Source organism: Eschrichtius robustus, chromosome 12, assembly GCF_028021215.1.
Source record: "Eschrichtius robustus isolate mEscRob2 chromosome 12, mEscRob2.pri, whole genome shotgun sequence".
In the NCBI taxonomy this organism is placed as follows: domain Eukaryota; kingdom Metazoa; phylum Chordata; class Mammalia; order Artiodactyla; family Eschrichtiidae; genus Eschrichtius; species Eschrichtius robustus.
Genome location: NC_090835.1, coordinates 106577600 through 106719476, shown reverse-complemented (window position 1 = coordinate 106719476; position 141877 = coordinate 106577600). Strand labels below are relative to the sequence as shown.

Sequence of the window (141877 nt, the reverse complement as noted above, 5' to 3'; positions counted from 1 at the left end):
AGGGGAGGGGAGGGGAGGGGCGGGGGCGGGGAGGGGCGGGGAGGGGGCGGGGCCGGCGGGGAGGGGGCGGGGCCGGGCGGGGAGGGGCGGGGCCGGGCGGGGCCCCAGGGGCGCCAGGTACGCCGCAGCATCCTTTCCGCTCCCAGGGTGGTGACTGCGTACCCGGGGCCGCCTGGGGCGTGGATGGAACGAAGGCCCGGCTCTCCGGAGGCTTTCAGTGGGCCGACCAGCGTGTCGCTGTGTCTTAGTCCAGAAAAGTGTCCCCCCTGGCACGTGGGCTTGAGTCGCACAGCGCAGAGCAGAGCGCGCTCCTCCTGGGTGTGCAGAGGGCCCAGTTATCCGACCCGTGCGAATCGGACTCCAGGGAACCGACAGATCACACAAATGCTATGGAATCCTGGTCTGCCACCTCGGAGCAGTCTTGGAGAACGGAAAGGGCTCGGGTGACTGCAGTGGGGAAAATGCTAGCCTCGTCTTCAAAATGATAAGTTCAATTTTGTACACCTCAGATAGTTCAGTGCCTCTTCTGCCCTTAGCCTAAGCCAGGGGCTCTCGACCTCGACACTATATTTACCTCTGAGCCGGATAAGTCTTTGTTGCAGGAGGGCTGTACTGGTCCCTCTACCCACTAGATGCCAGCAGCAAACCCTGCCATCCCTCCCCCAGAGTGACTGTTTTAATTTTATTTTTGAAGTAGTAAACATTGACGAAGGTTCGAGATATCTCGCTTCTACCCTTATCTTCTCCAGTCCTTATCACCCCAAGTTTATTAGCTCAGCTTTATCCTTCCAGCTTATCTTCTTGCAGAAATAAGCAACATAAATATATTGTGACATGAGAAATAAAATTGAGTCACTATGTCACCGGGTTTTAAATGGAGCTGGGAGGCTATCATGGAGGTGGACTTATGCACGGCCTCACCAGGTAGAACGACAAACCTTTGAACTGGGCGGAACCACAAAAGCTCCAAGGACTCTGCAAGAACACCTGCAACTTGTCACAGTAAGACCTTCCCCTCCCTCTAGTTATGGCCTTAGGGATCAGTCAGGGTCAGCCAAGACTAGTTACTGCCACCATGGGCAGCTGAAATTCTTAGTACAGCAACCCTGCCTTCCGTGCCTTTAAAAGCCCCTTATTCCTTTTACTACTCCGAGTGGGACTCGGTTTGGGTTCCTACTCGAATCCGTGTGCCCCAAATTGCAATACTTTGATCTCAGATTATCACTTTTGGTTTGGTTCTTGCCTCCAAGGTTTCTTCAGGTTAAAAAAAAAAAAAGTATATGTATATATATTCCACTCCTTTCTTACCGAAAGGGTAGCATTCTATCTCTCCATATGACCATCCGTTATCTGTCGATAGTTCTGCAACTTGCTTTTTTCACTTAACACTAAATTTTGGAGCTCTCTCTAATTTGGCACATAGAGATCATCCTTATTCTTTTTCAAGGCTGCACTGTATTTCATTGTGTGCCACTGATGGCCACTTGGGTTGTTTCCAGTCTTACGTCATTACAAATAACGCTGCCATATAAAACCTAGTGCTGGGCTTCTCAAACTGTAATGCATGTGCAAACGGTCTGAGGGTGTTGTTAAAATGCAGCTTCCACTATTTACAATAGCCAGGACATGGAAGCAACCTAAGTGTCCATCGCCAGATGAATGGATAAAGAAGATGTGGCACATTTATACAATGGACTATTAACCATAGAAAGAAACAAAATTGAGTTACTTGTAGATAATGATGGTAAGAGACTGTCATACAGAGCGAAGTAAGTCAGAAAGAGAAAAACAAATACTGTATGCTAACACGTATATATGGAATCTAAAACAAAAAAATGGTTCTGAAGAACCTAGGGGCAGGACAGGAATAAAGACGCAGACGTAGAGAATGGACTTGAGGACACGGGGAGGGGGAAGGGTAAGCTGGGATGAAGTGAGAGAGTGGCATGGACATATATACACTACCAAATGTAAAATGGATAGCTAGTGGGAAGCAGCCGCATAGCACAGGGAGATCAGCTCGGTGGTTTGTGACCACCTAGAGGGGTGGGATAAGGAGGGAGGGAGGGAGACGCAAGAGGGAGGGGATATGGGGATATACGTATATGTATAGCTGATTCGCTTTGTTATACAGCAGCAACTAACACAACAATGTAAAGCAATTACACTCCAATAAAGATGTTAAAAAAAAAAGCAGCTTCCAGCTCACTAGATCCTGAGATGCTGCATTTCTAACACGCTCTCTGCTAGCTGATGCTGCTGGGCCACAGACCACACATTCAGTAGCAAGAACTTGGTGTGAATATTGTTTTGTATGATTCCTAGATCCTTAGAAAGGGGATTGCTAGATCAGAAGTTAAATACAGATATATTTTTATTAGTTATTGTCAAATTGGAATTGTTTCCTTTCACCAGCTATATCCAAGTGCTTCTTCACAGACTTACTAACAATGATGCCTGGGTATCTTTGGATTTTTACCAATTTGATAGGTGAGAAATATTGTCTCAGTAGTTTAATTAGCATTTCCCTTACTGTGAGTGAGGTTGAACATCGTATGCTTTTCATATGTTTAAAAGCCATTGCCTCTTTCTGATTTATTTTTTACCCTGTGACCTGCTCATGACTTCTGTTCGTTTTTAAAAATTGTTTGGTCTTTTTCTTCTTGGTTCTTAAGTGCTCTTTATATATTAGCATAATTAGTCTTTGTGATATGTCACACATGTTTTCTCCCAGCTTCTCATCTGTCTTCTGACATTGCTTCTGGTGACTTTAGCATATACCTTTTTTATGTAGTCAAATTTAATGATTTCTCCTTTATGGCCTATAGATTTTCGCACCATAATTAGAAGTCTTTCTCCAGATTACGGAGTTCGCCAGTGTTTTCTTGCAGTAGTTGTATGGTTTTTTGTTGTTGTTTGTATTTTTTTTGTTTTTCTGGTTAGAGTTGATCCTGGTGTTTGGAAAACGTAGATCCAATTTTTACTCTTTCAAATGGCTTTCCAGCTGTTCCAGCTCCATTTGTTACAAAGTCTGTATTTTCACTGATGATTTGACAGGCCACCTTTATTACACACTAAATAGCTGTATGCACTGTTTCTGGACCCATATCCTGTTTCTGTGTATGCCTGGTTCTGAACGTTATATCCAGCCACATCTGTCACTCTTTCAACTACAGAGCTTTCATGATACGAGTTACCACCTGGTGCGGGGGCAGTCCTCCTCATCGCTCCTCTCTTTCAGGGTTTTCCTGGCTTTCTCTGCTTCTTTACTTTCCCATATAAACTTGAGAGTCAACTTGTCTAACTCTAAAAAAAAAAAGAGTTGGTATATTTGTTAGAATCATATTGAATTTACCTGTGGTGAATTAACATTGCTTCCTGATTTAGTTGTCCTCTCTGAAGGGGAGCAGAATATGCCACCCCAAAATGTGCCCCTCTGGCATGTGGCTTATTTTGAGCAGAAAGCAACCAAGACCCAGCAGACTCAGGAAAACTTTTACCTCTCCCTTAACTGCCTAAAAGAATGTAGATAGGGGGCCTAGCCCAGAAAGAGAGCTGTGACCAGAGATAACTTTTCACCTGAAAGACTTACCTGCACGGCGGGGCAGACATCTGCTCTCCTTACGGTCCAGTGGATGCCCCCGCCCCACCCCATTCCTTAGCTCAGGATGGCATATAAGCCTCAACTGCCTGATTGGCTTCGGGTCTTATATTTTCATGGGACTCCCATACATGAAACTAAATTTGTCTTTCTCCTGGTAATGTGTCTTATGTCAGTTCAACTATCAGACCAGCCAAAGAACCTAGACAGGTAGAAGGAAAATTTTGATGCTCCCCTACATAGCCAGGAACATGCTGGATCTTTCTATTTGCTCAAATATTTTTTTCTGTTTTTCAGGACTGTTGAAGTTTTCTTCATAGAAGGCTGGCACATTTATTATTTAGTTTATTCCTAGTTATTTTATCTTTAGTTATTTTATCTTTCTGGTGATATTATAAGTAAGCACGTTTCTTCCATTATGTTTTACAACTGGCTTCTGTTTGAATAGGAGAACATTGTTTTTATGTGTTAACTTTATAACTTGCTGCCTTACTGAATTTTCTTACTATTTGGATTAGTTTTTTTTTTTAATTGATTCTTTTGAGTCCTTGAGTCCTACAGCTATATTATATCACCTGTAAATAGAGATAGTTGTATTTCTTTTTTTTTTTTTTTTTATAAATTTATTTGTTTATTTTTGGCTGCATTGGGTCTTTGTGCTGCGCGCGGGCTTCTCCTTGTGGTGGCTTCTCTTGATGCGGAGCACGGGCTCTAGGCGCGTGGGCTTCAGTAGTTGTGGCTCGCTGGCTTCAGTAGTTGTGGTTCATGGGCTCTAGAGCACAGGCTCAGTAGTTGTGGCATATGGGCTTAGTTGCTCTGCGGCATATGGGATCTTCCCGGTCCAGGGATCGAACCTGTGTCCCCTGCATTGGCAGGCGGATTCTTAACCACTGCGCCACCAGGGAAGCCCGAGATAGTTGTATTTCTTCCTCCAATTTTCATGTCTCTGTTTTCTCTTGTTTGATTGCATTGGCTAATACCTCTGATAGAGTAAATTACTTAACCTACCTACATTTTAGTATGTTAATACCTAGAAAATTTTAAAAAAGCACAGGAAGCCAGCATGACTCCACAAAAGAACAAGCCATTCCTAACCTCATTTGCTTTTTCTAAAAATAGGTTTACTTGGCAGGGAGACCTAGGCAGGGGTTCTGTAGACCAGTATTCTCTACCACCCTGTCTGGATTCAAATTAGGTTGGAGAACTGTTTCCAAATTATGTAGGCTAATAATTCTAGGCTCAATATCCTTCTAGAAAGATTTCTCTTAGCATAAAGTTGTCGAATGCATATTTATCACATTTTCATAACAATATCTTAACAGGCTTTTAATGAAAAACAGAATCAAACCCCAAAGTAATCAGATATTTAAAAATAAATGATGTGAGTACACAATTGAAGAACTACTCTGATCACAGGTCGTGTGTGACAAAGGCCTGGGTTTCAATTGTCTCTAACCAGGCGTGAAACACCAGCTTGATGTGGTATCACTGGAAATGCTTACGGGATTTCCACCGGCCCCCCCACCCCCATTAGCCACTGGCCACTGATTTACAGAGGGAAGAGGTTGCTGGCATTCTTTAAACAAGACCCCTGGCAAACAGTCTCCAGAGCCTCACGGCTGAAGACCTAAAGGTTATCACTCCACCGTTCCTCAGAGCTCTTCCGTGTTTTTCTCCTCTCTTCCGTATTCCTGTTGTTTAGCCATTAACTTGCCGATGGAGAGTGTCACAGTGTCTCTGGACCACAGGCCATGAGGAGGATGGAAAGGCAAGGAAATCCTGCGTCTCACCCGCATCTTCGTTTTCCTCCAGGCTTTTCCATGTTTGGACCTTCACTCACAGAATGAGCCATGGCGGTTGTCTTGGAAGCAGAGTTTGGGGGGGTCAGTGGTGAGGAAAGAGCACCCCACCCTGTTTGCAGAAGGACGCACACAGTTATTGCTGTAGTCCAAGTAGGACTTGGTGATTCACTGGTGTCTAATGTTTACAGAACTCACTTCAAATATAGCAATGATGTCAACAAAAATGACTCCAGAGAATGCCTTTTTCTTTCTGATCCCAGCTAATTGGTCCCTGCTGCCAACACTGACAGAACATCTGGGCTTCACTCAGCAATAAAATGGTATTTTCTTTCCCCAAATGTCCCTGGATGGGGAACTGGTTTGAAGTCCATTTCAAAGGACTTCAGTACTCACTGTAAGATAAAAGTAAACAGAGCCTTTCAGGTGTGGATCAAGCAGTCTGCATTTACAGTCAGTCATTTGGAGACAGATGAACAAAATCTTGATCATGGTTTCTAAACACAGCTCATTTTATTTATGAATTTGGGATTGTTACAGGTCAATGTTTTCTTTCATTGTGTTTTATTTTTGAAAATAATCCTTCTTTCAAATGTTGGAAATAATTTATTGGACAAAACACTCAAAAAGCGTGTTGCGACCCATATCCAGGTCATTTAACACAAGTCAGTTTTGACATTAGAGCACACGCAGCAACTCACCCACGACCCGACCACAGAGCAGCCAGTAAACATCTCCCTGAGTCAGTGCATTTGTCCTGCTGACATTTCAGCTCCAACACAAAAGGAGGACAGGGCGGTCCTCTCCTAACTGTGGGCCTCTCACTGTGACTTTTGTGTCATTAACACGATTGCGTTCCATGTGCATTTTTCACTATTGTGTGGATTGACTGACTCGCAAAACGTAAAGAGCGTTTCTAGTTTATGTGCGTGGTAGGGATGGATTTGGATTGACTTAGCCATGTCTTTTAGAAATCAGATCACAGTGAATGAGCCAAGAAAGGTCGTCTCTAAATAGTCAACTGGGGCCTTAGATAAGCAACAAAAACTTACCCTAATGGGTTAAACCATCCATGATTAGGTCAATTGCTTACTAACCCAAGCTAATTAAATGGATATTTACCACACATCTATAATGCAAAACTCTGAGACTGGTCCAGGGCTAGCTAGAACCTCTGCTATCCAAATGAGGACATTAAATAAGTTCCAGGCAACTATCTACATCCATCCGGTTTCCGTAGAGACAGTGAACACTGCAGTGTTTCCTACAAACAACAGAAGTCATCCAAATGACATAGAACATATTCTGTTAGCAACCTACGATACTTAAGAGCTCTTCATATCTTTTTTTAATTTTTGGCTGCGTTGGGTCTTCCTTGCTATGCGCGGGCTTTCTCTAGTTGCAGCAAGCGGGGGCTACTCTTTGTTGAGGTGCTCAGGCTTCTCACTGCGGTGGCTTCTCTTGTTGCGGAGCACAGGCTCTAGGCGTGCGGGCTTCAGTAGTTGTGGCACATGGGCTCAGTAGTTGTGGCATGTGGGATCTTCCTGGACCAGGGCTCAAACCCGTGTCCCCTGCAGTGGCAGGCGGATTCTTAACCACTGTGCCACCAGGGAAGTGCCCAGTGACTTCCTTTTTTTTTCAAACTGGAAACTACCTTTCACATTCAGATGCTTGGACTCATAGCACCTTCATACCCTTGAAGCCCCACTAGGTAGCAGAGCTGGAAAACCCCAAACTCCATGTGTTAGACATTTATTGTACTGAGTACTGTATCAGGTCACAAAGGAGTTGAGGAATAAAACACGTTCCTTTCCCTTCTCGCCGTTCAGGTCGATGGGAAAGAGAGATTGTGTCTCAGTGTAGGGTGGCGGCTCTGATGGGCACATACACAGCGTGATGGGAACAGAAGGACGGAGCCAGCGATGATGTTGTGGGGCTTGGGACAGATTCCCGGGGGTGTCAGGGGAGCTGGGTCTTGGGGGAGGGGTGATTGTCCAGGTGGAGAGAGGAGGAGGAACCGACCAGGCAGGGTCACTCCTGGGAGTGTGTGAAAGGGCTCCCGGGAGGTGCTTTCGGGGTGGGGTACAGGGTGTGGGCCGGGGAGTGGCCAAGGTGAGGCCAAGTAGGGTTGAAAGGGTCGGGCTGGGCTGGGCTGGACTGGGAAAAGCCCCGAAGCTGTCCTGACGAACTGGGGTCTTATCTGTCAAGCAATGAGGAACCGTTGTAGGATTCTAACTGAAGGAGTAACATGACTCATTCTTTTATTCACTCATTCGTTTCCTTCCCTCCCTCCCTTTTCGCCTTTCTGACTCTAGCACTGCCCTTGGGTTGGATTGGACGCAGAGCAAGCAGTGGCAGGGCCAGTTAGGAGCGGCCCTCAGGGACCAGAGCCCAGGCAGGTGGGCCTCAACCCACCGGCGGTAATGCTGGCGAGGCCGGGGCTGATGAGGGGGCAGAAATCGCAGGATCTGATGACCAGGTGGACCGCGGGGAGGGACCAGGGAAAGAGTGGAGTTCCAGGGGCCTTTTACTCTTCTAGCTCGGATAATTGGATACAAGGTGATGTAATTACCTGAGAGAATACGAGGGGAGGGGAGGGTCAGATGAAGAATTGGTTTGACTCAGAAGGGGCTCGTGGTGCATGGGAAGCGTTAGATGGAGGTGTCCAGGAGATGGATAGGAACAGACTCGGGTACGGGATGAAGGCGTTGGAAGCCGTGCGTGGGTTGCGCTGGCCCACAGCCAGGAAGATGGAGGGAGAGGACGCGAAGAAGCTAGACTGTGGGAAGCAGGGCCGGTAGGTGGCATCAGCTCCTGGTCCTGGAGGAAGCAGAGAGTGAGGACGGGAAGAGGCCGCTTCTCGCTGCAGGTCAACGGTCCCCTCAGTGACAGTGAGACAAACTGCAGAGTGCGTGGGATCCGGGCCGGAGAGGCGTGGGGGTAGCTCTTTGGGAGAGGGAGAGAGTGCTGGCCAGAGCTGCTGGTAAGCTGGAAGGAAGGTGTGTGTTTTAAGGACGGAACAGAGCTGAGCACATCATTTGCTTTCCGAATAGCGACAATCAGAAACAACCATAAAATACTAGGAACTTAGGAAATTCATATAAAGGAAACTCTAAACTGAAAAATGATTGTTTTGTCAAGAGTACAATAGTCAAGCAAAGCAACTCTGCTTATTTCTAGCTTGATAAGTATTTGTGTTATTTTAGGTCTTTCATCTAATGGCTCAGATGAAATTTGCACTTTCCAGCCTGACACGTTAACCCAGCACCTGAAGGACAGGTGCCCACAGGTGAGGCTCTGTAAGGCTTAGAGGGGGCTCATCTATGCTGTGAATGACCTGAAACCTGGAAGATGTTCTTCAGAATCTGAGTTTCAGTCATTTTACTTTATTCAATTATTTTGCAATTATACTGTCACTTAAAATCTGAGTTAAATTAAGAGAATCTTGTTACTTGAGTTTTTTTAATATTCCTGATCATAAAATTTTAAGATATAGTTAAGTAACTGAATAGATGTTTCTCTCGCTCGCTCACTCTCTCACTTTTTCTCTCTCTCTTTTTTCTCATCTGGTCGGGAATCACCTGGGCGATCCATTTCTCAATGCAATGCAGAGCGAGATGAACAGAACCTGCTGTCTGGGAGAGGGTATGCGAGGGTGCAGCTGACTCTGGCAGCCTTGCCCTGAGGCCCCAGGTCACTGCTGAAGGGAGCTGGAAGAATCTGCTTGAGGAGTTCAAGAACTGCCTCCTCAAATGCCACATTAGAAGACCTAGTGGCTTGACCAGAGCAGTCCTGATGGGGCCCTGTGGCAACGAAGCTGCTAAAACTAAACAAGCAAACAAACAAAAACTGTGGCGAGCAGGGCTCAGCTGTCACGAGGCCACTTTCAGCCAGTCTGTGCTGCCTGGGGGGCACCAAGACCCCCCAGCTGCTGCCCCCCTGGCACAGGGGCTGGAATGGGACCTGCTTTACAGAGCAGTGGCCTTGGAGACCCAGGAGGGTGCCTTCTCGGCCAGGCTTAGTACTCGGGGAGTGGGATGCCCTTGAAGACTCACTGGGTTTCCCACAAAGGGCAGGGGGTTTGATTCCAAAATGCAGGCTTGGGTACGTTGACCTGAAGCAAATAGATGGCCAGGTATTCTCCAGCAAAGATGAGTTTATTCAGGATCAGCAGAGAATTGCAATTCAGGGGCTCAACCACGGCAGCCACGTGCAAGTGCCCACACGGCAAAGGAAGGAGACACTTTTATAGGGGGGACAAGGGAGGGGGCGGGCTTAGTAAACAGAGCCCCAGCCTTTCATTGGCTGAGTCCTGGCGGGAAAGAATGGGATTCTGTTGAACTGGGCTGTCAGTGCAGGGGTGAGAGCTCCCCCTGCTGGTCTCCCGACTCTGTTTAACAGGTTTCCGTTCATTAATGTTTTACAGCTGTCACAGGACAAACGCCGAAAGGGACATGAGATATGCATTTTCATTATTCCTGCGTGGGGAGGGTGGTCAGAACATTGTCTTTTTTTTTTTTTTTTTTAGCTCTGGCTTGGCCCTCCAGAGGCTTCTTTTTTTTTTTTTTTTTAATTAATTAATTTATTTATTTATTTTTGTCTGTGTTGGGTCTTCGTTTCTGTGCGAGGGCTTTCTCCAGTTGCGGTGGCTTTCTCCAGTTGCGGCCAGTGGGGGCCACTCTTCATCGCGGTGCGCGGGCCTCTCACTGTCGCGACCTCTCTTGTTGCGGAGCACAGGCTCCAGACGCGCAGGCTCAGTAATTGTGGCTCACGGGCCCGGTTGCTCCGCGGCACGTGGGATCTTCCCAGACCAGGGATCGAACCCGGGTCCCCTGCATTGGCAGGCAGATTCTCAACCACTGCGCCACCAGGAAAGGCCCTGTCCTTCTTTTTAAACAAAGCAAGTGGTTCCAGCGTATTCTAGACTCCCATCCACCCCGAGGTAGAGAACCTCAGCCCCTCATCAGGAAGGAAGAAGGGCAAGGGTCGAGGGAGGGGCTCCATCATCCCCTCACTCTGCCGCTTTCCCCTCCCCCACCCCAACTCCCTCCAGCACACATGCTTCCTCTCCCTTCCCAGGGCCATCCCACCTCCCAGGAGATGTGAGACCTGCACGAGGACCCTGGGGCGCTCTCCTCCTGTGGGCTGTCTGAGCAACACCGCGGCCAAGTCCTGGGGTCATCTACGGTGTTATTCTTGACGAACTTGATGTTTGCGCATCACCTTTAATAACTTTATTACCTGAACCACCCAGCATTCATGAAATGGCAACCGTGACACACTAGCTGGTGCTGTGACTGTTTCATTCATTCCACAAACTTTTATTCAGCACCTACTCTATAGACCAGGAGTTACACTAGGGTCAGGTGACATCATGGTAGGAGACACGGTCCCTGGCCTCAGGATACCGGATAGATATTGTGAGATAATAGAAGAAATGTGTGTGGGAGTCTGCACCGGCCCCCGGCACGGGGCTCCTGCGCCCTTGTAATTTCCTAAGTGATGAGAACATTAGGAGCCTCTTTTGTTCTAATATTTGGTCTTTGACCCCAGTTTCTGACACAGAGGTCCTGAAACCCTGGTAATTTCCTGGGTGATAGGAGTGTCTTTTGTTCTAATGAGGTGACTCTGGGTGGGCTCCTGGATGAGGGCTGCTCACTGGAAAGACCTACCCGTGATTAGAAGCTTGGAATCTTCAGCCTCACCACCGTGCCTTCTCTTGAGAAGGGAGAAGATCTGAAAAATGGAATTAATAATGGATCAAGCCCATGTGAGGAAGACTCCGTACGTAAAATCCCACTAGTGTGGAGTTCAGAGAGCTTCCAGGTGGGTGAGCACAGCCACACGGGGAGGGTGACGCACCCCAACTGCAGGGGGACAGAGGTTCCTGCTCTCGGACCCTCCCAGACCTCGCCCTGTGCATCTCTTCATCTGGCTGTTCATCTGTGCCTTTGTCATATCCTTTAATAAACTGGTAAACGTTCGTGTTTCCCTGAATTCTTTGAGGCACTCCAACAAATTAAACAAACCTGAGGAGGGGGTCGTGGGAACCTCTGATTTGTAGCCTAATCCTACAGAAGTTGTGGGTAACTTGGGGACTTGTGACCGTCCTCTGTGGGACAGGGAGCAGGCTTGTGGTACTGAGCCCTTAACCTGTGGGATCTGACACTGTCTCCAGGTACACAGTGTTAGAATTGGCTTAAATTGCAGGACACCCGGCTGGTGTCATGAGAATTGCTTGGTGTGGGAAAACCTCCCCCACATTTGGTGACCAGAAGGGTCAGAAGTGAGGTGCTTTGTACGAGGAATAAAGAAGAGAAACATGGGAGGGAAGAACTGGGTTATTCCCTATTCGGGAAAAGACTGAACTGAGGTTTTTCCTTATACGGATATGCAAATAAATGACAGTTGATGTGGTATGTGCTGTAATGACGCTAAGCCTGAGGGGCAGGAAAGGGAGAAGCAGCTAGAAGTCTGGCTGGGGAGTTAAGAAGGGGTCCCAGAATCCATGACACTCAGCTGAGCTCTGAAGAGTGAGGATGAGCCCAGGTGACACCCAGGAGGAGAGAATTCCAAACTAGGGATGGGGAAACTCACAAAAGTGCTCATGCTTGAGGAGACAGATAACCTACTATTGCTGGACCACTAAATATGAGGCAGTTCAGGCTGGACACCTATGAAGGGGCCTCATCTGTCAGGCCAATAAATTCGTGTTTTATCCTACAGGCTGCGGAGAGTCCCTGAAGAATTCTGAGCTGCGGGGTCACAGAAACAGAGTTATGCATCGGGAGAACGGCTCTGCAGCAACGCAGACAAATGGGATGCAGAGGTCGGGAGTATCTGGGCCGCCATGCTTCAGGTGAAAGGTGGCAGGTGGTGAGCAGGGCTGTGGCCTGGGGTGGAGGGCATGGAAGGAAGAGCTGGCTAAGAAGAACTCAGGCAGGTCCTGGGGGTTGTTGGGTGGCGGGGGGGAGGGGGACCTAGCATGATTTTCAGATTGCTCACTAGGACCAGCAGATGATTGGCCGTGATATTGCTCTGAAATTGTTTTACTTTTTCCTGGAACAAATGAGGTTAGCAGAGCGTGACTATAATCCACTGTTCCTAAGGTCGGGGAAAAACACAGGCAATATACATTTGCGCTGAGGAAGAGCATGTAACATCAGCAAAATCGTCTCCACTTAAAGCCTCTTTATTTAAAAAGCCTGACATGAATTAAAAATGCACACACATGTCTTTGGGATGATTGCTCAATATCACAGCTTATAATTGATAGGGCTTTGCTCTGAACACTTTCCTACTTCAGGTTTAACCAGAAGGAAGTAGGTATGGAAGTGAGAATGAACAAACCAGTTTCCCTGGAACATAGTTCCCACAAGGGCAGGAGAAGCAGTTTCTTTAGAGCTTAGGTGAGAAAGAGTCAAAGGGAAGATTGAGTGGAAGGCTAAAATTTTTTAAATTAATTCTACAAGCAATAGGAAGACATTCAAGCTTTTGAGTATTGTGTGACAAAGAAAAGAAATGATTTAGAAAACATAATTACCCATGACATTTGGAATGGCCAGAATATGGGAAAGTCTATTGCAGGGAAATAAATTAATAAACTGTTACAATATATCATTACGAGGTGGTGTGGGCCTGAATTAAATTATACATAATTCTTAATTCCCCAAATTCCCCTTGCTGACTCCCCACAAACCAAATATCTCAGTTTAATGTTAACTTTTCCAAAAAAAGAAAAAGAAAAAAGAAAACCTCTCAACAAAGAAAAGTCCAGGACCAGGTAGCCCACTGGTGAATTCTAACACTGACGCTTCTCAAATTCTTCTAAAAAATTAAAGAGGAGGGAGGACTTCTGAACTCATACCCTGATATCAAAGCAAGACAAAGACATCACAAGAAAATAAAACTACAGGATAATATTCCTTATGAATACTGATGCAAAAATCCTCAACAAAATACTAGCAAATTGCATGCAACAAGATATTAAAAGGATTATACATCATGACCAAGTGGGATTTAGTCCAGGAATGCAAGGGTGGTTCAACGTAAGAAAATCTATCGCTGTCATACATCATATGAATAGTATAAAGAGAAAAAAAAACACATGATCATCTTGTGAAAATGAAAAAAAGAAACCTCGTTTAAAACATTTATAGTCAGTTGATTTTGATAAGGGTGCCAAGTCTGTTCAATGCGGTAAAGAATATTCTCTTCCATGGAAGATGCTGGGACGACTGGATTTCCACACACAAGGATGAAGTTCTACCCTTACTTCACACCACATACAAAAATAATTCAAAATTGATGAACAACCTAAATACAAGGCTAGAACGATACAACTGTTAGAAGAAAACATAGGAGTAAATGTTCATGACCTTGGCCTTGGCAATGAGCTCTTAGATATGACACCAAAAGCTCAAAGCAAAAACAACAAAAGAATAAATAAATTGGATTTCATCAAAATTAAACATTTTTACGTGTCAAAGGACATTATCAAGAAAGTAAACGACATTGGAACATTGCAACATATGGTCCTTGCTGTTGTTTGCTGCTGCCTGCAAAGCTGAACAATTAGAGGATACAAAGAGCTGCTCATCTCAGCATGCCTTCAATTCTCAGCTCCTTGGGAAATAGACTCCATTTTTATAGAGTTTGTGGTTTTGATTTATGTTTTTTTTTTTTAATCTTATGAAAAATGAATAACCTCCTACTTCCCTACACCTGCTTTTAGCCCTATCACTGGGGATACTTCTCTTTCATTCATTATCATAGTTAAAGGTGGGCTCTGGAGCCAGACTGCTTTGCATCTTTATTAGACTCTTTGGACCTCAGTTTTCTCATCTGTAAAATGGAAATAACAATAGGAACTGCATTATGGTGCTGCTGTTGGGATTAAGTCAGATAATCCATGTAAAGAACCTACCATACTGCTAGAACACAGTAAGTACTCTGTAAGTGCTAATGGGCATTACCCCATACCATTCTTATTTCTAATAATTACCTAGAAATATTAAGTGCTCTTTTAGCTTGTCCTTGAGTAGCAGGGAGCACTCAGTTCACATTCCCTCATCCAAGGTTCATTACTGAGTCATAAATAAAGTAGGAAGAAAAGTCATAGAACAGAATTTTGGCTTAATTATATTTGCAATTCCAGTGGTACAATCTTGAAAGTACCCTTTACTTCTAATTTTTAAGCAAACTTTCACCCATCAAACATCAGTGTGTACCATGAGAGCCTAATACCTCTAATCATACAGTTGCCAAAATGCTCTGATTGGTTTGGGGTGGAGAGAGGGAGTTTAAGGTTTGCTTGGGTCCAAGTATTACATGCAAAAGTAATTTTGAAAAGCATGTTAAATTTGCCAGTATTTGGTTGTCAACTAAATCTAAGTTAAAATATGAGAAGCTTTTGTTCTCATTTTTTAAAAATTTATTTATTTATTTTTGGCTGCGTTGGGTCTTCGTTGCTGTGCGCGGGCTTTCTCTAGTTGCGGCGAGCGGGGGCTACTCTTCGTTGCGGTGCGCGGGTGTCTCATTGCGGTGGCTTCTCTTGTTGCGGAGCACGGGCTCCAGGCACGTGGGCTCAGTAGTTGCTGCGCACAGCCTCTAGAGCGCAGGCTCAGTAGTTGTGGCGCACGGGCTTCGTTGCTCCGCGGCATTTGGGATCTTCCCGGACCAGGGCTCGAACCCATGTGCCCTGCATTGGCAGGCGGATTCTTAACCACTGCACCACCAGGGAAGCCCTGTTCTCATTTTTGATGAGTCAATTATTCATGGCATGACTGGCCATTTAACATCAAAAACCTGTTTAATCACAAAGAGCTTTTTACTTGAATCTAATCTCTAGATTACCATTTTGTTGGGGCAATATCCACTTAAGACTTATTAATGCAAAAAGTCAATTCATAATATGTTGTCATTAGAATTCCAGCCACAGCTTTTGAGAAATCAAGATTGATCACTCTTGACAAGCAGCAGACCGTCCCAAAGCACCACAGGAAGTGAAAGTTCTCAGTAACCAAGGGTTTTGTAAGGAAATCAACACAATAGCTCATTTCCTAATGAAACTAGCAGGGGGTCAGTGTCTTTTAGTTATGTTTGAGAAAAGCCATAAAATTGCCTCATGAGATTTCAGAGTTTGGATGATCTTCAGTTGGAGACAAAAGACACCTTGAAAACATAAAACCTCTGCTCACCCCGAAATGTCCAAAGAAACCTGAAAATATTCAGACAACCAGCATGTTCCTTGAACAAAGTCTGTGCCTCCAAACCACCTCCAAGGTCTTTTCCTTGGGAACTCAACAGCAAGGTAGAAGTAACAATAGAAAGGAACTAAGAAAAAACTCTGGTCAATTGTTTTTAGAGGAATAGGGCCAAAAAATGGTGAAAGGCAACCTACAGAATGGGAGAAAATATTTTCAAATTATATATCTGATAATATCCAGAATGTATAAAGAACTCTTATCATTCAACAACAAACAGACAAACAACCCAATTAAACTATGGGCAAAGGACTTGCATAGACATTTCACCAAAGAAGGTATACAAATGGCCAATGAGCTCAAGAAAAGATGCTCAACATCATTAGTCATCAGGGAAATGCAAAACAAAACCACAGTGAGATACCACTTCAGACGTTAGGACCGGTATAATAATAACCAAAAAAGCAACATAACAAATGTTGGTGAGAAACGTGGAGGAATCAGTGGGAATATAAAGCAGTGGAGCCACTATGAAAACCAGTTTGGCAGTTCCTTAAAAAGTTAAACAGTTACCATATGACCCAGCAATTTCACTCCTAGGTATACACCCAAAAGATTTTTTAAAAGGGACTCAGATACTTGTGCACCAATATTTATTGCAGCATTAGTCTCAATAGCCAAATGACCCAAGTGTCCATCAACATATGAAAGGATAAACAAAATGTGGTATATTCATAAAATGGAATTGTATTCAGCCATAGAAAGGAATGAAGCTCTGATACATGTTACGATATGGATGAACCTTGAAAACATTTTGCTGAGTGAAGTAAGCCACACACAAAAGGCCACCTATTGTATGATTCCACTTGTACGAAATATCTAGAATAGGAGAATTCATGGAGACAGAAAGAAGATTATATGTTACCAGGACCTGGGTGGAGGGGGGAGTTACTGCTTAATGATTACTGAGTTTCTATTTGGGGTGATGAAGAATTTTTGGAAATACAAATAGTGATGTTGCATAACATTGTGAATGTAATTAATGCCACGGAATTGTGTACTTAAAATGGTTGAAATGGCAAATCTTATGTTATACAGATTTTACTACAATAAAAAAAATAAGTATGTTATTGGGAAGAGTTTGTTTCCAAAAAGAAAGGGGATGCTGTTAGCAGAGGGAAAGAAAAGTCATTAAATAAAACCAAAAGTAACTACTTCTCTAGGAGAAAGTTCCGGCTACTTTGATTAGTCTTAAGGTAGCCCTCGATGTTAACTTTCATCTGAAACACAAACAGGGGGAGTTGGGGAGAAGAGGAAGTATACAGCTGGCTTAACTGCCCCCTTGCCTGGGATGCCTAAGCCTGTGCCTGCATTTGTTCACAGCAAGGGGAGCCCCTAGAGGCGATGCTTATTAAGCTGATGCTAAATCTATTTATCTCGTTTTAAGAGCACCACCTCCTCCTTGGACTCAGGATACAAATGCGGTTCCATCTTATTTGTTTGCAGTAAATGCCAGATTAGCAGGGAGTTCTGTTATTTCCCTTTGCCGGACGGGCTCCTACTGAATCAATCACGGGCGCTTCCACCATCCTGAAGGCCAAGGGAAGGAGGGCCGGGCAGCTGCCCCTGCCCACCGGCAACGCTCCATCCCCACCTGTGATTCCTTGCGCGGCCACAAGATGGTGCTGTCGCGTGGCGGACTTGAACCAAAGCGCGGCCCCAGGTGTTCCCTGCACCTGCTGGTTTTCAGAGGTGATGTCGCATCTTGGTCTCTTAGAGCTCAGCGCTTTCATTCCCACACCAAGGACTGGACGGCTCCCGGGCTGGTTCCAGCACCTGCTGCTCCGCAGTTACCGGGTCCTCCCACGGGATCCACACCACCCGGAGGTCTGGCTGTTTTCCTTATAGGTCCTCGTAGCATAAAAGACGCGCACACACCCCTCCCACGGGACAACAGCGTCACTCGCCCTCCCTGTAAGGAAGCCTGCCTTCAGTTATTTCAGAGCGCCTACACCTACCTTTCTTAGTTGCACTCATTTACTTTCTGTGACACAAAGATGATATGAGGACGTCATCTCAGTGAGTCTCACAAGAAAGGGGGGAGAACAACCAGATTTCATCTTTGAGGACATTCTAATACATTCGGAAATGCCTCTACAACGTTTCCCTCGGATAAAGGTCATTCTAAAATGAAAACGTCCCCCAGGACCTCCTGGGCTCACAGGACAAGGTGGCCTGTCTCCTGCTGGCACGAGAGCATGTCACAGCGAGGCCATGTCCTCACTTCTGAACCCAAGGAAAACATCAGCCGCAGACAGACCACCCCCTGACGCTGGTGTGCAAACAGCAGCTGCAGTTATTTTCATTAGGAACATTACACAAGCGGGGAAAACCTCCCTTCTGCTCTATAGGGCCATCCCAGGACACCGGAAATCAAGGCAGAGCGTTTGGGGAGGGTCCTCGGGTGGCTCGCAGTGGCAGGTGGGCTACCAAATGAGGTGTTACAAGCCAGAAAGTGCTGGAAAAAGGGAAAAGGAGACAATTAGCCCAAACTGCTCACCAGCACCCCTCGCCCACACATCCACAGGCTACGGTTCAGTACCTCTCTGCCTTCTAGGGGATCTCCTTGGCCTTGAACCTTCATCCTATGTGCTCTTTACCCAGCCTCCCCAATAAAAACATCTGGCCAAACCACAGTACAACGTCACCACTAGGATGCGGTCACACACCGAACATTCCCATCACCACAAGGTCCCTCTTATAATCACACCCGCCCCCCAAACCCTGGCAACCACTTATCTGTTCTCCGTTTCTAGAATTTCTCATCTCAAAAATGTTACATAAATGGAATCGTACAGGACGGACCATTTTGGGATTGGCATTTTTCGTTCAGCATAATTCTCTGCAGACTCGCACAGGCTGCTGGGTGCATCGATAGTTCATCCTTTTTATCGTTGAGTGTTATGCCGCGACCTTCAATCGTTACCCTGGACACCGCCTCGGGGTGGAGGAGACGTGAGGCGCGGGCAGGGGCGCCCCCATCTTCCCAGCACTACAATCCCTCCAGCCGCCACCGCGCGGAGCCACCGGGTCCCGCTCGGCCACGAGGGCCCGGGCTGGCGCCGAGCGAAGAGCGCGAGGGGCGGGGCTTAGGGCGGGGCGGGGCGCCGAGTGCGGGGAGAGGTCGAGACTGGTCAGGCTCGGGGGCGGGGCGGGGAGGGGCGGGGCCGGGCTGCGCTCTGGGGCGGGACGGGGACGGGGCCAGGTCTAGGGCGAGGCAGGGCGGTGTTCGTGGGCGGGGGAGTGGGCGTGGCCAGGACTGCGTTCGGGGCGGGGGCGGGGGCGGGGGCGGGGGCGGGGCCCCGCTGGCTGACTCCCCGCGTCCGCCCCGCGAAGCGCGTCAGCGCGCCGACGTCTGCGAGTGCGTGGCCCGCGGGGCCAGAACGTGGCGTGGACGTCGGACGTTCTTCTGGAGGGAGTCCGCGTCTTGCCCTCGTTCTGGGCGCGCGCTGGCTGCGGTAAGTGTCCGCGCACGCCGGGGGGCGGGCTTGGGGACCCTTCCCAGGGCGAGGGTGTCCGCGGGTTCCCACTTCCCGCGTGCCCGAGGCTCCTCTTCTGCAAGTACGAGGCTGGGGCACAGGGTGAGTAGGCCCTTCGCTGCCCTCAGCCGCTGCCCTCCGCCCTGGACTCGGGCTGCGCTGACCCCAGCTGCAGACGGGAAGCGGGCAGCCCGGGGTCAGCGAGTGGGCGTCGCGGTGACCCGGCCTGGGCCCGCGGGCCGCCGAGTTCCGGCTCGGCCTCTGCCCCGCGTACCGTCCGGTCTGTACCAGGCCCTGGAACTCAGCTTCTTTAACTTTAGTCCCTGAGATTCTCAGCCAGAGAAATTCGAAAAGAGAAACGTGTACTCGGTGTATGCTTCTTGCACGGCTATGTATAGTTCTAGGGGGGATGGAAAAAACCCAAGTGTAGGAAGAGAGAAACGGTCGCGGAGATTAGGACGAAGTAATGTACATCAAACTATCAGCCCATTTGATGTGATATATAGAGTTTAACCACCACATGGTTTTTTTTTTCCTGTTGACCTGGTAAGTGTATAATTTCCAAGGAAGGGGTAGGTACCCCTGCTGTGCAGGGGCAATAGGTAGGGGAGGTCAGTGGGGGAAGTGTTGGGCAAGTAGCCGACTTCTTGGGCCTCAGTTTCTTATTCTGTACAACTAGGAGAATTGACCACAGCGGGAGTCAGAAACTCAGTGGCCTCCAGTGGCCTGGCGGGTGATGTAAATAGGTAAACTGGGCCCAGCAAAGCAAGAGGGGAATGCATGCCCTATTGTAGGCATTAAAATTAAATGGTTTTTAAGCAAACCAAAATGTCTTTGGGCCCTGACCCTAGGGATTGCAGGACGAGGTGTCCCTGAGTCTGGAGTGACACTGATGATCTGTCCGAGGTGATCAGGTCCCATCACTCTCCTGCATAACGTGCTCCAACAGCTTTCTGTTAGGCTCAGGATAAAGTCTTTGCCCCTGTCCTGCAGACCCACCCATCTCTTGGACTGAATCTCCCACCATCCAGCGCTCTGTTTTAACCCCAGGTGCATCACGCAGGCTTCCTTGAACACCTGGCCGCTCCCACTGCCTGCCTTACCCTCGCTCTTCCCTCTGCCTGAACCTGTCTGTGGCTGTACCTCGACCTCTCCACCACTCTCCCCCCGTCCCTCAGTGTTTGTTTTCTCTTCTAGATTGTTGGGGTCACCGAGGAGAGTGATTGCGCCTGAGAGCCCAGGGCCCACCACTCCCAGTCCTTCCGTGCCCAGGGTTAACCGCAGACCCTCCTCTTGGCAGCGTCCAGAGAGAAAAATACCCATCTTCCTAGAATATGGCAGGTGACTATTAGCCATGGGGGGAGTTAAGCTTTTTTAAAATAAAATTTTAGTTAGAAATTGAATACCTTGTTATGAAAACTCCAGACAGCACTGAAGCGTATAAAACTTGTTTATAATGTGCACTGCTGTCTGGAATTCTCTCATTTTGTGTTTTCTTACTGGTCTTATTGTCCATTTCAGCCCCATCAAAATCTAATGCTTATGCTGTCTTTGCTTTGTCTCCAGCCTCTGGGATGACCACCAGGACATAGTAGGTGCTCAATAAATAGATACTGAGTGAATGAGCCCCAAGAGTCACGATGGTTAAAGATTCAGCACGACTCACACACATCCCATTCTGTGACATCTTTTTTTTTCAACAAAAGATGAAAATCCTTTCATTTCAGAACATAAACATTCACGTTATTTTACACATTGCGTCATCCGTTAGGGTTTCTCAGCCTCGGCACTGCTGACCTTTGGGGCTAGATAGCCCTGTGTTTTGGGACCTGTCTGTACTTGTAGGATGTTTAGCAGCAGCCTTGGGCTCTGTCTCCTGTATGCCAGCCGTGCCTCCCTCTGGAAGTGACAGCCAGAAACGTCTCCAGACCTCATGAAATATCCCCTGGGAGGCAGCGCTCTCCCCAGTTCATGTGTATCCTTTTTCCTATTAAGCCCCCAAGTAGAGTTCCTTTATAACAAATGAGTCTTGAGGGGTTAAAATAAAACTGTTAATCATTAATTTCACTTGTGGGGTTCAACCTTTACACTCAGCTGAATGCCCCAAAGCTGTTTGCTTCCAACTGACGTTTATATTTTCTCCTTAAGGGCCTAAACAGAATAATATAAATCAAGAGTTTAAACATTTTGGTCTCAGATGTTCCCAGGGAAGATTTAAACAAATCCCCACAGCTGCCTTCTGGAAGAAATCGGTACCTAACCTCACAGAATCTTCTGAACGAGGACAGTACTGCTTCAGAGGCTGTTGGTGTTAATGACACAGCCAGGCCCTGTAACGCTGGTCTTCTTAGAGCCTCTTGCCCTCGGCCTCGCCCCCAAAAGCGGGACTTGATGCAGGCCCTGCCTCTCCTGTGGGACTAGGGATCTGATTTTTGATGTCTTAAGTGTCAGTTTTTGGTGGAGGGGAAGGAAGCAGAGCTGTGTGTCAGTGGCTGATGCCTTCCGACAAAGGGTTAGCACAAAAGATTAGTCACGGTAGTTTCTTATGATATTAGGCAACACGGCTAAAACTTACGGAGGATGAAACAGATTGGGCTTTTAAGGAACTCAGTTGTGTTACTCTAGAGGAATTGTAACTTTACTCGTGTATTTGTGTGTTAGTAAACTCAAGTAATGATGAACTATGACATAATTAGATTTTTTTAAAAATGCTCATTGTTTTAAAACTGTCACCCATAAAAAGGGTTGGTCTTTCTTACTTAGCTTCAACCACGGTGATGCACCTACGTGTTTCATTGTCATTTTAGTCCTTGTTGAATTTTGACAAAGAGGAATTATTCTTCAAGAGAAATGGTTTCTTGTCCGGATTTAGGTAAGAAAGTGCTCATCGTCTACGCGCACCAAGAGCCCAGGTCTTTCAACGGGTCCTTGAAGGACGTGGCGGTGGCTGAACTGAGCCGGCAGGGCTGCACCGTCACCGTTTCTGATCTCTATGCCATGGACTTTGAGCCGAGGGCCACAAGGAAAGATATCACTGGTGAGTCATGGAATAAATGCTCTGGTTTTTTAAACTTTCTTCTTTGTGTGTGTCTTTTTACTGAGGTATAATTGACATAACGTTGTATTCGTTTCAGGTGTATAACATAAGGATGCGATGTTGGTATACATCGCAAAATGATGACAAGTCCAGTTAACATTCGTCACCGCACATAGTTTCACTTTTTTCCCCTCTTGATGAGAACTTTCAAGATCCACTCTTTCAAATATGCGGCAGTCTTAACTGTAGTCACCATGCTGTGCGTGACATCCCCGTGACTTAGTCATTTATAACTGAAAGTTTGTTCTTCTGGCCCTCTTTACCTGTATTACCCACCCCCTCCAGCCCCTGCCCCTGCCCCAGGCAGCGACCAATCTGTTTTCTGTATTCATGAGCTCAGTTATATTTTGTTTTGTTTTTTAAGATTCCGCATATAAGTGAGATCATACAGTATTTGTCTTTTTCTGCCTGACTTATTTCACTTAGCATGATACCCTCCAAGTCCATCCACGTTGCTGCAAATGGCAAGGTTTCTTTCTTTGTGGCTGAATGATATTCCATTGTGTTTATATATCACCTTTTCTTCATCCATTGATGGGCATTTCGGTTGTTTTCGTATTTTGGCTGTTGTGAATAATGCTTCAGTGAACATAGGGGTGCAGATATCTTTTTGAGTTACTGTGTTCCTTTTCTTTGGGTAAATACCCAGAAGTGGGATTGCTGGGTAGTAGCTCTATTTTTAATTTTGGGGAGGAAACCTCCACACTGTTCTCCATAGTGGCTGCACTTTACATTCCCACCAGCAGTGCATGAGGGTCCCCTCTTCTCCACGTCGTCACCCGCACTTGTTGTCTCTTGTCTTTTTGATGATGGCCATTCTGACCGGTGTGAAGTGATATCTCACTATGGTTTTGATGTGCATCCCTGATGATTAGTGATGTTGAGCATCTTTTCACATGCCTGTTGGCCATCTGTGTGTTTTCTTCGGAAAGATGTCTGTTCAGATCCTCTGCCCATTTTTAAATCAGATTGTTTGGGGGATTTTGCCTTCTTTGTAATTTTTTTTAAAAGTTTGAAAACAAAGGTTATCATTGCACATGATGGAGAGTTCTCAAGTCAAAAAGGTCTCAGTGCAAGTTCTTTCCCCTGTCCCCAGCCACCCGGTTTCTCTGCCCCCAAGGAAACCAGTGTCACCCGTTACCTGTGCATCTTTCTGGAGTGAGTCTGCGCTATCTCTTGATGTACCTAAAGCAATTAAGGGCATAGCCTCCATTTTCCCTCCGCTTTTTAAAAAATGGGAACATATTACATACGTTGTTTTGCATGTTGCTTTTTTTCTGCTGCGAAGTCCCCCATTGTATGGAGGAGCCATGGTTTAAGTAGCTGCCACTAATGGGCATTTTTGGTTGTTTCTCACTTTTGCTATGATAACAGAGCTGCAGTGCGCAGTCGTGGCCATATGTGTTTTCCTGTCTGTGCAGGTATATCTAGAATGGAGTTGCTGATCAGAGGGAATGTGCGTTTTGAATTTTCGTAGATAATATCAAACTGCTTTCTGTAGGTGCTGTGCCAGTTTACCCCCAGCAGTGTTTGCAAGTGCTCGTTTCCTCATTTTACCAATTTTTTGATAATTGCCAATCTGACAGGTGGAAAAATGGTCCCTGAGTACACAGTTTTGTATATGAATTGTAAATATATTTTTACCTATTTTTTTTTTAGTCCACATTACTGTGGTGGCTTTTTTCGTGCAGAATGTCATTTACTTGTGCTTAGTTGGCTTTTGACCTGTGTGTTTTGTGTCGTGAAAAGTCTAAGCTTATTTTTTAAAGGTGTTATATAGTTTCTTCTGGTATTTGACAGGCTCCACTTTTTAGAGTTAAGTACGTTCTCTATTCAGAGTTTACTTTGGTGTATGATGTGAGGTGTGGGTCGTTTCTCCCAAGTACTTACCCAGCTCTCTCATCACCATTTGTTACATGATCCAGCTATTTGCCCCAATTTAAAATGCCACCTTCATTGTGATCTGAATTCCCACATATGTTTTATTCTCTTCTAAACTTTGTATTCTGGTTTTGTTTTCCTATCCATGACTCAGTACCACATGGCTTTAATTATTTTGGCAAATAATTTATTTAATATCTGATAGAGTTAGGTCACCCTCATTTGTCTTATTTTCTATTTTTTTTCTGACTAGTTTTACTTTTCCATAAAATCTTTTGAATTAGCTTTCCAGATTGTCGACTGAAAAAAAAAATGCACAACATGAGAGTTGTGAGTTAAGTTTCATTTGGGGCAAAATGAGGACCATAGCCCAGGAGACAGCCTCTCAGAGAGCTCTGAGGAACTGCTCTGAAGAGGTGAGGGGGGAAGTCAGGATATGTGTGATTTTGGTGAAGGGGGTACGTGCAGTTGAGCACACAGTTTGGCAGAAGGTTGCTGCTGGTCACGAGGAGCACATGTCTCCGTTAGTGATGTTAGTGCTTTTCTAGATACGAAGAGGTGCAAGAATTGGGCTCATAAAATCTTCTCCTGGAAAGATCTAAATCTCTGAAGGCCTGTTCTGCCAGTTTTTCCGGGAGCACAGGGCGCCTCATTCCTGATCTCCACCCTGAACTCCTTTCAGGGCGTGTTGAAGGTCAGTGGTCACAGCAGTTTGTGACTTAATCCTTGTAGAGGCAGATGGCAAGTGCCAGCCTTTGGGTGGCAAGATTCAAAAGGTAACAGATGATCTTTTTATTGAGGTCCCATTAAGTTTACAGATGACTCAGCCTCGTAAAGTTCTTTCTGTTCGAGTGACGGGCGTGGCTCCTCATTTGCTCATGTGCTCTTGCAACCTTCCAGGTCTGTTTACGAGTTTTCTTCATGCAGCTCTCACATAATTCTTACTAACTGGGTTTTGTTCCTCTGTGTCAGCAGTCCCCAGCCTTTATGGCACCAGGGATGGGTTTCGTGGAAGACAGTTTCTCCATGGACTGGGGCAAGGGATGGCTCAGGCGGTAATGCAAGCGATGGGGAGTGGCTGTAAATGCAGAGGAAGCTTCTCTCACTGGCCCGCCGCTCACCTCCTGCTGTGCAGCCCGGTTCCTAACAGGCCGAGGACGGGTACCAGTCTGCGGCCAGGGGGTTGGGGTCCCCTGCTCTATATGGAGAGGACTAATCTGTGTGTGCGTGTATGTGGCTGCTACTAATTTTCCTACTGTTTGTAGTTTTCAGCTGATTCTCTGGGGCTTTCCTGACATACAGTCAGATCACCTGCAAATAATGATAATTTCACCTGTGGTTTTCCAGGAATTTTAATTTTAAATTAATTACCTTTAATTTCCTTCTGTTTGCTATTGGGTTAACAAGATCCCCAGATTTAGTATTCAGTGCTGATGGTAATAGCTGACATCCTTGTCTCTTCTTGTCTTCCCTTCTTTTTTTTTTAATTTATTTATTTTATTGATTTATTTTTTTGGCTGCATTGGGTCTTTGTTGCTGCGCGTGGGCTTTCTCTAGTTGTGGCAAGCAGGGGCTACTCTTGGTTGCGGTGCGCGGGCTTCTCATTGCGGTGGCTTCTCTTGTTGCGGAGCACGGGCTCTAGGCATGCAGGCTTCTGTAGTTGCAGTGCGCAGGCTCAGTAGTTGTGGCTCGCAGGCTCTAGAGCGCAGGGTCAGTAGTTGTGGTGCACGGGCTTACTTGCTCCGTGGCATTTGGGATCTTCCCGGACCAGGGCTCGAACCCGAGTTCCCTGCATTGGCAGGCGGATTCTCAACCACTGTGCCACCAGGGGAGCCCTTCCCTTTTTTTAAAAAAAACAATATTTATTTATTTATTTATTTTGGCCGCGCGGGGTCTTAGTTGCGGCATGTGGGATCTAATTCCCTGACCAGGGATCGAACCCAGGCCCCCTGCATTGGGAGCATGGAGTCTTGCCCACTGGACCACCGGGGAGGTCCCTGTCTATTCCCTTTTAATAAACCAAATAATTCTTTTCACTGAGCCAATAGCAAAGCAGGGACTGGGGAGATAGAGAGTATTATGTGGAGGAGCCACTGGTTTTCAGTGAATCAAGTGACACGAGCTCTTTGTATAAAGTATCTTAAATATGGTGAACAGGTGGGCAGAGGGTGAAAACAGCAAGCCCCTTCACGCGCCCTCCTGGTCCTGCATGGCCCCCAGGGACAAGCAGGCCGAACTTTGTGGTGTGGATCATTGTAGATCTTACTCCAAATATCAGCAAAATGCATATCTGTGTAGAGCTTAGAAACTCTGTAGGTACAGATGTAAGTGGGGATTTGCTTTATTCACTAGAGCTTTTGGGAGTCTTTTTAATGACTGCATGGCACTTCATGGTACCTGCTATAACTTACCAGTTCCCCTGTTGACTTAGGCTTACTTTGTCTCCAGCTTTCGTTTCAAGCTATGAGTCAGTATGTTTCCATGGCTCTGGATTCCCTGTCTTACTAAGAAAGTCCTCTCCATACCCTCACTTATAAAAATATTCCCGTTTTCCCATGACATTTGGATACCTTTGCTTTGATACTTACTTTTTAATTTTATCTAGAACATACGTGGCCCATGCACATTTTATTGTCCGTGTACCATTATCAGAAGCACCCAGTGTCCTCTGTGGGCTCCACACCCGGTGGGCGGCAGCCTGCCTGAGACACAGGCTCTCCTGCTCAGGGTCTCTGGTCGGTACAGAACCTCATGCACAGAAGGGTCCCAACAGGTGCTTTGAATGAAAATGAACCCCGGGGAGGCTGAGGGAGGAAGCAGAGCCCTGGCACGTTCTCAGCTGTGGCTGCTGAAGGGCTGGCCTCTCCTTGGGCTCCTCTGCAGGCCGCGTGCTGCAGGGGCGGCACCTGGGCCTCCCGTCGTCCCCTCTGCTGCCATGTGGGACCCGTGGCCTTGAGCTCGGCCCTCAGCCTCCACCTCCTCTCTGGTCGGTCGGAATTAGCCAGCCTGTCGGGTTGTTACGAACATAGCAAGGTGATGCTGCAGAGCCTGGCGTGGTACGTGGGGATCCTCAGCCACGGGCGACTGTTGTTAACACTGATCAGCGCGGCTGGGTGAAGCATGCTGCTTGAGGAGAACCCACTGAAGGCCTAGGTCAAAGTGTTAACTTGGCTTTCAGCCTAGTTATCGAGGGTTAGGGTTAGGGTTAGGGTCAGGGTCAGGGTCAGGTGCTGCAGGTTCCAGCCCGACCCCTCCCCCCCGCTGCTGCTGCCTGAGCCACTCCCCTACCAGGCCTTCTCCTGAATCGCTGGGGCCACAGTGAGCTTTTCCAGAGCTGAATTGGAGCATTCACTATATACGTGGGGAGCAGCCCCCTGTGTGCAGGAGAAGCTTAAGCCCCTCGGCCGGGCTCACAAGCCCTGGTCCATTCCTGCAGTCACATCACCTGCGGGCCTCCCGGCCTCTCACTGCAGGTTCTCGGCTGTGCTCCCAGTGTCCCACTCCTGGGCTGGCCAAGTTTCCCCGTCTGCGTCTTCTGCCCAGAAGGTCCCCCGCTTCTCCAGGCTGCCTGAAACTCCTACTCCGTCATCAGAACCCTGTTCACTGACTCATCCCCAGGGTGCGCTCCTAACCCGCCCCCGCAGAGCTGGCTGCAGCGCTTGTTGCACACGCAGAGTGAGATCCCCTGCTTCTAGGCTGTGGGGTGTGAGGCCCGTCTGCCGTAACGTTACACCGAGCTGGCTGGGTGGTCGTGTTCTGTGTGTTATCGTGTGGTTACTCATCCACCTCTCCTACTGGACTTTGAGTCCCTTAGGGGAAGGTAAGGACGTAGCTTCCTCTCTTTGCGTCCACAGTCTGAGCCCAGGGCCTGGCGCGTGCTCAGGTCTCCGTGACTGCCCGGTGGCCTGCTGGGGGTGGGGAGTGACGTCCAGGCAGCAGTGGCGCTGGTGGGATTGGCGGGATGGGCCGCGGCTGCCCCCTGGGCGAGAACCCCTGTCCTGTTCTTCCAGGCGCCCTCTCCAGCCCCGAGTTCTTCAGCTACGGTGTGGAAGCATACGAGGCCTGCAAGAAGAGGTCTCTGACCAGCGACATAATCGCGGAGCAGAAAAAGGTTCAGGAGGCCGACCTAGTGATGTTTCAGGTTTGTTTCCCTCGGATTATGGTAACGAATTTGGTTTGTCCTGTGTGCAGAGTCTTTCCCGGTACTGAGTTCACGCTCCTGGCGGTGGTGCTACGATCTGCGCGCTTACTTCTGTCTCGTTGGGTGCGGAGACCCAGGGAGCCCATACCCCCCATTCAGATCCTGACCCCCACGTAAACAGCAGGGATTTCCCTTTAGCCTGTGGTCCCGAAACGTCCGACCCTGCAGAAGGTTCTGCCTTCGTTCTCTGGTCCCCAGCCCGGGAGGTGCGGGGCTGCATGGAAACCAGGTTTGTCTGCGTGGGTGTTTGTCAGAGTGCTTTGGGCCAGATGCAGCTGCTGCCTTAAGTATCCTGGTCGTCAGGAGGAGGATCATCTCCCCTAAGCCCCGTGGGCGGCCTCACCCCCCTACCGTCGCCTGGTGCTCACTTACCTTTGTCCCAGGCAGGCTTCACTGCACGAGAGCTGCCCAGGATGCCACGTCCACGGCCAGCCAGGCGGGCGTCATGGCCACAGAGTAAATGTACTTTTGGGGAATCGTTGGGTGGATAGAAATCCAAGTCAGGCCAGGAGAGAAGGGGATTTATCGTAAGGGCCCTGATCACTTGGGTCCCCGGAACCCGAGGACAGGCCGTGGCGGGCTTCAGGGCCGTGGCACGGGGTGTGGGTGTCTGCTCCCTTCCCCATGGCAGCTGCTCCTCTCCGATCTGGCTGCTCTGCCTCTGCCCCACACCACTAGATCCAGCCTCCCAGGAAGGGATCTCCTGGGTCCACATCGTCTCTGTTTTCCAACCTGCTGAGGGGCGGGGCGGGGGCGGGAGAACAGGACCACCCTTGCGGTGGGCGCAGAGCCGGTTTCCAGACACAGCGCAGAAACGCCCCATAGACTACACCTGTGTACGCGGAAGCGGCAGCCCTGCGTCTGCCCGCCCCGCTTCCCCGCGACCTTGACTCCGGGTGTGGTCCAAGTGCGGACCTTCTTCCATCCTCCTTACACCTGAGTGCCCGCGGTTTACCACCGGCACGCCGGTAGTCACGCAGGGCCATGCAGCCGTGTGACGATGGCCCAGCAGTCCGGCCCCTGGTCCGAGCAGAACCCCACGCAGCTCTGTCTCCCCTCCGCTGCGGGCTCCTGGCTGAGCACACGGAGCCCAAGGCTCCCTCCTCCCCCTCCTCCTCCCCTGTAACTGGAAGGTGAACACCAGCCAAGGCCTGTTCCCTCTGTGGGAGTCTTTCTTTATTCCTGCCTCTTTTCACCTGTCTTCTCCCCATCCCCACCCCTTTTCCCCGTACTCTGCCCAGAGCCTCTGCATGTATGTTTATTTTTTTTTGCTCAACACTAATAAAAATGTCATTCACCACGACCACTGCTACTGTGACCATAGCTCACCACTCACTGAGCATTTACCCTGTTCTGGGCACTGTGATGTGTCATTGACACTCACCACAGTGCTGTGAGTGATTTGCAGATCAGGCTATGGAGGCCCAGAGAGGTTAAGTAACTTGCCAACGTCACACAGCAGTAGGTTGTGGAGCTGGGATTTCAGTGCCAAGTCCTGAGTTAGATTTATAGTGAAAGCACGTGAAACACGGGCTTCCTTCTAGCTTTGGTAACAGGTTATTGCATGTGTTCATCTCTTTTCATTGACGATATTGTTGGATACAGTGTTAGGGCTTCTGTGGGGACCGGAGTGGACTCCAGGGAGACCGTGCTGCTGGTGTGTGGAATCTGAGGAGCAGAATTCTCAGAACCTACCCCAGCCCGACTCCCAGATGCCGAGTCTCACCCCCGGGTGGGGAAACGGGCAGACTCTTTCCCACACCCTCGCTCTGGCCCCGTGGTTGGGGGTCAGCACCTCCTGGCCCGCTCAGTCAGGGGCAAGCAGTCAGGGACCGTCACGGGGGACGCAGCGCCAGCTGTGACAGCGACCAGCACGCTGTCGGCCCTGCCCGCCCCGCCGGCCGTCACCGCCACAACGCGCGCCTCAGAGAAGGGGGAGAAGCCTCCCCGCCGTGTTGCGGACACCTGCCTGCCTGGGCCCGGGGAGGAGGCTCCCCCGAACGCCAGGCAGAGGAGCACGGAAGCGACCCCAGCGCTCCCTGCCTGCCCCTCCCGCAGTTCCCGCTGTACTGGTTCAGCGTGCCGGCCGTCCTGAAGGGCTGGATGGACAGGGTGCTGTGCCAGGGCTTCGCCTTCGACCTCCCGGGCTTCTACGACGACGGCCTCCTCAAGGTACGGCCCGATGAGGGGCGGCGTCCATCGGGGCTGGAGGGGGCGTCTCAGCAAGTCACTCCCAGTTTGCATTTTTTCACCAAACACTGAGCGCCAGCTGTGCGTAAGGCCCCTTGTGGTTACATGGGCGAGAAAGCATCGTTTCCGAGGTCGTGGGCTTTTCTTCCAGCAAGGGATACAGAGCGTCCACGCCCGTCTGCGTGCTCAGCCAGGGAGGCCTGGGTTGGCCTGGGGGCGGCTGCCGGGGGGCACCTGCTCCACGATGCGGGCTCACAGCTGGCCACGCGCCAGGTCACCTCTGGGCGTCACGTAACCACCTTGAAAACAGGATAACATCTCGCCCCCAGGGAAGAGGTTGCGGGGAACCTGGCAGATGCACGGGACGTGGTAGCTATGGATTTCCTACTAAAACAAATGACATTTTAAATTCTGAGATCCTCAGAAAATAAGTGCATATAAAGAAAACACTGAGTCATGAGATCCGTCTTGGACCGTGAAAAGATGCCACCCTTTGCTGAGTGGCCCCAGGAGCCGGGCACCGCGGGCGGTACCATTTGCCCTCCCAGCCGCTCCGAGGTCTGGCCTCGGCCTCGTCCACTCCTCCCCTGCATCCCTGAAGCCTGCTCTCCAGCAGCGCCGGGGCCTGTCAGCTCTGTGTGCGCCCCGTCCGTTCCTCTGGTTGTCCCCTGCTCTCTCCATTTGATGTAGCTGTCACCTGCAGCTGGGCTGGACGGAGATGGGAATGTGTGTCTTTCCATCAGGGAAGGGTGCAAGGGAGCTGGCCTCGGGTTTTCCCTCCCGGTCATTATAAACCTCTGGGCTGGAGTCACGGTGGCCTTTACTGCCCTGTCCTTTGGGGTCGCACCAGGGCGTGTGCTGTGTCCTCTGCAGGGTAAACTGGCCATCCTGTCCTTAACCACGGGCGGCACGGCCGACATGTACTGGAAAACGGGAGCCAGCGGAGACTTCCGATACTTCCTGTGGCCCCTCCAGGTACACCACACCCCTCCCTGCCCCGCAGCTCCCCTGGTACAAAGGAGGTGTGACATAGGCCTGAAGGCCAGACCGTTGTGACTTCCCTGGGTACAGAAGTGGCAGCCTCTGCCCTCTTTAATGATTTACTTGGCAACACTGGAAAGGCTGGCCGATGAGGAAAACACGTGTTATCAGGACAGCTTCTGCCGTCGTTTGGGCAGAGGCCAGGCCAAACCTAGTTGGCTGGTGTGCTCTGGGGTACACAGGAGCCCCACGGTGGCCCGTGTGTGTCACGACTCGGGAGGGTAGAGCCATCCACGCTCTGGCTCTGCTTCCTGAGGCAGGATCGCCTGGAACCCTGGCAAGAGGCTCCCCGGCCCGCATCCGACAGCCTCGTGAGTGGGCACGTCTCCATGGAGCCAGGGGCTGGGCGCCTCGCCAGAGCCCACCCCCCCCCCCTCCAGGAGCCCAGGACTCGGCTCCGGGCTGTGCTCCCAGGCGGACGCCGGGCTGCCTCTGCTCCCTGGGCGCGGGGTCGGTGAGGACGGCGGTCAGCGGAAGCGCCCTGGTGAGGGGCAGAGCCGAGGAAGGGAACTGGGGGCCCTGGGTCAGCCCCCATGTCCCATAGGGAACTCCTGGGAGACCCAGCGACCTGCATGGAAGCTGCCCATCTAGGCTGTTAGGGATGTGTGTTGAGCTCAGAAGAGATCACGTAGTTAAGGGTTTGTGAGCTTTAAAAATGCAGGCGGTGGTGTGGGTCCCGGCCTCCCACCCACCTGATGGGGCAGGCCTGGACAGGGTGTGGGTTTAGGGAAGGAGTGCAGGCGGAGGACAGTGATATTTCTAGAAAAATGATCTCTGAAAGGAGACGGGGTAGTCATCCCGTGCAGTGCTGCTCAGCTGCGGAAGCCCGAACTCCCTCTGCAGAGGCCGCGGGGCCGCCTAGGTGCCGTGAGCCAGGCTTAAATTTCTGCTTTTAAAATATCTTCACCTTTTTTTCAGTTTGCAGAAGTACATATCATAGAAAAGAATGAGATTATAAAATATAAAAATAGTCCCCTTAATTCCTCCCTTAAAAGTAATCACTTTCAATGATTTGATGTATTTCTTTACAGCCCATATATATTTTTAAATATATACTTTTAATGATTAGGCTTATCATGTTTATCTTTTTACATAAACGGTGTGCCACAAATACTGCTTCACGTTTCTTCTTGCTGTTTACATTTAATGCATATCTTGAACAGCCTTCCATGGTGGCACATTGTAGCTAAAATAAGCTCATTCTGGAATATTCCATCGCATGACTTGCCATAATTTGCCTAGCCAGTCAAAACCGTAAACTTTAGTGTCTGACTCAACAGCAGAGATTAAAGATTAATGTCAGTTATCAGAGTAGAATTTGGAACTTGCCGCTGCCCAGCACTCTTCGCCTCCCTGGTAGCGGCCGTGTCCTGAGGTTCTGGGGCATTTCCGTTGTTTTCGGTTAACTGGTAGCATGAAAGGTGTTCTGTCCCCTTTGGTGACTGGACGGATGGCGTGTGCAGGGCGGCTTCTCATCGCTCTCCTTTCTTTGCGGCTGTAGCACGGCACGCTGCACTTCTGTGGATTTAAAGTCCTTGCCCCTCATATCAGTTTTGCTCCTGAATTTGCATCAGAAGAAGAAAGAAGGGGGATGGTGGCCTCCTGGGCGCAGAGGCTGAAGACCATCTGGAAGGAGGAGCCCATCCCCTGCTGGCCCCCCTGGTACTTCGGGCAGTGACCTCGGGGCCGTGCTGGGAGGTGCTGGTGTGTGTAATAAACGACGGCACAACAGAGCAGCAGGTGTGTGGGGTGATGTGACTGTGTCTCCAGGGTCCTGTAGGCCGACTCGCGGCTCCCGTCACCCGCTGCTTGTCCCGGATTCTCTCCTGACACATGTCCGTATTCTCCCAGGCTTTCTTTTCATTTGTAATATTTTTCCATCTCCCTGTCTTCAGCCTTCGCGGGTAGTGGTGTTTTTCTGTAGTTCTCCTGGCTTGGAACTGGATTTGTTAGGTTTGGTTTTGTTTTATGCCATAACTCAACTTGAATTTCTGTTTTCATAGAAAAGTGAAGTCTGTTTCACAGCTCGTGTTTGAGTGCTCTGTTTGGACTTACTTCTTCCATCTTTTTTTTTTACTTGCATCCTGACTGTGAAGTTTTAATTGAGCAGCCACTTAACGTATTTTCACAATCCCTGCGTGCCCGTTACAACGAGGTTTCCAAGCAGTAGTGAGAAGGCATCCTGTCAGTTTGTGCGAGCTCGGGGAACGTGACTGACGGTAACCTCAAGGTGTGGGCACGTGTAGGTGGAGTGTCTCCCCCAAAGCGGGTTTGAGGAATTAGATCCCTTCCCCCCACCCCCTCCCCCCATCGTCACGGTCATCGTCACTGCCCAGGACAGAGCAGCTGCCTGGGGTCAGGGCCCTTCTGCTCAGTATCCCAGCCCCGCTCCCATCAGACTGTCCCAGCTTCCCGCTGGATTCCCCTCGTCACACACCTTTCACCTTCCTCTCCCCCTCCCCCGCCCCTCCACCCCCCAGCATCTTCAGACCCTTTTCCGTCCTCATTTTCTTTCTCCTCTTTTTCACCTGATGCATCACCAGATAGTATTTCTTTTTGTTTTGTTTTTAATATTTACTTTTGGTTGCACCGGGTCTTAGTTGCAGCCTGCAGCCTCCTTAGTTGTGACCTGCGAACTCTTAGTTGCGGCGTGTGGGATCTAGTTCCCTGACCAGGGATCGAACCTGGGCTCCCTGCTTTGGGAGCGTGGAGTCGTGTCCACTGTGCCACCAGGGAAGTCGCCACCAGATAGTATTTCATGTGCATCTTCTTCCTTTTCATCTGAACCTTCCCTCAGAGCTGTTATCCTCAAATCAGCATCTGATCTTTCAGGGTCATTTCTTTCTGACTCCTTTTTGACGCCATTTTCTTCAAACTTTTTCAGAACAGTCCTCAGATTCTCTTTCTTCCATCTTCCTCAGACCCTTTTTGGGGCCGTCCTCCTCAGATTCCTTCTCAGGGTCACCTCCAGACTTCTTTCATAATCTTTTCTGAGACTCTCCTTTTTAGGTTCCCTCGAGACCATTCTCTTCAGACTTTTGGAACTGCCTTCTTCAGACTCTCTCTTGGGCCCTGTTCTTTTTCAGAAGCATCTTCTTCAAAATCTCTCCCGTCCTCTGTTCTTTCACATGTGTTTGATGTATAGGTCCTTTAAATGCCATGTTTGTTGCAGCCCCTTGAGCCTTCTTCATCCCATATGTGCTGGGACGCTCAGGAAAGCCCTCATACTGGACCCTGCGCTTTGAAGCAAAGATGGGATTTGAATACTGAATGCCTCAGGACGCTGGAGAAAGCCTTCCGTTCTCCTGCGGTGTCCTCAGCCTGGTCGTCTGTGGCCCCATCCCTGCTGGGACGGGTAGATGACAGCCACCGAACCTCCTTCTCATCGAGGGTTTGAATCTAACCGTCAGCTTCCTCTGTGCTCCCTGGGACGCAGATCCCAGCTGGTGTCTGTCCAAGGAAAGGAGCTTCCCAGTTGGCCCCCGCTTGAACACGTTCCTCAGAGGTTTTCTCTTCCCCGTTCAGCACCAGCAGACCATCCTCAGAATACACACAATGCAACGTCTTTGATGGCGACTGTTCGCGCGTGGCCTGCTCCGGACGGTCCAGCTGCTTTTGTTGAGAGGCCGCTTCCTGGGGCGCTTGCGCCTCCCCTGAGCCTCGCCCTCCCCTTCAGTATCGAAGTTCTAGCTTCTGATTCCATCTTCATCCGAAAGTATGCACGCAGGAGCCACAGATTCCCCTTCACATAACTGCAGAGCCATCTCCGCTAAGATCTCGCGGCAGTCGTGCCAGATGAGATAGAAAGTGCGTGGGTGCCCCCACGGTCGCGTCTGGAGGGAAACCAGTCGCGCGTGCCTTTGTATTTGTGTCTTCACCCAGAAGCCTTCCTCTTTCTCGCCCCTCCTCCTGAGGCCGGTGGGTTTGGGGCTTTTCTCTGCAGAGGCTTCTTGGCGTTGCTGGCACCACTGCGTATGTTCGCAGAGGCAGCCGGACGCGCCGTCGCTGAGGAGCCAGCTAGCCTGCCGTGTGGAGGTGAGCGCTTCAGTGGCGCTGGGGACCCAGCCCTCTTTCCAGGGGCGTCAGCCGACCGACCGCTGCCCGGAGGAGTAGTTTCTCGGCCGGGCTTCTGCCGGGCGTTGCCGCCCTGGGTGTCACCGTCACCCTCGGTGTCTCCACATGGTTCCTCTGTTCACAGCTGCTCATCGCGCCCCCCGTTTGCCCAGGTCCTCGCTGCCCTTGTTTCCTCCCTGGCCCGGGAGCGGGGTCGGGCAAGCAAGGAGGTCACCGCCGGGTCCGAGGTCTGCCGTCTGTGTCGTGTCGTCTCTTTGCCCAGCGTGTCATCCGCGGGGTCCTTCTGCTTCCCAGCCTCCGTCACTGCCCCTCATCTCAGTGAGTGGCAGCAACGGTCATCGGATGCTCGGGCCCGGACCTGGGCCTCACCTTGACTCGCGTCCAGCCAAGCTCCACGCCTTGCTGGACTGCGTACGCGTCACGTACGCCCCCACTTGCGCGCTGTTTGCATCCCCACTTCCACCGTGCTGGTCCAAGGTGCCACCTTTTCTTGTCTGGGTTGTTGCAGCAACCTCCCAAGTGACTTGCCCTCCTGCACTTCTGCCCGTTACAAACCATTTTCTGCAGAGCGCTTAGAGTAACCTTCAACCATGTGCGCGCACACCCTCACCACTCCAGGCTTACTGGTTCTGCCCGGGTCTCTCGTGCTCTTGGGAACGGCCAGCATCCTTGGCTGGTCCGCGGCCCTGCCCCCGTGTCTCCGCAGCCAGCCGGGGACCCGCGCCCCTCCTGCTGCAGGGCCTCCGTGCAGGCCGCTCCCTCTCAGGTGTGCCCCACCCGTCATCACCCTCTGCACCCACCTTTCACGTCACCTGGTTAAGGGGCCCTCCACCACCCCTTGGATGGAGTCGGAGGCCCTGTCCTGTGCCTGCCTTCCTCACGGCTTTAAAAACATCTCTGTGGCGTTCTGTTTCTACGGGAAACACACGAGGGCTTTCTCGCTGTCCCGTCTGTCTCCCTCCCCAGGCTGTTCGCTCCAGGAAAGTCGGGTCCGAGCAGCGCCCATCCACGAGGTGCTCCCTAAACGTCCTAAAGCCCTGGCACCGTTTTTCTTAGGAGCACGGGGCCTTTTTACATCCAGAAGTTCTCTTTGGTGATGCGGATGTAGGCTCCAGAGCCTAGTTTGGATGGAGGTTGGTTTTAAAAAAAAAGAGGGAAGAGACTTATGTTGTTCAGTGTAAGGAAGGCGGCAGGAGTTTGGGAGCAGCTCCTGGAAGCCTGAAAGTTTGGGAGAGGGAATGGGCACGGGTCTCCGGCGGGGCACAGCCCAGGGAACGGCAGCGGGAAGGGGGTGTAGGAAGGCGAGGGCACAGCAGCAGCTCGGGGGCGGGGGGTGATGAAGGAAGTGGGGGACAGCCCGCACCCCAGGTGGCCCTCCCTCTGCCGGGTGTGTGCTCAGGCTGTTTTGTTTTGCTCTTAAAGGAAGGTCATCCTAGGCAAGGCCAGAGGCTGGGGATCACGTGGGTCCCCGAGCACAGGGCCCCCCGCCTGCGACACTGTTAAGCAGCTCAGAGCTGTTGAGAGCAGCCTGGCAACAAGTAACAAGGGCTGTAAACGCAGGCGGCCTTTGCCTCGGCAATTCCACGTACAGAATGTGTGCTAAGGAAATGCTACATACAAGGTGAAAGTAGTTTTCTGAACTAAGTTTTATTTCCTTAGCAATGCTAATCATGAGTAATACCAGCCGACATATACTGGGTGCTGAATCCACGCATGTGTTACCACCTCGTCTGACCCTCACCGTGCCCCCGTGAGCAAGCACTGTGGTGCCCCCATGTTACACATGCGGAAACTGGGGCAAAGTTAGGCTACGACACTTGCCCGAGGTCACGGCTAGAGTGGGGCAGGTACGGGATTTGAGCCCAGCGCATCTGGTTCCTCCCTGGAAGCAACCGGCGAGCCTGGGATCGGGTGGCGACAGAGCGCGTGGCCGCCCCCTGGGCTGAGGCGGCAGGTGTCCTGAACGGCCGTGTTTGCCTGACCCACGTCTGCTCATGTTTCTTTTCATGGCCACACTGGGTTTTCCTTCGGGAAACATGCCCTGTCAACCAACCGTGTCGTATCATAGGGGGACGGCCCCTCAGTACCCAGGAGTGGCACTTGACACCCCTCACCAAGCAGCGTCCCTGCCCCAGAAAATGAGGTTAAACTTGGGAAGGAGGAGACTTTTCTGGCTTCTGGACTTGGAGCTGTGACCTTGTAGGTTGGTCGGGGCTATGAGGAGAGAGCGCCGTCCTGCAGGTGAAGCCACACTGAGGACAGGTCATCCAAGCCACAGAAAGAGACGACTTCCTAAGGACATCCTTTGACACCTGGATCCATCCCTGCCTGAAGCTGCCATGTCCATCTTCAGTTCTCTAGTCATGGGAGGCAGTACATTGCCTTTTTTGCTCAAGTGGCTTTATAGAAATTGCAACTAGAGAAATCCTAAATTCAACAAGCGTGGTTAGTGTCTACATGGAAATAAATACTCCAGTGAAAATAGATTAATTTTGGAATATGGTTATAATATAAAAACACACAGAGGTGTATAAAGTTGGAACAAATTGTATAGTAATATATCAAGTTATTTTTCTCACCAAATGGGTTAAGTATGTGTAGTGAACAAAGGAGGAGGAGGACAGGGTGAGACCCTGCCGTGCAGAGACCTGAGGGCGGCTCAGGGCCCCCCGCCCAGTCCCACCTCTGCACTGACTGAGTGGCCTTGAACAAGCTGATCAGCCTTCTTGGGCCTCAGTTTCCCCATCTGTGAAATCAGGGAGTCTGGCCTTCCTTAGTTTCCCCACTGGTTGTGTAAGATTCCAGGAGCCCCTGGCCTTGCACATTGTAATCCTTTCCTTGAGGCCCCAGGAAGAGCTGTCCGGGGTCCCCAAGTCCTGGGGCCAATTTCTTTTTTTTTTTTTTGCCACACCTCGGGGCTTGCAGGATCCTAGTTCCCTGACTAGGGATTGAAGCCGGGTCCCCAGCAGTGAAAGTGCGGAGTCCTAACCACCAGACCACCAGGGAATTCCCTGGTATGTCTGATTTCTGTTTGCCTCTCTTTCTGTCAAGCGGGATGGATGTGTTGAAATGTAAATACATTCAGTCATCGGTTTTATGAAGCTGTATTGAGGACAGAGGTTATCAGGAATCAGATCATATGTCACTTGAACTCCCGAATCCCTGATGAAGGATGGTATTTTGTGCAGTTTCTCCCGGCCCGAGCTGGTAGGCTGTAAGATCTTATTATTAGCCCCATTTTACAGATGGGTAAACTGAGAGTTGAAGTACCTTGGCCAGGGTCCCACCCCAACACCTTGCAGAGCTGAGGCTCACACCAAAGCACCTGTTCCAGGGTTTGTGCTCAGAACCTCTCAGGTTCCAGAACCGTCAGGGGGTTGAGGCAGCACTGAACAGAGGCCCTTTTTGAGAAATGACCCGCAAAGACCCCACGGGGAGTTCCTCACGGGAAGAGAGGAAATCTGAGCTGAGTCTCCTGCTGAGCAAGGGCCTAAAGTTTTGTGGGTCAACTTTTGCAGAGTTTCTGGTTGAGGTTGAAAACCCTTCTGAGACTTTGATTTCCTGCTCGTGACAGATGAGCAGATGAGGTTTCTCAAAAGGCGTCCTGCAGCAACACTTCCGGAGGCCAGACCTTTAAATGCGTTGCTGAGGTCGTAAGAAATTGAGGGAAATGTCTGAGCATATCCACAACTCTGTCCCCACCCCCTACCCACCAGCCTTGCCCCTTAACAGCAAAAGCCTAACGAGTTACTGACGGCAGAATGGATAGAAACATGGAACTTTAGGCTGCCTCGGGGTCACATGATATCAATGCTCTATGTTATCAATACTCTGTGATGTTAACATTCCAACAAAAAGAGAAGCGAGAGACCAGACCTTGCGTCTGTGCAATGTGGGCAGCTCAGTTGAGACCTTGCATAGAGGGGGCCACCTCTGTCAGAAGGTGGGTAGAAAATTACACCTGCCCTTGTGGGGAGACAGGAAGCTAACCTACATCCATCTCAGTTCTGGGTAGAAAAAAAATCTCTCCAGTATCATAGGATCCTGGAATGGGACTTATTCTACCCACATACAGAGTAAGGGGAAATCTAAAGAAATTAAGTGGCCCCAAATGATGACAATCCTCAGTACAGGAAGAAGTAAATTTACTCTAGAGAAAAACATTGTCTCGTGCCTGTCAGGATGCTCCCTGATTAAGTCAGCCTAGTATAAACTCCCAAATTGCCAAATACATGAGGAAACCAAATATCATGACTGAGAGTAAGCAGAAACACCATGCAGTAGATTTTACCACCCTTGAGCTTCTAATATTGCCACTGTGAGATACATAACACAAAATAATGATGTTTAAGGAAATAAAAATGGAATCAAACACTGAGCAACAGACAAGAGACATTCAAAAGTGACCACACAGATTTGAAAAATAGCTCAAGTGAACAGGATAAACACTAGGTTACACACAGATGAAGAGAGAACTGGTGAACTGACAGACCTAAACAAGGAATGAAGTGGAAAGGATGAAGGGTAGATTAAGAGAGAAAATAGAGTGAAAGGCCTATTACGTTTTTAATTGGATTTCTGGAATGAGAAGATGGGGGCGTGCCATACTTCAAAAAGTACTATAGCTGGGAATTTCCCAGAATTTGTGAAGAATGTCAGATTTAGTAAGTACCACATGTCTCAGGCAGGATAAGTAAAAGAAAACCTATACCCAGACATAGCATAGTGAAACTGCCTGACACGAAAGAAAAGTGGAAGGGATAGATCACCTGTAAAGGGACAACAGTTTAACTGACAGCTGATTTCTCAATAGCAACAACAGAAAACAGTAGAATACCACCGTCGACATGTTGCAAAAAAGGATGACTATAAATTTAGACGTCTCTTTCAATTATTAGAGTAAAACAAAGGCATTTCATAAAATCAAAAAATACAGTTTGCTATGGACAGACATTACTAAAGGAATTTCTAAAAGTTGTATTTCTTTTAGAAGGGCAGCGATTCCAGAAGGAAGGAAGGAAGGTTTGAAATGCAACAGGGCATGGGGAGCAAGGAACAGGGTAAACTTGGGAGAATCTAGACAAATATTGACCGTGTAAAACACTAACAATGAAGTCTGACTCATAGGGTTAAAAACCAGAACTAAAATGCTGGATGAAAATAACACATAAAATAGTATAATCTAAATTAAAACAGCCAATTGTTCTTTTCAAGGAGAAGGATAGTTAATAATTAACTTTAGCTTTTTAAGTGAAATATATGTATTCAAGTTTCTAGGATAAGCATTAAAATAATGGAAATTGAGGATCAAATTAGAATGGAGTGAGACAATGCCATCATCCAAAATAAAATAAGACTGGAAGAAAAAAACAGTAAAAGCAGACAGTGGGGAATTCTTTGGGGGTCCAGTGGTTAAGACTCTGCACTTCCACTGCAGGGGGCACGGGTTTGATCCCTGGTCAGGGAGCTAAGATCTCACATGCCAAGCAGCATGGCAGGAAAAAAAAAAAAAAAGACAAAGGCAGAAAATTATGGTGAAAAAATCCTAATATGTATATAATCACAAAAAAAATGTAAAAGGCAGAGTCAAACTGGATAAAAAATTAAGTTTAGCTATCTGCTGTGTACAAGAGATATATCTAAAACAAAACCAAAGGAAAAAAAAAGTTATAAGATGTACCATGCAGATCCTAAGCCCAAGAAGGCAGAACAGCTATATTAATATAAACAGATGATTAGAGGTAAAGGAGGTTTCTGTGTAATGGTAAGAGTTCCAATTCAATATGAAGTTATACCAATTCCAAACTCGTATCCATTTAATAAGCAGTTTTAAACCATATATAAAACAAACTGAGTTATAAAAAGAGATCGACAGGGGGCTTCCCTGGTGGCACAGTGGTTGAGAATCTGCCTACCAATTCAGGGGACACGGGTTCGAGCCCTGGTCTGGGAAGATCCCACATGCCGCGGAGCAACTAGGCCCGTGAGCCACAACTACTGAGCCTGCGCGTCTGGAGCCCGTGCTCCGCAACGAGAGGCCGCGATAGTGAGAGGCCTGCGCACCGCGATGAAGAGTGGCCCCCATTCGCCGCAACTAGAGAAAGCCCTCGCACAGAAACGAAGACCCAACACAGCCAAAAATAAAGAAATAAAAATAAATAAATTTATTTTAAAAAAAAGATCGACAAATCTACTATCAGAGTGGGAGATTTCAGCACACATCTCCTTGTAAGTGAAAGGTCAAACACACAAAAGAATAAAGATTTGAACAAAAGTGACTTAATACTTGCATAAAAATCACTGCACCCAGCAGTAAGAAAATCCATATTTTTCTGAAACATTCATGGAAAAACCATACAAATTCTGATCTCAGCAAATTCCAAAGAATATGTAAATTCAGAAGACCATCTCTGAGCAAAATATAACCAAATCAAATCATAAAGATAACTAAGAAACACATCACTTGAAATTTGACAACCCTCTTTTCAATAACTCAAAGTTAAAATTATAATGGAGAATTTTTTAAGTACTTAGAACTGAATAATAATTAAAATACTATATTATCAGATTTGTGGGTTGCAGCGCAAGTAATATTTGACGGGTATCTATATTGCTGAATGCTCATTAGCAGAGAATAAAGATGGAATAAAAAACTTATTCAAATAAGCTTAATGTGGACCATAAGAGGTAGAGGGAGGACACACCTGCACACGCACACGTGTGCTCAAATGCCAGGCATTCCACGGAAGAGGGTGCGCACCTGGCCGACGCACATAGGGAAGACGTCAGTTTTTCAGGAGAAGTGCGCGTGGAGTGCAGTGATGAGCCATTTTACACCCAGCAGACGAGCAGAAATCGAAAAGTTTGGGTTGTAGCACGTGTTAGAATGGAAGCCAACCGGAAAACCTATACACTGCTCGTGGGTGATTAGAGCCACAGCTTTAGCAAATGGACCCTGTGAAACGGAGCGTTTACACATTTTACTTCCCAGTTAAAAAAAAGTTAACCACAGGCATGCACGTTTCATAATCATAAAGTTGAACGGGGAAGAAAACAGGTCACAGAAGACCACTTAGAGTAAGTATAGAAACATGCCAACTAAGGCATCTGGAGATTCATACTGAAGTGGTAGAGTTATAATGAAATATTCAGGATAGGAATGTGATGGGAGGGGGCACACAGCTCTTTTAAAGGTCTATTAATGTTCTATTTCTTAAACTAGAGGGTGAGTACCTGAGTATTCATTTCACTGTCCTTTGAGAAATAATTATATAACATGTACTTTTCTGTATGTGAAATCGTTTAAGGAAGAAAGAAAGTAAATCTAGATACTTACTGTTTTAAAACCTGCGTGAATGTGAGCTGAAAGAGTTGCTTCTTTGGAGCCCACTCCGGGGGCCCCTGCGGGCTGTGGGCTCTGAACCATCTAGGACGTGACTGTCTCAGTGGACAGAAGTCCATTAGGCCATGCAGGACCCGACAGTGACCCCCAAATGGCAGGGTCAGAAGCACCGGTGCTTGTGGGCAGATCAGACTTTCCAAGCCTCTCACCTCCTGGAGGTTATAAGTGAAACCCTTGAGAAAATCCCCAGGATTTTCATGCAATTTGGGTAGAAGTGGGGAGCCCAGCGAATAAGGGCATTTAGGGACCCATGGGATTAACTGGAAGAACACGAAGGCTTCATGCCCCAAGGTGGTGCAGCAGCGACCTGGGTGCACATGGGGACGGCTGGCTGACCAGGGTGCTGAGCTCCTGCTGGCGGAGGGCCCTGCCAGCCCGGACCTTTCCCTCTGCCCCTCCTCCTTGCAGGATCCCCCGCTCCCAGGCCCACGACCCCTCAGGAGAGAGGGGTCAGGGCTGGCACACAAGCCAGAGTTCACAGAGGGTCCTCCCTTTTGCAACATCCAGATGGGAGCCCTAAATAAAATCCTCTTGAGGAAAACAACCACCTTTCCAAGACATGGCAGGTAAGAAACGTGGACTTTGGGAGATTAGGATGAAAAACCTTGACAAGAACGTCCCTGCATTCTCAAACTCCTATTCTTGGAAGAATGACCTGAAACAGATTATTTTAGCATTGTGTACATATTTTCTTTTTAAGACCTGACGCAAAATCAAGAATTTATGTTGTAATTGGGTTGCTCTGGCTCCTGGCCCAGTGTTGGCCTTTGGTGCCGCCCCCTGGCACGGTGCGTGGGAGGGTGTTTGCCATTCTGCTTCCTGGGAGGACGAACAGTCGCACAGCGTCGTCTGAAGGGCCTAGCTCCCTGCCAGGGACTTGAGGTGCAGGACAAACAAGCCTGCGGGCCGTCCCCGGTCCCATTCTCTCTCGTCACCCCACCATCCGAGTGTAATGGGTCTCAGGCTCAGGGAGCTTAGGCCAGTCCTTCCTGCTGTGGGTTAAGTCCGGGCCTGGAGGAGAAGAAAGCGAAATTCTTACGATCAGGTTGATACTTGTCAGGATGCGGCCATGGCTGACGGCAAAAGTCAGTGCCCCGTCATCCAGGATACAGTGTGAACTGTTTCCATTTTCAGAAGAACACAAAACTGCTCACCTAAAATAACAAAATTAAATGAGATTTCTAATAAAGTTTGCCTGTTTCATCCTGAGAGGACATGATTTATTCTGTCCTATTTTCCAATGGTGTGTGTTGTAAAATCAAGTGAAAGTGAACCTTCCAAACTACCACTGAGTATAAAATGATCTCTCTCTTTAAAGAGTACACACTAAGAACCTTACTGCTCAGCTTTGAATGCGGCGAGGCACCTAAATGTTTACTAATGTTTTTCTTCTTCCTTGAATTGCGACCGTGAGGAATTTCTTTCCTAGAAAGAGTTTTTTCTTGAAATAATCCCACAAAACATGTACACTGTCTCTATACTGAAAACTGCAAACAGCTGATAAAAAATTAGAATAGATCTTTAACTAGAGAAACGCACCATATTCGTGGATTGGAAGAATCAGTAGTGTTAAGATGTTAATTCTCCCCATCCATCCATTGTACCTCCCCTTATACATCCATGTAATACAGTTCCAGTCAAAATCCTAGAGAATTTTTGGTGAATACAGACAAGTTGATTCTAAAATGTACAGAGAAAGGCAAAGAAGCTAGAATAGTTAAAACAATTTCGAGAAAGCATACATTTGGCTCCACAATGCCCAATCTGAAGACCTATCCTAAAGCTACAGTGATGAACACAATGTGAGGTGGCAAAGAAATAGATACAAGATCAGCTGAAGAGGGGAGAGAGAGAGGAATAGACCCACACAAGTACAGCTAACTGATTTTTTTTAGCATTTTAAAAATTAATAGACCATTTTAAAGAACAGTTTAGATTTATAGAAAAATTGAAAGAAATTGCAGTTTCCATATACCCTATGGATACAGGATCTACATTAGTATGACACATTTATTATCTTACATTAGTAAGATAATATTTTATTACCTTACTAATGTAAGATAATAAATGTGTCATACTAATATTTATCTTATTCCCCTTTATTATCTTACATTAGTATGACACATTTGTTACAATTAATGAACCAGCACTGATACATTACTATTAATGAAAGTCCATAGTTCGTTCAGATGACCTTGGTTTTTACCTAATGTCTTCTGTTCCAGCCTCCCATCCATGATATCATGTTACCTTTATTTGTCAGGTCTTCTTAGGCTTCTCTTACCTGTGAGATTTCTCAGAGATTCTTGGTTTTGATGACCTTGAGGGTTTTGAAGAATACTGGTCAGGTGTACTGGTTGTCCCTCTAATGGAATGTGCCTGATTTTTTTTCTTATGATTAGTCTGGAGTTCTGGTTTTGGGGAGGAAGCTCACAGAGGGAAAGTGCCATTTTCATCACATCATATCAAGGGTACATACTATCAATATGATTTATGATGGTTGATGTTGAACTTGATCTGATCAGCTGGCTGAAGCAGTTGTATTCTGTTTCCCCCTTTCCATGCTGTATGATTTGGAAAGAAGTCACTTGGTGGAGCCCACGCTTAAAGAGTGGGAGTTACGTCCCACCTTGGTTAGACTGGAATACATGCATAATTTATTTGGAATTCTGCATAGGAGATCTGTTTCTTCTCCATTTATTTATTCAATCATTTATTTGTATCAATATGCGCTCGTGGGTATTATTTTCTACTTTAGGTTATAATCCAATGCTACTTTTTTTTTAATACTATATACCAGCATCATAACCTTACTATTTTTTTAAATTAATTAATTAATTAATTAATTTATTTATTTATGGCTGTGTTGGGTCTTCGTTTCTGTGCGAGGGCTTTCTCTAGTTGCGGCAAGCGGGGGCCACTCTTCATCGCGGTGCGCGGGCCTCTCACTACCGCGGCCTCTCTTGTTGCGGAGCACAGACTCCAGACGCGCAGGCTCAGTAATTGTGGCACACAGGCCTAGTCGCTCTGCGGCATGTGGGATCTTCCCAGACCAAGGCTCGAACCCGTGTCCCCCGCATTGGCAGGCAGACTCTCAACCACTGCGCCACCAGGGAAGCCCCCCAATGCTACTTTTTAAGTTATGTTGCTCATTGTCTTCCAGCTTTGGCCATTGGGAACCCTTTTAGAAACAAGATCTGGTCACTAGGTGTGCTGGTTGCTATGGTATAGTGTGATTTCTTTCAGGCTCCCTTAGCTGGCAGAGCAAAGAAATGTATGTGTGCAACCAATTCATGTATATACATATATGTGTAAATATTTTTATATGTAGCCATCTGTTTCTACGTTGTTTTACCATCATCAACTCTGTCCCTTACACGTGGATTATTCTAGCCTCCTCCCCTTTCTAATCTGTAAATTCGCATTCTAATGACAAGAACCCTGGCTTTCACCATCCACTACTCAATTGTTCAGGTCCAGCAAACATGTACAGCAGTGTCAGAATTGTTAACATGTGTACCGTGGGAATCGACTTTATCAATTAGGGCATCGTCCCGTGTGCAGTTCCTTTTGCCTTTAGCCTATGGACTCCAAAGCGACTGAGGTCCCTTCCCCCTGCCCCCACCCTCCTTGGGGTGGTTCTTTCATACTTTTGTAATACAATTAGACGCTCTTGTCACAGTCTACATTTTTTCCTGGAATCTCCAGACCTCCTAAATTATTATTTTTCTAATTCACATACATTAAAGTTCACTCTCTGTGTAGTAAAGTTTTATGGGTTTTGACAAATGTCTGACATTATGTATCTACTATTCCAGTATCATAGAATAGTTTCACTGTACTAAAATTCCCTGTGCTTCAACTATTCATGCCTCCCCTCCATACCCACACCTCTGACAACCACTGATTTTTTTTTTTTTAACCACTGATCTTTTTATTGTATGTATAGTTTGCCTTTTCCAAAATGTCATAGAATTGGAATCAAACAACGTGTAGCCTTTTCAGACTGGCTTCTTTTACTGAGAAATATGCACTTAAGTTTCCTCCATGTGTTTCTGTGGCTTGATAGCTCATTTCTTCTTATTGCTGAATAATATTCCATTGCATGTATGTACCATAGTTTATCCTTCATCTGTTAAAGGACATCTTGGTTGCTTTCAGTTTTTGGCAGTTATGGATAAAGCTGCTATAAACATCCATGTTCAGGTTTTTGTGTGGACATGAGTTTTCAATTCATTTGGGTAAATAAGTAGGAGTATAACTGATGGATCACAGGTATGACTGTGTTTAGCTTTTTAAGAAACTGCCAAACTTTCTTGCACAGTGGCTGTACCATTTTACATTCCTAACAGCAGTGAAAAAGCTACTTATTTTCCATATCCTCTCCAGCGATTGGTATTTTTGTTTTGTTTTTTATTTCTGATTTTAGCCATTCTAAAAGGTGTGTAGTGATGACTACAATAAGTAAACAACTCATTGTTGCTTTAATTTGTAATTCCCTAATGACAAATGATGTTAAGCACCTTTTCATATTTTTTTTGCCATCTGTATATTTTTTTGGTGAGCTGTGCAGATATTTTGCCCATTTTTAATAGTGTTGTTTGTTTTTGTATTGTTGAGTTTTAAGAGTTTTTAAAGAATATTTGAATACAAATCCTCTATCAGATATGTGCTTTGCAAATATTTTCTCCCAGTATGTTGTTTCTCTTCATTCTCTTAATAGTTTCTTTCCACAGCAGAAATTTTTCAATTTAACGAAGTCTAATTTGTCAGTTTTTCTATCATGGATCATGCTTTTGGTATCATATCTAAAAATTCATTGCCAAACTCGGGGTCACCTAGATTTTCTCTTATGTTTTCTCTAGAAGTTTTATAGTTTTGCATTTTAATTATTTAATTATTTATTTATTTTTATTTATGGTTGTGTTGGGTCTTCGTTTCTGTGCAAGGGCTTTCTCTAGTTGCAGCAGGTGGGGCCACTCTTCATCGCGGTGCACAGGCCTCTCACTATCATGGCCTCTCTTGTTGCGGAGCACAGGCTCCAGACGCGCAGGCTCAGTAGTTGTGGCTCGCAGGCCCAGTTGCTCCGCGGCATGTGGGATCCCCCCAGACCAGGGCTCGAACCCATGTCCCCTGCACTGGCAGGCAGATTCTCAACCACTGCGCCACCAGGGAAGCCCTATAGTTTTGCATTTTAAATGTATGACTATGATTAATTTTTTAGTTAGTTTTTGTGAAAGGTATAAGCTCTGTGTCTAGATTTCCTTTTTTGCATACGTCTAATTATTCCAGTACCCTTTGTTGAAAAGAGTATTATTTCTCTATTGAATTGCCTTTGCTCCATTGTCAAAGATTAGTTGACTATATGTGTGTGGGTCTTCTCCTGGGTGTTCTATTCTGTTCCATTGATCTATGTGTCTTTTCTTTCACCAGCATCATACTGTATTGATCTTTGTAGCTCTGTAGATTTTTGAAGTCCGCTGATGTCATTCCTCCAACTTTGTTCTCCTTCTCCAGCATTGTGTTGGCTATTCTGAGCTTTTTTGCCTTTCCATATAAACTTTAGAATCAGTTTGTCAATATCCACAAAATAGCTTGCGGGGATTTTTGTTGGTATTACATTAAATCTCTAGATGAGTTGGGAAGAACTGAAATTTTAACAATATTTATTCTTCCAATCCATGAATTTGGAATATCTTTCCATTTATTTAGATCTTCTTTTGTTTCATTCATCAGAATTTTGTAGTTTTCCACATTTAAACTCTATGCATGTTTTGTTAGATTTATACCTATTTCATTTTTTGATGCTAATACAAATGGTATTATTTTAAGTTTCAGTTGTTCATTGCTGGAATAAAGGAAAGTGATTAAAATTTTGTATATTAATCTTGTGTCCTGCAACCTTACTAAAATCACTAATTAGTTCATGGAGTTTTTTGTTTGGTTTGCTAGTTCTTTGTGATATTCTACATACATAATTATGTCCTCTGTGAACAAAGGTGGTTTTATTTCTCCCTCCCCAATCTGTATACTTTTTACTTCTTTTTCTTGTCTTATTGCACTAAGGCTTCCAGTACAACATTGAGTAGGAGTGGTGAGAAGAGACTTGCCTTGTTTCTGTTCTTAGGGGAAAAGCATCCAGTTTCTTACAATTAAGTATGATGTTACCTGAAGATTTTGTAGATGTCCTTAATCAAGTTAAGGAAGTTCCCTCTATTCCTCCTTTGCTGAGAATTTATCATGAATGGGTGTTGGATTTTCTCAAACGCTATTTTGCATCAATTGATATGATCATATCATTTTTCTTCTTTAGCTTACGGATGTGGTAGATTACATTAATTGATTTTCTAATTTGAACCAGCCATGTGTGCCTGGAATAAATCCCAATTGATCATGATGTATAATTCTTTGTATGCATTGTTGGATTGGAATTTGCAAATATTTTTGTATTTATGTTTAAGAGATACTGTTTTCTTTTCTTGTAATGTCTGCACCTGATTTTGGTATTAGGGTAATGCTGGCATCATAAAATGAGTTAGGGAATAATCTCTCTGCTTCTATTTTCTGGAGATTGTGGAGAATTAATAGTTATAGGCCTACTCAGATTATTTAATTTTTTGTGAGTTTCAGTAGTTTGTGTCTTTCAAGAAATTGGTCCATGTCATCTGATTTATTAATTTTGTGGGCATAGGGTTGTTCAATATTCCTTTACTACACTTCTCATACCCACAAAATCAGTAGTGATGACCTCTGTTTGAATTCTGAAACTAATTTGTGACTTCTCTCTTTTTTCCTTGGTTAGCTTGGTTTGAGGTTACCAATTTAATTATTTTCTCTGTTGATTTCTTGATTTCAGTGTCATTAGGTTTACCTCTAATTTTTATTATTTCTCTTTTCTCTTCTATCTTTAGGCTAACATTGCTCTTCTATCTTGAGTTCACTAATGTGGAAGATTACATTATTGATCTTAGGTCTTTCTTCTTTCCTAATATATGCATTTAATGCTATAAGTTTCCCTCTATGCACTACTTTTATTGCATCCCACAAATTTTGATCAGTCATATTTTATTTAGTCAAAATATTTTAAAAATTCTCCTGAGCCCTTTTTTCATTCATGCGTTATTTAGAAGTGTGTTGTTTAATCTCCAAATATCCTGGGATTTTTTTTCCAGCTATCTTTCTATTTATTTCTGTTTTAATTCCATTATGATCTAAGAATATATTTTATTTCTATTCTTTTAAATTTGTTAAGATATTTATTATGGCCCAGAATGTGGTCTATCTTGGTGAATATTCCATGTGATCTTGAGAAGAATGTGTATTCTACTGTTTTGGGGTGAAATGTCAATGAGATCCAGTTAACTATGGTGCTGTTCAGCTCAAATATATTCTTACTGATTTTCTGCCTGCTGAATCTATCAATTACTGTATGAGGAGTAGTGAATCTTAAAACTATAATAGTGGAATTGTCTATTTCTCCTTGAAGTTCTATCAGTTTTTCACACATTTTGACCCTCTGTTGTTAGATGCATATGCATCAAGCAGTGTTTCATCTTCTTGGAGAATTGACCCCTTTATCATTATGTAATGCCCCTCTTTATCCTTGATAATTTTCCTGGCTCTAAAGTCTGCTTTGCCTGGAATTAATATAGCTCTGTCAGCGGTTTTTTGTTTGTTTGTTTTGTTTTTTCTGTTAGCCTTGTGTATCTTTCTCCATCCTTTTACTTTTAACCTATCTGTGCCTTTATATTTAAAGAGGGGTTCTTGTAGACAATATATAGTTGGGCCTTGTTTTATTATACACCTGATAGTCTTTGTCTTTTATTTAGTATATTTAGGCCAGTCACATGTAAAACCACTATTAATAGAGTTAAATTAATATCTACCATGTTTGTAACTACTTTGTATTTGTTGCATTTGTTCTGTTTCTTTTATAAAAAAAAGCTTCCTCTTTTTCACCTTTCTCTGGTTTTAATTGAACATTTCATGATTCCATTTTTTCTCTTCTCTTGGTACATCAATTATATTTTTAAAAATATTTAAAATAATTGCCCCAGGGTTTGCAATATACATTTATGACTAATCTAAATCTACTTTCAAATAACATACTGCTTCTCAGCTAGTGCAGGTGACTTGTAATAGAGTATTCCTAATTCTTCCTTTCAATCCCTTGTAATATTGCTACCATTCATTTCACCTATCCATATGCTATAATCACTGAATATATTGTTACTGTTATTAATTTCAACAGTTATTATGTTAATTAAGAATAATAAAAGGTGTGATTTTACCTTCATCTAACACTCTTCCTTCCTTTATGTAGATCTGAGTTTCTGAACCATATCATTTTCCCTCTCTCTGGAGAACTTTTTAACATTTTTCACAGGTCACATCTACTAATGACAAATTCTCAGTTTCTCAGAACATTTTTATTTCTCCTTCATGTTTGAAGGATAGTGTCAATGGGTACAGAATTCTAGGTTGGTGGGTTTTTTCTTTCAACAGTACATATTTTACTTCATTCTCTTCTTGTATGATTTCTTACAAAAAGTCAGATGTAATTCTTGGGGCAGGGGTTTAAAAAGTAGTTCTATTTGGGTATAACTGACATAAGACAAATAGTATATATTTTATGTGTACAATTTGATAAGAATCGAGCATATGTACACACTCACAAAATCTTCACAAAACCAAGGTAGTGAACATATTTGTCCTTTGAGAAGTTTCCTTGTGCCCCTTTGTAGTCCCTCACTTCAGCCCCTCCCTTCCCCTATCATCACCAAGAAACCACTGACCTGCTTTCTGTCACTATAGATTAGTTTGCATTTTCTTAAATTTTATGTAAATGGAATCATGCAGTATGTATTTCCCCCTCTGGATTCTCTCACTCAGCATAATAATTTTGAGATTCATCCACATCACTGCACAGTTCATTCTTCTTATTGCTGAGTAGAATTCCATTGTATGGCTGTACCACAATTTGTTTATTCATTCACATGTCAGTGGACATTTGGGTTGATTCCAGCTTTGGGCCACTACAAATAAAGTTACTATGATCATTTGTGTACATTTATTTTTATGGACATATGCTCCCTTTTCTCTTAGGTAAATTCGTAGAAGTTGAATGACTGGATCAAATTGGTACATGCTTAACTTTTTAAGAAACTGCCAAAGTGGCTGACTATTTTACATTCTCACCAGAAGCCTTCAGTGATTTTAATTTTTATGTGGTTTTAAAATATAACAAAATATAAATATAGTCATCCCTCTGTATCTGTAAGTTCTACCTCCATAGGTTCAACCAACCATGGATCAAAAATATTCAGAAAAAAAAAATTCCAGAAAGTTCCAGAAAGCAAAATTTGAATTTGTCACATGCCAGGAATGACTTATATGGTATTTACATTCTATTAGCTACTATAAATCTACAGATGATTTAAAGTATCCAGGAGGATGTGCGTAGGTTATATGCAAATACTATGCCACTTAATACAAGGGACTCAAACATCTGCAGATTTTAGTATCCATGATGGGTTCTAGACCCCATCCCCCACAGATACCAAGGGATGACTGTATGTCACTTTAACAATTTTATGTGTACAATTCAGTGGCATTAATCACATTTACAATGTTGTGCAACCATTACCAGTATCTACTTCAAAAATTTTTCATCACCTTCAAATAGAAACCTGGTAACCATTAAGGAATAACTGCATTGTCCTTCTCTTCAGCCCCTGATAGCCTCTAATCTACTTTCTGTCTCTATGAATTTGCCTATTCTAGATATTCAGATAAATAGAATCATACAGTATTTGTTCTTTTGTGTTCTTTTATTTCACTTAGCATTATGTTAACAAGGTTTACCTACATTGTATCAGGTATTGGAACTTCATTCCTTTTTATGACTGAATAAAATTCCATGTATGTATAGATCACATTTCATTTATGCACTCCTATATTGATGGACACGAGTTGTTTTGGGTATTGTAAATAAAGCTGCAATGAACAGTGGTATACAAGCATCTGTGTATTTCTTCACATCCTTGCCAACACGTGTTATTTTTCATTTCTTTAATTATAACCATCCAAGTAGGTGTGAAGTGGTATTTCCTTGTGGTTTTGATTTGCATTTTCCTAATGGTTAAGAATATTGAGCATCTTTTTGTATGCTTATTGGACATTTGTATATCTTCTTTGGAGAAATGTCTACTGAAGTCCTTTGCCCTTTTTAAAATTATGTTGTTTGTCTTCTAACTGCTGAGTGGTGGGAGTGACTTATAAATTCTGGATATTAAATCCTTATTAGACATATATTTTGCAAATATCTTCTCCTACTCTGTAGGTTGTCTTTTCACTTTCTTGATAATGTTCTTTGATGCAGTTTCAAATTCTGATGAAGTCTAAGCAAACTTTTTTTTGTTGCTCATGCTTTTGGTGTCATATCTAAGAATACATTGCTAACTTGAGGTCACAATGATTTATTCTTACATGTTCTCATAAGATGTTAGCTTATAAGGTGTTAGCTCTTATATTTAGGTTGTTGATCCTTTTTGAATTAATTTTTTGTATGGTGTGAGGTAGGGCTCCAACTTCATTCTTTGCATGTGGAAATCCAGTTGTCCTAGAACCATTTATCGAAAAGAAATAGCTGGCCGTCTGTCTATTTTAGGTCAACATTTTGGTGGCCCTTATGGGGACCAAAGAAGACTCCCAATGGCTCCAGGGCTGGTGATTAAACAGGTGCATTACCCACAGTTGAGCCCAGTGTCACTCACTGCTTTTCTTGTCAACCATCATGTTTGAAGTTATGTCTTTCTCCTGGATTCAAGCTCCTGCCCTCTTTGTATTTTGATACTCTCCATGCTTTATTTGGGATCTATTTTAGGTTTCTTTCTTTCTGGTTAAGGCCTTGTTCTGTATGTGAGTACTCGTTGGCACTTTGGTCTGATTTTGAAATCAGAGTTTCACTGATCTAGGTTGCATTGGCCAATTCCTTCAGGAAAAAGGGCTGTTTTATTAGAATTGTGCCAGTTCACCCGTTGGCCCATTCGTTTGGAATAGGGGCTGTTCTATGGGAACTGGGCTGAGAACCTGGCTGTTCCCTTAGAACTGGCGGATATTAAGCATGCAGGTTGTTTGAGCTGCTTGAGCTATTTAAGCAGTTTAAACTGTTTAAGCTATTAGCTGTTTAAGCTGTTTGAAAAATATTCTTTTACTCTGGAGAAAAACCTCCAAGAAATTAGATCCCAGCTGTCTAAATATTTTGAGGGTGCCCCCTTACAAGGACTCTGGCTGATTGTACGTTTAAGAACCATGATCCTTCCCCATGTGCATTATAACTAAATGGAATGACCTAACCAAAGGCAATTTAGAATATCAATGGTCATTATGGGGAACTTTTGAAATCCCTAAACTTAATTTCCTTAAATCCACTACAATAGCTCAAAACTGAACAGAATGCCTATTTCAAATGGTATTTTGAGCCTTCCAAACATTATCAGGAACCTAAAATTGCCTCTCTGCAAAATAAGATTTTAAGATTAACTAAGGCAAACAAACAATTAAAAGAAAGATAAAGTGGTTCCCGAAGCCTCAGGCTCTTCTTCCTTGGCTGTTTTGTCTCAGGCTCCACCCCTGGCACCATCATTCTCTCCCTCTGCTCCTCATGCCCAGGGCCCACCACCAGTGCCATCTTCCTCCTTCCCTTCTATGCCACCTACACCTCCTCTATACCCTCAGCTTCCCCATACTAATTCTCTCACCAAACTTCCCCTTTTCTACTGAACTTATCAGAACCTGTCCCTTTAAAATTAAGCCTATGAGAATCCAGAGGCTAAACTTTTAATTTCCTATAATCCCTGGACTAAAGCTGAACTGTGAACCATAGTCAAAGCTTTTCCTAAAGTAACTGAAGACCTTCACACATTTGCTGAGGAATTTCATACAGTCACTTAAACCTATCAACCTATAGTTGGCTTATATCGACTAGTTCATATGCTTGTCAGTGAAGCCAGGTCCAGCACTGGGTTTGCCACTAATTGGCAAAGTCCTGAAAGGTCTCTAGAATTATAACTGCGACACCTGACCACTAACTTATTATATGGTCAGGCTTTGGCAATCACTCGGTGACTTCATCAGCCAATTCCTAGGGCTTTTCCAAAGCCTGTTGATTGGAACAAAATTCAGACTTGCACACAAAAATCTGATGAACCTGTTCATGATTAGAATCATCTCCAGATTATTTTTAAAGAAAATTCTGGTCTTCCTTCAGATGTTGATTACACTGGGGTAGCTTTTAACTCTGTGTTTATTAAAGGGCAGAACTGGAATCTCTCCCTTCTATTAAAAAGGACCACAATATACTGGAAAACTGTATCACCCCAGATTTAGTTAATCTGGCAAACCAGCTCTCTGACACTCTGGATAAGTCACGTCAAAGGAAGACTGCCAAAATTCTTAATATTCAACTGCAGCAAAGGCCCTAAACGAAACCAAAACCCTCCTAGTTTCTGCTATTATAGCAAGCAGCCAAGATGCTGGAAAACAGATTGTTACAAATTCAAATGTTTTAGTCACCTTCAGCCTTCTAACCAGCCTTTCCAGTGTCCACCCCACCTTCAATGATATTTTAAACTGCCTAATGGACCATTCCAGGTCTGGCAAACAAATTTCATACAATTTCCCCCATCTCACGGATATATTTTTGTCACAGTCTGCATGTTTTCCCACTGGACTGAAGCCTTCCCTTGCAGAGAGGCGACTACCCCTTTTTGTGGTAAAAGTCCTTTTGGAAAAAGATTATCCCTATCTGGGAAACCGTTCTTGAACTTCATAGTGATCAAGGAACCCATTTTACTGGTGAGGTACTTCAACAAGTGTGTACTGTATGGCCGGCTTTACAACACCTTCACTGCACTTACTACCCTCAGTCCTGTGGTTTAGTTGCATGCACTGATGGTGCTATTAAGACTCAACTGGCGGGCTTCCCTGGTGGCACAGTGGTTAAGAATCCGCCTGCTGATGCAGGGGACACGGGTTCGAGTCCTGGTCTGGGAGGATCCCACATGCCGCAGAGCGGCTGGGCCCGTGCGCCACAACTACTGAGCCTGTGCTCTAGAGCCCGTGTGCCACAACTACTGAGCCTGCGCTCTAGAGCCCGCGAGCCACAACTACTGAAGCCCACATGCCTAGAGCCCGTGCTCCGCAACAAGAGAAGCCACTGCAATGAGAAGCCCACGCACTGCAATGAATAGTAGCCCCCGCTCGCCACCAACTAGAGAAAGCAGCACGCAGCAACAAAGACCCAACGTAGCCAAAAATAAATAATAAAATAAATAAATTAAAAAAAAAAAAGAAGACTCAACTGGCAAAATGTACAGAGGCCCTCCAAATACTTTGGTCAAAAGCACTGCCATTGGTCCTTCTGAATCTTAGATCTATTCCTTTTTATTTATTTTATTTTTATTTTTTGGCCACACCCACAGCTTGCAGGATCTTAGTTCCCCCAACCAGGGATTGAACCCACGCCCTCAGCAGTGAAAGCATGGAGTCCTAACCACTGGACCACCAGGGAATTACCGATCTATCCCTTTTTAAATTCATAAACTCTCACCCTTTGAGATGGTCACGGGACACCCAATGCACTTCACTCCTGTCTCTTCTGACCCAGACTTAATAAAAGGAGGGATATTTCAATATTGTAAAGGCCTAATTACTTCAATTAAGAATAACTGTATTTTGGTAGAGCAATCTTTTCAGTGTCTCTCAGAAAATGAAGACTTTAAGAATCACACCTTGCGGGCTTCCCTGGTGGCGCAGTGGTTGAGAATCTGCCTGCCAATGCAGGGGACACGGGTTCGAGCCCTGGTCTGGGAAGATCCCAAATGCCATGGAGCAACTGGGCCTGTGAGCCACAATTACTGAGCCTACGCATCTGGAGCCTGTGCTCCGCAACAAGAGAGGCCGCGCTAGTGAGAGGCCCACGCACCGTGATGAAGAGTGGTTCCCACTTGCTGCAACTAGAGAAAGCCCTCGCACAGAAACGAAGACCCAACACAGCCATAAATAAATAAATAATTAAAAAAAAAAAAAAGAGTAACAATTTAAAAAAAAAAACAAAAAAAAAGAATCACACCTTGCAACCTGGAGATTTCATCTACTGGAGTAAATACCTCCAGAAAAACTCTCCTCAACCTTGCTGGAAAGGCCCCTATCAAGTACTGCTAAACCAACCCTTGTGCCACCAAACTACAAGGAATTGACTCTTGGATTCACATGACACACTTAAAGAAAGTGCCAAACCCTGACTAGACCTGCACATCATCTGGTGACCTGAAAGATTTCCCAGAATTGAAGCAGATAACATCTGATGAGACATCTTTCCCAAAATATCCATTCCAGGCCTGTTGGAGTTTGTCACCAAACCTTTGATGATGACATGCTCAGATGATCTCCAGTGTCTCTGATCTTGGTAACATATGAACTTTAGATGAAAAGTGCCTCACGGTTCTCTCTGCTACTCCTCGATACTCAAATGTAACCTCAGTAGGTTTGAAATCTGCCTTTTCCCTCTGATGTGAGACTGTACACAGGAAAGGTCCTCCCTGGCACTGAGGTACAAAAAGCCACTGACACCAAAAAAAATCCTCATGCTTGATCAGGTGCTTTCAGAGAAAGATTTTTGATCAAAAGGGGGAAATGTAAAAAACACACAAACAAAAAAGAACAGAAACCTCAATGAAAGAGAGTCAGGAGATCATAAAGCGGGAGGGGGAAGTATCACACCCTGCAACAATTGGAGAGACCTTTTCTTTCCTGGCAACAACTCAGCCAATGAAAAGCAATAGACTGTTTTTTTTGGTTTTTGTTTTTTACTATATCCCTCCCAACTTCCTTTCCCCGCATAAAAGTGTCCTCCTTTCCATTTTTGCTGGGGACTTGCATGCAGGTTCCCGTGGTGGTAGCCCCCAAATTGTAATTCTTTTCATAATAAACCTGTTTTTGCTGGAGAAATCGTTGGCAGTCAATTTATTTTAGATCAACAGTATGTAGTGGTATCTCATTGGCTTTTCAAATTTACAATTTCCTAATACCCTATAATATTGAGCATCTTTTCATATACTTATTTGCAGTCTGTATGGTGAGGTGTCCGTTGAGATCTTTTGCCCATTTTCAACTGCGTTTTTCCTTTTCTTGCACTTTTAGTATATTTTGGATAACTGTTTTATCAGATATGCCTTTTGCAAATATTTTCATCTTGTGGCATCTCATTCTCTTGATGTATGTATCTTTTTATAGTATATAATCACGCTGTGAATATAATTAGCTTTTTTTTTTTAACTTATTTATTTTTGGGTGTGTTGAGTCTTCGTTTCTGTGCGAGGACTTTCTCTAGTTGCGGCAAGCGGGGGCCACTCTTCATCGCGGTGCGTGGGCCTCTCACTGTCGCAGCCTCTCTTGTTGCGGAGCACAGGCTCCAGACGCGCAGGCTCAGTAGTTGTGGCTCACGGGCCCATTTGCTCTGCGGCATGTGGGATCTTCCCAGACCAGGGCTCGAACCCGTGTGCCCTGCATTGGCAGGCAGAGTCTCAAACACTGCACCACCAGGGAAGCCCTATAATTAGCTTTTTAACCTAACACTATAGCAAACATTTCCCATTTTGCTTGAGACTTCCCAGTCACCTTTGTATAGGGCTGCAAAATAAGTACCCAGTTTCTTCCTCCACAGCCCCACAGAGCAGATTATCCCCACTTTACAGGTGAAGGAGATGAGAGACTGGTAGCTACCTGTCTAAGGTTCCAGTGCTGCTGACCCGCAAGGCTCACAATCCCCCGGGTAAGCAACCCAGTGCCTACCGCGCTGCCTGTCCCGCCTGGGAGGTTTCCGTGAGTGGTTTCTATGACTCGGCGCACTAACTCTCTTCTCTTGGCCTCCCAACCCCGCTCAGAAACACAGCAAAGCCGCGATCCTCTGGGATTTAAAAAGCGGCCAGGAGGCCCCGCCGGGCGCGGGGCGGGCACTCTCGTCGTCTTCCTCCCGGGCAGGAGCGGGCGCGGAGGCGGAGCGAGCAGTCCACGCCCTCCGCCGGCCGAGCTCCTTCAGTCGGCGCGCAGGCGACGTGGACACCGGACGGGCCTCCCGGAGCGCGGGGTCCCGCGGCCAACTCCAAGGGGAGCCGGAGCGCGCCGACCCGCTGGACTGCACGCGGCGGACGGCAGGCCCGCGGAGCCGGGCGCGGTGAGCTGACTGCTCCGCCCCGGCGACCCCCCGACAGGCTCGGCTCCCACCCCAGCCCCGCGCCGGCGAGGCTGCCGGGCGTCGGAGCAACTCCGGGCTGCCCCCGCCGCCTCCTCCCTCACCCGGCCTCGGGCCTCGGGAAGTTTCCCGCGGAAACGAAAGCGAATCCTTCGGTACGGCTGCGCGGGCAAGCGGGGCCGCGGGCAGTCTCGCGGGTCGGCCTCCGACCAGGGGCGGGGCTTCCGCTTCCGGCGCGCGGGCGGTGGGCGGGCGACGGCGCTCCCGGAGGTCAGGCGGTGGGCGCGGTCCGCGGCGTTCCGGGAAGTCGGGCGCAGAACTGCATACTGTCTGCCGCCCAGCCGGGCTCCTCTCTGGCCGGGGGTTTCGGTCTGTCCGGACAGGGCGGACACCCGCCTCGGGCGCGATAACGGCGTGACGTAGGAATGGACTGTCACGTGGTCACCGCTGTTTTGGTGGGGATGGTGGGTTTTCCTTGCGGTGCCCTTAAGCCTCAGCGGTGCGTGCTCTCGCCGCAACAGGGTTACGCAGGCGTCCCAGGCCGGGCCTCCTCCCCCGCCCTTCGGAAGGGCCTTTGACTGGGGGGCTGGGGTCGCCGCGAATTGCGAAGCAGTCAGAAGTGTTTCCGCGTCGTCTTAGACGTGTGCTGGCAAGTGGGAAAGGGGTTAACGGCGACGAAGGGGAGGATGCTGTCACCCTAGGAGGCGTCTTCTGTTCGGTGGTCAGTGGCGTGTGCTTTTACGAAATGTTCATAGTCTCTTGAGAGTTTCTGGTTTTGTTTTTAACATCTTTATTGGAGTATAATTGCTTTACAATGGTGTGTTAGTTTCTGCTATATAACAGAGTGAATCAGGTATACATATACATATATCCCCATATCCCCTCCCTCTTGCGTCTCCCTCCCACCCTCCCTATCCCACCCCTCTAGGTGGTCACAGAGCACCGAGCTGATCTCCCTGTGCTACGCGGCTGCTTCCCACTAGCTATCTATTTTACATTTGGTAGTGTATATATGTCCATGCCACTCTCTCACTTCGTCCCAGCTTACCCTTCCCGCTCCCTGTGTCCTCAAGTCCATTCTCGATGTCTACGTCTTTATTCCTGTCCTGCCCCTAGGTTCTTCAGAACCTTTTTTTTTTTTTTTTAGATTCCATATCTATGTGTTAGCATACGGTATTTATTTTCCTCTTTCTGACTTAACTTCTCTTTGTATGACAGACTCTAGGTCCATCCACCTCACTACAAATAACTCAGTTTCGTTCCTTTCTATGTCTGAGTAATATTCCATTGTATATATGTGCCACATTTTCTTTATCTATTCATCTGTCAAGGGACACTTAGGTTGCTTCCATGTCCTGGCTACACACATACATTTCTGTTCTTCATTAGGCTTGTTCTTGGTTTCTTGAGAGTTTTGAAGAGGATAAGTTACATCCTTTTTTCCTAAGCATCGGACAAAACCCCACAAAGGGAGTGTTGGTTGTTCATTTCTTTGTCTGCTGATCGTTTGGCTCTTCCTTGCTCGTGTATCTTGGACAAAGCCCGAGGCTGTTATATTCAACCAACTTCCCAGAAGTCCTTTGGTCTTTAGACCACTATTACTTCTCCCCTGATTTACACCTGAAGAAATCAAGGCAGGAGTGAGCTTTGGAGCGCAGAGTGACTTCTTACTTGATCTGCATTTTGTAACCATCAGGTAGGTGCAAGAGCAGGGAGGAAATTATAGTCTATTATAAATTTGGAAAACTGCAACCCTTCTAAACACAAAAGGTGAAGACTAAGCTTGCTTAAAATATTTGGGGGTGGGGCTTCCCTGGTGGCACAGTGGTTGAGAATCTGCCTGCCAATGCAGGGGACACAGGTTCGAGCCCTGGTCTGGGAAGATCCCACATGCCACGGAGCAACTGGGCCCGTGAGCCACAATTACTGAGCCTGCGCCTCTGGAGCCTGTGCTCCGCAACGAGAGGCCGCGATAGTGAGAGGCCCGCGCACCGCGATGAAGAGTGGCCCCCACTTGCCACAACTAGAGAAAGCCCTCGCACAGAAACGCAGACCCAACACAGCCATAAATAAATTAATTAATTAATTAATTTAAAAAAAAAAAATTGGGGGTATATCATCATCATCATTATTATTACTGATAAAACAGCAGTAACAATTAACTTTCATTTTCCTCTGTCTGAGCTATGTTGAACACCAGAGCTATATTGTACTTTCAGGATTGTGACTATTAATGAGAATTAAGAAAAAAATCCCTAAATAGCAGTTTCCAAAATCGCAAATTACTATTGGGTGATTATTAATCCACATGTTAATACCACCAGTATGATCTGGGAATATGGAAAAAACACAGAGCTTCCCATGCTTTGGTTGGATATTATACTCTGGCAAAAATGATCGTGTTAGTTAACCTGTAGAATATTGATTTCGAACCACTTAGTTTCATGTTTTTTAAATTTAGTCTGTACGTTCCTTATGTTTCTGACTGTCGCATACTTATTTAGTATAGGTGAGCAATTGTAAGATTAAGTCTTTGCATCTGATTTTAACAAAGACATTATTGGTTGCTCTCTAGAGAAGTAGCATGTGTTAGTGAGCTGATAGCGGAAGTTTGCGTGAAGAGGTAAAGGCTGAGTTCCAGGATCTGCTACTTTAGGTGAATCATTAAACTCCAGATTTTAGTTTCTTTATTTGTAAATTGGAACGATGTAAGTTGGTACTTCAGAGGGTCATAATGTGCTAACGTACATGATAACGCTGGGTTGAACTCTTCCAGTCTTCTCTCTTGCCCATCATTTAGATCTTCCTTGCTCAGAGCTCTTGTTTATCTGGGGCAAAGTATCAAGCAGTTATAATCAAAGAACCTTGAGAAATCCCCATTGGATACCTGAGTAAAAACAGAGTTCTGTTAGCAGGGAAAAAGGGGGGCAGTGATAGGTCGGCAGCCGGCATTTTCTGTCAGACTCATTATGTATGGTTATCATCGAAAAATTGAAAAAACAGTCCTCTACCACTTAAAGGTAAATACGAATATTCTTTAAAGTTTTAAAAAAATTGTTTATTGAGGTATAACATACACAGAAAAGTACACAAGTCATAACTGTTCAGCTGTATTAAGTATCACAAAGTGAACATTAAGAAGAAATGAGACATTGCCATCACTCCTGAAGCCCCTGCGCTTTCTCTGATTCACAGCCTCCTGCTTCCACCTAATAGGAACTACTGTCTTGACTGTTAATACTGTAGATGAGTTTTGCCTGTTTTTTTGGTATTATATATTGTTAATAATTTGCATTTTCCCCCAGTTTTACTGAGGTATAATTGACTAACAAAATTGAATATAGATATGAATATTTTGATATATAGACTTACCCTGCCTTAGAGGATAATTTGTGAAGTTTCTTGGGATTTTCAGTTAAGTTCAATGGAAAAGATTTGCTTCCCTAAGTCACTGAATTAAATATACAGAAAACAATAAATTCCATTAAAATAGATACAATTACATTCTTTGTTGAAATTAATCATAAGACGATATAACAGGCTAGTGTGCCTTCATTAACTACTCTGTAACATGGCTTTATAATGTGGTTTTCTACCTGCCTACATTCAGTGTTTTTGTGACTCTTGGGTATCTAAGTTACTCACAAGTCCTTCCTAAAATATTCAGTGCTTATAAAGTTGAATCATTCATGGAGAAATAGGGAGGGAAACAGTAAAAACAAAAGAAATCATTGGAAACCATGCAAAAGGTGCATAAGGTTAAGTAAGACCAGACTAAACCAGCAAACCGCAGACTGAGGAGAACCAGCTGGGGTCAGGAGCCAGCCTCACAAAGTGCAGCCGACCCGACCCGTGTGCAGGCTCCCCTCCCCTGAGCTCCATCCCACTTGCAGGAGGCACTGCAGGTCCTAGTTGGTCTTGGCAGCTCTGAGGAGACAAGACCTGGGCTGAAGGAGAGAGCTGAATCTTGATACCCCATGGGCATATTTCAGGGCATGGTTATAATTCCTTCCTGATTCTTTACTCTGTCTGTGAGCCTTTTTTAATGTTACTAAACATTCATACATAACATCATTTTTGAAAACTGCTAGATGTATTTCATAGTGTGAATGGGTCATAACTTATTCTCCCTTATCCTGTATCTGTCAGTTGTTTTATGTGCTTTTGCTGTTTTACCTAATGTTACCGGGAACATCCTTGTACATACTCTGTATCAGTATCTCTGATTTGATTCCTTAGAATAAAGAACGACTGAGTGAAGGAATTATTCCCTTTTAAAAAATAAATTTTATTTTAAAGGTAATTCATGTTTATTGCAGAAAATTTGGAAAATGTAGTAGAAGTGTAAAGAAGAAGTAAAAATCACCCAACCATCCAGATATCCTTGCTAACATTTTAGTGTATTTCGCTGTGTCTTTTTTCCTGTACATATACCTATATGTATAGCTAGCCATCTACCTTTTAATGTATTGGTTGTATAATATTACATCTTATGAATGTGCTGTAATTCATTTAACTATATTCTTTATTTTTGGATGATTAAATAGTTCTTTTATTAAAAAAATTATGTATTTAATGACCAACTGCCATATGTCAGGTGCTGTGCTGGACACTGTAGACAGTGCATAAGACAGACAGTTTCCTGCCTTCTGTGAGCTTAATTGAAATAACTCCCAAATTATAGCTGTCCTGTTTCAAAGGGGAAGTACTGGGTGCTGTGAAAATGTCTAATGGGAAGATGTGGGTTGGCTTTCCTGAGGAAATGACGTTTCTGAGACCCGAAGTAGCAACAGCTTCTAGCCAGGAGAAGAATGTGCCCTCAGAGGACTTGTAGGGGAGAGTGGGACAGATAACTGTGTCTCCCCCCACCCCACCCTCACAAGGACTGGTCAGTAGAGAGCTGCTGAGAAGAGTGATCCCAGCTGCATGCTCGTATTCTGAAAGCTTGGGAAACAGGATGAACGTGGAAGCGTATGGCTCGGTGGGCCAATCATAGCCAGAACCGTAAAGCAGGCAACAAATGTGTTTTCACATATTTTTTCTCACATAATCCTTACCAGTCTTGTGAGGCAGTCATTATTATTCCTTTTGCAAATGAGGAAATTGAGGCTTATGTAAGTTACCCAAGACACAGGGCTGATAAATTAGAGGTGGAGTTCATACGGGAGAAAAGCCTGTGCTCTTTGCACCATCATGATGGCTTCTGGTACCTCACCTTCAGTCCCTGACTCACCCCTGTCCCCTCCATCTTTATGCCCTTTATCTGGGCAGCCTCCCCCAACCCCTGTCTCTGCCCCACAGATGTGCTTCTTTCCAGAGGGTACTTCCTCTTGCTTGGAAATGTCTCCTGTTACAGGAAAATGGTTCATAGCATATCTTCCGTGCTGATATGTGAGCTTTGTTGGAGGGGCAGGGCACACTGAAACCTTTGTAAAGGGTGTAGAAGTTTGGTTGCCTGAGCCAGACTGCAGCAGCCCAGGGCACAGGATTGCTGTCGGCCTAGGCATTTTCAGAAACCCCTTCAGGTACTTTCAAACAAACAACTTCCTGCCCCCAACATTTCATTAAGAAAAATTTCAAAGTGCAAAGTTAAAAAGATTTTACACCTGCAGCTAACATCATACTCAACAGTGAAAAACTGAAAGCTTTTCCTCTAAGATCAGAAACAAGACAGGAATTCCCTGGCGGTCCAGTGGTTAGGACTCTGTGCTCTCACTGCTGAGGGCCAGGGTACAATCCCTGGTCCGGGAACTAAGATCCCACAAGCTGCATGCAAGGTGCGGCCAAACCAAAAAAAAACAGAATCAGTTATAAGACGAGGATGCCCACTCTTGCCACTTTTATTTAACTTAGTATTGTAAGTCCTAGCCAGAACCATTAGGCAAGAAGAAGAAAAGGCATACCAATTGGAAAGAAAGCAATGAAGCTGTCACTGTTTGCAGGTGGCATGATATTTTGCATAGAAAACTGAAGACTCCATCAAAAAACTGTTTAATGAACAATTTCAGCAATGTTGTAGGATACAAAATCAGTATACAAAAATATTTTGCATTTCTATATACTAATAATGAGCTATTAGAGAAATTAAGAAAACAGTCCCATTTATAATTGCATCAAAAAGAGTAAAATATCTAGGAATAAATTTAACCAGGGAGGTGAAAGACTTGTATACTGAAAACTTCAAGATATTAAGGAAAGAAATTGAAGAAGACACAAATAAATGGAAATATTCCATGCTTATGAATTCAGAGAATTAATATTGTTAAAATGTCCATATCACAGATTCAGTGCAGTTCCCGTAAAAATTCCAATGACATTTTTCATAGAAATTGAACAGATAATCCTAAAATTTGTATGGAAACACAAAAGACCCCAAGTCATCAAAGCAATTTTGAGAAAGAACAAAGCTGGAGATACTACACTTCCCAAACTGTATTACAAAGTTATAGTAATCAAAACAGTATAGCAGGGACTTCCCTGGTGGCGCAGTGGTTAAGTATCCACCTGCCAGTGCAGGGGACATGGGTTCGAGCCCTGGTCCAGGAAGATCCCACATGCTGCGGAGCAACTCAGCCCGTGCACCACAATTACTGAGCCTGTGCTCTAGAGCCCTTGAGCCACAACTACTGAGCCCGCTTGCCACAACTACCGAAGCCCATGTGCCTAGAGCCCGTGCTCCGCAACGAGAAGCCACTGCAATGAGAAGCCCACGCACCGCAATGAAGAGTAGCCCTCGCTCACCACTAGAGAAAGCCCGCGTGCAGCAACGAAGACCCAATGCAGCCAAAAGCAAAAACCAACAAATAAATAAATAAATTTATGTATATATTTAAAAAAAACAGTATAGCACCAGCATAAACACACATATACATCAATGGAACAGAATAGACAGCCCAGAAATAAACCCACACATAAATGATCAATTAACTTACAAAAGAGCCAAGAATACAGATGGTCCACAACTTATGATGGTTTGACTTATAATTTTTTAACTTTATGATGGTCCAAAGCAATAGGCTTTAAGTAGAAATTGTACTTTGAATTTTTATCTTTTCCCAGGCTAGCGATATGTAGTATGAAATTCCCTTATGATGCTGGGCAGCAGCAGGGAGCTGCAGCTCCCAGTCAGCCATGCAGTCACGAGGATAAATAGCCAATACACTTACAACCATTCTGTACCCATACAGCTATTCTGTTTTTCACTTTCAGTACAGTATTCAGTAAATTACAAGAGATATTCAACACTTTATTATACAACAGGCTTTTTGTTAGATGAGTTTGCCCGACTGTAGGCTAATGTAAGTGTTTTCAGCACATTTTAGGTAGGCTAGGCTAAAAATGGGGAAAGGACTGTGTCTTCAATAAATGGTGTTGAGAAAATTGGGCAGCCACATGCTAAAGAATTAAACTGGATCACTGTTTTACACCATACGCAATAATTAACTCAAGATGGATTGAAGATTTGAATGTAAAACCTGAAACCGTAAATCTCCTAGAAGAAAACATAGGCAGTAAGCTCCTTGACATTGGTCTTGGTGATGATTTTTCAAATTTGACATCAAAAGTAAAAGCAACAAAAGCAAAACTAAGCAAGAGGGACTATCAAACTAAAAAGCTTCTGGACATCAAAGAAAACCATCAACAAGATAAAAAGGGAGCCTACTGAATGGAAAAAAATATTTGCAAATCATGTATCTGTTAAGGGGTTATTAACAAAAAATATATAAAGAACTTACACAACTCAATAACAACAAAAAAAATCTGTTTAAAAAATGGGCAGAATATCTGAATAGACTTTTTAAGAAAATATTTATTTATTTATTTACTTGGTTGCACTGGGTCTTAGTTGTGGCAGGCTGGCACCTCAGTTGCGGCTCACCGGCTTCTTAGTTGTGGCACCCGGGCTCCTTAGTTGTGGCATGCGACCTCAGTTGCGGCATGCATGTGGGATCTAGTTCCCTGACCAGGGATCGAACCTGGGCCCCCTGCGTTGGTAGCTCGGTGTCTTAGCCACTGCCCCACCAGGGAAGTCCCTGAATAGACATTTTTCTTAAGAAGACATCCAGATAGTAAAGAGACATGTGAAAAGATGCTCAACATCATAATCATCAGGGAAGTGCAGATCAAAATCACAACGAGATACCACCTCACACCTTTAGAGTGGCTATTATCAAAAAGAAAAATAACTTTTGGTGAGGATATGGAGAAAAGGGAACTCGTGCATTGTTGTTGGGAATGTAGATTGGTGCAGCCACTATGGAAAACAGTATAGACGGTCCTCAAAAAATTAAGCATAGAACTACCGTATGATCCAGCAATTCCACTCCTGGGTAGTTATCTGAAGAACATGAAAACACTCACTTAAAAAGATATATGCATCCCTATGTTCATTGCAGCACTATTTATAATAGCCAAGGTATGGAAACAACCTAAGTGTCCATCGATGGTTGAATGGATAAAGAAGATGTGGTCTACATACAATGGAATATTACTCAGCCATAAAAAGAATGAAATCTTGCCATTTGCAACAACATGGAAGGACCTCGAGGGCATTATGCTGAGTGAGATAAGTCAGACAGAGAAACAAATACTGCATGATCTCATGTATATGTGGAATCTTAAATTTAAAGAAACAAGAAACAAGCTCATAGATACAACAGATTGGTGGTTACTAGAGGAAGAGAGTTGGTGTGGGTGGGAGAAATGGGTGAAGGGGTCACAAGGTAAAAAAAAAAAAAAAAAAAAAAAACAATAAAAAATCAAGAGCTACAAAGTGCAGTGTGGTATCCTGGATTGGATCCTGGAGCAAAAAAGGAAATTAGTAGAAAAACTGGTGAAATCAGAAAAAAGTAGAGCATTTAGTTAATGGTGACATACCAATGTTAGTTTCTTAGTTTTGACAAATGTACTATTAGGACAAATGGGTGAGGGGTGTATGGGAAAAAAATGAAAATTAAATATGTATAAACAAAAAAGTAAAATTAAACATTTTACAGTGAACTCTCATATATGCAGTATCTATATCATTTTACTCTGCTTGCTCTATCATATAATTATCCATATACTTATCCCTCTGTCTGTCCACCGGGCTATCTGTCTGCAAGGTAAATTGCAGATATCAGTACACTTACCCATAAATATTTCAGCATGCATACCGCTAACAAGTTCAGCATGTTTACAGATTTTTCTAGATGTAAAATTTTCCTGCGGTTCTTCAGTGTACATTTGTTGGGTGTTGACAGATGATTTTGCTTGTGTAACCCAAACCCCCACTGAGATGGTAGAACATTACCTTCACCCCAGAAAGGTCCCTCACCCCGTCCCTGGGCAACCGGTTTCCACCACAGATGAGTCTGACTGTTCTAAAACTTAATGTAAATGAAGTTATACACTATGGATCCTTTGGTACCTTCTCTACCTTAGCATAATGTTTTTGGTACTCTTCCATATTGTTGTGTGTATTAGGTCATTGCTTTTTATTGCTGAGTAGTAGCCTATCTGTGAATACACCACAGGATTTTTTTTTGACCAATTCTCCTACTGATGGACAACTGTTTCCAGTTTTGGACGGTCATGAATAAAGCTGCTACGAGCATTGTACAGGTCTTTGGGGACATATGTTTACATTTCCTTGGGCTTGGAATTGCTTGGTCATAGTGTAGGTATATGTTTAGTTTTATAAGAAACTGCCAGACCTTTTCTCAGGTGATTGTACCATTTTGTATTCCCACCAGCAGCGTGTGAGAATTCCGGCTCACTGGCACGTGGTGGTGGCCTTTTTAATTCTGGGTGCTCCGGTGGGTGTGTACTGGTGTCACATGTTGGTCCCCGAGAATTTTTATTCTTCATTTCAGTTTGGGAAAACTAAATGAATGAAGGAAGAAGGAAAGAAAGATGAAGCATATAGCTGTGTTTTGAGATTACACATATTGCGCACTTTCTGACCCTGTGTTCAAAGTCTCCAATCTTCGTCCTTTCCATATCTTCCTACTCTTTTTAGATAGTGCGTTGTTCTCTTTGTATTCTTCAAATTCCTTTTCTTTTGTTCATAATTACTTTAAACCTGTTTATTTCTAAGGATATTCAGTAGTTTAATTACCTGAACAATTGGTGCCTAATACTGCTGTTTGTTGTATATGCTGGGTTTGGCTCATGGTGGACTTTTTTTTTCCGGTGTTTTATAATTTTGGAAAGGGAGCTCATGTTAAGTTAGGCTTTATTAGTGGGAATCCTGTCTGGTCTGCCTTGGGGGTGTTTTGTTTGCTTTAACCTTATAACCCAGGGATGTCATCAGCCTGTGACCACTTTCTATATAAAAGTTCTTAATTTGGGGGATCCTGGCCATAAGAGGTAAGAGGAGTGTAAATTTAAAGCCCAAATCTATTTGAAGACAAGCCCAAGGTTATGAATTCACATGGAGACTTCTTTTTACCCCAAGCTCAGTCTAAGACAAACAAGTTCCTTTGCTAGTGGACTGCTTTTTTTGTAGTCCATCCTTTCATTGTGGGGTAGGGTAGCACATTGAGAAGTGCCATGTTAAGGGCGGAGTCTTTGTTCCAACCCTCTTTTCTTGCATGTCCTGACCTCAGCTCCTGTCTCTGGCTGGGTTTTAAACCCTGACCTTTGGATGTTGACGTTGGTGGTGCCCCACAGGGTCACTTCTTAGCTCGGCTGCTGTAACAAATTATCATAGACCGGGCGGCTTAAACAGACATTTATTTCTCATGGTTCAGGAGGCTGGAAGTCCAAGGTCAAAGCACCAGCAGATCCAGTGTCTGGTGAGGGCCTGCTTCCTGGTTTGCAGATGGCCAGCCATCCTCTCATTGTACTCTCACATGGTGGAGAGAAAGGGGGATGGGTGCGGAGAGAGGAGAGGAAGCAAGCTCTCTCCTGTCTTTTTGTAAGGCCTCATGGATGACTGATGTCGTTCATGAGGCCTCCTTCATGGCCTAATCACCTCCCAAAGGCCCCACCTCCTAATACTGTCGGAGCTCGGGCTTCAACATACAAATCTGGGGGGCACACAGACGTTCAGCCCACAGCAGCCATCATGTGACCCCTGCCCCATACGCTGTTTGTTTTCCGTCCCTGGAGTTCTTTTCCTTTCTGCTGAGCCTAGCTATGCACTTGAATGGATGTTTGTATTATGTTATCCAATGTATACGGGTCCTTTGTAACAGAGTTTTTAGTCTTTCATGTTGCTAGAAATGAAAGTCTAAGGAAGAAAGATTGTGGTTTTCTGTGGTTCCTGGAAACATGAAAAACTTTCATCTTAGAGACTATAAATCTATCTTCAAAAAATAAAGGCACACCAAGTGCCTGGTGGAACGTTACATATATATATATATATATATATATATATATATATATATATATATATATATATTTTTTTTTTTTTTTTTTTTTTTTTTTTTTTAATGAGAGCCTCTGGGAACTACAGTTTTGTCTTTTTTTTTTTTAAATTTAATTTTATTTATTTATTTATTATTTATGGCTGTGTTGGGTCTTCGTTTCTGTGCGAGGGCTTTCTCTAGTCGAGGCAAGTGGGGGCCACTCTTCATCGCGGTGCGCGGGCCTCTCCTTATCGCGGCCTCTCTTGTTGCGGAGCACAGGTTCCAGACGCGCAGGCTCAGTAATTGTGGCTCACGGGCCTAGTTGCTCCGCGGCATGTGGGATCTTCCCAGACCAGGGCTCGAACCCGTGTCCCCTGCATTGGCAGGCAGATTCTCAACCACTGCGCCACCAGGGAAGCCCCTGCATATATTTTTTGAATAATGATTTTTCTGCACTGACGTGTCCTCTTATTTTCTTCACAGGGCACAGCTCTGAGGGGAATAAAAAGTTGTGTATTTTTTGGGCATTCTGAGCACTCAGAAGGAAACCAGACATGTCCTTGGATGACATTAAGATGAACTCCGCTGACTTCCTGCAGCAGAAGGATCTGGACGGCGGGGGCTTCGGGAAGGTGTCTCTGTGTTTACACAGATCCCATGGGCTCGTGGTGCTGAAGAAGGTGTACACGGGCCCCAAGCGTGCCGAGTGAGTTGGGGGCAGAGGCAGATGGGCCACGTGACCGGCCAGGGCGTGGATACTGGCAGCACCGGCTTTAGAATGAGACAGATGGGGTGCACGGGTCAGCACCCGGACTTTATGTCAGATAACCCCGAAGGGTAGATATTAACATCCTTGAATCGCTGATGAGGGTTCAGAGGCTGGCTAGGGAAGAGCTCAGAGCTGGCAAATAAAGGAAGAAAACTGAAGAGGAGGAAAAAGAGAAAGGGAAGAAGACCCAGGGCAACGCAGGGGCCAATGGAAAGGGAATGGGAGGGAGCAGGGAAGACGGATGGATGCCCTTGCTTCACAGTGTTGGTGAGGACCAGCCCTAAGTACAGGAACAAAACGCTGGTTCATGAATGAGAGGTTCCAGGAACCCTCTCTCTAAGGCAGTTGGTGGCATCGTTTTACTTCCCTCTGTTCTCGCCAGAGTGGTTATGAGAGCGACTGTGTTTTTTATTACACTGTCCAGCACAGTCCTTTTTTCCGGCCGCATTTCGCTGCTGCTGTTCATGTATTGATACTTTGCGTTGATTCGTTCATCCACGTAACATTTCTTGAGCACTCGCTGCCGGTCACTGGGAAGGAGGAATATAGAGTGAACGAGAAACTGCTTCGCCTTCCGGAGCTTGTGGTCTGTGTCTGGTAGAGACCAGCACACGCACAAGGGATCACAGAGCGTGTGCAGTGATACTCCAAGGCGTACCACGCCGCGGCGTTTCTGGGGGCGGGAAGGGGGCGGGGGCTGCCTCTGTCCGTCTGAACCCCCTTCCCTCCCCAGGTACAGCGAGGCCCTCCTGGAGGAGGGCAGGGTGATGCACAGGCTGCGGCACAGCCGCGTGGTCAAGCTGCTGGGTGTCATCATGGAGGACGGGAACTACTCCCTGGTGATGGAGTACCTGGAGAAGGGCGACCTCATGCACGTGCTCAAGGCCCAGGTACAGGCCCGAGAGCGTGCCCTGCCAGCTCCTTGGTGCACAACAATCCTTTGTGAATGGCTGGATGTTTGGGATTTTCTCAAGTCAGTCCCTCATTAAATCTTCCTTGACTTTCCATGCCCAGAAGGTGGACTCGCCCTCCTCTCAGTGCCTACAGGCAGGTGTCCATCCCTCTCTCGGAGGGTCATCTCCAGGTCTCAGTGTTGTAGGCGGCTTTTGTCAGCCACTCTCAGATCCACAGTTCAGAGGCAGGCACTGTCTTCACGAAGCACGTGGTCTGATGTGGGGTGCGTGCATAATGGATTACAATTAAATATTGATTGATGAAAAGATGTACACTATAAATGACTGAAGATGGACTATTAGTGATTGCATTTTGATGCCATTGAAGAAACTTATAGGTTAAATATAGAACATTAGAATAACAACACTGGGTAAGGAAGGCTTAGAACAGGAAGGTTAATACTGCTTACCAAAGACAGATAACTTTAAAGCAGTTTTAAAAGTGTACGTACCTGTTAGGAGGAACGCCTTGTGCTCTTTGCTCAGGAAGCAGTAGCAAATGTGACACAGACAAGGAACGGGGCAGGAAGTGAACAGTCTGCTGTGGTGGTGTTTTGATAGACACGCTCCTAACGAGCTGTGGGAACACAGAAGAGGGGCTCTCTCCCCAGCGTGGGATGGATGGGAAGGGATTCCAGAAGGAGGAGGCTGGAGCGGGAGTGTGACTGACAAGCAGAGGGTTTGAAGCAGAGAACTAGGGAGTAAGTCAGCGTTCCAGGCAGAGGGAAGGGCACGAGCGAAGGAACTAGAGCCTGGCCGGTGTGGGGAACGCAAAGAACTGGGGTGGGCACAGTAGAGAGTGCCCACGGGGAAGCTATGACTGTCCTTATGCAGATATCCCCCCTCTTCCCGTCTTCTCCCCTCCCCACCACCCAGCCGCCTGAAGCCATGTCAGTTCTTCAGTTCTTTTTCAGTCGGACAAATCTCTCACAGATAGTTGCGGGGAAGGGTAAACGATAGTCGCTTACCGGTTGTATTGTAATTTGATCAGACTTCTCTTCTTCCCCAAACGAGATATGATCCGTGAAGCAAGTAGGCATTTTGATTGGGAGATAAATCGTTTGGGACAAGAGACATTCTGTGGGACGGATCAGGCTAAGATAAGGTACACCCGTGGGGGCTCAAGAAGAAATTCGGGAGGATATAAGGGAGACAAACAGAAAGAGGGAAAGAAAGGGGATCTACTTGGCGTGCTCAGAATTTTTTCCCAAGTCCAAAGGTGTACCAAGGAAAAAGGCAGAATCTCTGGCTTTGGTTTTTTTTGTATGTGGTGATCAGGCTACTAATACTGTAGTGCAGCCACTTTATGACTTAAGGTGTTTTGTGGGACTGACTTGGGAATCTAACTTCCATCATTTAAATTTTTTCCCTGTTTATCAACAACTAACATACACATAAATTTTTAGGAAACAGCCTATTTGTAATCTAGGGACTGCATACATACACACACACAGACACACACACACACACAGAGTGAGAGTTTGTGTTCTTCAATGTTAAGCAAAACTGTTTAATAGAAACTGAAATTGTCTATATTAACATTGATATTCATATAACTAGAATACAATTTTAAGTGAGAGTGACCCGAGAATCTACAAAGGCTTGACGTATCTGATACCAAATCACCAAACAGATGTTAAATTCACTTTAGCATTGTTTTAACCACATCATGTCATCTCGTAGATTAATCTTTACCTGTTTTTGATCAATGTGAGCACATTCCCTTGTATTTTTTTTCTCTTAACCTTATTTCATACATACATTTTATGACATTGTTTACATATTTAATATATAGTAGCACATCATATTAGTACACCATTGAGAATATTTGTGTTTTTTGTATACATATGCATTCATTCAACAAATATTACAGGCACCATGCAAGGTAGTCGGGACACATCTTAAGTAAATAATAATAATAATAATAATAATCATATTTCATTTGCACACTGACAAAGCACAGTGTGAACACCCTCAGCACGTGGGATGAAATCTCTCTTAAAGGGCGGGTTGTTTTGCAATGACAGCAGTGCTGCAGGGCCTGGTAGAAGGAAACCTGGTCTCTCTGTCCTCAGGTTCAGACCCCACCACTCTTGAAGGAAACGGTTGCTTTGGCCTCTTTGATTACCTTTCCATTCACGGGCTTACTATCACTCGTTTTAGATCAGTATCCCTCTCTCTGTGAAAGGAAGGATAATTATGGAGACCATTGAAGGAATGTGCTACTTACACAGAGAAGGTGTAATACACAAGGACCTCAAGCCTGAAAATATCCTCATGGATGGTGACTTTCACATTAAGGTAAACCATAGTCAAGGCTTCTGGAGGATTGGGGTAATTTTAGTTTTACTTGTCCACTGTAAATCCATTTTTGGCCATGATACACACTAAAAGAAGAGCTGGCTCAGCTCATAACTGGTAATGGTGGTGCCAGAAAGCTCTACCAAGGAAGGAAAAGCAAGATGCAGATTTGATGGAGTTGGTATTTTTTATTTATTCATTTACTTTCATCTCCTTTTTTATTTTTAGTATTTATTTATTTACTTATTTATTTGGCTGTACCCGTGACATGCGGGATCTTCCTTGCCGTGAGCGGGATCTTTAGTTGAGGCATTTGAGCTCTTAGTTGCGGCACATGGGATCTAGTTCCCCGACGAGGGATCAAACCTGGGCCCCCTGCATTGAGAGCGTGGAGTCTTACCCGCTGGACCACCAGGGAAGTCCCATCATCTCCTTTCTCAAACTCAGTTTCCTGTTGAAAACTCTCTTTCCACTGTAGTAAAAGGAAGAAGGCAAAGGGTCTTTCTTTTGCTCCCTCCAGAGCACGCACTCACTAGGCGGAGTGTCACATCTAGTTGGCATTGGCGGCAGGAATCCAAGCGCAAGCGTCTGAAAGGGGAAGTGGCATCTGGGGGAGGACTCGGGAACTGCTTGCACAGGCATCCCTTTACCAGAAGATTCTGCTTCTCACACTCTGTTCTAGTCCTGGACGGGGGTTTTTATTACTGTGTCTTTAAAAGAAGGTTCTTTTTTTTTTTTTTTTTTTTAATAATTGAGTGTGATATCCTCCCAGTTCTTTTTTTTTTTTTTTTTTTTTTTATATTTATTTTTGGCTGTGTTGGGTCTTCGTTTCTGTGCGAGGGCTTTCTCCAGTCGCGGAGAGCGGGGGCCGCTCTTCATCGCGGTGCGCGGGCCTCTCACTATCGCGGCCTCTCTTGTTGCGGAGTACAGGCTCCAGACGCGCAGGCTCAGTAGTTGTGGCTCACGGGCCCAGTTGCTCCGCGGCATGTGGGATCCTCCCAGGCCAGGGCCCGAACCCGTGTCCCCTGCGTTGGCAGGCAGACTCTCAACCGCTGCGCCACCAGGGAAGCCCCGAAGGTTCTTCTTTACATTAGTAACTTATCTGTTATGTTCTGGGTTAGAATTTGAGGATTTTAGATAATCACATGCCAGAAATCATCCCCAAATGCTTGGGTTCCTTGAGGCAAAAGTGGAACTGTCACCTCTGATTTCTTAACTGTAGTGTTCTGTCATTTTGCCCTGCCACCTCCCTCTTGGTTCTGTGTGTGGCCCTGGTGTTTTTCCTCTGCCTTTTGTCCGTCTGTCCCTCCTTCTCATCCCGTCGTAGGTTCAGGCTCCCAGCTCAGCACAGGTAGCACTGCGGTCCTTGTCCTCAGTCTGTCTTTGGGCTCCTCGGAAATTCGCATCCTTGGGCTTCTGGGCACCATCTGGAAAAATAGAAGATGCAGTACCATCTGCTAAACACATCTGCTGAGAAGAAAGTACCTGTTTTTTCCTAACCTCAGAAATAGTTGAAAAATATATGCAGAATAAATGAGGAATTAGAATGAACATGTTTCGTTGTGTTCATCTCAGAAACATCTTCTGCTTTGCTCACCCCTTTACCCCCTGCCCCCAGGTTTTATTGCGTAAGAATTGAGATACCAGAATTTCACACAGACATTTCTTTTTCTTTTTTAATAAATTTGTTTATCTAATTATTTATTTTTGGGCTGTGTTTGATTCTCGTTGCTGCGCGCGGGCTTTCTCTAGTTGCGGCGAGCAGGGGCTACTCTTCGTTGTGGTGCGTGGGCTTCTCATTGCAGTGGCTTCTCTTGTTGTGGAGCACGGGCTCTAGGCACGTGGGCTCAGTAGTTGTGGCGCACGGGCTTAGTTGCTCCACAGCATGTGGGATCTTCCCAGACCAGGGCTTGAACCTGACGCACAGACATTTCTTAAGGGAGATTTTCCAGATGACTGAGGACATACAGTTTCTACTAGTCTGTTCAGAAGTAGCTGTTTTAAACTTACCTAGTGCAACCATTTCTGGAAATGTTACTGTACCTCACATCTACTAAAGAAGCCCCAGATTTGAAGGCAAATCTGATTTGCTTGCAGCCTTCACAGAACAATCCTGTGGGTTTGCTCCCTTGCAGATAGCTGACCTTGGCTTTGCCTCCCTTAAGACGTGGAGTGAGCTGATGAGAGAGGAGCTTGCTGCGCAGAGGAGAGGGAACAGCACCACAAAGGACGGCAGCAGCCTCCACTACACGGCCCCCGAGCACCTGAACGACATCAGCTCGAGGCCCTCGGAGAAGTCGGACGTGTTCAGCTTCGCCATAGTGCTCTGGGCCGTCTTTGCCAATAAGGAGCCGTATGAAAGTAAGGCAGTTATAGAGGAGTGGGATTTGAGTACTAATCAAAAGTTGTTCAATGGAATATGGGCCTTCAGTGAAGTCAGTTAAGGTGTATCATTGTTTGTTCATTTAATGTCTGTCTGACCGACTGGACCCTTAAGCTCCACAAGGGCCAGGACCGCATCTGATCCATTCACTGCTGTTTCCCCAGTATCTACACACACAGTGCCTGGAACCTAGGAGGCGCTCCGGAAGTGTTTGTTGAAAGAATGAGTCATCTCAGTTTAGGAATCAGGGATCGTAGGACAGATAGGAGCCTTGATAACGCATCTAAGCTTGGGAGGTGCTGTAACATTCCATAATTCCTCCCGGACAGGAAAGCTTGCCTGCTTCTGCTTATGAGGGGTTAACCCTTTCAGGGCATACACTCCATACTTTCATTCGTCCCCTAATCCTTCATTCAGAAATTGTTTCTTTTCAGTACTTACTGTGGGACTTTACTCAGAATTGAGAATATAAAGATGAGAAAGTCATGGTTCGTGCAGGAGAACAGATTAGCCATTCTTTAGTGTGTTAAGTATCTAAACTAATGGACGTTCTCCTGCCCATTCTTCCTGGGTGATTATCAGCTCCCATGGTTCAATGATCACCTCTTTGCTGACGCCTCCCACATCTCCAGCCCTGGCCTGGATATCCACTTGTCTATTAGTCAGACCCAGTCCACGTACCAGGGGAACCCCAAAGCAGCGTCCCCCAAAACAAATCCATCTTCTCCGTGCTGCCCTAGTAGCTCGTTCAGCTTTCCTCTATGTTCAGAAAATGGCATCACCAGCTACCAGCCGAGCTGCCCAACCAGAAATTTTAGTCATCCCAGACTCAACCTTGCCCCTCATCTCCCGCATCCAATCAGACACCAAAACCGATGAATTCGGGACTTCCCTGGCGGTCCAGTGGTTAGGACTCCTCACTTTCACTGCTGAAGGCCCAGGTTTAATCCCTGGTCGGGTAACTAAGATCCTGTAAGCCGCGTGGCGTGGCTGGGAAAAAAAACAAAAAACAGAAAAACAACAACTGTGAACTCAAGGTATATCTGATTCAAGGTACATCCGCTTCTCCCCATTCCCCACAGGGCCCTCACTAGGTCAAACCCTCTGTATTTCTATGGCAGTCTCCTCGTGCCGCCCGCCATTCACACTACAGCCAAACTGCTCGTCCTAAAAAGCAAATCAGACCGTCTCACTCATCTGTTTAAAATCCTGCTGAGGCACCCTTGACATTCAGGGTAAAGTTCAGATTCCTCAATATGGAGTACAGGGTCCTTCCTGATTTGGCTTTTGTTTCTCTCTCTAACCTTATTCCTTCCCTCACTTCCTTTAGTCAATATGCCCAGTTACACTGAACTATTCATAATTTCTGGGATGCATCATGATTTCTGCAACTTCCAATCTATTCATATCCTGCTTTCTTAGCCTGGAATCCTCCTCTCTGAATCCTCCTTCCCGATTCTTTACCTGGATAATTCCTGCTTATTTTTCTGGACTCAACAATGCCTTCTCTGACCTTCTAGTCATGACCCTGTTACCAGAACCCTTTGTACTTACTTCTCAAATAGCCATCATCACTCTACATTTTAAGTCACTCTTATTAAACTGAGCCTCCTTCAAGGCAAGCGCTGTCCCGTATTTGTCTTTGTATGAAAATCTGGAGTGTGGCATTGGCTTCATTCACATATTCCATTTGTTCTACGAGGAGTCAGCTTTGCTGTGAATTCTGTCTTTCATCTGCAGAAACTAAAATGCTGTTTGATCTTCTCTGCAGTGGAATTCATCAGCTCGTTGTCACAGGGCCCTTCTGCCCCTACTGGATGCGGCAGCTGTACTGAAAGCGTACCCTAGGCAGAGAGAGATCAGTGGCTTTGTCCGAGTTCTGTCACCTCCCTGCCTGAGAGGAGCAGGACCTGAAAGCTCAACTTAACGCTCCTCTTTGTTTCATAGACGCTATCTGTGAGCAGCAGCTGATAATGCGCGTTAAATCTGGGGACAGGCCAGATGTGGAGGACCTCGCTGAGCACTGCCCGCGGGAGGCTATCAGCATCATGAAGCAGTGCTGGGCGGTGGATCCAGACGATCGGCCGACGTTTGCCGGTGAGAGCGTTGTCCATGACTGCGCGGTCTCCCACGTGGTGATCTTCCTAGTGAGACGCTGACAGGAAGTTGCTTTGAGTCTTTAGAAAACTGAGTTCCACTTGTGATCTCAAACTGATTTTCTAGATTCCAAACCCTTTGTTCAATGAAAAGTTGTCATCCCTCCCCAGAGCATGAAGGCATGTAAGGTCCTCTCGTTTCTTTGTGGGTTTTTTTTTCCCATAATTAACTTTTTAAAAATTGTGTTAGAATATACGTGACACATAATTTACCATTTTAACCATTTTCAGGTGTACAGTTCAGCGACATTAAGTACATTCACAATGTTTGCACCCATCACCACGATCCGTCTCCAAAGCTTTTTCATCTTCCCCAACTGAAACTGTATCTATTAAACAATAACCCCCCATCTCCTCTCCCCCAGCCCCTGGCAACCATCATTCTACATTCTGTCTCTCTGAATTTGGCTACTCTAGGTACCTCATTTAAGTGGAATCATACAGTATTTGTCCTTTTGTGACTGGCTTATTTCACTGTGCACAGTATCTTCAGGGTTCATCCATGTTGTAGCCTGTGTCAGAATCTCCTCCCTTTTCACTGCCGAGTGGTACTCCACGGTATGTAGACCACATTTTGTCTATCCATTCATCTGCTGAATGGGTTGCTTCCGCAGGCCTTCTTATTTCTTAGCTTCTTTTATTTCATTTCCCTTCCCTTGTGAAGCTGGCATCTCTGGAAATGTGATTTTGTCATTTGGATTTGGGCCAATAATAGAAGGAGAAGGAAAGGGACATGGACATGTCACATCCTTGTACCTCTTCTCATTCCCCTGTGTTACCTAGCATCTTGCTAAAGTCCTAGAGGCAGAGGAAAGAAGAAAATCAGAGGAAAGGGGCAGAGGAAATAAGAAAATCAGGTGAGGAAAAAATAAATAGCAGGAAGGAACCTAGGAGCCTACAAAGGATTTTGCTCTCATATTTCTGCTATGAGAAAACAGAATTGAAGCCCCACCTACCACTCCCACCAAAGGGTTAGAGGGGTGATTGATTTAGTTGCCTGTTTTCTTATTTGCTGAATCTTATCCTGGCTTGGTTTCTTCTCTCATGCCTTTTTCACTTTTTTAAACTAAAATTCTTATTTTAAGGTAATTGTAGATTTACATGCAGTTATAAGAAATAACACAGATATCCCATGTACCCTTTACCTAGTTTCCCCCACTGATAACATCTGGCCAGACTACAGGACTGCATTACCACTGGGATATTGACACTGACACAGTCAGGTACAGAACCTTTCCATCACCACAAGGGTGCCTCCTGTTGCTCTTTCATAGGAGTAAAGCTGCTGTAAATACTCATGTTGCAGGTTTTTGTGTGAATATAAGTCTTTGTTTCTCTGGAATAAATACCCAGGAGTGAAATAACTAGGTCATATGGTAGGTTCGTGTTTAGGGTTTTGTTTTGTTTTTTTTTTAAAGAAACTGCCAAACTGGGAATTCCCTGGCGGTCCAGTGGTTAGGACTCTGTGCTCTCACTGCCAAAGGCCCAGGTTCAGTCCCTGGTCGGGGAACTAAGATCCCACAAGCCGCGTGGCACGGCCAAAAAAAAACCAAAAAACAAGATCACGCATGCCAGCAACAACAACAACAACAAAAAAAAGCAAAACAAAACTGCCAAACTGTTTTCCAGAGTGGCTGTACCATTTTATATTCTCACCAGTTTCTCTGCATCCTTACCAGCATTTGGTGTTGCTATTTTTTAATTTTAGCCACTCTGATAGGTATGTAGTGATATCTCATTGTGGTTTTAATTTGCATTTCTCTAATAGCTAATGTTGGTGAATATCTTTTCATGTGCTTATTTGCCATCTGTGTATCTTCCTTGGTGAAAAATGTTGCTCTATGTCTTTTGCCCATTTTCTAATTGGATTTTGTTTTTTCACTGTTGAATTTAGAGTGTTCTTTCTATATTCTATATAGTATTCCTTTCTTGGACATGTGGTTTTCAGATATTTTCTCCCAATCTGTAGCTTGGTTTTTTTCATCCTCTTAGCAGGGTCTTTCACAGAGTAAAAGTTTTTTATTTTGATGAAGACTCATTCATTAATTTTTCCTTTTATGTATTATACTTTTGGTGTCAAGTCTAAGGACACTGTCAGGGTTAGATCCCAAATATTTTTTTCTGTTTTGTTCTAAAATTCTTACGGTTTTACATTTAAGTTTGTGTTAAGTTTTTTTCGGTTTTTTTTTTTTTTTTATTGTCAAGGAAAATTTATTATTGCTAACATAAGAATGATAACACAGAACTAAATATTGGTTGTCTTTCTTGCCAGTTATTTGATTTATGTCTTATTGGGAAAGTACCATGATCCATTTTGAGTTAATTTTTGTATAAGGTGTGAGACTTAGGTTGAAGTTCGCTTTTTTTTTTTTTTCTTTTTGCCTCATTCCAAAGCCATTTGTTGAAAGGCTGCCTTTCTTCCCTTGCATTGTTTTTTGTCCTTTGTCAGAAATCAGTTGGGATATTTGTGTGGGTCTATTTCTGGGTTCTCTGTTCTGGTCCATTAATCTATGCATCTATCCCTACTCCAGTACCTATGGTCTTAATTACTCTAGTGACATAAGTTCTTGAAATTGGACAGACCGATTTCTCCCACTTTTTTCTTCATTTAAAAAGTTATTTTAACGACTTTAGTTCCTGTCTTTCCATATAAAATTTTGAAAAATCTTGTCTATATCTAAAAAAAAAAAAAATCTTACTGGGATTTTGATAGGAATTGTGTTAAACCTGTGTATCCATTTGGGGAGAATTGACATCTTTACTATATTGAGTCTTCTAATCCATGAACACAATACGTCTCTCCATTTATTTAGATTGTCTTTGATTTCTTTTATCAGTGTTGTATAGTTTTCAGCATACAAGTCCTATATATCTATTTCCTTTTTTTTTCTTTAGCAATTATAAGTAGTTTGTATTTTTAACTTAGGTGTCCATTTGTTCATTGCTAGAATATAGAAACAGAGTTGATTTTTTGTATGTTAATCTTATATCCTGTGACCTTGTCAAACTCACTAATTGGTTCTAGGAGTTTTTTTGGAGATTTTTTTAGATTTTCATGTCATTTCCAAACAGGGACATTTTCATTTCTTCCTTTGTGATCTGTTTGGTTTTTATTTCCTTTTCTTGCTTTATCGCACTGGCTAGAATTTCCATTCATTTTTATTGTTCTGTCTTCCATTTCACTGACTTTCCTCTTTCTCCTCCATTCTGCTGTAAAGTTCATCCACTGAGCTTTTTATTTGGCTTATTTTATTTTTCAGTTCTAAAATTTCACTGAAATTTCTTTCATATCTTCTATTTCTTTGTTGACGCTTTCTATTTTTTCATTTGTTTCAAGCATGTTCATAATTGCTTCTTGAAGCATTTTTATCATGGCTGTTTAAAAATCTTTAATGTGTAATCCTAATGTCTCTGTCATCTTGATGTTGGCATCTGTTAGTTGTCTTTTGTCATTCAGTTTGTGACCTTACTGGGTCTTAGTATGATGAATGATTTTTCTATTGAAACTTGTACATTTTCTTACAGTGAAGCCTTCTGTTTTTAGCTGGCCTTTTCTGACATGGCTTTGACAAAGAAAGGGTGACTGCTACCTTGTTAGCACCAGGTGGAAGGAAGTCAGTTTCCCCACTTGGCCCTGTTGACACCTGAAGTGGGAGGCTTTTCATTACTACTGGTCAGGGGTGAGGGTTTCAGTGGAGTCCACATGGTCTCCATGGACACTGCAATGGAGGCGAAAGTCCCGACTCACCCAGGGCCTCTTCTGATAGTTCCCCATTGGGATGGGGAAGGAGCATCTTATTACTGCAAGGTGAGGATGCAAGTTCAGTCTCCCCTTGTTGTCCACCGACACCACAGGAGTGGAGGGGCTCATTACCACCTGACTGGAAGGAAAGTTCTGGCCTTCTGTTTGGCCTTCTCTGACATGACCCTGGTCGGGTGTTGGAGCACCCCGTCAGTGTCTTCTGGGGTCGGGAGTCTCAACTCCCCTCTCAGTCTTTGCTGGTGGGGGTGGGGGATGGAGTCACGATTTTTCTGTGGCATTTGGCTGGAGAGTGGATACTGACTAAGCACTCTTAGTCTTGCTAGGCTGCCCCTTGCTTAGCCCTCTGGCCAGAAAGAACAGGCTTTTGTTGGGCTTTTTTGTTGGGTTTCCAGCTTCTTCGGGTCCAAGTCTGAGATCTGTGCAGCAAAAGAAAAAAAAAAATCCAGTAAGCTCACTGCCATGTCTTTCCTCAGATCCCAAAGTCCCTAGCTAGCCTGACTTTGTCTCTCCTCCTTTCAGAGTCTCCTTATGTTTGTTTTATATATAATATATAGGGGTTCTTGTCATACTTAGTGGGAGAAGTAAGGAAAAGTATGTCTATTCCATCTTCCCAAAAATGGAAGTTACATTTTTCTTTTAAGGCTAACAGCTCTAACTTTATACCAGATCCTTATTCTGAGTATTCCATCCTATAGTAACTCAGATGCCAAAGGGACAGAAACAAGGAGTCCACCCATCTTTTTTCATTTGGAAATTAACTTGTATTAGGTAGGGCTTTGTGCTGCAGCCAGAGAAACTGCCTGTTATTAGGCAGGAGCCCTGGGTTTCCAGTGATATCCTATCCTTTGTTCTGCCTGTGTAATAGTTAGTCTTGTTAGTCTCTTTATGAAGGTCAGTGATTTGGCATTTAAATTTATATTTCCCTGCTTTGCCCACAGATTACGGTAAGTAATTCAAAGATAATAGATTGGTAATATTTTAATTTTATTTTAGAAAATACTTAAGAAATTTAAAGTACTATTTTTTTTATATATAGGCATTGAAGAGAAATTTAAGCCTTTTTATTTAAATCAATTAGAAGAACATGTAGAAGAGGATGTGAAGAGTTTAAAGGTAGGTAACATAGCAGCTGCTCAAAATGCTAACATATTGAAACATATATTTTGTCAGTCATGAAAACCAAAGCATTATACTTTATTACTGAGATTTGAAGTAAGCTAGCTTGGTAACCACAAAAAACAAAATAGGTAGTTTTATGCAGATATCATCAAGTTAGCATACCAGACCCGTTCCTCTGTCAAAACTAATGAAATGAGAGAAAATATATCTACCAATATGAAAACAAAAGCACAGCATTACTGGAACAGGATGGAAAGTACCATAGGTGGATCAGTCATTTTGAGGAATTCTTGAAAGATAAAAAGCCAACAGAATTATATCTGTTGAGACATAAAACAGGAAAAAAGTTTTAAAAGGCTGACCCAAACGGAATACTCAAGAAGTCATGGAGGAAGAAGTCTCAGGTCAATGTGTGGAAGAAGTGGGTGGTCACACGGGACGTTGGTAGGCGTTCTCATTTGGGAGCCATGGTGGTGTCAGTTTTAACAGTTGGCTCCTCCCCACTCACGTCTTGTGCTAAAGCAGCAGATGGGGGCAGCATGTGCCCAGAGCCGAAGCAGTGAGTTTGGTGCCTGGGATCAGAGAGGTATGTCAGAGACTGTTGCCAACTAACCAGCCAAGAGGAGCAGAGACCTCCCCTCCTCACACACTCAGGAAACAAGCTGTTGTCTTAAGTCTTGCAGCAACATGGTGCTATAATCATGAAAGGGAGACAACAGTAAATAAAAGAGGCAGGCAGACAGAGATTTTAAGATACACACACACATACACAGTCAGATAGTCAAGAATTGCCAGACTGTCCACCATCAAAAAATCTACAAACAATAAATGCTGGAGAGGGTGTGGAGAAAAGGGAACCCTCTTGCACTGTTGGTGGGAAGGTAAATTGATACAGCCACTATGGAGAACAGTATGGAGATTCCTTAAAAAACTAAAAATAGAACTACCGTATGACCCAGCAATCCCACTGCTGGGCATATACCCTGAGAAAACCATAATTCAAAAAGAGTCATGTACCAAAATGTTCATTGCAGCTCTATTTACAGTAGCCAGGACATGGAAGCAACCTAAGTGTCCATCGACAGATGAATGGGTAAAGAAGATGTGGCACCTATATACAATGGAATATTACTCAGCCATGAAAAGAAACGAAATTGAGTTATCTGTAGTGAGGTGGATGGACCTAGAGTCTGTCATACAGAGTGAAGTAAGTCAGAAAGAGAAAAACGAATACCGTATGCTAACACATATATATGGGATCTAAAAAAAAAAATGGTCATGAAGAACCTAGGGGCAAGATGGGAATAAAGACGCAGACCTACTAGAGAATGGACTTGAGGATATGGGGAGGGGGAAGAGTAAGCTGGGACAAAGTGAGAGAGTCGCATGGACATGTACACGCTACCAAACGTAAAATAGATAGCTAGTGGGAAGCAGCCGCATAGCACAGGGAGATCAGCTCGGTGCTTTGTGACCACCTAGAGGGGTGGGATAGGGAGGGTGAGAGGGAGACGCAAGAGGGAAGAGATAATGGGGACGTATGTATATGTATAACTGACTCACGTTGTTATAAAGCAGAAACTAACACACCATTGTAAAGCAATTATACTCCAATAAAGATGTTAAAAAAATCTTAAAAAAAAAAAAAACAATTGCCAGACTTTGGAGGGTTACCTACACTGTAAAAGAGAGGTATCCAATGCAAACCAAGAAAGTAATCAAAAGGAAGATAGTCACTAAGGAAAAAAAGCATTACCACAGCAATCAGGAATAATTCATAACGATAAAAGTTTCATTTCACCAAGAAGGCAATAACAGCTTTAAGTATGTTGACCCTTGAACAACACAGGTTTGAACTCCATGGGTCCACTTATACACAGATTTTTCTCAATAAATATGTACTACATGATCTTTACTTGGTCAAATTCATGATGTGGAACCACGAACACAGAGGGCCAACTGTAAAATTGTACTTGGATTTTCGACTGTGAGAGGGGTGAGCACCCCTAACTCCCATGTTGTTCAGGGGTCAACTGTGTAATTTAGCAAAACTGGCTCAAATAGAGATGGAAAACCTGAATATTCCCATAACTGTTAAAAGAGATTGAATCAGTCCTGCAAGAAAATTCCACAACCAGATAACTTCAGCAGCAATTTCTATCAAATATTCAATGAAGAAATTACCCCAATTGTATACAACTTGTCGAGATAATAGAGAAGAGGGAACGTTCCTAAACTCATTTTATGAGACTAGCATAACCTTGATTCCCAAACCTGAAAAGAAGATACAAGAAAGGAAACTTACAGAACAATTTCACTTCACAATGTAGATGTGAAAATCCTGAGTAAAATATAAACAAGCTGAATCCGTCAATGGACAATAAAGGTTGAAAAAGATATATGGTCTCACTAACAGAAAAGCAAAGTGAATTGATTATAATTTTTCATCCATTAGATTGACAACAGTTTTGAAAGGTTGATAATATCAAGTGTTTGTGAAAATGCAGAATAACACAGTCTCATGTAGTATTGGTAAGAGTGAAAGTTGAAGTTTATTGAACGGTGAAGCATCTATCACACTTTTAAAAGCACATAACTTTTGCTGCAGTTCTGCTCTTAGTAATCTATCCTACTCACATGTATGCTCAAAGATTTAGCTTCAGGAGATTTTTGCACCTTTGTGAGAGTTAAAATTTGGAAATACACAAATATGTAAATATATATATACACACACGTATGTATAAATATTTGTATATTTCCAGAATACATATGCAAATGCCTAGAGAGAATAAAAGGTCCACAACATACTGCAGATAAGGATTACCTCTGAAAATGGAAGAGAGGGGGTTGGAAGGAACGACATTAAAGTGTTGCTCTGTGTAATTCAGCAGTTTGAATCTTTTAAAAGAAGTTTGTATTTATATATTTTGTCTAATAAGAAATAACTGTAAAAAGAAAACAATTGCTTTTACAAAACAAACAAGCCAATTAAAAAATGGGTGGAAAAAAAAAATGGGTGGAAGAACTAAATAGACATCTCTCAAAGGAAGACATACAGATGGCCAAGAGGCACATGAAAAGATGCTCAACATCACTAATTATTAGAGAAATGCAAATCAAAATTACAATGAGGTATCACCTCACGGTCAGAATGGTCATCATCAAAAAATCTACAAACAATAAATGCTGGAGAGGGTGTGGAGAAAAGGGAACCCTCTTGCACTGTTGGTGGGAATGTAAATTGATACAGCCACTATGGAGAACAGTATGGAGGTTCCTTAAAAAACTGAAAACAGAACTACCATACGACCCAGCAATCCCACTACTGGGCATATACCCTGAGAAAACCATAATTCAAAAGGACACATGTACCCCAGTGTTCATTGCAGCACTATTTACAATAGCCAGGACATGGAAACAACCTAAGTCTCCATCACCAGATGAATGGATAAAGAAGATGTGGCACATATATACAATGGAATATCACTCAGCCATAAAAAGGAATGAAATAGTGCCTTTTGTAGACATGTGGATAGACCTAGGGACAGAGTGAAGTAAGTCAGAAAGAGAGAAACAAATACTGTATAATATCACTTATATGTGGAATCTAGAAAAATGGTACAGATGAACCTAGTTCCAGGATAGGAATAGAGACGTAGACGTAGACAGTGGACATGTGGACACAAGGTGGGAAGGGGAGGGTGGGACGAATTGGGAGATCTGGATTGACATATATACACTACCATGTGTAAAATAAATAGCTAGTAGGAACCTGCTGTATAGCACAGGAAGCTCAGCTTGGTGCTCTGTGACGACCTTGATGGGTGGGATGGGGGGCGGGAGGGAGGTCCAAGAGGGTGGGGATATAGGTATACATATAGCTCATTCACTTCGTTGTACAGCAGAAACTAACACAACATTGTAAAGCAATTATACTCCAATTAAAGAAAAAAAAATAACATAAAAATGCTTATGTGTTAAGTAAAAAGCAAGATACAAAATGCTACAAACTGTACACATAGTTAATATCTTGTGTCATTCTCCCCTAAATCATTCATATGGTGATTCTGAATATTTTTGATCATCTACCTATGTAGCAGGCACTCTGTTAAGAGCATAGTGCAAATATGACCAGGGGAAAAAACTTGTAGGAAATACAAAATGTTAATTTTTTCACTTGAGTGTAGGTTTCTATTTAAAGATAATTCTATACATTTTCTATATCTTTTATAATGAGTATTATTATTTTTATAAGGGAAGAAGTTTTATCTTTGTTTTTAATTGTAGTAAAATATACATAACATAAAATTTACCATCTTAACCAATTTTTAAGTATACAATTCAGTGGCATTAACTATACTCACAATGTTGTACTACCACGACCAGTATCCATTTCCATTTTTATTATCCCAAACAGAAGCTCTGTATCCCAAGCAACAACTCCCCATTCCTCCCTCTCCCCAGCCCCTGGTAACCTCTATTCTATTTTCTGTCTCTATGAATTTGACTATTCTAGGTGCCTCATAGACGTGGGATCATAGAATTTGTCTTTTTGTGTCTAGCATATTTCACCTAGCATAATGTTTTCAAGGTTCATCCTTGAAAACATTTTGTAGCATGTATCAGAACTTCATTCCTTTTTAAGGCTGAATAATATTCCATTGTACGTATATGTCACATTTTGATTATTCATTCATCTTTGATGGATACTTGAGTTGTTTCCACCTTTTGTCTATAATGAATAATGCTGCTATGAACATTGGTATACAAGTATCTTTTTGAGTCTCCGCTTTTAATGATTTTGGGTATATACCTAGGAGTGGAATTGCTGGATTGTATGATAATTATACATTAAACATTTGAGGAACCATCAAACTGTTTTCCATAACATCTACACCATTTTATATTCCCGCCATCAACTCACAAGGGTTCCAATTTCTCTACCTTCTCACTAACACTTTTCATTTTCTGGGTTTTGTTTTGTTTTGTTTTGATAAAGCCATTCTAATGGATGGTGATTTTGAGTTGCATTTCTCTTTGAGTAATGATGTTGAGCATCTTTTCATGTGCTTCTTGGCCATCTGTATGTCTTCTTTGGAGAAATATCTATTCAAGTCCTTTGCCTGTTTTTCAACTGGGTTGTTTGTTTTTTGTTGTTGAATTATAGGAATTCTTTATATAATCTGGATATTCATCCCTTATATTTATGTGATTTACAAAAATTTTTCCCTACTCTGTGGGTTGTCTGTTCTCTCTCTTGACAGTGTCCTTTGATGTACAGAAGGTTTTAATTTTGATGTAGTCCAGTTACCTATTTTTATTTTGTTGCCTGTGCTTTTGGTGTTATATCCGAGAAATCATTGTGAAATCCAATGTCATGAAGCTTTTCCCCTATGTTTTCTTCTTATAGTTATATAGTTTTAGTCAAGCTTAGGTCTTTGATCCATTTGAGGTAATTTTTATATATGTTTGTATATGTTGAAAGGTAAGGATCTAACTTCATTCTTTCACATGTAGATACCAGTGTTCCCCCATTGAATGGTCGTGGCCCCCTTGTCAAAAATCAATTGGCCAGGGACTTCCCTGGCGGTCCAGTGGTTAAGACTTGGTGCTTCCACTGTAGGGGGCAAGGGTTCGATCTCTGGTTGGGGAAATGGGATCCCGCATGCTGTGTGGCAAAAGTAAATAAATAAATAATTAAAAAATAAAAATAAAAAATCAACTGGCCATATATGCAAGGGTTTATTTCTGGGTTCATTATATTCCATTGGTCTGTATGTCTTTCCTTAGGCCAATACCACACTGTTTTGATTACTGTAGCTATGTAGTGACTTTTGAAATCAGGAAGTGTGAGCCCTCCAACTTTGTTCTTTTTTAAGATTGTTCTGGCTATTTAGGGAAAAAAGTTTATTTTCTTAAAGAAGTGTTTACTGCTTGTAAGAGCTATGTGAAATTTCACCCTTTTGAAAGATTCGTTCTTCCTTACAACAATTTTCTGGAACTTTTTGGCCAAACCAATATTTTCTGCTGTTTACTAAAGTATGTCTTTATGCTCTTAATTCTAGAAAGAGTATCCGGGCCAAAATGAAATTGTAAAGAGAATGAAGTCTCTCCAAATTGATTGTGTAGCAATACCTCCAAGCAGGTCAAATTCAGGTAACTTATACTGTGATTGAAAATCTATTTATTCATTTATTTGTTTGCTCATTCACTCACTGTACTGTCTAAAATGCTATTTACAACTATATGAGAAACAGAAGAAGCTATAAAATTTAACAGCTGGCTTAAAGGACTTTCTAATATATTTGGAGTTAAGGTACATATATTTGAAATATTAGGTAACAACATGTTCACCAAAATCATAAAGTATCCTGAACACAAGAGGCCTAATATATCTGATAGGGAGGAAGTGACAGCTCAGGAAAAAGACAGGAACATATGTGGGAGCAAAGTCCTTGAGAAGGTCAGGCATGACTGGGTCCAGAGTACATGCAGGGAGGTTGGCCTCAGATTCAAGCAGGGATACTTTTTTCATTTAACAGAAGGGGAAGCAGAGTATAAGATATTGAAGCCACTTATCAGCTGTCTGTTCTGGGGCAAATTACTTGACTTCTTGTAAGCCTCATCCATCATTGTGATAATAAGTGCTCCTACTCTTATAGGGCTTTTAAAGAATAAAAGAATCCACGCAAGTGCTTAGCACAGAACTGCTGCCATTCTTATTTTCCAGCCCTGCGTCACAACAAGGAGGCACCTCCCCTGCTCCAGCACAAGTCCCTTTCTTCCTTGGTCATTCCTACAACACCCACTTTTCTGCTGCTTGGTTATAACTTCTCTCGTGCTCTCACACTGCCAGGCAGGGACGACTACTTACTACCTGTGTAACTCACAGGAGGAAAACCACCTAGTAAACGCTTTTTATTTGTTCTCAGAGTTTTCAGTGTGTTAGTCCAAGGTACAGATTCATGACTGTGCTCAGGTTTTTACTTCTTCATGTTTCATGAAACTCTTCCCGACGCCGATTCATTTCGTTTCAGCCACAGAACAGCCCAGTTCGCTGCACAGTTCACGGGGCTTCGGGCTGGGCCCTGTGGAGGACTCCTGGTTCGCTCCCGCCCCAGAGCAGCAGCAGCAGGACCTCCGACTGCACAGTAAACTCCAGGAGGAGGCCAACTACCATCTGTACGGCAGCCGCATGGACGGGCACACCGGAGGGCAGCCCGGGCGCAACGTGGCTGACAGTAGACAGGAAGAGAGGAGACGGAGGGTCTCCCATGACCCTTTTGCACAGCAGAGACCTTATGAGAATGCTCAGAACCCAGGGCTAAAAGGCCTTGCTTACTCCGGTGCAGCCAGTCATGGTAATGCGGTACAGCAACCAACAGGGCTAACCAGCCAACCCCAGTTACTCTCCTGGAGAAATGGATTGTGTACCCCACTCGGTTTTGGAGTAAGTCCAGTGGACCTGAGAACCGCAGGTCCAGGAGTTTGGTATGGGCCAAATCCAGGCCACATGCCAAGCCTGTATAAAACGCCAGTGCCTGAGACCAACCTACTGGGAAACACACCCACCATTCCATTCAGCTCCTTGCCATCAAGAGGTAAACAGGCCTTTCAGTCACACTGTTCTATTTTTTAACTTTTCCTGAAAATAAAGCAGCCATTAGCTCTGTTGTAGACTATAAGCGAACAAAGGACAAGCTGTTTGGGGTCTTCAGCCACCAGACACACCTTGCCTTCTCGGAATAAGTCTCCATCAGACCACCTGGCCTAGGCTCTTGGTTTGGGTAGAAGTCAGTGCAGCCGCCCGCAAGCGTCGGGCCACAGGTCCTTGCATCTAGCAGGCATCTTCCACTCTAACCCGAATCTCAGTAGCTCCACTGTGTCCAATCTCTGATGTAAGTGAAGGTATCTGCTTGTATTCTCTCGCTTGCTTGCTGTTTTCTGAAGGTAAGAAATAAATCTTGGATATTTCCATTTTTTATCTCATATAGGCCAAAGACTACCACTGGTGATGAAAGCCACGTTGTTGGGCACCCATCACCACCATCCAGCTCCAGAACTCTTTCTTCTTCCTAAACTGAAACTGTACCCATCAGACAGTAACTCCCCATTCTCCTTCCTCCCAGCCGCTGGCAATCAACCTTCTACTTTCTGTCTCTATGAATTTGACGACTCTAGGGACCTCATATAAGTGGAATCCTATGCTATTTGTCCTTTTGTGACTGGGTTATTCACTGAGCACAGTGTCCTCAAGGTCCACCCATGTTACAGCCTGTGTCAGAATTTCCTTCTTTTTTAAGGCTGAATAGTATTCCATTGTATGGATGGACCACATTTTGTTTATCCATTCATCCGCTGTTGGACACTTGGGTGCCTTCCACTTTTTGGCTATTATGAATAATGCTATGAACACGGGTGTATAAATATCTGATTGAGACCCTGCTTTCAGTTCTTTGGGGTATATACCCAGTAGAATTGCTGGATTGTATAGTAATTCTATTTTTAATTTTTTGAGGAACCACCATACTGGTTACCACAGTGGCTGTACCATTTTATATTTCCACCAGCAGTGCATAGGGGTCCCAATTGCTCCACAACTTTGCCAACACTTGTTATTTTCTGTACTTTTGATAGTTGCCATCCTAATGGATGTGAGATGATTCAGCCACCTTTTAAAGAAGAAAATTTCAAAGGGTAGCATAGGATAAATAATTTAACTTAAGCATTTGGAGTAAAGCCCTGCCCCTTTACCATGTAGTACTTTTTTCTTCTGCTTTCAGTCTAGATGTACTTACCTGTGTGTTTCTCTCTAATCAGATGAGTCTTTAAAATATAGCATATACAACAGTTCTGGCGTTCAGATTGGAAACAATAATTATATGGAGATTGGCGGAATGAGTTCAGTGGTACTGGACAGCACGCACATGAACTTGGAAAAAGACCCAGCTTCTAAGTACCAAGATATCTTCGGTAAGATGCCCTTGAAGGGCCCATCTATAGTAACCTTGAACTGTCTTACCTCTGATTATTCTCCGTGAAAGTGCCCTATCTTTCCTCTCTAAAATAGCTCTGTAATTTCCATGTAATTGCTTTGTAACTTATTTATGTTTACTGTGGAGATAATTAGAATATCTCATTCATGGATTTGCTGTGAAAGTTAAACAAGTCAGTATGAATAAAGAGCTTAGTACACTGCCTGGCACATAGTAAGACATACAAGTGTTAAACACAGCATCATCATCATCGCATCAGTATTAGTACCTAGACCTAGCAGCAGTAGCTCCCTCAGGTCCTCATCAAAAGGGATTCTGTAAAAGATAGAAGACTATGCCCTCAACTGCACATGCATAATAAAAATAAGAGGGCTTTCTCTTATGGGGTTCCACTATGCAGCCTCATAACATTAATCCCAAAACACAACCTGGGAAAAGCAGTCATGAGGCCAAAGCAATGTGATTTAAGAACGCAGCTTTCTAATTAACCCTAGGATGGGCAACTTTTTTTAATCAAGGGCCAGGTAGTAAATGTTCTAGGCTTCACTGGTCCTGAGGTCTCTGCGGCAGCCGCTCAGCTGACACTGTAGTACAGTAGCAGCCGCAGACAGTATGTACACGAATGGGCGTCGCTGTGTTCTAATAAAACTTTGTTTACAAAAACAAGCAGCGGGCTGGATTTGGCCCATGGGCCATAGTTTGACAATCCCTGGTCTAACCCATTTGAAGGCTAGTCTTTAAAATACTAGAGCGGAAGTTCCTAATTTTGGGGGTGACAAGGGTACCTTTGAGAATCTGATGAAACCCAGGGTCCCTCTCCTGGCGAAGCGTTGACAGAATTTTGGATGCCTGACGTCCCGTGGTGATGGCAGAAGCTGCGCTGTGGGGAGTTGGGGGAAAATGAGGTGTCTTCTTCCTCATATTCAGCTTACTGAGGGCAGACGACGATCAAGGAAGTGGGTTTGTTTGTGGTGTTTTGGTGGTTTTATACTTTTATTTTGCTTCATTTTATTATTTTTATGAAGGCCTGAGAGGAAGGAACAAGTAGAAAGAGAGAGGTTACGGCTGTAGGAGGAAAGAGGACAGCACTTGGGGTAGGGGAGGGATAAGTCCAAAAATACCTCATCCATTAAAAGACAAGGGAAGGCAGTGTAATCAAACCAGCTCACAGTCGGTGGTCTCAGTTTCCTTGATTAAGTAAGAGGAAAGCAAACTGTTGGGTGAAGGGTATCCTGAGTTGAATGACCTTAACTCTGGCCAGATGTAAGCGGAAAATGCCCAAAAGGAACAAAAATGGTGTCTTCCCCCTTTACATCAGGAGTGTGTGATATAAACAAGGGCTGTGGCTCAGGTTGTACAGAACAGCCTAGTAGCCAGAGGGGTGTTTTGCTCTCTAAGCCTCGGGCTGTGCCTCAGACCTGCACCTCCTGGGGGGGGGGGGGGGGGGAAGAGGTTCCTCCACATGGACTGGCAGACAGGTAAAGTATCAACCGATGAGCCCACAACTGTAGCAAGAAGAAGTTATCTTTGTCACCGTCTCCTGGTACTCTTCACTTTATACAGGTCTTTGAAGCTAGATGTTCAAATGGCCATAGCTTGATGTCTTCTTCTCTTTTCTATTTGGCAGATAATACCACTAGTCTGACTGATAGACACCTGGACCCAGTCAGAGAAAATCTGGGCAAGCACTGGAAAAACTTTGCCCGTAAGCTGGGCTTCTCTCAATCTCAGATTGATGAAATTGACCATGACTATGAGCGAGATGGACTGAAAGAAAAGGTTTACCAGATGCTCCAGAAGTGGCTGATGAGGGAAGGCAGCAAGGGGGCCACCGTGGGAAAGCTGGCCTGTGCGCTCTACCAGTGTTCCAGGGTAGACCTGCTGAACTGCTTGATACGCATGAGCCAGAACTAAGCCCACAGGGGCTCCTGCAGCATGAGGCCATCTCCTCACTCGGTGAGCGACCCACCGAAAGCCTGCTGCCTCAGAAGGTTCAGAATTCTTTCCTCACTGATGTGGGTCCTGTGCGTAAAAATCATTTCCTGCCTTTCATAGCTGCAGGATGGGAAAAGAAATCTACAGCAAACAACCCACTACACAGGAAGACCTATTCATGGCCAAGGTCCAATCAAAAAAGAAGCCTAATAGCATTTTGAAAGGGAGAGAGATTTAAGGAGATCATTTTCTTTCAGATTATTCCATAACCTTCAGTGATGCTGTTCATTCAGTTTCTTGAAATTTTGCTTGATCAGGAAAAAACAAAAAAATTCAGAGAATATAAACTAAATCAGCTTCCTAATTCTGCACTGTCTTCTCTACATAGGCTCCTGTTATAATCGAGGCACTGTAAAATGCTGCGTTCTCGTCAAATGGGATTTTTTTGTATCACAACCACAGTTCATTCCAAAATTACAGGGTCTGTTAACGTCAGGATCAAAATCTGTATCCGTCACTACAGGCTTCAGGAATTACATGCCGTCTTCACTCTGTAAATTAACGGAAGCGATTTTAAGGAGTACAAACAAGGCGGGAAAAATAGAGAACAAAAATAGCAGACTTTCCCCGGCTGTCGTTGCACAGAATTGCTACTAATTCTGACGAGTACCAAGGTTCTTCCCTAGCATTGACACTTCAGGTACTTTTCCAACCTCGTGCCCTGAAGAGGGAGCAGGCGTGCTGGGAGTACTGACCGCGTCACCGCGGCGACGACTGGAGCCTCAGGGCGGATCAGTGTTGAGCAGCTTCCTCAGTTTACCCCGGGGTGCTGTAGCAATAGCTTCATTTTTTCCTGTGAGCTGGGCTGTGCAAGGACCGGTTCCGCGTCTGCTGCTTGTGCCTGTAGCAGTCAGCCTCTCAAAGCCCACCTGAAACCAGGAAGGAGTGAAGGCACTCGAGGGCTAGGAGACTGACGTGACCAGGCCACCCAGCATCACTGCCCGCCCTCTGCCCGGCAGAGCAGGTGTGCCACTGTGCTCAGCCCTCCCGGGAGGGAGGCGCTCAGGGTGCGGTAAGGTCATCTGGCTGCCAGAACAGACCCCAGCGTTTGGTGGGTTCATAACGGTATTGTTGGCTCTGATTCTAAATCTCCTCCAGTCCCAGCAGATACACACACACACACACACACACACACACACACACACACACACACACACACACACACACACACACACACACACACACACACACCACTGAAGTGGTACTGTAAAGCAAAATTTCTCAGCCTTGGCACTACTGGCATCTTGGGCCAGATAGCTCTTTGTGTGGAGGGCTGTCCCGTGCATTGTAGGGCATTTGGAAGCAACGCTGGCCTCTCCCTGTGACATGCCAATAGTGCCCTTCTCCCCCTCCTCCCATCCCTAGTTGTGACAAATAGCAGTGTCTCTGGACACTGCCAGATGTTCCCTGGAGGGGCAAAACTGCCCTAGTTGAAGACAGCACTGCTATAAAGTAGTGAACCTGTTTTCCTACCCACACATATCCAGGCTCACTACTTCGTTGCCACACAGCACTGGATCACATAGCCCAAAAGGAAAGCTGGAGGGGCAAATAGTCCCAGGCTTGCTGGAGGGGGCTGGATGATTTCTTTTCTAAATGCATCGCTTGTACCTCTCTTCTAAATTCTCTAAATTCCAAAGAGGTTGCATGATCAATGTTCAGAGGCAAAAAGCAGAAGATATCTTTAATGGACTTTTTAAAATAAAATTTTGTACCTCAAATATAAGCCATGTGTTTGTATAAATGAAACAGTTTGAGATTCTCCACTGTGACTTTACCACATGGGTTGGCATTTCCTTTCCACCCCTGCTATTGGCAGGAGAGGGGAAGCTGGTGATGAAAGTGGAGCTTCTTGACATTGCATTTTGACTTTCACGATGAAAACCCACTGATCCGAGAGGCTGCGGCACTGCTGTCCTTCACACCTGGCTCAGAGGCCCTTCCTTCAGCCTCCACTCTCTAAACACTGGGCTGAAAAGGGCCAAATTTATATCTGAGGAGTTTCAATACAAGGCCCAAGCACCACGAAAACACTAGTCTTGGGCAGAAACCAATTAAATGAGACGACACAGACTACAACATGAGAAATAAGACTATCCATCTTGGCTCCGAAAAAGGTATTCAGACCCTAAGGTTGATACCGGTAAATAAGACTCCCTCCCAGATCACACATCCTGCTCAGGAAGAGTCTCCGCTTCATGCTATGGTCATGGTCTTTGTTTGGGTCCATGATATGAAGTTAGATTTTCAGCAACAAGAAAAGGAGTTATTTCTCACAAAACATTTTAAATAGTATTTTGATGTACATTTTAATGTGTGTGGTTTATTTTTTAAAGTTTTTCTAATTACGATAATCATGTAAATAAAAATAGGTCTTTATATGGTCAAGGTTTTAGAAGCATCTGATTACAAGGAAATCACTGAAGGATTAGTTCTATGGTATAATCCAGGTACAGGGTTCTGAAATCAAGCAGGCTTAAATTCCCCTCTGCTCCTCTGGCTGTGTACCTAGGGCCTGCTTCCTAACCTCTCTTAGCCTCAGTTTCCTCATCTATAAATAGGGCAGTAGTACATAAGGTTGATGTGAGGATTAAAATAAGATAATGCATCACAAGGTGCCTGGCACAAAAACAGTAGTTATTTTTTAAATTAATTTTTATTGGAGTATAGTTAATTTACAATGTTGTATTAGTTTCAGGTGTACAGCAAAGTGAATCAGTTATACATACACATACATCCACTCTTTTTAAGATTCTTTTCCCATAGGCCATTATAGAGTATTGAGTAGAGTTCCCTGTGCTATAGAGTAGGTCCTTATTAGTTATCTATTTTACATATAGTGGTGTATATATGTCCATCCCAATCTCCTGATTTATCCTTCCCCCCGTTTTCCCCCGGTAACCATAAGATTGTTTTCTACATCTGTGACTCTAAGAAACAGTAGTTATTTTTTAAACTGCACAATAGTGTTATACACAGAGCTACTTCTCAAGTGTGTACTTAAAAATTGTTACACCAATAGGCTAAACCCTCAGCACTACCATTTCTGCTGACCAGTAGGATAACTGGTGTTAAAATTGTACAATTACTTTTAACCCTGATCATCTCCGGCAAGAGATCCCAATCAATCCCAATCAGGAAAGCATAAGGAAATGTTGACCCCACCCAAGATTCTGAAAGTCAAACAACAGTAGCTGGAATATTACATATTTCTCTTTCTTTCTATGCAGGAAATTGATGTGACAGCTTTATGTTGAAAGAACATAAATATTTTAGCAAAATCCATATTTAAGCCAAACCTGCCTTTACTGCTCAAGAAACTCCAATGGGCCAGTGAGGACACTGCAGGTAACAGAACTTTCCATGGCTGTAGCACCTAGAAGCACTGTGCCTGCAGGACTATGACAGTGGCAGGGCCTCCGGGAGGAGAAGTAACGTGGCGTGCACGGAAGCGGCTGGAATCTCCGATTCAAGCCACGGCTAAGCAGCAGCCACGAACGTGCCAGGTATCTTCAGTTCAGGTAGGGCAGGAGAGTAGCCAGAATTAGAGGGTAGTTGTTTTTTTCCCTATTGAATCTTCGATTGCAGATAATGTTTATAACCTTTAAAGCTTGAATTGGTCTGAAGAAGAAGAAAAATTCAATAGTGGTGAAATACACATAAAATTTGCCATCTTCATCTTTACGTGTACAGCCTGTAGCCTGCTGGGATCCCGGGCCTGATCCTCTGCCCACCGAGGCCCCCTCCAGCCGCGCGGGTCGTGAGGCAGTGGGAGGGAGGGAAGGGGGAGCACAAGTAAAGGCCCGACCTCCGACCCGCACCCCTGGGGGCGGCTGGGGGAGGGGAGGAGTTCCTACGCCCAGCGGACCCACCCACGGTTAGGGGTCCAGCGGCTATGACGGGGGAGACCCTGGGGGAGACGGTGCGGGAGGGGCGTGGAGGAACGGGAGGGAACGCCGCCAGCGCTTTCCCTGTCCACTTACGCCCCGGGGAGCCTGTTGGGTTCCCCGGGCCTAATCCTCTGCCCTCCGAGCCTCCCTCCTGCCCCGCAGAGCCCAGGCCCCGCCCCTACAACCCCCGCCCAGGGCCCTACCTCTACACTCTGAGAACCCCTCCAACGCGCTGGGCCTAAACCCCACCCACACACCCTCACGCAGGGCCTTACCTCCAAACCCCGAACTCCGCCCTCCAGAGGCCCTCCCTTCCACCTGCTGCCTCTCCCCTTCTGCGCAGGTCCTGAGCAGAGGCCCCGCCCCACGCTTGAACGTCGCCCCGCCTAGGCCCCGCCCCACGCTCAAACGGCACCACCCCCACCCGCCTAGGTCCCGCCCCACCCTAAACCCCACCCCTGCCTAAGTTCCCCCCTCCCCCCCACCCCCGCCCCGCCTAAACTCCACCCCCATAGCCAAGGCTTTTTTTTCTTTTTTTTCCTCTTTTCGACTGGAGTTCGGTTTTACCTTGTTGATTCATTGTTGTTAATTCTTTTATATTTTTATTTTTCCTAATAAATCTTTTATTTTTCTAATTTTATTTTATTCTTTATACTTCACTATTCTCTCCTTTTGGCTTGTTCCCCGCCCCCCTTTTTTTTTCTTTTTTCTGTTGTGGTTTTATTTTACCTTGTTGTGGTTGTTTTCAATTATAGTTTTATTTTTCCTAATATATATATATTTTAATTTATTTTTATTTTTGGCTGCGTTGGGTCTTTGTTGCTGCACACAGGCTTTCTCTACTTGCGGCGAGTGGGGGCTACTCTTCGTTGCAGTGTGCAGGCCTCTCATTGCGGTGGTTCTCTTCTTGCGGAGCACGGGCTCTAGGCACGCAGGCTTCAGTAGTTGTGCCTTGCGGGCTCTAGAGAGCAGGCTCAGTAGTTGTGGCACATGGTCTCAGTAGTTGTGGCTCACGGGCTCTAGAGCGCAGGCTCAGTAGTTGTGGCACATGGGCTTAGTTGCTCCACAGCACGTGGGATCTTCCCAGACCACGGCTCGAACACACGTCCCCTGCACTGGCAGGCGGATTCTTAACCACTGCGCCACCAGGGAAGCCCCCCTAATATATTTTTTTATCTTTCTAATTTTATTTTGTTTTTTATTCTTTGATATTGTACTGCTCCTTTTTTCTTTCTTTCTTTCTTTTTTTTTTTTTTTTTACCGCACCACGAAGCTTGCAGGATCTTGGTTCCCAGGCTGGAGGTTGGGCCCAAGCTCCTGTGGTGGGAGGTCCAAGTCCAAACTGCTGGACTAGCAGAGAACCTCAGACCCCAGGGAATATTAATCAGAGTGAGGCCTGCCGGAGGTCCTCATCTCAGCACCAAGACCCGGCTCTATCCAACTGCCTGCAAACTCCAGTGCTGGACCTCTCAGGCCAAACAACCAGTAAGACTGGAATACAGCACCACCCATCAAAGAAATATGTTACAGACAAAGGAGCAAGGTAAAAACTTACAAGACCAAATAAATGAAGATGAAATAGGCAACCTACCTGAAAAAGAATTCAGAGTAATGATAGTAAAGATGATCCAAAATCTCAGAAACAGAATGGAGAAAATATAAGAAACATTTAACAAGGATCTAGAAGAACTAAAGAGAAAACAAACAGTAATGAACAACACAAAAACTGAAATTAAAAATACTCTAGAAGGAATCAATAGCAGAATAACTGAGGCAGAAGAACAGATAAGTGAGCTGGAAGATAAAATGGTAGAAATAACTGCCAGGGAGCAGAATAAAGAAAAAAGAATGAAAAGAATTGAGGGCAGTCTCAGAGACCTCTGGGACAACATTAAACGCACCAACATTCGAATTATAGGGGTCCCAGAAGAAGAGAAAAAGAAAGGGTCTGAGAAAATATTTGAAGAGATTATAGTCGAAAACGTCCCTAACATGGGAAAGGAAATAGTCAATCAAGTCCAGGAAGCACAGACAGTCCCATACCGGATAAACCCAAACAGAAACATGCCTAGACACATATTAATCAAACTATCAAAAATTAAATACAAAGAAAAAATATTAAAAGCAGCAAAGGAAAAGTAACAAATAACATACAAGGGAATCCCCATAAGGTTAACAGCTGATTTTTCAGCAGAAACTCTGCAAGCCAGAAGGGAGTGGCAGGACATATTTGAAGTGATGAAAGGGAAAAACCTACAACCAAGATTACTCTACTCAGCAAGGAACTCATTCAGATTTGATGGAGAAATTAAAACCTTTACAGGTAGGCAAAAGTTAAGAGAATTCAGCACCAACAAACCAGCTTTACAACAAATGCTAAAGGAACTTCTCTAGGCAGGAAACACAAGAGAAGGAGAATACTTACAATAACAAACCCAAAACAATTAAGAAAATGTTAATAGGAACATACCTATCGATAATTACCTTAAATGTAAATGGATTAAATGCTCCAACCAAAAGACATAGATTGGCTGAATGGATACAAAAACAAGACCTGCGTATATGCTGTCTACAAGAGACCCACTTCAGACCTAGGGACACATACAGACTGAAAGTGAGGGGATGGAAAAAGATATTCCATGCAAAAGTGGAAATCAAAAGAAAGCTGGAGTAGTAATTCTTATATCAGACAAAATAGACTTTAAAACAAAGACTATTACAAGAGACAAAGAAGGACACTACATAATGATCAAGGGATCAATCCAAGAAGATATAACAATTGTAAATATTTATGCACCCAACATAGGAGTACCTCAATACATAAGGCAAATGGTAACAGCCATAAAAGAGGAAATTGACACTAACACAATAATAGTAGGGGAGTTTAACACCCCACTTTCACCAACAGACAGATCATCCAGAAGGAAAATAATTAAGGAAACACAAGCTATAAATGATACATTAAACAAGATGGACTTAACTGATATTTATAGGACATTCCATCCAAAAACAGCAGATTACACTTGCTTCTCAAGTGCTCATGGAACATTCTCCAGGATAGACCATATCTTGGGACACAAATCAAGCCTTGGTAAATTTAAGAAAATTGAAATCGTATCAAGTATCTTTTCTAACCACAATGCTGTGAGACTAGATATCAATTACAGGAAAAAATCTGTAAAAAATACAAACACATGGAGGCTAAACAATATGCTACTAACTAACCAAGAGATCACTGAAGAAATCAGAGGAAATCAAAAAATGCCTAGAAACAAATGACAATGAAAACACGACAACCCAAAACCTATGGGATGCAGCAAAAGCAGTTCTAAGAGGGAAGTTTATAGCAATACAATCCTACCTCAAGAAACAAGAAACATCTCAAATAAACACCCTAACCTTAGACGTAAGGCAATTAGAGAAAGAAGAACACAAAAAACCCAAAGTTAGCAGAAGGAAAGAAATCATAAAAATCAGATCAGAAATAAATGAAAACGAAATGAAGGAAACAATAGCAAAGATCAATACAACTAAAAGCTGGTTCTTTGAGAAGAAAAACAAAATTGATAAACCATCAGCCAGACACATCAAGAAAAAAAGGGAGAAGACTCAAATCAACAGAATTAGAAATGAAAAAGGAGAAGTAACAACTGACACTGCAGAAGTACAGAGGAGTATAAGAGACTACTACAAGCAACTCTATGCCAATAAAATGGACAACCTGGGAGAAATGGAAAAATTCTTAGAAAAGCACAACCTTCCGAGACTGAACCAGGAAGAAACAGAAAATATAAACAGACCAATCACAAGCACTGAAATTGAAACTGTGATTAAAAACCTTCCAACAAACAAAAGCCCAGGACCAGATGGCTTCACAGGCGAATTCTACCAAACATTTAGAGAAGAGCCAACACATACCCTTCTCAAAGTCTTCCAAAATATAGCAGAGGGAGGAACACTCCCAAACTCATTCTACAAGGCCACCATCACCCTGATACCAAAACCAGACAAAGATGTCACAAAAAAAAGAAAATTACAGGCCAATATCTCTGATGAAAATGCAAAAATCCTCAACAAAATACTAGCAAGCAGAATCCAACAGCACATTAAAAGGATCATACACCATGATCAGGTGGGATTTATCCCAGGGATGCAAGGATTCTTCAGTATATGCAAATCAATGTGATACACCATATTAACAAACTGAAGGATAAAAACCATATGATCATCTCAATACATGCAGAAAAAACTTTTGACAAAATTCACTACCCATTTATGATAAAAACCCTGCAGCAAGCAGGCATAGAGGGAACTTTCCTCAACATAATAAAGGCCATATATGACAAACGCACAGCCAACATCGTTCTCAATGGTGAAAAACTGAAACCATTTCCTCTAAGATCAGGAACAAGACAAGGTTGCCCACTCTCACCACTATTACTTAACATAGTTTTGGAAGTTTTAGCCACAGCAATCAGAGAAGAAAAAGAAAAGGAATCCAAATCGGAAAAGAAAAAGTAAAACTTGTCACTCTTTGCAGATGACATGACACTATACATAGAGAATCCTAAAGATGCTACCAGAAAACTACTAGAGCTAATCAATGAATTTGTTAGAGTAGCAGAATACAAAATTAATGCACAGAAATCTCTTGCATTCCTATACACTAATGATGAAAAATCTGAAAGAGAAATTAAGGAAACACTCCCATTTACCATAGCAACAAAAAGAATAAAATACCTAGGAATAAACCTACCTAACGAGACAAAAGACCTGTATGCAGAAAACTATAAGACACTGATCAACGAAATTAAAGATGATACAAACAGATGGAGAGATATACCATGTTCTTGAATTGGAAGAATCAACATTGTGAAAATAACTATACTACCCAAAGCAATCTATAGATTCAATGCAATCCCTATCAAACTACCAATGGCATTCTTCACAGAACTAGAATAAAAAATCTCACAATTTGTATGGAAACACGAAAGACCCCAAATAGCGAAAGCAATCTTGAGAAAGAAAAACAGAGCTGGAGGAATCAGGCTCCCTGACTTCAGACTATACTACACAACTACAGTAATCAAGACAGTATGGCACTGGCACAAAAGCAGAAATATAGATCAATGGACCAGGATAGAAAGCTCAGAGATAAACCCATGCACATATGGTCACCTTATCTTTGATAAAAGAGGCAAGACTATACAAGGGAGAAAAGACAGCCTCTTCAATAAGTGGTGCTGGGAAAACTGGACAGCTACATGTAAAAGAATGAAATTAGAACACTCCCTAACACCATACACAAAAATAAACTCAAAATGGATTAATGACCTAAATGTAAGGCCAGACACTATAAAACTCTTAGAGGAAAACATAGGCAGAACAGTCTATGACATAAATCACAGCAAGATCCTTTTTGACCCACCCCCTAGAGAAATGGAAATAAAAGCAAAAATAAACAAGTGGGACCTAATGAAACTCAAAAGCTTTTGCATAGCAAAGGAAATCATAAAAAATATGAAAAGACAACCCTCAGAATGGGAGAAAATATTTGCAAATGAAGCAACTGACAAAGGATTAATCTCCAAAATATACAAGCAGCTCATGCAGCTCAGTATGATAAAAACAAACCACCCAATCCAAAAATGGGCAGAAGACCTAAATAGACATTTCTCCAAAGAAGATATACAGATTGCCAACAAACACATGAAAGGATGCTCAACATCACTAATCATTAGAGAAATGCAAATCAAAACTACAGTGAGGTATCACCTCACACCAGTCAGAATGGCCATCATCAAAAAATCTACAAACAATAAATGCTGGAGAGGGTGTGGAGAAAAGGGAACCCTCCTACACTGTTGGTGGGAATGTAAATTGGTACAACCACTATGGAGAACAGTATGGAGGTTCCTTATAAAACTAAAAATAGAACTACCATATGACCCAGCAATCCCACTACTGGGCACATATCCAGAGACAACCATAATTCAAAAATGAGTCATGTACCAAAGTGTTCCTTGCAGCTCTATTTACAATAGCCAGGACATGGAAACAACCTAAGTGTCCATTGCTAGATGAATGGATAAAGAAGATGTGGCACATACATACAGTGGAATATTACTCAGCCATAAAAAGAAACGAAATTTTGAGTTATTTGTAGTGAGGTGGATGGACCTAGAGTCTGTCATACAGAGTGAAGTAAGTCAGAAAGAGAAAAACAAATGCCGTATGCTAACGCATATACACGGAATCTAAAAAAAAAAAAAAAAGGTTCTGATGAACCTAAGGGCAGGACGGGAATAAAGACGCAGACGTAGAGAATGGACTTGAGGACATGAGGAGGGGGAAGGATACGCTGGGATGAAGTGAGAGAGTGGCATGGACTTATATACACTATCAAATGTAAAATAGATAGCTAGTGGGGAGCAGCCGCATAGCACAGGGAGATCAGCTCGGTGCTTTGTGACCACCTAGAGGGGTGGGATAGGGAGAGTATATGGGGATGTATGTATACGTACAGCTGATTCACTTTGTTATACAGCAGAAACTAACACACCATTGTAAAGCAATTATACTCCAATAAAGATGTTTAAAAAAAAAAGGGTACAGGCTGTGGCGTTAAGGACATTCACATCGTTGTGCTGTCATCAGCACCATCCTCTCCAGAACTCCTTTCTTCTTGCAAAACTGAGACTCTGACCCATTAGACACTAACTCCCCCTCCCCCAGCCCCTGATACCCACAGTCCTACTTTCCGTCTCTGAACCTGAGGGCTGCAGGGACCTCACACACCTGGACTCACACACTGTTGGTCCTTTTGTGACTGAGCATGATGCCCTCGAGGTTCCCCCGTGTGGTGCCGCGTGCGGGGACGTCCTCCCTCCTGGAGTTGGCCAGTGTCCCCTTACACGGGTACACGTCTCACGTCTCCATCATCCACCAACCACCATCCACACCTGCGGCTCCTCCCCCTCGGCTCCCGCGAGTAACGCTGGGAAGCGGAGCGCAGGTACCCGAGCCCCTGCTTGTCTGCAGGATCGAACGGAAGCTCTAATTTAATTTTCGAGCCCCCCCCCTCCCCGCACCACTCTCCACGGCCCTCGCCGACACTCATTAATTTCTGGGATTTCTGAGAACGGGGATCCTAGTGGGTGTCAGGCGGTGGGAAGAAAATAAACCAACCCCATCATCCCCGTCAGCAGCCAGGCCGGCGGCCCCGGGCCCACCCCTCCGTGAGGGCGAGACGCCGGTCACCGCTGAGCCAGAGCTGGTACCCAGGGAAGACGCTCTGTGCCGGCGCCTCCGGGGATCGCGAGCCCAGTTCCTATCAGGGACCAGCGAGAAGCCAGGGGGTTCGGGCCAAGAGTCCAGGCCGGGTTCCGAGCAGCGATGGCTGCCTGTGGGCCCGACGCATGCGTGCTCGAGGCGGTTGGGCGGGTGCGGGCTCAGGGATGCCGACGGGCCCAGCGCATGCGTGCTCTGGGCGGCGCGGTGGGGCGGGCTCAGGGTGGCCGGGAGGCCCGGCGCATGCGCGCTTCCGGCGCGAGCGCGACCAGTGACCATGGCGGCGGCGGCGCAGGGCAGGTGGGGCGCGCGGCGGTTGCGGCTCCTCCTCTCCACGCTGAAGCCCGGGAGCCACGTTCCCCTGACCGAGCCCGTGGCTGCGTTCAGGTAATGGCGCCGCTCCCCACCGGGAGCCCCCGCGTCGTTGTCCGCGCGCTCGGGGCGGCGTGAGGGGAGCCGCTGGCCAGGGGCCGGGCTGGGGACGCGCGTGGTGATGGCCTCGCCGGCCCCTTGCCCTTTAACCCGTGACCCGGGCGCGGCCGAGGGAGCGCGGGCGGCGGGGCGCTGCGCTCCGCCGAGGTGCGGAGCCTGGAGCGGCGAGGGTCCGGCGGTGGGAGACCCTCGCTCCGGGCCCGCGTTCCGCGCAGCCCTTCACGCCTGCGGGCAGTGCTCGCGCGCGCTCCTGTCAGGCCAGCCTGGCAGTGCCTGTGCCCCATCAGCTCTCGGAGTCGCGGGCCCCAAGGCCCTGGGTGTCCTTCGCCTCGCTTGCCCGCCTCGAGCTTTAATGTGCAAAAGAATCACCTCGGGAAGCGGGGAGATGTCTCCCCGAGGTGCTGAGGGCGCAGGTTGTGGAGACGCCCAAGAATCTGCCTTTCCCTCTTGTGACACGCCCTCCCGCACAGGCTTTGAGATACGGCAGCAGCAAGAAAACTGGATCCGTCTCTGACCCACAGTCTTAAAAGTGGGTGCCGTCGGTCGCGAGGGAGAGAACGCAGGACATGTGGTTGGAGCGGCGTGAAGCTTGCTTTACTTTATTTCCTGCGTACCTGCCTACACACCCGCACGCGCGCGCACAGACACGCGCCCGCACACAGACACTCCCCCCGCCAGCTGGTGCTGGGTCAGTTCCACTCATGACTAGGAAGATACCTGGCTTCAGAACTTCACCTGTTGGGAAGCTTCTCATTTGGAAGGAGAAAGGAAAGCTATGACCCGCTTTAACGATTTTCAGAACTGTTTTGATACAGATGGAAAAATATGTCAATGTCTGCAGCTCTGTAAGTCAACGTTGAAAAATGCCCATTTATCCAGTGTCCCATTTGCAGAAAGGGATTGAAATGGGGTTCCTGTGATGGCACCAATATCGGTTACAATAGGTTATTAAATGGTTGCAAGAAGGCCGCATCCACTTAGCAGTGCAAATCATTCCTCCTAAAATATCTCTGAAAAACACGTTTCTCTGGATTTTCAACTGCCGTTTTATAAATGCAGTTGCAAATTGATACGACCTGTAATGGGGAAAACAAGCAGTGGTATTGGTTAATCCGGAAACAAGAAGGCAGTCCCGTGTTAAGTAGGTAAAAGCACTCCTGTAAGACCTTTGCTTCGGAACAGCCGGTGCCTAACCTACAATTGAGTTGCGTTCCAAAACCTTCTCTGTAAGTCTGCTGTTTGGAACTCTGACTCTTTGTATTTCATAATCTGCAAAGTGGTTTATCCCAGGGCCTGGTCAGGAAAGCCTTTTCCACCTGAAATTGGGTGTTACGTGCATTTACAATATTATAACTTTACAGAACCTAACAGCCTGCCTGAAGAGAGATGTTTTCCGGTTCAACCTGGGGCTGCTCTGTCTGAGCATCAGAGAGCCGCCGTCCGCTGGCGCCTGCCCTCACCTTCTGTCCAGCAGTCAGGATGAATGTGGCCCCGGTGCCGAGCCCCGCTGGGGACTCTCTTCAGCCGTGAGTTTACAGAAAAAGCATCAACAGGAGCAAGTTCTTTACCCTCGCTAAGCCTCGTGCCTTGCAGAATTGTTCTGAGGGTTTGAGACAATGAGGGTAAAAGGCCTGGCACGTAATAGGAATTAAGTAATTAGTAGTTACAATTAGTAATGATACAAATATGAATATCTAAATAATAACACAGTGTATAAAAGATGTAAAAATAAGTCCTCAAAATTCATGTTAATCCAAGCCCTGGGCGTTGCTAATGCTTTATTGTAGCTAATGGTTACTTTGGAAAAAATGTACAAAAGAAATAGCTGAACATACAAGGTACAGAGAATATGTAGGACTTATTCAGTGGCCCCCACTTTTATTTCTAAGCAAAGTGGACATTCCAGGTGTCGACATTCAGGTGCTCATTTTGGCTTTGCAAGTTACCAGCAGAGTGACTGGGGCCAGTTACCTAAGCTCTAATCCTCAGCGGTAAAATTAGGTTGAGTCTAATGTGCATCACATAGCAAAATGAATGAGATAAGTAAGCTTTTATCGGAGGACATTATCTAGTTTAATAATTAAACTGTATGTTAGTTCTAGTTTAATTCTTTGCCCCAGATGGTTACATTCTCGCCTGCCCTACAGGAATCCTCCCTCTTTGACGGGGGCAGCTCAGCCCCCTCATCAGGAAGTACCTGCTGTTGTATCGCTCCTGACCCCCTTCCCTTCCACGAACTTGCTTGTCCGGCCTCCCAGAAGGAGGGATTCAAGGACAAAAGTGAGGCGGGATCTGGGCTCTTCTGGCTGAGCAGGCCTTCCTGCAGGCTGTTTTTAGAAAGGAGACAGGATTTTTCTCTCCTCTAAGAAATTAACTCAGTACAATCCTCCTCAACCTCGGTCGTCTATTGGAGTCTTTTGGAGAATTAAAAAAATACAGCTGCCTGGGTCCCAGCCCAGAGATTTTGATTTAATGCAGCTTGGGCATCTGGAGATTTGAAGGTTTGCCAGATGATTCAAATCTAAGTTTGAGTCCCCCTGGTATAGTGGGGGCAGGAAACGCTCTCATACAAAGGGGCTGAGCGCGTAGCTGTGTAGGTGTTGCTGAAGGTGTGGTGAACGTGTTGTGTGCTGCGTGCACCCCTGTGTCTCCTGTCCTCATACTTGGCAAAGTGCGTAGAACTGCTGGTTGCAGATTGAACTGTCTTCCCTGCCAACTCCCAGGCAACATGGAGCACCCAGCCCAAAGTAGGGGGTCAGGATATATGTGAACGAGTGAATAATACGGCAGCGTTCCGGTGTTTTAGAAAGCACATGCCGGGGCTCTACCCCAGAATTACTGAGTGGGTCTCGCAGGATTGTCTCAGGCAGGTGCATTTTTAACTCCACAGGTGATTCTAATGAACACACCTGCTTAAGAACACCTGGGTTAGAGAGTTGATTAATGGGAGGGAGAAATTGACAGCCCAAGAGAAAGGGGTTCATTTTTGTTCTTTAAGTTTTCTGAAGTTTTCTATCTATCCTTTTTCCTACCTGAGAGTTTGGAAAATTTGGTGTCTTGAATGGGGTTCAAAGTGATGAGCACATGTCAGGGCCATTCCAAGGCCTGGCCTCTGCAGCCTGCTTTTGTCTCAGAGTTCTTTTAACAGTGTTATCGGAGGCCTGACTGTCATCTGAGAGCCCTTTGATATAAGCTGGAGGGAAAATGCAACACTCCTTTCAAGTATATTTATGTGGAAGATCATTCAATAACTATTATTTTTAAAAATAAAACTTTTTTCTTATGTTTGAAATTGATTTGCTTTTGTACATGAACAGTTCTCTGTCCTGTTTCCCCAGCCTGGAGATGGATGCAAGGTTTTGGGAGCCTCCATTAACCCCAGGGGTAGGCTGGTGGGATAATGGCAGGTCCCTCAGGTGTGACGACAGACAGGGTGTTGGTGACAAAACGCCAGGCACATTTCCTGTCCCGATAGCCTGGCTGCAAACCCCTTCACCATTTGGCCCCAACCTTTGCTCCCTCTCTGCCCCCATGCTCTTGCCAGGCTGAGCTTGCCTGGTCCCCACATGTGCCCCCAACCCCTGGGCCTTTGGTCATGCCATTTCTTCTTCTACAAGCACCCTCCCCACCACATTCTTTCTTCAGAGTTGTACCCATCTTGGAGGTTCATCTCAAATGCTGCTTTTTCAGTCTGCTCCAGGTACCTCCACCCAAGCCTGCTAGAATCTCTCCGTCTCTCTGAAGCCACCTTCAAAGTCCTGCGCCTTAGTAACCCTTTCCTGCCATTGAGTTCCCATCACGCCCAATTCTAGACTGCCAGGTTTTATCTCTGTATTCTCAGGCAGCCAGAAGAATGTGGGATGGGGATAATGAGAAGAAAAGAAATTTGGAATGGGGAATCAAAACACCGATACGGCAGAGCACAGAGGGAAGTCCGAAGCTTTGGGCTGGAGAGACTTCGGGCTGGCCACGAAAGGGAAGCCCGTGTGAGCCAGGCCCTGGGCAGCTCCCGGCCCTGGAGGGGTGCAGGCCTGAGAGCCAGCAGCCCCTGGTTGTGAAACCCAGTGGCTCGGACCTCGAGAGAGATGGGGGGGCCTCGTTATACATGGCCTCTTCACTGCGCAAAATGCCTCTCCAATCATGTCCTTCACACTGCTGGGAAGGGGGCCCCTCGAGAACCTTGAGGGCACGAGGAGTGATAGAGGGGCGCAGTCTCCCTTAGCTGAGCTGAGCGAGCGCTGGGCGTCTGTGTCTGTCTGGGGAGCTGCCTCGTTTCGTTTCCCGTGCTGAACGCAGGCGTCTGACGGCCTCTCCCCTCCCTGAGGGTGTGCAGACGACTCTGTCTCTCGCCACCGGACGTGTCAGTAAACCGTCGTTTCCTGAAGCGACTTATCAGTGGAGCATTATTCGCCTTTACCTTGATTCTGGAGCTGTCCCAGGAGCAGGGCGTTAATAACAAGTAACAGCAGGGTCTGTGGGACACGACCATGGCTCGGTGGTGCTTTTATTGCTCCTCCCGTGATGTTTCTGTAGATAATGAGCTCGTATCAGTAGTTATGTCAGGCCTTCCACCACTCAGGTCTGTCATGTTTTTCCAGAAGTCGTGTGTTAAGACTCGATGTGCCTGTGTTCGGCACATTTGTTCCAGCATCTGTCCTGGCACGCCTTCACGTCCCTTCTGCGTGTCCCCCAGCCATCTGGGGAGTTGGTGGGAGGCTCCCAGGGCCTGATGCAGGGCCCCGTATGTGCTGTGTCGATGTGCATCCTCACGTTGTCATCCTGGAGCTTCCGCGAGGGCAGTTGAGGCTCCCCAGGGCAGAGCCCCTGGGGTGGCACGCGGTTAGATGCTGCAGCGTGGGAGGTCTTGGGCCAGGGAGGGCTGGGGAGGGGCGGGGCTTTGATATGGACCTGCCTATTTAACAGTCCATGCAGAAACATTTCAACATCTTAAAACCAGTCTGGCCACGTTGGTGCAGACGGGCATTCCTGACCAGGGCCCTCATGTGGCTGGCTGGAGAATGGAGAGGCCAGATGCCTACAGGACAGCCTCGGGCTCAGGGCCTTCCCCCTGGACCCTGAGACCAGCCTCATCCTTGGGAACACCACCAATGCAGCCGAAGGTCCGGGTGCCTCCTCTGGACCTGCTGAGGCCCAGACGGGTGGCTCCAGGGTCTGTGCCGATGCCCACCTGGCATTCCACTGCAGGGGCTCCCGTGTCAGCCTGCACCTTGGCACCCCAGCGTGGGCCTGTAGGGTGGCCTGTGTGGCCGTTGACTTCAGCAGGCCTCTCGGTGCCTCTGTGGGATAAGCCCTGAGCTGGTGCTGTAGGATGTTCAGACATGAAGACGCAGCCCAGATCTGCAGCGTGGCGGGGAGGAAACAAACTGGTTCCTTTTTAGGTCTGGAAAACTGAAGCACGTATCAAAGTAATCCGAGGGACCTGGGGAGGGTACTGCAGCTGATTCGTGTATAAAAGCGTGGCTTTGTCCTCACATTTGTGCTGCTCAGTAGTTTTCCTCTGGGGCTGGGGCTTTTCTCTTCCAGCTCGTCTGTGACCTCCGCCAAAGTGGCTGTGAACGGCGTCCACCTGCACTGTCTGCGGACTGGAGGCGGAGAGCACGCGGTCCTGCTGCTTCCGGGAATGTTGGGTCTGGAGGTTTTTACCGAGTGCTCTGCATGCTGTGTCCCCTGTGCTGCCTTCACAATCCTAGATGCCCAAGCTTGATCATTAACTTTAGTGCTTTGCTGAGATGCTTTAAGTAGTATTTGCTACAGTCAATTTTAGGTGATGTAGAAAGATACCTTTCTACTTTATGCAGTTTTTATTCCTTTAAATACCCAGTTTTCTCCCATGCAAGTCCAACACTGTGTAGTTGCTTACAGCTTAGGGGGATGACGGGTCAAGGAAAGCAGTGTGGGAAGAAGGGATGGGTGAAGGAAGGAGGTGAGTGGGTGACCAGCGGCCCAGTTTGCCCGGGATTGAGGGGTTCCAGGATGTGAGACTTCTGCTGCTAAAAGTTGGACTGATTGCCCTGTTGTGCTTGACTATATGTTCAGCTAAGATCAGAGCTAAGAACAAAACTGGGCTTAAAGCCTTTTTGAAGGTCAGAATTGGTTTGGCGTGAACGGAGTGTGGTAAAGCCAGGTGGATTGCGATCTCCTCTTACAGATGAGTAGTTTAGATGTAGAAAGTTCAGAGGGGGGAATTTCCAGTGATCCCAGAGCATCTCAAATTTGGTTTTAAGGGTTTCAGTGTTGTTTTATTTTTAATTTAGTTAAGTAATCCCAGTATATATTTCCTTATGATTTGCTTCTTTCTCTTAGAAGTAAAATGCTAAAATTTTTCGGTCACATGATGGTTCCACTCGATGTAGCCTCAGCTGATAGTGGCACTCTTGTAGCCATTGAGGCGTCTCTGTCCAGATAGTATTTAGTCTCTTTTTCCCTCGAGCTGTTGTAATGGAGGACCATAGTTACTCCAATGGCTGATGTAGAGCTAAAGCAATGAACAGTTTGCCATTGTTTCAGTATTGCTGTCATTATCCAGGTATAAAAAGCTTTTGGCAGTTCAGTTTTTGCTTGTGTAAAGCATTAACCTGATTCAAAAATCGAACAGCAAGTTTCTCCCCTAAACTACTGTCCCCCAGCACGCAGTTCCCCTACCCACGGGCAACCAGTGTTGATGGGTTTCCTTCTCAGGTATCATATATTGGTAACTATTCCTTAAAGTAATTTCATTAAGGTTTTAGTATTCAAATGGTCTTTGCACTGGTCTTCAGATGTATACCTGTGTGCCAGGTATTATTGTTTCTGAAATTGGTCTTGAGTTACACTGTTGCCTTTTCCCACCTTCTCACCTCCTGCCCTTCTTTCAGCGCAGTTCCCTGGAAGACCCTCCAGTTCAGGGATCATGAGAGAAGCCTCAGATGTCAGAGCAGTAGACTTGTGCTGGAAATCCAGTTATGTTTTCAGCTTGGGTTTTCTGGATGATCTACCTGATGTTGAGGAAGGTGTATCTTGTCAGGAAGAGTGACATCATCATCCTTGATGACATTAAATGATCCTACAGCATCTTGAAAGACATTTTCTAATAATTGCCAGTTTATTAAGCAAGACGTTTAGTATCCATTTGTGACCTGAGCTGTGAGTCCCCAGAAATCAAGCAGAGCTTAGAAATGAGACGCTGACTTGCCCCTGGACTGGACTCCTTGGGAGTCTGGCCTTCCACCCTGTGTGGACCACACAAGACCACCCTGCCTGTGCACACGGTGGCCGTGACCGTGTGCGCAGGCTGGGGGCTGCTGGTCAAGTCCGCCGCCGGCCTGAGAACGTGGTTCTACTTGCTAACATAACGCTGGTTCATATGGTTGTCATGAAACAAACTAGTTTGATTTCTTCCCTCCACACCCTTCCCTCCCCCCTCATTTCAGTGTTTTAGTTTAATTTTCTGGTTTCTAGTTATAACCAGAAAATGAAACCTTCAGGGCTATTCACATTAGCTTAGTAAAAGACATCTGGGATTTTAGAATTCTGCTTTGAATAACTAGGATCAAATCTCATTAATGTGTCTACACATATTATTAAGATCTCTCTCATTTGTAACAGTCATTTTTTAAAAATAGAAAGAAAAAATAACCCAGAAGCATGTTGTATCAGTAAGTTTATCTCTATGCAGTTTCATGAATTTTTTTTTTTTTTTTAATAAAAAGCACAATTAAGCTGAAGAGAGATCAAACGTGCTGAAATAATACAGGACCAAATGAAAAATCAGGGCCTCTGTCCTTCTCAGAGTAGCCACTAGGGGGAGGTGGGGGGGTAGGTCTGAACTCCAGCAGGAAAGGGAGCTGCTTTGCTGGTTACAGCTGAGGTCTAACTTTGCGTAGAAACTAGTTACTTTAAGATTGTAGTTGTTTCTGCTTTTGATGTAGCGTGTTTGAAACAATGAAAACATTTACTGGAGTGTAACCAAATGACTACTTTCAGGAAGTGGAGAGACTGATTTTGGACCTCAGATTGAGAACCTGAATAAGAAGCTCTTCACGGTGGTCGCCTGGGATCCCCGAGGGTATGGACATTCCAGACCCCCAGATCGAGACTTCCCAGTAGAATTTTTTGAAAGGGATGCAAAAGATGCTGTTGATTTGATGAAGGTGGGTCTCTTAGGCAAGAGCCCAGAGGAGGAAGGTGGCTGGCCCTGTCTTCATTTCTTTTGCTTTTGTTTGTTGTTTCTTCAAGGGTAATGCCACGTGACTCCTATAGAGAATTCAGAGTTCAGGTGGGTGTAAAGAGGAAAACAGATATATCAAACAATCTAACTATTTAGAGGTACTGCTACCAAGACTTTGAGGCTCTGCCTTTCTGGGCAATCTTATTACATGTGTAAGCACACAATTCTGTATTGATGGCATCCTACTATACCTAATGATTTTCCAGCTTACTGTTCATTGAACAGTTGATCAAGGAGATACTTCCATGCCAATAAATACAAATTTACTTCAGTTTTATAATAGGCACTTAGTATTCTGTTGTATGGATACACTGTGTCTTAATTCCCCTCTCTTCTGATGGTAGCTAAATAATTTCTAAGTTGCCGTGTGTGTGTGTGTGTGTGTGTGTGTGTGCGCGCGCGCGCATGCATGCATGCAATTATACACGGAAGTGCAGTGAACATTGTGCTGTGCATGGATGTTGTGGCGCTCATGTTTTGCTATGGCAGACAGTGCTGGTGTGGACTTCCTGGACCTGTCCTGGTACACGTGTGTGAGAGCTCCATGCACATTTAGGAGATGACTTGCTGGGTGATGGGAGATGCAGATGTTCATTCTACAAGATAGTGCCAAAGTATTATCCATAGTAGTCACACCAATTCAGAGTCCTATCAGCAGATGCCTTGGACTGATATTTGTTACTTCTTTAAATTTCCCCAATCATGCAGTTTTTACTTCTCGGCAGCATCTCCCAGATGCTCATCTTCCCTGTCAAACACATTCTCGGAGCCTGGCTGATTCACCCGAAGACCAGTGTAACCACCATCATTCTTTCCCAGCCTTCCTGTAGCCAGTTCTTCCCATAGTTGCAGTCAGTGGCTTTACCAGATGCAGCGACTCTCCCGTTTCCCTCTCTGATCTGCATACCTGTCCTCAGAGTCTTCGCTCAGACCTGCATGGACGCACACACGTTGTCACGTCCAAGTACAGCTGATCTCCACTGTTTCCGGTTCCTTGAGACTTTATCCAACCGGAAGATGTAGTCCCCTCATCATTCAAAACAATACTATGTACTTAGGTTTTTATGACAATCATATTTGCACCACAACTAATTGAGAGAAACATTTATGTCATCAAATGGTGGACTCTAGGATTTTTCTTTAATGGCCAGTTGACACTCCACACACCACAGCTGTGTTGATTCTGATACTGGACGATCATCAAGTTCTCTCAGCGAGGAGCCATAACCTGTGCTGTGCATTTCGTGGTATTTGTCACAGATGCTGACGTTTAAGAAGGTCTCTTTGCTGGGGTGGAGTGATGGTGGGATAACAGCCCTCATTGCAGCTGCAAGATACCCGTCCTACATCAACAAGATGGTGATTTGGGGGGCCAACGCCTACGTGACCGACCAGGACGAGGAGATTTATCAGGGTAAGTCCCTCCACCTGGAGCGCAGCCTCCCTTCCCCCGACCTTTCTCAGGCCTTGTTTTGATGCGAGTTGACAAGTCATGTCTCATCCGTTTCCTCGGCTGTAATGTGGGAAGGTGGTAAGTTCTCAGGAGAGTAATGCAGTTTAACTAGTCTGTATTTTAAAGTTTCCTATTTCCAGAAGTGACACTTTTTATGAGTCAGGAAAAGGCTAATAAGTAAAGTTCGTATCTACATTTCCTACTGTGGTAGTGACCCTCAAGGAAGGAGGGGGTTGACATGAAGTGTTATTTACAGGCTCATTTCAAGTACCGTGAGTGTGGAAGGGAACATTGTATTCAAACGTGAACCCTCATACTTTAAAAGAATTGTTGTGCTAGTCACACTTTTAAAGGTTGTCCTTCAAGCTTATCTCTGAGGATTTTTAGAGACGGGGGGAACAGGGGCTGGCAGAGTGCAGCCCGTGGGCAGACCTGGCCCACTGCCTGTTGGTGTAAGGCTGAGGCTCTGATAGAGGAGACCAGCGCTGTGGTTGCTGGGGACCGAGACGGGTGGTCCCCTCCAGCCTGGGGTTGCTACCCAGGGCCTGTACTGGTGGCCACCTCACCCACCGGGCACCCAGTCATGGCATTCCAGTTGGCAACTCAGGAGTTGCTTAGCCCCCAGCAAGCTGCCCGAATTGAGACCACTGGGCTCGCAGGATGAGAGGAGGGCGCACTGAGATCTGGGGGTCCCTGGGGCGAAAAGTGCAACTGGCTTAGGCTTCCCCCACTTTCCTGGCTGCAGCCTTCGCCCCTCTGCTTCTCTCCAGGAGGTGACAGCAGGCGTGCGGGTGATGACACCGCTGCCGCCCCGTGGCTTCCCTCTTGCGTCACCGCCGCTCCTGAGCCTCCGTTTCCCCAGTTTGTCAGCATGTTTGTTAACAGAACTAAAAAACAAAACCCTCCTCGGGAAGGTCTCCTCGCTGAGGCAGACGTCCCATCGTTTACTTCTGCTCCTCCTTAAATATGTTATAAGATACACTTTAAAATATGTATTTTAATATATATCTTATGTAATAGTGTAATAGGATATATACTATAAAACATAATGTATATTTATAAAACAAATATTTTATATATTTAATTTTACATAAATAATGCACATGTGTATAGCATCTCTATAAATTAAATATGATATCGAACACATAATAGATAATATTTTGATTTTGATTATTTCATAGCTGAACTTTTAGTTCAACCGTGTAATATTTGACCCATATAAGGCAACACCTGCGGCGTGAACGGACCCGCCGAGGAGCACGAGGTCAGTCGCTGCTGGCCGCGCGCTGCTTCTGGCCTGAGTCGTCCATCCGTGTGCCGTCTTGAAGGCACTGTCGTCGCGCACATTCATGTCCCTAAGCGACACATAACTTAGTTTTATTTGTTTTGGAGCTAAGCAGGGTTCCTCCGTACTATATGGCGTTTTCTGTGACTCCCGTTTTACACACGGTTCTCTTAGAACGCCGTTTCTGAGGCTCGTTCGTGACGGTGCCGTGTGGCGTCCTGCTGGGCACGCCTGTTGCACTTCTTCCCCCCTCTCTTTCCCCCTAGTGTTGCTGTGAGCGTCCTCGGGTGCGTCCTCAGCGTGTGAGCAGGCCTCCCTGGGGAGGACGCCCGTGCTGGGCTGGCTGCGCCGTGCTTGCTGATGGGCCACTTTCAGGTGGCTCCCACCCCCTTAGCGCATATCCTCAGCAGGAACTCGGAACTATCAGAGTTCTTAATTCGGGCCAGATGGGTGTAAGACAGTATTTCATCGGGGGTCTTAATTTGCATTTTCCTGTTACTAATGAAACTGAGAATCTTTTCACGTGTTTATGCACCACTGGGGTTTCTTCTTTTGCATTTTACCTATTCGTGTCTTTTTACTGGTTTTTAAATTTTTATTGTGTAATATATGATACATGTAAATAGCACAGCATGTTTCACGGGTGCATGTTATGAAGTGTAACAGCAGAGCCAGCACGCAGGAGACCCCACCCAACACAAGCAGAGAGCACTTCTGATACGGGCACGGTGTTACTGATTTGCAGTGTTACTTTGTTTTTTGGTTTTTAGTAACCTGATTACCAACTCCTTGCTGGTTAACCATTGTGTTAGTAGTTGTGTTACCAGTGTGTGACTTGTCTTTTTGCTTTCTTTCTGGACAGGACTATTTAATTTTAATGTGAGGAAATGGTACAATGTTTTATTTTCTCATTGCCTTGGTGAGTTTTTAGTTGAGGTATAAATGACCTGTAACATTGAGCTGCTCTTACATTTGCCGACGTGTCTCTCGGCTCTCTGCTCACCTTTCCTCCTTCCCTCTCACATGTCCCTTCTAAGGCCCTCTCTCTTTTCCCTGAAATTGTTCTTCAGAAGTTCTTTAAGGGCAGGTCTGGTAATAGTCAACTCAGCTTTTACTTAAAAATGTTTATTTCACACTCACTCTTGAAACATGGTTTGGCTAAGTACAGAAATAGAAATGGAAACGTATCTTCTCTGCTATTCTGGTGTCTTCTGCCTTCCTTACCTGCTGTTGTGGGTCTGACTTCCCTTCCTTTGGAGTGATATGTCTTATCTCTGGCTCTTTTTCAGATTTTCTCTTATTCTTTGGTACACTGCTGTTTTACTGCCCCGTGTTGGATTTCTTTTTGTTTTTCCTATTTGGGCTACATTTAACTTTTGTCTGGATTCTTTTATCAGTTCTGAGAAACATTGTCACCTGCTGATTCCCTCTGACAGTGAATCCCCCTCCTCTCCCTCCCCCTCCTCCATCTTCCCCCTCCGTCCCTCCTACCCCTCCTCCTTTGGGGACTGATTGAACTTTGTAGACCGAGCATTTCCGTCTCCCCATTTCTATTCATCTCCGTGTCTCTGTGTGTAGGGCTCTGCATAATTTCTTAAGCTTTCTCTTCCAATTTTCTAGTTGTTTCGTTATCTTTCAAAGATTCTGATTGCCTTGTGATCTTTGATGAGGAGTGGATATTTGCTTACTCTTAATCTGAAAACAAACAAAAAGACAGTGAGCATAAGTTGAGAACACTTTCCTTCAGAGAGGATGTCCGTTTGCTGCTCTCTTGGCAACTATGGATGGTACCAGGTTGGGGCCATTTCCGTCTCAGGTTTAGCCGTGTCCACCCTCCCCCAACCAACAGTCACCTTCCCCCGAAGCAACCCTGCCTTTGAGTGGTCTTACCACTCTTCGCTCTGTTTTCAGGGTTCTCTTACACACAGACACACACACACAACACACACACACACTCTAGTTTCCATCAATTACTGCAAACTCCAGCAGTGCAACAAAAATTATATATTATGAAAGAGCTAGTTGTTCCACTGCAAGAGGGCCTTCCCGAGGGTGTGGTCTGCTACACGGCCAAGGGCAGAGCCGTCTGTGGGGCACTTCTCACGGGCCGTCTTCATGCCGTCGTGCCAGCCCCTCTCTCCTCTTCCTTCTTCCCAGGTCTCCTGCCACCTCTTCATTTTCAGGCTTCTTCTCTGCCTCTCCCCACCAGCCTCGCCCCCGACCCCGTCCAGAGTCTTCTCAGTTTTGTGCGGAGCAGTTCAGCGTCCTCAGCCTCTGGACTCCACCTTGGGCGTCTGTCTGCAGGTTCAGAAGAGTGAGCGAGAGAAAGGCAGGCACTGTCTCTATCAGGGTCAGCCTGCCTCAGACGGCAGTTCACTTTAAAGGTGGCTTTTAGCCATTATTTCCTTTCCTAACAGAGAGTCATCTGTAATATAGTTTGTAGTTAGTAGTTACACCCATGTGCCTTCAGTGGCAGAAATTAGAATGAATGATGTGTGTGCATTTCTCAACGTACATAAATGCAGTTCAGAAAAAAACTCCTGTTATAAATAATGTCATTTTCACTCAGATGACCCTAGTTAGGGGAATGTCTGCTTTTATATTATACCTTTAACAGAAAGCATTAATTTTGGATCTAATTTTATTCACTTGGTAAGAATCTACTGGTCTCTCTTTTGTGCCCGAGGGCCACAGTGGGGGACAAAACAAAGCAAAACCCCACACAGCTCACATCTTGGTGGGGACCCAGCACTTGGCACTCACCACGGGCACAGAAGCCACTGAAAGTGACAGGCGCTGAGCCTAGTGTCGGAGGGCGGGGTCGGGGCAGGCCTGGCCGACCTGGGCGAAGCCAGCGTGAGCCACGTGGAGACCGGGGGAGCGCTCCCAGCTGGCACGACAGCCAGTGCCGCGGCTCTGAGTGCACTGCGCTTGGAGTATTTACAGGTGAACTCTAGTTTGAGACTAAACCCGTTCTTGCCCACGCATCTGTCTTTCAGGTATCCGAGACGTGTCTAAATGGAGTGAGAGAACAAGAAAGCCTCTGGAAGCCCTCTATGGGTTCGACTACTTTGCCAGAACCTGTGAAAAGTGGGTGGATGGCATAAAACAGTTTAAGCATCTTCCAGATGGTAGGTTACATGAGCTATTTAACGGTCCCTTTGCTCATTAGAGAGGCTGCTTGAGTCCCCCAGATGCTCGAGGATTCCTCGGGGATTAATGTGCTCGCCCACTGTCCTTCCACACTGATGTGTGAACAGAGGGTGCTGGTGATCGTGTACAATGCGAGTTCTTGTGTGATAGACCCGCCTTGCACCAGAGACAGACCATGTGTACAAAGGGTCACATTGTTGAGTCTCTCATAGCAGACTGTTCTTTTTCCTTCGAATCCTTTGTGTGGATGATGGCAAAATCATTCTCCAGAAGCCTCAGATACTCTTCATTTTCTAATTCCAGGATGGGTAATTAGAAAACAGAAAGCTGCAACAGACACCAGATTTCCTCTTTTTCACATTTAGAGGTGTCACCCCACTACATCCTCTGTTACTAGGACAGAAAAGGAGGGACTCTCTGTCATGACCTTCAGCCCCAGAAGAAATAGTATGAGGAAGAACGTATTCAGTCCTTTCCCGAGTTCAGAGCTAAGTTGTGTCACTTTAGCCGTGACAGATGTCTTCCTGTCTTTATCTGAAAAATTAACATGATTTCCAATAACAGGAAGAATTGACATCCTGAAGAGAAATTCTGAATTAAAGTCTATTTTTTATAGCTATTTACATTTGTAATCTCTCACTTTTCTAATTGCTGAAAGAATCGAGACTAGGTAAGACCTAATCTTGAAGCACATTCAGTTACAAAACTGTTGTGATTCAGGTACCAGTTTGGTCTATTCAGTAATCATTTCCAGAATGAGTCATCTGTCAAAACTTTCATAATGAGGAGGACATTTGGAAATGTTACTCTTTTGGTTTAAGTTCAAAACAGCAAGTATATCCTGTTCAAATGCAGTATCCACCCATAGAAACAGGTCCTTGAAATGTATTTCAGGAGAATGAAAAGACAACTACAGACTGGGAGAAAAAATATTTGCTAAAGGACTTGTATCCAAATATACAAAAAACTCTTAAAACTGAACAATAAGAAAACAACCTGAATAAAAGATGGGCCAGACAACAACGAGATCCCACTGTACACATCTTAGAGTAGCCACACAGAGGAACTTTAGGACAGTGAAAATGCTCTGTATAATATCATCATTGCATCCACGTCATTATGCATTTGTCCAGACCCACCAAATGTGTCCAAGAGTGTGTGCCCGTGGAAAACCCCGGGCTCAGGGTGGTGACGGCGTGTCAGTGCAGGTTCATCTGTCGTGGGAAGCATCTGACGGGGTGTCGACGATGGAGGAGGTTGTGCACGTGTGGCCAGGGGTACGTGGGAGCGCTCTGCCTCCCGCTCGGTCCTGTTGTAACCTAAAACTCTAAAAGATGCAGTCTGTTAGAGAGAGAGTGAGGGAGAAAGTGTCATGATGCAGAGAATCTGGAAACGTATGAATCGTCTTACAGCAAGGCTGTTAACAAACTTCTCATCTCCCTTCAGTACCGACTCCTTTGACAGGAGCCCTTTCCTTGTACTCAAGGTTATGGCTGCTCAGTTCAGCTTAGGGATGCATCGCCCGATTTGGAGTCAGGCCCAGGGGTGGATTCTGGCTCTGCCACGTGGCTGCTGTTTGAGTGGGTTCAGGCAGATCACTTAGCCTCTCTGAGCAGCAGTTCTGGGTCTGTGAACTGGAGATACTGGGAACTACCCAGGAAGCTGCTGTGAGGATTATATATGTGAGGTGAGGTGTTTTTATACATACACACGTGTATATAAAGTATGTGAGGTTTTATATACTATGTGAGGTTATATATATGAGGTTCTATATACTATGTGAGATTACATACCTGAGGTTTTATATATATATTCTATGTGAGGTCACATATGTGAGGTGAGGTGTTTTTATACATACACACGTGTATATAAAGTATGTGAGGTTACATATGTGAGGTTTTATATACTATGTGAGGTTATATATATGAGGTTTTATATACTATGTGAGATTGCATACGTGAGGTTTTATATATATATTCTATGTGAGGTTATATATGTGAGGCTTCATATGTATATTTTATGTGAGATTATATACTATACATGAGGTCATATACGTGAGGTTTTATATGTATTATTATATGTGAGGTTATATATGTTAGGTTTCATGTTTTATTAGATGTGGTTTTATATATATTATATGTGAGGTTATATACATGAGGCTTTATATGTATTATTATATGTGAGGTTGTGTATATATTATTATATATGAGGTTATATATATGTGAGGTTTTATATATATTGTTATATGTGAGGTTATATATATCATGTGAGGTCGGCTTTGATACAGTACCAACTACAGGGTGAGTGCTTAATAAAAAGTTACCACTACTATTGTAAACATACTTGATTTACAAGCAGTTGTATCTACTGTATGAGTTAAAGCCTGCATCTCCTGTGTCTCACGGGTGCTGAGTCACTGGGCCGGCTCCTGACACGCGGGGTGGGCTCGGGAACACTGGCGTTAATCGCCGCGGGGCTGCTCAGTGGCGGGTGCGGCCACCCCAGGGCCAGCAGGCAGTGACCCCCACCCACGAGGAGGGAGGAGCCGCTGTCTGGACAGCACCTGGGGACCCTGGCTTTCTCAGGGCAGCTGGGGAGGACGGGGTAGCTCTGGGGTGCCTGCTGGGAGCAGGACACCTCCTCTTAGCGGTACAGCCGCCCCAGGGATGTATGATGGTCCCTGATTAACCGAGAGAGGCCAAAAAACTCATGGAGTTAGGGCACCCCCAAGATTTCCCCCGCAGGAAATGGCAGGACAGGAAGTGGAGCCTGACTTGTGCCATGTGAGCCTTGGAAATGCTGTCACTCGTCAGGGTGAGGGCCTCTGTCAGGGGTGTCGGGCGGGAGGGGTGGACAGCAGCTTCTGCACAGCTGCCCTTGTAGCTTCACCGTGAGGGACCCAGGCTTGAGGGCCAGAGGGCCCCACTGAAGACGCTATTTCAAGGGAGGAGCTTTTCAGATACCAAGCGTCTACCATCGTTTGGCAAACGGAACTGCCCCACGTAATATAAAGACTTGTAGGGTTTTTGTTTGTTTTAACTACTGTTTTCCATGAATTATGAATTTAAATCAGGCAAGAGTGCTTGTTCACTAGTAGAGCTTAAAAGAAAAAAGCCAGGAGAGAAACAGAAAGGAAACCCAAAGAATGTTAGAGCTGGAAGGCACTCAGACCCCGACTCATCCAGGCCGGTCTCGTAGAGACGGATGCTAAGGGCCGGGGGCGGGGTGGGGGGGGGCCCGCTTGCCCGCGCTCTGCTCCTCCCCACCCCGAGGAGGGTCACGGGAAAGCAGAGTCTCCATGTCTTTCAGGTAACATCTGTCGGCACCTGCTGCCCCTGGTTCAGTGCCCCACCCTAATCGTGCACGGTGAGAAGGATCCTCTGGTCCCGAGCTTCCATGCCGACTTCATACACAAACACGTGAAGGGGTCACGGTGAGTTCAGCGTGAGCCAGCACTCTGCCCTGGGGGCTTGGGAGGTAAACGGGAGAAGCTGTAGGAAGAGAAGAAGCATGAGGGTTGGGTTTTTCAGGTGCATCCCACCCCATTTTGCCCATGTGAACCAACAGTCCTGCTGTATTTAGGGAACGGGGCCAAGGAGCCCGGGAATCTGAGGGCAGGAGCTCTGAGGGCTGCAGCACATCAACCTAAACAGTCACCTATCATTTGGGAACTTTCGTTATAAAAGCACTACTTACCCAGTAAAGAAAGTTTGTAAAATCAAAAGAAGAAAGCAAATGGCCTGTTGCTTACCATCCATTTAAATACCTCCATTAGTAGCATTTTTGTGTACTACTCCTTTCTAGTATTTTTTTTAACATAGATAAAATCATATTCTATATTCAACTCTGATTCCTGCTTTTTTCCCACTTAAAATTATGTTGTAAACTTTTTGTGTTATTTAAGCCTTAAATATGTACACATCAGAGGAGAACCTGTTATTCAGAATCACAAAACAGCAGCGTCTGCCAAGCCAGCTGTGTTGGTGGCCCATTCGATTAAATGGCAGAGACACGTTCCTTGTCTGTGCAGCCCTGTTTCTGCCAACCAACCTGGGGACGCCAGAGAACCTAATAAGACATGTCAGCAGAAATTCTGTTCTTCAATCCCATTTGTTTTTATATGGAGCAGAAATTTAGAATTTAAATACTTTGGCTGACACGGGAGCCAGCTTCTGCTGGTGCTTATATCAAGATGAAAATCCCATGTTGAGCAAGCTGAGCATTTCCTTGATATGCAGTGACGCACATCCTGAAGGAAGAAATGAGGTGCGGCCAGGAGGTGGTGGCCTGGGTTTGTTTTTCTTAAGCAAACCTACTGGAAAATAAACACCCAAGTGAGCCTTGGTCCCTTCAGAGACTGTATATTAATTCCAGAGATGCTGTCATTACTCAGGACATCTTTGGAATTGTATAGAATTCTTTGGAAACTGGCTTTGTTAGTGACCTAAGAACATTCTCCCTCCCCCCCCCCCCACCCCCGACCCCCTCCACGAGCCGATTCCGGTGCCCACTGCAGGCCAGCACTGCCTGGCAGGTCCGTAGTGGTCCCTGAGCTGAGAGTTCCACAGTCCAGCAGGGAAAGTAGGCTCAGAAACAGTTCCTCTACCTCCTAATCATGCTATTTATTCCATGATAGATTTTAACAAGTGTCTCAGAATTTTTAAATGTGGGAGACATGCTTCTTATTCTGCAGTAAAATAGCATTACTATAAACCTGTCTAATTCCTATGTCCAAATAGCATTTTATATTTTAAAAGGCATTTCACATATGATACCTAATTACATACTTCACAACAACCTTATGGAAAAAGATTTTGTCCCAATTTACAGATGAGAAAATCAAGGCTGAGACATGTTAAGTAATCTTCCAAGGTTGCATGGCTAGTAAACGACAAATCCTAGGGTTTTTTCCTCCTAATATGGTGCTTTCCCCCACAGCACAGCTGTCTCTCATAAACATACTCTTATTTTAATATGATGGTAAGATGCCTGTATTATATATTTTCTGACCTGGTTAATTGTCTTCTAGCTTCAGAAGTGACAGGTTTTTGCACACTGATGCTCATGATAAATGCAGTGTGTTCCCTTAGAGAGCCAGGTTCAGTGAAAGTCTGCAAGAAAGTTTAATTTAGGAATTCTGTTCCAGACCCATCTCCTAGCAACAGAATACATCAATATGGGAGAAAAATATTCCGTTGCCATTCAGATGTTAATGGTTTCAGTACACTCTCTTATGGAAGGTCATTTTCTTAGAGCAGGATTCTTTGGAAAAAATGAGTTCAGAATAAAGTGTTACACTTGCTCCCTTCCTCTGCCAGAAGAGCCCTTTATGTTGGGCATGAACCTAAAACACGGTGGTTAATTCTGGACCCACAAAAAGAGGGTTGATTCCTTGAGCACCAAGGGTCCCCCTCCGACTGTGTGCACAGGCCTTCTGACCCCAGGGGAGTAACTCCAACTCCGAGTGCAGGGTGCTTCCGACGAACTTGGGGTTTCATTTCCTTGCCAGGTACATTTATAATTAAAGAATTAAAGGCACAAGTCTGTCGCCTCAAAGATTGTACTACAAATAGATAATCAGGTATGAAACAAATGCCTTTCTCTCCTAGAAGGGGGCCGAATGAAGGGTGGGTGTTCAGCAGGCCCACTTCCTGCCTGTGACAATTTGTCTCTCTCTGTTCTCTTTGCTGGAGAAGAATCACAGCATCTCCTGGAGACAAAGAGGCCTCAGAGATCACTCAAGTTCAGTGATTTTAGGTTTTGTTTTTAGGCAGTTGAGCCCTTCCTCCTAACAAACTCTTCTGCAGAAGTCCCAGATACAAAGCATAAGATAGTGGTCGCTGTGATTACAGCGGTGATGGGGAGCAGGCCCTGCCCGCTCCGGGCATCGCCCGCTCGGCCAGCCCTCCCTCCTGGATCGCACGGCACTGACACCGTCGCCTGCCTGGCTAACCAGCCTCTGCTTGAGCGCCTCCTGTTGCCGGGCACGCCTGGTCCTCGGGGCCGCCCAGCTTGCTGTCACAGTTTGCGCCGAGCAGAGCCTGCACCCTTCGGACCCTTTGGGGCTGGAGTGGACGGGCCCCTGGAAGCAGAGGGGCCGAGCTGGCTCAGGAGAGGGTGGGGCTTCCCGGAGGATGTGACCACCGCGCTATAGTGGAGACACGGAGTGCTCGCCGTGCGTGGTTGTCAGCTCCGGCTGCTGTGACAGAGACCGCACACTGGGCGGCTGAAACTACGGACATTTAGTCCCTCACAGTCTGGAGGCTGGACGTCCAAGATCAAGGTGTCAGGGGGTTGGTCTGTCCTGAGGCCTCTCTCCTTGGTGTGCAGATGCCACCTTCTCCCTGTGTCCTCACACGGTCGTCCCTCTGTGTGGGTGTCTGTGCCCTGATCTCTTCTCATAAAGACACCAGTCAGATTAGATTAGGGCCCACCTGTGTGACCTCATTTTAACATGATACCTCTTTAAAGACCTGATATCCAAGCAAGGTCACACTCTGAGGTACTGGGGTTAGGACTTCAGCATGTGAATTGGGGGACATGGCTCAGCCCATAACAGTATGTTTCTGAGGAGGTGCTCAGATCTCAGGAATTGGGGGCCCAGCAGAGATCAGGATCTGGGTTTCAGACCCAGCTACACGTGACCAGCGCCTTGCCTCGAGTCCTTCTGTACCCCTTGCCCCTTCCTTGCCTGGCCAAGGCCACCCAGCCTTCCGGTCACAACTTGGATGTCTCTTCCTGCTCCTCCAATTACTCACCTTTCTGAGGCCACACGGCCCCTTCTTGATACCTTGTTAGCAGCGAGCATGCCAGCGTGTGTGCGTGTAATATATCTAGAGAGAGAGAGGATGGATTTCCTCCAGGAGTAAGGCATAGGCTCGTGCCGCTACAGAGGCTGAGAAGTCCAAGATCTGCAGTCAGCAGCTGGAGGCCCAGGAGAGCTCATGGTGCGGTTCAGTCTGACTCTGAAGACCTGAGAACCGGAAAGAGATGACGTTTCCGTTCGAGTCTGAAGGCAGGAAAAAGCCCGTGTCCCAGTTTGAAGACAGGCGGGAGGAGTTCCTCTTGCTCAGGGGAGGGTCAGCCTTTTGTGCTATTCGGGCCTTCAGCTGATTGGATGAGGCGCACCCCCGTGGGGAGGGCACTCTGCTGTGCTCAGTCTGCTGATTCAGGTGTGAATCTCATCCCGAAACACCCTCACAGACACACCCAGAATCATGTCTGACCAAATGTCTGGGCACCTGTGGCTCAGCCAAGTTGACGCATAAACCCGACCCTGGCGGACGGCAGCTGGCGGGAGCTTCCTCAGAGGTCTTGGCCTGGCGGTGGTAGCGCTAAGGGTGCCTGGGTTGCCCAGGTCGTGGGTCAGGTGCTGGCCTCTGTCTGATCACAGGAGGGAGGAGGGACCTCGCTCTGCAGCTTCCTGGCCTTGTCCGGTCTGGCCAGCGGTGGGAAGATGGCCCCAGACCTCCAAGGTGGGCGGGGGTGGGGGTGGTGGCATGCCCCTGTGGGCGTGAAGTAAGAAGGGCTTGTGCTGGCAGCAGGTTCGTTCCGGTTCCGCGGAGAGGGGGTCCGGCGGACACCGAAGGAAGGGGGACGCACCCCCCTCAGCTGCCCGGATGACCCTTCCCACCCCCTCCTCAGCTGCTGTTTCTAGTTCCTCCTCTCTGACTGCAGGCAGCTCGAGACCCCCTTTAGGGCCAGGTTCCAGGATTAACTCCAAACAGGACCAGCCTCCTCCTTACAAAGCCGGGTCCTGGTGTCTCACAGTGGGGGGAAGTGGGGGCTCATCCTTTCTAGACAAATCTCACCCGTGACATTTTCTAAAGTTTTTTTTTTTAACATCTTTATTGGAGTATAATTGCTTTACAATGGTGTGTTAGTTTCTGCTGTATAACAAAGTGAATCAGTTATACATATACATATATCCCCATATCTCTTCCCTCTTGCATCTCCCTCCCTCCCACCCTCCCTATCCCACCCCTCTAGGTGGTCACAAAGCACCGAGCTGATCTCCCTGTGCTATGCGGCTGCTTCCCACTAGCTATCTGTTTTACATTTGGTAGTGTACATATGTCCGTGCCACTCTCTCACTTCGTCCCAGCTTCCCTTTCCCCCCGCTGTGTCCTCAAGTTCGTTCTCTATGTTTGCGTCTTTATTCCTGTCCTGCCCCTAGGTTCATCAGAGCCATTTTTATTTTAGATTCCATGTATATGCGTTAGCATCTGGTATTTGTTTTTCTCTTTCTGACTTACTTCACTCTGTATGACAGACTCTAGGTCCATCCACCTCACTACTGATAACTCAATTTTGTTTCTTTTTATGGCTGAGTAATATTCCATTGTATACATGTGCCACATCTTCTTTATCCATTCGTCTGTCGATGGACACTTAGGTTGCTTCCCTGTCCTGACTAATGTAAATAGTGCTGCAATGAACATTGTGGTACACAACTCTTTTTGAATTATGGTTTTCTCAGGGTGTATGCCCAGTAGCGGGATTGCTGGGTCGTATGGTAATTCTAGTTTTAGCTTTTTAAGGAACCTCCATACTGTTCTCCATAGTGGCTGTATCAATTTACATTCCCACCAACAGTGCAAGAGGGTTCCCTTTTCTCCACACCCTCTCCAGCATTTGTTTGTAGATTTTTTGATGATGGCCATTCTGAGTGGTGTGAGGTGATACCTCATTGTAGTTTTGATTTGCATTTCTCTAATGATTAGTGATGTTGAGCATCCTTTCATGTGTTTGTTGGCAGTCTGTATATCTTCTTTGGAGAAATGTCTATTTAGGTGTTCTGCCCATTTTTGGATTGGGTGGTTTGTTTTTTTATCATACTGAGCTGCATGAGCTGCTTGTATATTTTGGAGATTAATCCTTTGTCAGTTGCTTCATTTGCAAATATTTTCTCCCATTCTGAGGGTTGTCTTTTCATCTTGTTTATGGTTTCCTTTGCTGTGCAAAAGCTTTTAAGTTTCATTAGGTCCCATTTATTTATTTTTGTTTTCATTTCCGTTACTCTAGGAGGTGGGTCAAAAGGATCTTGCTGTGATTTATGTCATAGAGTGTCCTACCTATGTTTTCCTCTAAGAGTTTTATAGTGTCTGGCCTTACATTTAGGTCTAAAATCTCTTTAAGGTAAGAATTTTCCAATTGCAGTCGATTGTGGTCGCCAGCAAACGTAAATAAATTGTCTCCAAGTTGGAGCATTTTGCTGATACGCTGTACATACCTGGAACCTTCATAACGACTTTCGTGCGTTGTGAAGCACAATACAGATAGGATAAAGGATGAATAGCAAACGTGTGTTAAGTGTCTACCGTGCGCCAGGAGATAATGTCATCTTCCGAATAACCCTGTGGGGTGGACGCTGTAACTGTCGCCACTTTCCAGGTGAGCAGCGGCGGTTCAGGGAGATGCTGTCGCTTGCTGGTAAGGAGCCTACGTTGGTGAGACTGGCTTGTCCTGCCCCCATCACAGCCAGCGCCTTTAGCCTGTTTCTCCGTCGCCCACTCGCACGTCGGGAGCGTCGTCCAAGGACCGTCCAGGAGAGGCGGAGGGAGACTAGAGGGACTGTAATTCCTCAAAAGGTCCAGAATCACATTTCTTTTTCTAAAGGTGCCAAATGCAGTGAGGAACCTGCCCCAGCAAATAGGATCTAGCATCTGCCCCCGAGGGGTCCATCCTCTCCAGCTGAGCCGTGTGTCTGGCGCTGGGGAATTGCCTGCTCGTTTTCCTGGAAAGTGTGATTGTTTGAACACCGCTCTCCATGAGCGTGTGATTTGATCCTTTGTTAAGTGGGTGAGAGTCTGGGTCAGCAGCGGTGGCCACGCTGCCCTGGCAGCCCCGTACTTACACCTGTCCGGGGCAGTGCTGTCCCGAGAGGAGCACATGTCGGGGGTAGTGACCCCTGTGTCAGACCTCAGGGAAGGCTGTGTTGAGGACCCCGAAATGACCCCAGCAGCTATCAAGGATCAGAGCTCTTTTAGTCATACCCTCATTCGTCCATCTGTCTGTCCATCCCTCTGTCTGCCCATCCTTAGTCCAGTGCAGTTCTGAATGTAGATGCCTCAGAACAGGGCTCCCATATTTTTAACGAGGGGCCCAGTTTTTATTTCCTGAGACTGAGACTACTACTGGGAGAACACAGCACTGAGGCTAAAAAGATGGGATTCGCAGCTGGTGTCTCTCCTTCCTTCTTGGGTGTCTGAACAAATAATAGGAGTGGGTTGGCTCCCCACACAGGAGGACTTGCAGGTCTGGCAGGGTGGGTCTCTGCTTGGTCCACGGTGGAAGGTGCAAGGTATCCCAGACATGCCCTTCTGTGACTGCCAGCATCCTCGGCAGTTGGTTCTTTTCTGTCTCCTGAGAACAGAGGCCGTGACTGTCCCTGTGAGCCCCGTCCCTCTGGAGGGCAGCTGGTCCTTTCTCTGGGGTGGTGCAGCTCATACTTCTTTCCTGAATAGCATTAACATTGACTTGGAAATGCCCTGGTTATTGTTAATGGCATTATTAACCATCCCCGGGGCCCCAGAAAGATGCCAGCAACAGATCCTCCTTTCAAGCCAGTGATCTTGATAGTCTGGGTTCCCTCACCACCACCCCCCACCCCCGTGTGGTTGGGTGCGGGAGGCCCAGCATCGCCCAGGACAGCTCTGTTCCAAGCTCCCTCCCGCCACACGTCCTCCCTAATGTTCACTGAGGTCCCTAGAGCTCTCCACTCCCCACCCCGTGGGAAGCACAGAGAAGCAGGAGATGCGGTAACTGGCATTTTGCCCCAGTGTAGTCCTTTTAACGTGTTACTGGGGACAGAACAAGTCAGACTTGCGCTTATATCCTAGAACCTTTAATTTGTTTAAAACTTATTGTCTGTACTTTTATAGCCAATAAGTAAAATGTGTAACTCAGAAGTCTGCCTTTATTAAAGAAACTGCAGACCAGCCACATTTGACCAAAGCCCTGTGGAAAGGAAGAAGCCTCCCGAGGATGGTGAGGTGTCGTGACGGCTGCAGAACCAAGGGCGGGTGGCTGATGCAGGCTCCTGCTACCCTCACAAGCCTCAGGAACATTTACTTGCCCTTTGTCTGGTGGCTTGTATGCAGACCTGCTCAGTCCTCCAAAATGATGGGGTGATTTGGAACCTTGAACAACAGGCCTGTGGGGGCTGTGAATTCTGATTTGGGTTTTCCCACTACACAGATATTCCAAGAAGCTCCAATCCGGTGGATTCTGGACACTTCATCTTTTTATCATCTTTCCAACCCTCTCTCTCAAGACCAATGTTATTAAAAAGATTTTTTTTCTTAGGTAACCACCAATCACATCTCCCACTCTCCGTCAGGTTTGCAGTCAAACTATTTCTTACCTGATTCAGTTCCAAGCACAGCGTGTGTGCTCTGTCACTGTTAAGTCTCTATTCTGGGACCATCCATAAGATGTACCTTACACTTTCTTCCTAATAGAGAGAGGTGATGGAAAAAAAAATAAAACACGGCAGTTTCTCACTTGAGGTTTTCATGAAACGATAGGGAGGGTAACGGGTTTTTAAGTGATGGGCCGTTAATCATAATCTTTTTTTTTTTTAGGTTGCATCTGATGCCAGAAGGCAAGCACAACCTGCATTTACGTTTTGCAGATGAATTCAACAAGTTAGTGGAAGACTTCCTACAGTGACAGTGTCCCCGAGGACATGTGACCTGTGAATCCTGAGCCTGGGGCTTGAGCCTGGTGCTGCCTTTGAAACCCGCCTGCGTGTCACCCCCCAGTTAACCTGCCTTCCCAGGCTCCCCGTGCCTCCCCACAAACTGCTCCTAATCCAACAGCAATAATGACATATTATAAGCATCCTCTAGCTTTCATAGCTACAAAAATTAAACCTGATTTTTCAATGTTGTTGTGAATTTCTACCATTGTCTTAAAAAATAAATTGCTATCATGATTTACTTTACTTTCAGGTAAATGTTCAGTGAAGCATTTGTAGTGTTCACGACTGCTCCACTAAGATGAGTTGAATTTATGCGGTGCCTTTTATCTGGGAGGTGCAAGCGTGCACTGGTCTTTGTATTCATCACAGTGTTCACAGAGAAGTGGCTAAGCTGAAGACAGTCCTCGCCCGGGGCCCTGGATTCCACACGTTCACGGGGTTGCTGGAACCACAGCAAACCAGGGAGGAAGGTCTGCTTTGTCCCCAGATCTCTATCCACCTCCACACACCTGGGTTCCTTTCCTTGAATACTTTGGGCCAGTGAAGCTAAAAATATGCCTTTTTGTCTCTCTTTACTAAAAGAGCAGAAAGGCTATTAATTAAAAACATGAAAGTAGAAATCCTGTTTTCTTAAAATTACTAAACCTGGAAACACTTGGGAAACATTTAGTGAAAGAATAAAAATTGTTTGCAATAAAAATTAAGAGACCACGGGATCTGGACACATGCTTTTTTATTAGTATAGATATCTTAGACAATACTGCAATTTCCAGAGGAGTTCCATGTTACTACATCAACAGTGTGAATTTCTGACAGAGGCAAAACTGAGCACCATAGTATACCAATAGAAAGACCATGCTTGATTGAGGACAACAGAAGTTCACTAAGGATGCACGACTTATTTCAGAAGTTCTCAGGCCTCCCCCTCGCTCTCCTCCCGGCCTCCGGCCACACAGCCTCAGGCCACATCCAGCGGCGCTCGGGGCTCAGGCCTCGTCCTCGCCCTCCTCCTCCTCAAACTCCCCCTGCTCGTCGGCCGTGGCGTCCTGGTACTGCTGGTACTCGGACACCAGGTCGTTCATGTTGCTCTCGGCCTCGGTGAACTCCATCTCGTCCATGCCCTCGCCCGTGTACCAGTGCAGGAAGGCCTTGCGGCGGAACATGGCCGTGAACTGCTCCGAGATGCGCTTGAACAGCTCCTGGATGGCCGTGCTGTTGCCGATGAAGGTGGCCGACATCTTGAGGCCGCGCGGCGGGATGTCGCACACGGCCGTCTTCACGTTGTTGGGGATCCACTCCACGAAGTAGCTGCTGTTCTTGTTCTGGACGTTGAGCATCTGCTCGTCCACCTCCTTCATGGACATGCGGCCCCGGAAGATGGCGGCCACGGTCAGGTAGCGGCCGTGGCGCGGGTCGCAGGCGGCCATCATGTTCTTGGAGTCGAACATCTGCTGCGTGAGCTCGGGCACCGTCAGCGCGCGGTACTGCTGGCTGCCCCGGCTGGTCAGCGGCGCGAAGCCGGGCATGAAGAAGTGCAGGCGCGGGAAGGGCACCATGTTCACGGCCAGCTTGCGCAGGTCGGCGTTCAGCTGGCCCGGGAAGCGCAGGCACGTGGTGACCCCGCTCATGGTGGCCGACACCAGGTGGTTGAGGTCCCCGTAGGTGGGCGTGGTCAGCTTCAGGGTGCGGAAGCAGATGTCGTACAGCGCCTCGTTGTCGATGGAGTAGGTCTCGTCCGTGTTCTCCACCAGCTGGTGCACGGACAGCGTGGCGTTGTAGGGCTCCACCACCGTGTCCGACACCTTGGGCGAGGGCATCACGCTGAAGGTGTTCATGATGCGGTCGGGGTACTCCTCGCGGATCTTGCTGATGAGGAGGGTACCCATCCCGGAGCCGGTGCCGCCCCCCAGCGAGTGGGTCAGCTGGAAGCCCTGCAGACAGTCACAGCTTTCCGACTCCTTCCGGACCACGTCCAGGACCGAGTCCACCAGCTCCGCGCCCTCCGTGTAGTGGCCCTTGGCCCAGTTGTTGCCGGCACCGCTCTGGCCTGCCGAGGGAAAGGAGAATATCACACACGAAAACTTAAGCAAGGAATTCCAGATTCTGTCATTTTGACTCTGGACTAGATTTAGAGATGACAGATTCTTCTCTTTTAGAAACCCTTTCTACCTACAAACAATTTTTCTATATGCCAGTGACCCTCAAAAACACTGGAGATCTAATGAAGCAAAAAGGTTAGTTCATATGAGGCAGGTAATTAAGAAGATGGTTTAACAAAACCCAACTGGTTTAAAATTAAGAACGAAGAACCTTCTGTAAATACTTAAATCAGCTACGAGGAACAGGCAGGGTGGGGCGCACGTGATCAGAAGAGGCCGCTCCAAGCAGCTGTCTCAGCTGCTCGTAACCTGTGCCTTTGGCCTTTGCTTCGGGAAATGCTCGCCTGTTGTCACTGGTCCTCTGAGATGACCGGTCACCTGGGAGCTGCTGTTGGAAGCTTCCCTTTGCTCCCCGTTCTCTGCCCTCCCCAGGCTGCTCTGCCATGGGACGGCTGCGGCAGCCCTCTGCAGGCGGACCCCGTCCTTTGAGCTGTGCGGAGAGGGGCCAGAGGAGTGACAGCCCGTGGACCGGGGGCGGTTAGGCCAGGACTCAGGGCCTCTGTGGACACGCAGCCTCCGGCGGGGCACTCAGCAGTGACAGCTGTGACCTCCACGGGGCTTAGGAGGAAGTGGGCCCCCCGAGCCAGTGCCCGGGGACCACGCTACATACCGAACACGAAGTTGTCGGGCCTGAAGATCTGGCCGAAGGGTCCAGACCTGACCGAGTCCATGGTGCCCGGCTCCAGATCCACCAGGATGGCCCGAGGCACATATTTGTTACCTGCGGGGACAGAGCAGGACTCAGACCTGCGGTAAGCAAAGGAGTCACAGTGCCCTGCCCTCTGGGCCCGTCACGGCAGAATTCAGCAGGGAAAATTCCAGCATGAGACAAAAGTAGGAGATTAGAGGCGGTTTCTGCTCTACAAAGGGAGATAATGGCCTGCCTCGTCACGGCAAACATGCAGGAGACTTCAGGAACTCTGAAGTGTGTTTTTGAGCAGTTAAAAATGCATGCAGGAAGCCTTTCTTTGTCATTTGCATGTTCCTAATACATTGCGTCTGCCGCAGAACAGAAAGCAAGGTGAGGGGGCAGGAAAGCTTCCAATAATCACCGGCAGCTTCATTGTAGTACACGTTGATTCTCTCCAGCTGCAGGTCACTGTCTCCATGGTAACTGCCCGTGGGGTCGATCCCATGCTCATCGCTGATGACCTCCCAAAACTGGAAATAAAGAAAACCGCGTGATGGCCTGGCATCCGAAGTATCAGTAAAGATGGCCCCCTTCTTCCTCTCCTGTCCTTGGAACAGCGGCATTGTGGTCAGACAGTCGAGGAGCCCCAGACAGACCAATAGCTGCCGCCCCTGATCCTGCGGCAGCTGCTGCCGAGGGGCTCAGGAACCCGCCCAGCATCAGCCATGTTATGGCGACAGGCTGAAAAGCTGGGAGGAGCCCTGAAGGAGGAGCGTGGGCACAGCCGCGGGGGCTGCGGAGGCCGTCACCCCCAGGCAGGGCTGAGTGTTGGCATCCCAGCTGATGGACGGGTCCTGGCAGGACCCAGGACAGGTGGACCCCGCCCTGCGGCTGCCTGCAGGGATCACTGTTTCCTGGCACAAACCCGATCCAGCTCTCCAAGCGGCGCAGTGTTAGGCGCCGACATCCTACTGCCCTCCGGCCACTGACTGCAGCAGCGGAATGGTGGGGTAGCGCGGGCAGGAGCACGCGGCGGGCAGTGGCTGGAGCTGGCCACGGTGGGGGCGCGGGCTGCATTGTGAATTTGCAGCAGGAAAGGGGGTGGCGGGGCTGGGGGGGCAATATGGCGGTTCTGAAAGAGACCACGTCCTCGTGCAGGCGCCCGCCCATACCCATGCACCATGCCCGTGGCGCCTCGCCCACTGCGGGCGACAGTCACAGCCCAGGACGGCCACCTGCCGCCGCGCAGGCGGGAATCAGACTCCGACGTTATACGTCATTCTGTCTAGCTGGTGCTCGCATTAAGGGATCTAACATCCCTGTCTGTCGGACCCACGAGAAGTCTCCATAATATCTGTCACCCAATGACACTGCATTTTTTCATTCAAACTACAGACAAAGTATACAAATTAAATTCCATATGAGGCCACTGGATTATCATGACCAATAGGCCCTATCCAAATCTCAGAGGCTAGTCTACCAGGGAAATACCAACCGCGTCCCTCAGAAGGGTCGGGTCCGAGGAAATTTCAAAGGGGCCTTGATTAAACACACACAGCTGCGTCGCAGCGGGCACCGCGGCAGGTTCTGTGGTTCCTGGGCCCCGCCCCGCGCCGAGAACGCGCCCCCCGGGGCGGCGGCCCCCTCCCGGGCCCTGGCTCGCACCCTGGGGACCCGCCACCTCTCCCCGACCCCTCCTCGGTCTCCACCCTGGGGACCCGCCGCCCCCTCCCCGGCCCCTCCCAGGCCCTGTCGCGCACCCTGCGGACCCGCCACCCCTACCCGGCCCCTCGCGCGCACCCTGGGGACCCGCCACCCCTTCCCAACCCCTCCTCGGTCTTCACCCTGGGGACCCGCCGCCCCCTCCCCGGCCCCTCCCGGGCCCCGGCGCGCACCCTGCGGACCCGCCACCCCTACCCGGCTCCTCGCGCGCACCCTGGGGACCCGCCACCCCTCCCCGGCCCCTCGCGCGCACCCTGGGGACCCGCCACCCCTCCCCGACCCCTCCTCGGTCTTCACCCTGGGGACCCGCCGCCCCCGCCCCGGCGCGCACCTTGGCGCCGATCTGGTTGCCGCACTGGCCCGCCTGGATGTGCACGATCTCGCGCATGGTGCCGGCTGCGGAGCGGGTGGAGGCGCGGGCCTTACGCTGTGCGCGGCACGGAGCGGCAAACTCGAGCGCAGAGACCTGCCGTCGCCCCTCCAGCCGCGCCTTTTATAGGGGGGGGGCCCCGCCCCCGCGCGGTGACGTCAGCGGGCGGGGCGCGGGGGCGACGCGGAGGGGCGAGGGGACTGCGGCACCGCGAGGGGGAGCCGGGGCGCGGCGCGAGGTTCGGGCCGGGGTGGGCTGCGCCGGGTGCCCGAGGTGGGCAGCCCAGCCTTTCCGCGGGGTTTGCGGCGTCCCTAGGCTTCCTGGCTCCCGGGCAGGGTCCCGGGCCCGCGGCCTCGATCTCCTTCTTTTCGGGGTGGGAATGGCGGCGGGTGCAACCGCCGGGAGGGGGTGCGGGACGGGGAGGATGGGGGTCCCGGTGGGGGCCGAGGGCGGCTGTCTTCGGGGAGGCCGGGGATGGCGGGTGGGCGCCCTCCGCCTCTGCCCACGTGTGGAAGGCGGTCGGTGGGGGAGGGGCCGGGAGAAGTGCCTGGGCGCCTAGCCTGTCTCGCGTGTGCTGTGGGTCCTGGGTCCTCGCACAGGCCCCTTAAATGTGCACGATTCCGCGTGCGCGCCTCGGTGTCCCAGCGAGCGCGGCAGCCCGGCGGCAGCCCGAGCACGTGCCTTCCACGCGTTATGTCCCCTCGTGCCCACAGCCACCGTGTGGGGCTCGACCTCCAGCTCCAGGCCACCAGTCGCATGTGGCCACTCAACACCTGAACCCTGGGAGTCTGAACTGAGATGTGCTTTCGTGTAAAATACTCATGCGGTTTCATGGACTCCCGAAGTTTAAAGAATGTAAAATATTCCATTACTAATTTTGTATAGTGATTACTTATCAAAAGAATATCTTGGATATATTTTTGAAATTAATTTCACTTGCTTCTGTTAAATTTTTTAAATGACTGCCAGACTCACAGTGACGACTAGAAAATTTTAAATTACCTACGTGGCTCACATTCTATTTCTGCTGTTCTAGAGTAAACATTATTACCATCCCAAGTTCACGGCTTGGAAAAGGAGGCTCCAAGAGTTGACCAAGCCACCAGCCACAAAGCCTGTAAGTGAAGGCATCTAGCTTCCTTCTACAAAGAGAAAGCCCAGGTGAGTTTCAAAGGCTTAGTCAGGGTGAGGTAAGATCCAACCTTAATTATCCCTACGAACCATCCGGAACAGGTGGCCAGGGAGTGGAGACCAGGGACTGCTTCTTTCTCTCTTTTCCTCTCTGAGGCCAGTTTCTCCAGCTATAAAATGATAATTATAGGTGCCCTGCAGCCAGCTTTGTGAGTAGGAAACGAGAAGCTCTATATGAAAGCGGGTCAAGTTTATGGAGCAGAAATGCCCCCATAAAACCCAAGGTGATGCTGTCCTTATACATATTAAGCCCATTTGTCATGTTACTGGTGGGCAAAGTCACAGCTTTCATCACCCCTGCTTCGGGAAGCCAGTCCTCGGGGTCCCTCCGCAGGCAGGCAGGTGCCTGGTGCCCCCTCCCGGGATGGGGGCGGGTCTCCTAGGCTCCCTCCTCCTCGCTCCCTCCCGCTGCCGCTGGGCTCCCACAGCTCAGCCCATCCCACTGATGCTGTACCCCCATGCCTAGGGCTTGGCTGCACCTTCTCACCACCGCTACCCCCAGCTTCCGTTCCCTGGGCTCTTCACGACCAGCTAGCTGGAGCCTTCCAGAACCTCTCGAGGGAGCAGCTCTGCTCCAGGTAACTCTGTGATTACACGGTTCCACAAAGATTTTCTGGAGATTCCTGCGTCTTGGCCCTCGTTGTTTCATTCAAGGTGGGGAGTTGGGGCCAAGTAGAAGCCGAAGATGAGACCTGAAAGGGATGGTATTGGGGACAAGGGGACCCTAACAGGTGGGCATCTCTCTACGCGTGGAGGGTGTCCACTTCTCTGTGTCCTGGTTGAGTCGTTAAGCAGGTCCCCTAAGCTCTCAGCCTCTGTTACTGTAACCGAAACATGGAAATGGGTTTTGTTACGTTGTGAAGATGAGAGACGCTTATTCGCCAAATGCCCAGTTCATACTAAGTGACAGCGTTGATTCCAGCAGGCCCGGGCCCCTGGGGATCCCTGGCAGCAAAGGCTGCCTCACTGCCACCCAGTGTGCACCCGGCCTGCTTCCTCCCCGGCGCCCGCCCCACGTCTGTTCCTGTATAATCAGAGAAGCGCGCGGGCAAGTGCTTGCCCGACCTAAGGTGACTCACCCGAGGACTCTGACCTGCCCTCCTCTGCCACATGCGTGTCCCAAACACCACCACATGGGCACACGGCACCTGTGCAGACAACAGCAGGAAATGGGGCCCACGGAACCTCCCTTCCCTGGGTTAGGCTTTGACGAGGTCTGGGGAGAAGGGGGTTGTTCCCCACTCCTCTTTGTGTCTAACAGGAGCAGCTCTTCTGGCTGTTGGGCAGGGTGATGGGGGAGGTGAGCCAACATCCACCTACCGGGGGTCATTTCCTGCTTTGGGCCTGATGTCATCGAGCGCCATTTGGGCCACTCTCACCCCGAAGGCACTTTGGGGTGACGATGACAAAATTCAGACTGGAGAGGGAAGGTGTGAGTTCCCTGTGGAAGGCTAGGCCTGTGTCTTACTAAAGGGCTCTGCCTGCCCTTCCCCCTCTCCTGCCTTCGCGGAGAGCCTCTTAGTGAAAGTGCCCTCCGAATGCCTGGTACTGTGACGGTGGTAATTACCGTTGGTTGATGCGTTGCTAAGTGACGGATGGGATCTAGTTGAAATATATTAGCTGGGATCCCGAAATTCTGAGAACGTCAGCTTCCTCTGTAGAATAATGAAAACCCAAGAACCATCTCAGCAATAAAATTGTATCCATTATCCTGGAGCAGCCACACCCTATTTGTTGGTGCCCTCAGAGAAGGCCCAAGGGATGAGGCACCTCCATCTCTCTTTCCCCTGAAACATCTAAAATAGCCTTGCCTGCTCCCTTGACGGTTTGCACACATTTTCAGGTTTTTAATAAAAGCATCTCTTTATGAAGATGGAGGAATTTTGCTTGAAGCATTTGAGGTGCTTCCTTTTTAAAAAGGAACTTCCTTTTTAAACTGAACTCCAGTTTAATTTACTTTGAAGATGTCAGCTCCACCAAAGTTTATAAATTTTTGCCCCGGACAATAATAATTTAGAGTAAATATATGTAATGTTTCTCAGCTACCTTCTGGAATGTTTCACGTCCCAGTATGAATTATTTTTACTAGAATTGTCAATCTGGACCTTTCATAATTGAAAAAAATATATAGTATACTGTGTGTGTAATATACACATACATTGTATATACATATATATTTTTATTGTGGTAAGAACACATTTCATGTATACATATTTTCTGAATACAAAATTAGAAAATTTATAGAATACTAAAGGACACAAGTATGTCTTTCCACACTCCTCTAGATGTATTTTTTTCACTGTTCGTGTTTGATATTTTCCTTTTTTTCCCCTTTCGTGGGTTATTTAGATGTTTTTGTTTGTTCCTTTAAAACATGGTTTCAATCATTTTTGCCTTGGACATTAAGAATGAAGAATACTGTTATTCTTATGCTATGACTTAAATGAGACATAATCTCACACATTCTCAAATATGTGTAACCTTTTCCCAACTGCTACCATTTTCCCCGTAACTAGAGAACCTGGACCATACCAAATTCTCTGAGCAAACTCTGCTTCCCATGGCCAAGGCTGTTCACAGGACTGGAGTGAATTTCCCCTATTCAGCCCACCCCACATTCCCTGAGTGGTTAAGAGCACAGGCCCTGGATGGATGGAGTGGGTGCAAATCCTGACTCTGCCACTTATTAGCTGTGTGACCTAGGGCAGGTTACTTAACCTCTCTGTGCCTCTATTGCCTCATCTGTAAAGCGGAATAATAACAGTGCCTGCTTCCTGGGGTTGTTTCGAGGACTGAGTGAACTGATGTGGGAAAGCACCTAGAAGACCCCCTGACCCACAGTAAGTGTTATAGCAATCTTAGCTATTGCAGTTGGCAGTTGTTTCCTTTCCTCCTTCCAGGGAGCTCTTCTCCATAAATCAGGGCTCAACGCCAATGTCACTCTCTCCACGATGTGCCCTCCTCTGTGCCTCGTCATACAGTGCACACACTTCCGTGTTACAATCCTGGCCCCTAGTCCACGAGGCTGTGCACAGCAAGGAAAGGTGTTGTGGGAATGACGAGCTGCAGAACTCCTAAGCGGGGAGCTGAGGCCCCATTTGGATGTTCCTCCCCACCCCCAAACCCTGAGGGTCTGCAGGTCAGTGGGCGTCCCCGCACCGTGCAGGGCAGTTCTGAGCACAGGCACCCCGAGGGCAGGGCACGGACTGGACCAGCCCCTGCAGGAGGCATGAAACCCGAGAGAGCCTGTTCCCCCCTACTTTCCAACTTCCTGGCTCCCTCGCCACCTGTTTTCTGAATGCAGGCTTTCTTCACAC

At 46.2% G+C, this 141877-nt stretch overlaps 4 protein-coding genes and 1 long non-coding RNA gene across 9 annotated transcripts; 4 read left to right on the top strand and 1 right to left on the bottom strand.

The window, feature by feature from the left end:
- Nucleotides 1–18994: 18994 nt before the first annotated feature.
- On the top strand, nt 18995–38112 carry NQO2 (N-ribosyldihydronicotinamide:quinone dehydrogenase 2). Of its 3 annotated transcripts, XR_011075615.1 has the most exons (8): nt 18995–19123; nt 20342–20485; nt 22017–22181; nt 28133–28263; nt 30382–30495; nt 31387–31488; nt 33056–33294; nt 34727–38112. XR_011075615.1 is itself a non-coding variant. In XM_068557207.1 (7 exons), exons 2-7 carry the CDS (start codon nt 20479–20481, stop codon nt 33230–33232), a joined length of 696 nt encoding a protein of 231 aa, XP_068413308.1. In that variant the 5' UTR covers nt 18995–19123; nt 20342–20478; the 3' UTR covers nt 33233–38112. The 3 variants fall into 3 exon arrangements, 2 of the variants coding, with proteins under 2 accessions (XP_068413308.1, XP_068413309.1); XM_068557207.1 differs by having other exon boundaries at nt 33056–38112; XM_068557208.1 differs by lacking the exon at nt 31387–31488 and having other exon boundaries at nt 33056–38112.
- A 21016-nt stretch (nt 38113–59128) lies between these two features.
- Nucleotides 59129–96779, top strand: RIPK1 (receptor interacting serine/threonine kinase 1). Of its 3 annotated transcripts, none has more exons than XM_068557480.1 (12): nt 59129–59440; nt 60827–60981; nt 71102–71324; nt 72121–72277; nt 74504–74641; nt 76777–77002; nt 78972–79121; nt 83980–84056; nt 90128–90218; nt 91100–91663; nt 92883–93035; nt 94686–96779. In XM_068557480.1, exons 3-12 carry the CDS (start codon nt 71173–71175, stop codon nt 94970–94972), a joined length of 1995 nt encoding a protein of 664 aa, XP_068413581.1. In that variant the 5' UTR covers nt 59129–59440; nt 60827–60981; nt 71102–71172; the 3' UTR covers nt 94973–96779. The 3 variants fall into 3 exon arrangements, with proteins under 3 accessions (XP_068413581.1, XP_068413579.1, XP_068413580.1); XM_068557479.1 differs by lacking the exon at nt 59129–59440 and adding an exon at nt 59575–60006 and having other exon boundaries at nt 60675–60981; XM_068557478.1 differs by lacking the exon at nt 60827–60981.
- Nucleotides 96780–106499: 9720 nt separating this feature from the next.
- Nucleotides 106500–132730, top strand: BPHL (biphenyl hydrolase like). The gene is made up of 7 exons (XM_068557559.1): nt 106500–106620; nt 112210–112313; nt 114649–114815; nt 116153–116306; nt 120630–120761; nt 124093–124216; nt 132369–132730. The coding sequence occupies exons 1-7, from the start codon at nt 106511–106513 to the stop codon at nt 132454–132456; spliced, it is 879 nt and encodes a 292-aa protein (XP_068413660.1). The 5' UTR covers nt 106500–106510; the 3' UTR covers nt 132457–132730.
- Nucleotides 132731–133202: 472 nt separating this feature from the next.
- On the bottom strand, nt 133203–137470 carry TUBB2A (tubulin beta 2A class IIa). Its single transcript, XM_068557243.1, has 4 exons — nt 137331–137470; nt 135699–135807; nt 135257–135367; nt 133203–134534 (listed from the first exon to the last, which is right to left on the bottom strand). The coding sequence occupies exons 1-4, from the start codon at nt 137385–137387 to the stop codon at nt 133474–133476; spliced, it is 1338 nt and encodes a 445-aa protein (XP_068413344.1). The 5' UTR covers nt 137388–137470; the 3' UTR covers nt 133203–133473.
- A 201-nt stretch (nt 137471–137671) lies between these two features.
- Nucleotides 137672–139391, top strand: LOC137773924 (uncharacterized). Its single transcript, XR_011075749.1, has 3 exons — nt 137672–137742; nt 138406–138530; nt 139027–139391. It is a non-coding gene; the product is annotated as an uncharacterized lncRNA (long non-coding RNA).
- Nucleotides 139392–141877: the final 2486 nt, after the last annotated feature.

Excerpts from the sequence above, each read along its gene's own strand:
- NQO2 (XM_068557207.1), top strand. Across the intron at positions 22,182-28,132 it reads CACAAGGAAAGATATCACTG|GCGCCCTCTCCAGCCCCGAG; the intron begins GTGAGTCATGGA and ends CTGTTCTTCCAG. Across the intron at positions 30,496-31,386 it reads ACGACGACGGCCTCCTCAAG|GGTAAACTGGCCATCCTGTC; the intron begins GTACGGCCCGAT and ends TGTCCTCTGCAG.
- RIPK1 (XM_068557478.1), top strand. The coding sequence starts at position 71,173 with ATGTCCTTGGATGACATTAAGATGAACTCCGCTGACTTCCTGCAGCAG. Across the intron at positions 79,122-83,979 it reads CGATCGGCCGACGTTTGCCG|GCATTGAAGAGAAATTTAAG; the intron begins GTGAGAGCGTTG and ends TTTTATATATAG. Across the intron at positions 90,219-91,099 it reads TCCAAGCAGGTCAAATTCAG|CCACAGAACAGCCCAGTTCG; the intron begins GTAACTTATACT and ends ATTTCGTTTCAG.
- BPHL (XM_068557559.1), top strand. The coding sequence starts at position 106,511 with ATGGCGGCGGCGGCGCAGGGCAGGTGGGGCGCGCGGCGGTTGCGGCTC. Across the intron at positions 106,621-112,209 it reads GAGCCCGTGGCTGCGTTCAG|CTCGTCTGTGACCTCCGCCA; the intron begins GTAATGGCGCCG and ends TTTCTCTTCCAG. Across the intron at positions 112,314-114,648 it reads GCTGCTTCCGGGAATGTTGG|GAAGTGGAGAGACTGATTTT; the intron begins GTCTGGAGGTTT and ends GACTACTTTCAG.
- TUBB2A (XM_068557243.1), bottom strand. The coding sequence starts at position 137,387 with ATGCGCGAGATCGTGCACATCCAGGCGGGCCAGTGCGGCAACCAGATC. Across the intron at positions 135,808-137,330 it reads GCAACCAGATCGGCGCCAAG|TTTTGGGAGGTCATCAGCGA; the intron begins GTGCGCGCCGGG and ends CTTTATTTCCAG. Across the intron at positions 135,368-135,698 it reads GTACTACAATGAAGCTGCCG|GTAACAAATATGTGCCTCGG; the intron begins GTGATTATTGGA and ends CTGTCCCCGCAG.